General features: G+C 35.8%; 1 protein-coding gene across 2 annotated transcripts; it reads left to right on the top strand.

Annotated features, from left to right (window-relative positions):
* The first annotated feature begins 27993 nt into the window (after positions 1-27993).
* CDH9 (cadherin 9) lies at positions 27994-113738 on the top strand. 2 transcript variants are annotated; one of them, XM_088845563.1, is made up of 13 exons: positions 28036-28221; positions 77142-77436; positions 85079-85198; positions 85813-85980; positions 88306-88493; positions 89996-90249; positions 105373-105509; positions 105974-106095; positions 107741-107858; positions 107942-108193; positions 108687-108689; positions 109167-109201; positions 113280-113738. In XM_088845563.1, the coding sequence occupies exons 1-13, from the start codon at positions 28036-28038 to the stop codon at positions 113736-113738; spliced, it is 2337 nt and encodes a 778-aa protein (XP_088701689.1). The 2 variants fall into 2 exon arrangements, with proteins under 2 accessions (XP_055277710.1, XP_088701689.1); XM_055421735.2 differs by lacking the exons at positions 108687-108689; positions 109167-109201 and having other exon boundaries at positions 27994-28221; positions 113251-113738.
* The last annotated feature ends 30441 nt before the right edge of the window (positions 113739-144179 follow it).

Here is a 144179-nt window from a genome sequence, read left to right as displayed (position 1 = left end):
CTAGAAAGATGGTACTGAAGAATTTACTTACAGGGCAGCAGTGGAGAAACAGACATAGAGAACAGACTTATGTATGTAGGGAGAAGGGAAGAGAGGGTGCGTTTTATGGAAAGAGTAACATGGAAACTTACATTACCATATGCAAAATAGATAGCCAACGGGAATTTGCTGTATGGCTCAGGAAACTCAAACAGGGGCTCTGAATCAACCTAGAGGGTTGCGATGGGGAGGGAGATGGGAGGGAGTTTCAAAAGGGAGGGGATATATGTATACCTATGGCTAATTCGTCTGGAGGGAGGGCATGGCAACCCACTCCAGTATTCTTGCCTGGAGAATACCCATGGACAATGGAGCCTCGTGGGCTAGAGTCCATGTGTCACAAAGAGTTGGGTATGACTAAGCAACTAAGCACACACATGGCAGATTCATGCTGAGATGTGACAGAAAACAACACAGTTCTGTAAAGGAATTATCCTTCAATAAAAAATAAATTTTAAAAAAACTGGCTGAGAATTCGTCTTTCATAAACAAAGATCATGGCATCTGGTCCCATCACTTCAAGGCAAATTGAAGGGGAAAAATAGGAAACAGTGACAGATTTTATTTTCTTGGGCTCCAGAATCACTGGGGATGGTGACTGCAGCTATGAAATCACTTTGCTGACAAAGGTCTGTATAGTCAAGGCTGTGTTTTTTCCAGCAGTCATGTATGGATATGATATTTGGACCATAAAGAAGGCTGAGTGCCAAAGAATTGATGCTTTTGAAATGTGGTGCTGGAGAAGACTCTTGAGAGTTCCTTGCCAGGAGATCAAACCAGTCATCCCTAAAGGAAATCAACCCTGAATATTCAATGCAAGGGCTGATGTTGAAGCTGAAGCTCCAGTACTCTGGCCTCATGATGTGAAAAGCAGACTCATTGGAAAAGACCCTGATGTTGAGAAGTTCAGTTCAGTTCAGTCGCTCAGTCTTGTCTGACTCTTTGCAACTCCATGGACTGGAGCACACCAGGCATCCTTGTTCATCACCAACTCCCAGAGTTTCATCAAACTCCTGTCCATTGAGTTGGTGGTGCCATCCAACCACCACATCCTCTGTTATCCTCTTCTCCTCCCACCTTCAATCTTTCCAGCATAATGGTCTTTTCAAATGAGTCAGTTCTTCACATCAGGTGGCCATAGTATTGGAGTTTCAGCTTCAACATCAGTCCTTCCAATGAACACGCAGGACAGATTTCCTTTTAGGATGGACTGATTGGATCTCCTTGCAGGACAAGGGACTCTCAAGAGTCTTCTCCAACACCACAGTTCAAAAGCATCAATTCTTCTCCTCTCAGCTTTCTTTATAGGCCAATTCTCACATCCATACAAGACTACCGGAAAAACCATAGCCTTGGATGGACATTTGTTGGCAAAGTAATGTCTCTGCTTTTTAATATGCTATCTAGGTTGGTCATAACTTTTCTCATAAGGAATAAGTGTCTTTTAATTTCATGGGTGCAGTCACTACCTGCATTGATTTTGGAGCCCAAAATAATAAAGTCTTCCACTGTTTCCCCATCTATTTGCCATGAAGTGATCAGACCGCATGCTGTGATCTTTGTTTTCTGAATGTTAAGCTTTAAGCCAACTTTTTCACTCTCCTCTTTCACTTTCATCAAGAGGCTCTTTAGCTCTTCTTTGCTTTCTGCCATAAGGCTGGTATCATCTGCATATCTGAGATTACTGATCTTTCTCCCAGCAATTTTGATTCCAGTTTGTGCTTCATCCAGCTCAGCGTTCCTCATGATGGACTCTGCATATAAGTTAAATAAGCAGGGTTACAATATACAGCTTTGATGTACTCATTTTCCTATTTGTAATCAGCCTATTGTTTCATGTCCAGTTCTAACTGTTGCTTCCTGACCTGCATATAGGTTTCTCAAGAGGCAGGTCAGGAGGTCTGGTGTTCCCATCTCTTTCAGAATTTTCCACAATTTATTGTGATTCACACAGTCAAAGGCTTTGGCATAGTCGGTAAAGCAGAAATAGATGTTTTTTTCTGGAACTGTCTTACTTTTTCAGTGATCCAGCAGATGTTGGCAATTTGATCTCTGATTCCTCTGCCTTTCTAAAACCAGCTTTAACATCTGAAATTCACGGTTCACATACTGTTGAAGCCTGGCTTAGGGAATTTTGAGCATTATTTTACTAGCATGTGAAATGAGTGCAATTGTGCAATAGTTTGAGCATTCTTTGACATTGCCTTTCTTTGGGATTGGTATGAAAACTGAAAACTGACCTTCTCTAGTCCTGTGGCCACTGCTGAGTTTTCAAAATTTGCTGGCATATTGAGTGCAGCACTTTCACAGCATCATCTTTTAGGATTTGAAATAGCTCAACTGGAATTCCATCACCTCCACTAGTCTTATTTCTAGTGATGCTGGGAATGATGAAGGCAAAAGGAGAAGGGAATGCCAGAGGATGAGATTGTTAGATAGTATCACTGACTCAATGAATATGAGTTTGAGCAAACTCTGGGAGATAGAGAAGGACAGGGAACCCTAGCATACTGCAGTCCATAGGGTCACAAAGAATGGGATATGACTTCAGTTCATTTCAGTTCAGTCAGTCAGTCATGTCCGACTCTTTGCGACCCCATGAATCACAGCACGCCAGGCCTCCCTGTCCATCACCAACTCCCAGAGTTCACTCAAACTCACCTCCATCGAGTCGGTGATGCCATCCAGCCATCTCATTCTCTGTCGGCCCCTTATCCTCCTGCCCCCAATCCGTCCCAGCATCAGAGTCTTTTCCAGTGAGTCAACTCTTCTCATGAGGTGGCCAAAGTATTGGAGTTTCAGCTTTAGCATCAGTCCTTGCAATGAACACCCAGGACTGATCTCCTTTAGGATGGACTGGTTGGATCCCCTTGCAGTCCAAGGGACTCTCAAGAGTCTTCTCCAACACCACAGTTCAAACGCATCAATTCTTCGGCTATCAGCTTTCTTCGCAGTCCAACTCTCACATCCATACATGACCACTGGAAAAACCAGAGCCTTGACTAGATGGACCTTTATTGACAAAGTTATGTCTCTGCTTTTTAATATGCTGTCTAGGTTCATCATAACTTTCCTTCCAAGGAGTAGTTCAGTTCAGTCGCTCAGTCGTGTCCCACTCTCCGTGACCCCATGAATCACAGCACGCCAGGCCTCCCTGTCCATCACCAATTCCCGGAGCTTACTCAAAGTTATGTCTACAGAGTTGGTGATGCCATCCAGCCATCTCATTCTCTGTCGTCCCCTTCTCCTCCCGCCCCCAACCTTTCCCAGCATCATAGTCTTTTCCAGTGAGTCAACTCGTCCCATGAGGTGGACAAAGTATTGCAGTTTCAGCTTTAGCATCAGTCCTTCCAATGAACACCCAGGATCGATCTCCCTTAGAATGGACTGGTTGGATCTCCTTGCAGTCCAAGGGACTCTCAAGAGTCTTCTCCAACACCACAGTTCAAAAGCATCAATTCTTCGGCGATCCGCTTTCTTCACAGTCCAACTCTCACATCCATACATGACCACAGGAAAAACCATAGCCTTGACTAGATGGACCTTTGTTGGCAAAGTAATGTCTCTGCTTTTTAATATACTATCAAGGTTGGTCATAACTTTCCTTCCAAGGAGTAAGCGTCTTTTAATTTCATGGCTGCAATCAGCATCCGCAGTGATTTTGGAGCCCCAAAAAATAAAGTCTGACTTAGTGACCTAAAAACAACTCAGGGGAAAATTATGTGGCCAAGCATTCTAAAGTTTTTTCCTACAATGGATAGAATCAAATCCTCAGATTTTTTACCACTACCATTGAAAAACTCAAAGTTCGAAAATAGCTAAACTTAGATAAGCATTCTTATCTTATAAGATAAATATCATATGTGTCTTAAGTTTATTGACCAAATGAATTCCTTTTCTGAAATGATGATAGACTCTAAAGTGCACAATGTTTAACATTTTTGTGTACATATCCCCTACTTGTGTACACACAGTAGCAATTTTTTATAAGTATGTATTTTTTTTCCTTGAACGACAGTCCTCAACTGCATACTTCTCCTCTATCTACTACTCTATTGATTTCCGATCTGTATTGTATTAATAGAAATGAGTTTTGAGTGCATGTTCAAACCCCATAACCTGATATTCCATCAGTGTTCTTGAAAAATCCAAGATAAAGTTTATGAGTAGTGGCTAATCAAATACCAGTACTGTCTGTTATAGATTTATTGAAATGTTCCAGTATATCAAGAAGGTTTAATTAAGCAAAATAATTAACTGTTCAAAATCTGTAACATATGTAGAAATAAAAAGGATAGACTATCTCACTGATATAAAGATATGTTAGTGTACATTTAATTTGTCTATATTCAATCCTCCTATTTATGTACTTGCATTAGTTCTGATGATGATGTCTCATTAGATTAAGATGATGAAATCATGGACTAGAAGTAGTTGTTCTCTAAGTTATTATTAGGAAATAATGATATCCTGGATGTTCTGAGTTGCAGTGTTGGCACAGGTGATCCTCATATGCTTAATAAGCAGAATCCTATTAAAAAAGACAGCTGGGTTAAGAGTTTGGCAGAGTATGTAGTTATAATATTATGCAATGGAAACATGAATTAGTTCTTGGAATCACTATTAATGCTCAAGAAACCAGAGCATATTTAGAATTTATATCTAGTAATACGTATCTTCCTAAGAGGGAAACATCTGAAGACATCTTGGCTTTAGTTAATATATTGGAGAAGACTCTTGAGAGTCCCTTGGACAGCAAGGAGATCCAACCAGTCCATCCTAAAGGAGATCTGTCCTGAATATTCATTGGAAGGACTGATGCTGAAGCTGAAACTCCAATACTTTGGCTACCTGATGTGAAGAACTGACTCTTTTGAAAAGACACTTATGCTGGGAAAGATTGAAGGCGGGAGGAGAAGGGGATGACAGAGGATAAGAGAGTTGAATGGCATCACCGACTCAATGGACATGAGTTTGGGTAAACTCCAGTAGTTGATGAAAGACAGTGAGGCCTGGCAAGCTGCAGTCCATGGGGTTGCAAAGAGTCGGACATGACTGAGCAATTGAACTGAACCGAATATATTACATGTAGTATTTCATATCTTTGATACTTAATTATGCTATTTATGCAGCAGGTATATATTCCTTTGGCAAATATATAGAGAAAAAAATAAAAATAAATTGATCTTATCATATATCTTACTTAAACTAGTTTCCTACAGAGAAGGATCCATTGCCAGAGGAATAAGAAGCTCAACAGGGCCTGACTTTAGAAGGTATTTCTGACCTATTTTTACTTCTTGGAGTTTCTCTTATAGCAAATAAAAGATAGCCTAATAAGATTAATAGTGAGACTGAAGCAACTTAGCATGAATGATAATTTAAACTGAAAATAGTAAATATTCTCTGCTTGGGATTCAGTGGCTTAAGCGATATTTCAAAGCTTTATTAACCTCATTGGCTGTGCAGTATTTCTAACTAAATTTTTAGCATTTTTAACATTACAGTGCCTTAAAAATGAGATCCAATTATGTGTAATATGTGTAGAGTGAAAGATAACATGTTGAAGTTGTCTGTTATAGTTAGCTGTTCCCTAACATCCCATTCCTTAATGTACAGACTCAGTGCATGGAGTCACTTGAACTCTTGTTCCATTATTCTTCCTCCAAATCAGACCATGATTCTACACTAATCTCAGGGTACATGATGAGGATAATTAATTTTATTATAAAACACTTTGATTCCCAGGTTGTATTATTTATTGGAAAATCCTTAAGAAAACTGGGTAGATGAGAATGGCAGATGGGAATAAAATAAAAATAAATCAAGAAACAAGAGAAGGTCCTTGTAAAATCTGATAATAATTACAGTCCATGAGCTGAGAGTATAATTTATTCAGCCCTCTGCTCTTGAGGTTGGGCACTAAGGTAAGAACTGAGTCTATTCTTTAACAACCTTCCTTATAAATTCATATGTGTGTATACACACACACACACACACACACACTCATACACACATACCCCAAAATGTCATATTTGTGCCAGTTTTACTACACTGTTCTTTGACAGTTTTAACGGTTCTTTGACAGTGATATTGTTTTAATCTTACCCTTTGATTTATTCAAAGTAAAAACTATCATGGAATTACATTAAGAAAGGAACTAACCTAAGTAACCTCATTGATTCTCAAAATTCACACTGCTTTGTTTCAATTACAGCATAGTTGTTGTGTGGTGGACAATAGAACCAGACTCTCCAGTTATAAACCTCGATTCTCACTGAAAAGCCCAATGCCTAAAGGACAGCCAGGAACACAGTTTTACTCAAAATTTGGCATATTAACTTCCTGCAACAAGGTATACTGCCATCATGGGGAAATTGGAGATATTTTGGGCAGAGGGAGTTAAATCTGTCGTAGAGTTTGGGGGTATGCTGGGGCATTTGGAATGTGTTTATAAAAGCAGGGATCAGCACTAGTTTAGGTAATACCAGAAAATTGGGGCCATTCTGTACATGTTTGTTACATTCTATATGGTACCTGGGAAAACAGTTTGAAGTTGTTTTTGATAAAGACACAATAACTAAGAGAGGAAGATATTTGGTCATTTTGAGGGTGCCTAGTGCCCGAGAATTTTGTCTTGTTCATTCATAGAGGGAGCTCATCTAGGGATGGTATTCTGTTAAATTGTTTGTGCTCAGCAGAAGAAACCACAACCTTTTCTTAGTTACCAGAGCAGGTATCAGCTGTCAGCTCTCAGAGCTGATTTTAATTTTCTCCCTTATCACCTAATGGATGTTTATCTTGGGCAATTTATTTAAACACTCTAAACTTTCATTTTGTGTGTGTGTAAAATAGGAATAATAGAGCACTTCATCAAGCAGATTTTGAGACTGTTATGTGATCTAACATAGATTCATCAGTCCTAAAGGACTAAGGTGTTCAGGGAGCTTAAACAAAAATTTTAATTTTTTCTTCCCCTGTTTACAGTTTCCCTAGTGGGGGTGTCAGGGAGCTCCTTGTGGTCTTCATTTTGGGTCCTAGTGGGAAGTCCTGCTATTTGGTGTGGCAATGGGAAAAACATAGTAGCAGGATTATTTGGCAGTTCATAAATTTTCTTCCAGAAAGAACAGAGATCACATCCACTCAAACTTCAGTGGCTAAATAGCTATAAAGAACTTCAAGATGGCAGTGCAATACAACCCCAGTGGACTAGAATTGGGATAATGAACTGTGTGAACTGAACAGACACAAAACTGTGAGGCACTTAGAACAGTGCCTGGGGTATAAGATGTATTTCATAAATGCCAGATATAACAATAATAAATAACATCATTATCTTCATTTTCCTTCTCTCCATAAGATTTCATAAAAATGACTTACCTATCATATGTGAGTTTATTTGCAGATGAACTTTCCAGATGAAATAAACACTGTATTTTTAATATCAATGTCTGTTAATGACATATGAAGCAATTTCTTTGCTACTTTATTGTATTTGAATAGGTGGTTTGCAAGGGAACAATGCTAATGTATTTTTACACTAGATTATTTGTAAAGTTTAGTGAGTATTTGAAATTTAAAAATTAGGAATAGTACATGATCAATGCTTTTTTCATTTTTTTTTTTGGCCTGTTTAGATTTTATTGACTGGTAAAATTAAATAATCTGCAGATCCATTATGAACCTGCCAAGTGGTACATTAGGCTCATGTTATGCTGTGATTGTGAACTCTAATTGAAAACATTACCATGGTGATTTCTATAGTAACATTTAAATTGGCATCAGTGCCAAGAAATCTTTATTGTTGATCTGATAGAGATTAATTCATAGTACATTTCAAGAATATAAATGAAATTTTGCTGGTATTTTCATTCATATGGGTTGAAAAAAGAGCATGTGTATATGTTCTTAAAATAATAGATTTTAATGGAAATTGTTTAAATGCAATTTGCCATGTTTCATATATGATTTTGGGCTTCCCTGGTGGCTCAGAGGTTAATGCGTCTGCCTCCAATGCGGGAGAGCCGGGTTCGATCCCTGGGTCGGGAAGATCCCCTGGAGAAGGAAATGGTAACCCACTCCAGTATTCTTGCCTGGAGAATCCCATGGATGGAGAAGCCTGGTTCAGCTACAGTCCAGGGGGTCGCAAAGAGTCGGACACGACTGAGCGACGGAACGGAACGGATATATGATTTTATACTTTAATGATATCAGAGTACCTTATATAGTTTTCTTCCATAATCACACTGTATTTTCAGTTTGAAATATAAAAGAAATTAAGATGCATTCTAGGTAATTCCATATACTAAATATTAATCATTTTAAGTCTATTATTTAATCCCTCAACATATATTTCTAATCTCCTCTGCTCTGTGCAAGATAATTTAATATAAAGACAGGAAAACCCTGTTCTGCTTTTGAATAATAGTCTGAAAAAGAGAGTCTATGTAATTTAAAGATAGCTAAACTTAACTGGATGTGAGAGTTGGACTGTGAAGAAAGCTGATCGCCGAAGAATTGATGCTTTTGAACTGTGGTGCTGGAGAAGACTCTTGAGAGTCCCTTACTGCAAAGAGATCCAACCAGTCCATTCTAAAGGAGATCAATCCTGGGTGTTCATTGGAAGGACTGATCCTGAAGCTGAAACTCCAATACTTTGGCCACCTCATGCGACGAGTTGACTCACTGGAAAAGAGTCTGATGCTGGGAGGGAGGAGACGGGGACGACAGAGAATGAGATGGCTGGATGGCATCACCGACTCGATGGACATGAGTTTGAGTGAACTCCGGGAGTTGGTGATGGACAGGGAGGCCTGGTGTGCTGTGATTCATGGGGTCGCAGAGTCGGACATGACTAGTGACTGAACTGAACTGAAACTTAACTGAGCATTTTTCTAAGCTTTTTATGAGAATTAGCAACAAGTTCATGACTATTAAGTTTTACAAATTAAAAAACTAAGATGTAGAGAGAAGTTAGTGTCTTACCTAAAGTTAGACTCTGATAACTATAGCATAGCTTTCTGAAACATTCCAATTTGTGGTCCTAAAAATGCTTTGTGTTAACCCCCTTCATTGAATATTATGTACTCATTGATATTGAAGCATCGAAAATAAATCTCTTACCTTTACCAGATACAGTGAAGAAAATCTTACAAATTGGTAATAAATATTAATATTTAGTTAGCACTGTATTAGTTTTCTAGGGCTGTTTTAACAAAGCACAATAAACTGGATGGCTTAAAAAAACCCTGAAATTTATTATTTATTATTTTACAGTTATGGAACTTAGCTATCTGAAGTCAGGGTATTGGTAGGTCTCTACTCTCTCCATAGACGCTAGTGGAGCATGCTTTGTCTCTTCTAGCTTCTGGGAGGCTGTTGTGTGGCAGCACAATTCCAGTATTTGTATCTACCTTTCCATGGCCCTCTGTTCCCTACATTAGTCTCTTTTCTTCTTATAATATGGTCATGTTGAATTAAGGCCCACACTAACTCAGAATGGCTTCATCTTAATTTGATTACATCTTCACAGACCCAATTTCCAAATAAATTCACATCCATAGGTGCCAGGGGTGAGAACTTGAATACATCTTTTTGGTGAACAAAATTCAACCTGTAACAAGCACTCTCATAAGCAATCGTCTAGACTGTTGACCAAATATTTCTGGATTTCTTTCTTCAAATACATTGTTAGACTGTCCTTCCTAACCTCTGAATTTAAACATAACCATAGAATTTGTTTTGCACATTAAAATATGAGTTCAAGTGAGTGTTCCTTTACTGTGTGGACAGCCTAGGGGCGAGCCTGAGTGGCTCCATGTTCCTTCTTCCTTCTCTTGGTAATCCTAGAGGCATGGAGATGGGACATCCTTTGCCTTGGGTTCCTGGTGACAAGGTTTATCACAGCCTCCCAGGAAAACCACAGTGTTGTATATCTTGAGCAAGAATAAGCATTTGTCTCCAAGCCTCCATGGAACAATGTGACTGGTTAATAAATATTTGCTAGAACTCATATGCTATCCCAGCAACAACAATGACAACAATAACAACCCATGCAATTTGTAACACTGACTTAAAGCCTGGCCATGGGGTGTAATATTTGGCAAAACTATCGTCTATGATAACTTGGAAGGTAGATTCTGGGCCCAGTGAGCTTGTAGCCTGAGTGGAAATGCAGAAAAACAGAGTATCAGTAGAGCGTACTTGTCACTATAGTTGTGTCAGCCAAGTACTATAAAAAACAGACAAATTCAGAGAGCTATTGCTTTCCTTGTGGCTCAGCTGGTAAAGAATATGCCTGCAATGTGGGAAACCTGGTTTCGAACCCTGGGTTAGGAAGATCTCCTGGAGAAGGGAAAGGCTCCAGTATTCTGGCCTAGAGAATTACACAGACTAATGGGGTCGCAAAGAGTCAGACACAACTGAGCAAATTTCACTTTTCAATGCCAGTTTGTTGGCAGGAAAAGGAGACGGTATGAATGGAGTACTGGCAGGTTGAGAAGAATATTCAACCTTTTGATGCTCTTTCATAAAAGAGAAATAACACTCTGTGTGAAAATGGCTGATTAAAACTTTTATAGCAAAAGCAAATCAAGAGAATGGTCATACATCTATTTTTTAAACTTCTGAATGAATTACATAAGCAAGTGTTGGTCTGTACCCTGCATACCTACAAGGCCTGTACTTGCCCAACTTTAACACCAAAGAAAGCCCAGAGTCAGCATCAGAGACATCAGTCATTTAATGGATGAGGGATCTTATATGCCTGAACGAAGGTCCTGATGCCACAACTCACCACATGTGGCAGACGGAGGGTAGGACATGATGGCAGTCTTTACACCAGAGTGGAAAGGGGAGATTGCCAGTTATAGGGGGAGTTGAGGGCAGTTTGGCTCATTGGTTAGCAGTGAAACAAAAAGAGGGGCATGCCCCTCATCACCCTTTTGATAGTCTATCATGGTGGAGATGATATGATCTAACGCTAGAACCAGCATTCAGAGACTGAGTGACAAAGTTACTTTTTTCCTACCTTGGCAAAAGTGAAATCAGAGATTGGAACAGGTCTCCTTCAGCCTGGAATTCTGATAAAGTTGAGTTAGAACAACCTTCACTAACTGACTGATTATAAACATGTTGTGTGTATGTGAGGTACATATTATTATTTTACTATAAAGTTATTATTATTAACTAGCCCATTCAAACTAGTGGTGAGGCACTATTCCATTTAATTTATGTGTATCAACTAATGTAACACAAAACACTAAAAAATGATAATACAACTTTCACACTAAGGCAACTAGGGAATTAATGACTAAATAACACATTCAGGATCACCTAGCTAGGACTTGAAACGAGGCATATGTGCTTCAGAGGTCATGTCCCCAGATAATGTGACCTGTTACAGTCTGAGTCTTAACATTTGAACAGTTTTCAAGGTTAACTCTCCGGAAACATAAAAGCATTGCAGGTATTAGGACATTTGCAAATATATTCATCAGTAAGAAAGATTGTAGCACCTTCTGGTAATTAAAAGCTAGACCACTTGAATTTTTTTCATATTTAGAGAAAATTTGAATAATCCAGGTAAAATGTAATCTGCATTTACTAATAAAAGCATTCCGTTCCGTTCAGTCGTGTCCGACTCTTTGCGACCCCGTGGACTGTAGCCTATCAGGTTTCTCCGTCCATGGGATTCTCCAGGCAAGAATACTGGAGTGGGTTACCATTTCCTTCTCCAGGGGATCTTCCCGACCCAGGGATCGAACCCGGGTCTCCCGCATTGGAGGCAGACACTTTAACCTCTGAGCCACCAGGGAAGCCCATTGCAAAATATTAATTGTATAGTGAAGATTGTGATTTCAATTCAATGGACAGCTTCCAGTCCCCATATTTTTGATCACTTAGCTTGATGTCATTACCTTCTCCTTCATATGCTTTCTTCTCTGGACTACAAGAACCTCCCTCCACGCATGCTCAGTTTCTCTGTCCTCTTCCTCTATACTCTCCCCCCTTATCTCTCAGATAGACACAGCTGACACAAACGGGGCACACTATTGCCAACTCATTGGAAAAGACCCTGATGCTGGGAAAGATTGAGGGCAGAAGGAGAAAGGAGTGACAGAGGATGAGATTGTTGGATGGCATCATCAACAAAATGGACATGAATTCGAGCAGACTCTAGGAGATAGTGAAAGAGAGGGAAGCCAGAATGCTGTAGTCCATGGGGTCACAAAAAGTTGGACATGACTGAGCGACTGAGCAACAACAAAATTACTATAGGACCTTTGATTTGGCTAATACTATGATTGGTCTTCCCAGGTGGCACTAGTGGTAAAGAACCTGCCGTTTAATGCAGGAGACATGAGAGATGCAGGTTTCATTCTGAGTCAGAAAGATCCCCTGGAGCATGAAATGGCAACCCACTCTGGTGTTCTTGCCTGAAGAATCCCATGGACAGAGGATCCTGGTGGGCTACAGTCCATAGGTCGCAAAGCGTTGGACACTACTGAAGCGACTTAGCATGCACATGTTTGTGTATGATTGAAAGAACGTCTCCTACATATCTAATTGGATGTTTCCCATTTCTTCAAATATTTACTCAAATAATGATTTCTTAATAAGGCCAACCTGGAATGTCACTTCCCTTCCCTTGCCCAGCCTCTATATTCTTATGCCACTGTATTGCTCTAAGTTTTTTTCAATAGTTCTGAATGCTTTCTATCTACTATATGTTATTCACATTCATTGTGTTTATTGGCTAGTGTTTGTCACTTTCTGTATGCTTTTGTTTGTATCACAAGCACCTGAATCATGCTGTGTTCCTGGCAACAGTAGGTACCAGACAATATTTGAAGAAGAGGTGAATGGATTACTTCTAACAGGCTAAAGGCTCATTCAGACCAATTGTGTAGGTAGTTCCTTAGAATCAGTCTTGGAACTGAGACTTGGATTTGGGTATGGGTGTTAAACTGAAAATGTGCTTCTCAGGAGGAAACTGTAAGGAGGGAACAAAGAAAGAGAGAGAAAGAGAAAGAAGACAACTTCTTAGCTTGATGATTCTCATCAGTCCAGAAGAATTCTCAGAAGGGAGGAGCTGTAGGCATTTAGTAGCCAGATCTCACAGCAGCTGTACATTGGCATGGTCGATGAGATCTGCGTGGAACACAATAGAATTTACCTCTATAGATTCCAGATTAGCACTTATAGTAAACCGTGGATGTGCTTATGCCTGTAAAACAGTTAATGTGATAGTTTACAATGACCCTCTCAAACCTCTCATTTTAAGTTTTCTAGACAAATGCATACTGTTTTATTGCACATTAATGTAATATAATTATTTAATGACCTAATCAATAGGTCACTTTGAATGAAAGAAAGAGTTTAATTAACACAGATCAACTATATTTCAAGCTCTCCTTATGCACATGATTTTATTTAATCATTATACCTTCTGTTAAGAAAGACTTATGATTCCTATTATAGATATGATAAAAATAAAGACTAGTTAATAAATTCCCTTATGATCATAAAAAGTTACAAACTCAGGATATTAACCCATATCCCTCTTCACAATTGCTGTTTATTCCACTCTTCTGCCTACATCTATAATGTCTATGTAAATATTTTTTTTTCAAATTTTCAGTCCCTGTTACTTTAAAATATGGAGTCCATACACTTAAATTGGGAAACATTACATTAATATCCATACTAATTTCTTACTTAAGTTTCAGTTCAGTTCAGTTGCTCAGTCGTGTCCGACTCTTTGTGACCCCATGAATCACAGCACGCCGGGCCTCCCTGTCCATCACCAACTCCCGGAGTTCACTCAAACTCATGTCCATTGAGTCGGTGATGCCATTCAGCCATCTCATTCTCTGTCGTCCCCGTCTCCTCCCGCCCCCAATCCTTCCCAGCATCAGAGTCTTTTCCAGTGAGTCAACTCATCACGTGAGGTGGCCAAAGTATTGGAGTTTCAGCTTTAGCATCAGTCCTTCCAATGAACACCCAGGATTGATCTCCTTTAGAATGGACTGGTTGGATCTCCCTGCAGTAAGGGACTCTCAAGAGTCTTCTCCAGCACCACAGTTCAAAAGCATCAATTCTTCGACAATCAGCATTCTTCACAGTCCAACTCTCACATCCATACATGACCACTGGAATACTTATCCCAAATTTGTATTTATAAATATCAATCTACAGAAGTTTTAGAGGTATCTGTGACTTTATCATTAATAGAAATAAAATAACATTCTAATTATAGTGTTTGCTCATTTTTTCTTTGTAAATTTTGGAACCAATCAGATCTGCTACTGCTGCTGCTAAGTCGCTTCAGTCGTGTCCGATTCTGTGCGACCCCATAGACGGCAGCCCACCAGGCTTCCCCGTCCCTAGGATTCTCCAGGCAAGAACACTGGAGTGGGTTGCCATTTCCTTCTCCAATATGTGAAAGTGAAAAGTGAAAGTGAAGTCGCTCAGTCATGTCCATCTAGTAGTGACCCCATGGACTGTAGCCCACCAGGCTCCTCTGTCCATGGGATTTTCTAGGAAAGAGTACTGGAGTGGTTTGCCATTGTCTTCTCCGAACTAGGTCTTATTATTTATTGCATTACTTAAGAAACGTATGCATTATTTTATCATATGTGTGGGTGCATGTGCTCAATTGTGTCTCACTCTTAGCTTCCCCCATGGACTGTAACCTGCCAGGATCCCCTGTTCATTGAATTTTCCAGGCAAGAATACTGGAGCTGGTTGCCATTAGATACTCCAGTGGATCTTCCTGATGCAGGGATTGAACCTGTGTCTCCTGCATTGGCAGGCAGATTCTTTACCACTAGCCCCACTGAGAAAGCCATATTTTATCACAATCAGTTTTTAAAAATAGATTGATAGCTGTCTTTTCATAAAATTGATCTCCATTTTAATATTATACATCTTATTTCTTAATTCATACATTAAAATCTTATCATCAGATTGATAGATTCATGAAGCAAAGAAATTAAAATTCCTATTTAAAATTCATGAATGTGTATTAAGTCACTTCAATCATGTCCAAATCTTTGAAATCCAAATTCATGGACTCTAGCCTGCCAGGCTCCTCTGTCCATGGGGATTCTCCAGGCAAGAATACTGGAGTGGGTTGCCATGCCCTCCTCCAGTTGATCTTCCCTACCCAGGGAATGAACCTAGGTCTCTGACATTGCAGGCAGATTCTTTACCATCTGAATCTTTACCTGGTAAAGATTCCCTTACCAGGGAAGCCCTTAAAATCCATAATACATATTTTTTGATTAAACTATTAACTTCCCATCTGTACTTGTATATGGTAATTAGTATAAGTACTTGCATATTTGTTTTGTAATTTGTTCTTCCATAACTATTTAAATTTCCTCCACTCCTCTGTACTTCCAAACATACCCCACCACCCTCTTGATCCTGAAATCTCCTGCTCTATCCTAAGACATAAGCTGGCCAGCAGTTTGGTGTGAACAATTGCTTTCTAGTGCTACTTTGGAAGAAACACTGTGTAAAATCAAATACAGTTTTAAACATGGACACTTTTTAACACTGTGCTCTTTCTTAAATGAGAAATACTTATTGCAGGCTGGTGCATGTGAGACACTTATTAACTTGCATCTGTCAGGTTCTGATGTTCATTTTTGACACTGGAAGCTAACATGAAACCATGAGTAGAAAATGCATTTATACCCTTCTCCACTGGCTAAAGATCTGAAATATAGAATTTTATTTCATTTTCCTGATAGATTAAACATTATTTAGTAAACCACTTGTAATCTCAGTAACCTCTTCAGATATGTGTCATTAGCACATTTTCTCATGTTAAATATGTAGAACATATTCTTAGAATATAAACTCCTTAAAATTTAAACTCCATCTGTTGAGAAGAACTGACTCATTGGGAAAGATCCTGATGCTGGGAAAGATTGAAGGCAGGAGGAGAAAGGGACAACAGAGAATGAGATAGTTGGATGGCATCACCAACTTGATGGGCATGAGTTTGAGCAAGCTCTGAGAGTTGGTGATGGACAGGGAAGACTGGCAGGCTGCAGTCCGTGGGGTTGCAAACATTCGAACATGACTAAGCGAATGAACTGAACTGAACTGAAACTCCTTAAGGAATCTGCAGTTCTGATCACCTAGAAAAATGCCTAGAAAAAGAGTAGGCACTTTGTAAATATTTGGTGAAAGAATTACTAAGTGGATTTTTTTGATGACTTCATGTATGATCTCATATTACATGTAAGTTGTAGTCTTAAACAATTAGTTCATTTTTACCTTTTCCCCAGTGTTTCCATCAGGATATTTTCAGGAAACAGCATCTGAATGATTGTGAAGGACTTAAAAGGGTGTTTGTTGTTGTTTTTGCTTAGTTGCTATGTCATGTCTGGTTTGATGGACCCCCATGGACTGTCGCCTGCCAGGCTCCTCTGTCCAAGGGATTTCCCAGGCAAGAATACTGAAATGGGTAGCCATATCCTTCTCCAGAGGATATTCTCAACCCAGGGATCAAGCCTCCATCTCCTGCACAGCAGGCAAATTTTTTAACACTGAGCCACTAGGGAAGCCCCAAAAGATGGTGTGTGTAGGGTTAAAGGAATTGATTGGGGATGGTGTAATGTTTGAACTGTGATATTGGAGAAGACTCTTGAGAGTCCCTTGGACTGCAAAGAGATCAAGCTCATCAATCCTAAAGGAAATCAGACCTGACTATTCATCAGAAGGACTGATGCTGAAGCTGAAATTCCAATACTTTGGCTACCTGATGCAAAGAATTGACTCATTGGAAAAGACCCTCATGCTGGGAAAAGGCAGGGAGAGAAGGGGACAACAGAGGATAAGATGGTTGCATGGCATCACCGACTCAAAGGACGTGAGTTTGAGTTGGTGATGGATGGGAAGCCTGGCATGCTGCATGCAGTCCATGGGGTCACAAAGAGTCTGACACAACTGAGAGACTGAACTGACTGAACTGAATGTTTCAGGTGTGTGTGTGTGCATATACACACGCATGCATGTGTGTGTGTTATTTTAAGCACTGCTTCAGTTTCTGGCTTCATTGGTGGCTCAGACAATAAAGAATCTACTTGCAATGTGGGAGACTCGGGCTCAGTTCCCGGGTCAGGAAGATCCCCTGGAGAAGGGAATAGCTACCCACTCCAGTATTCTTGTCTGGAGAAACCCATGGACAGAGGAGTCTGGCAGGGTTACAGTTCATGGGGTCACAAAAAGTACGACAGGACTGAGCAACTAGCACTACCACTCACTTTCTGGCACTACAAAAGGCTTATCTTGTATGTTTCCTGCACTAGTTCTATAATCAGACATTTCTCCAAGAAGCCCCAGTTCCTTTAATTTGGAAAATGGTACTGAAAACTAAGATCGGTATACTAGATGAGTTCATTGGTACTGGATAGTATTGCTGGCAGGCCATCTCAACTAATAAAGTAAGGGCTGCATATACATGTACTTCATTTGTATAACCCATATCTAAAAGTATTTCAATATGTAAACATCTGTGATTACATTAAAGTACATACGTTTTCACTGATGTCTCCAATTCTAGTCTGTTACTGCATGGATCATGCTGTCCTCCGTTTCTTTGTTGTTCAGTCACTAAGTCATGTCTGACTCTTTGTGACCCCATGGACTACAGCACACAGGACTCCTCTGTCTTTCACTATCTCCAGGAGTCTGCTCAAATTCACATCCATTGAGTTGGTGATGCTATCCAACTATCTCATCCTCTGCCTCCCCCTTCTCTGTTTGCCAGAAGTCTATCTTTCCCAGCATCAGGGTCTTTTCTAATGAGTCGGTTCTTCCCATCACATGGCAAAAGAATTAGAGCTTCAGTATCAGTTCTTCTGATGAATATTCAGGGTTGATTTCTTTTTGAATTGACTGGTTTGATCTGCTTGAATTCCAAGGGACCCGTTTCCTTGCTTATCTGTAAATTCTCACAACAGCAATGAGAAATGTGAGTTCCAATATCTGCCATCCAATTACTTAATTGTTCAATTTCAGTATGTATGTAGAGCAGCATAATTCTTCCTATATTCTTGGAAGAAACAACTTTATTGGCTAGAAGGCAATGCATATGTTCAGTTTCTTTCCATTTAGTCTCAGTGACTCATTCCCAAAGTTGTTTAGAGCAGCACCTTTCTATCCCCTCCCCCACCCTTCACTCAGGTGGTTTCATGCAATTTTAATGTTAGATTCTCTTGTAGTAGCCTGCATTCCTTCTTGGATTCAACCTCTGCAGTTTTTAATTCCTAAGTGATTTTTTTCAAGTGCCTAAATTAAAGTTAATTCTTTGAGTAAAATTGCATGGGTTTTGACAGATGTGAAGAAAGCTGATCACCGAATAATTGATGCTTTTGAACTGTGGTGTTGGAGAAGACTCTTGAGAGTCCCTTGTACTGCAAGGAGATCCAACCAGTCCATTCTAAAGGAGATCAATCCTGGGTGTTCATTGGAAGGACTGAAGTTAAAGCTGAAACTGCCACCTCATGTGATGAGTTGACTCACTGGAAAAGACTCTGATGCTGGGAAGGGTTGGGGGCGGGAGGAGAAGGGGACGATGGAGAATGAGATGGCTGGATGGCATCACCGACTCTGTGGACATGAGTTTGAGTGAACTCCGGGAGTTGGTGATGGACAGGGAGGCCTGGCGTGCTGTGATTCATGGGGTCGCGGAGAGTCGGACACGACTGAGCGACTGAACTGAACTGAACTGACAGATGTATAATGTCACATAGGCCACTGTTGTAGTATCATACAGAATTCACCGTTCAAAAGTTCTCCTTCGTAGACCTATTTATCCTTATTATCTTCCTTCCAAACCGCTGCAACCACTGATTTTTCTATTGTGTCTGTAGTTTTGCCTTTTCCAGACTGTCATTCAGTTTTAATGATTCAGTATTTTCAAATTTGAACACTGCATTTTCACATTTCACTTCTCACAAGGCATTTTTTTTCTCAGTTTTGTGTGAGTGACTTGATAGCTCATCTCTTTTTGCCCCTGAATAATATTATATAGGTATATCCCAATTTGTTTACCCATTCCCCTACATTTTGTGCTAGTCTGAGTCTACTGATCAGCAATGTCATGGCTAGATCATCCCTTACAGTTCTTATTATGGTTGCAAAACACTGTCAGCACCAAAAATCAAAAAACTTTGGAAAAAAGAAAGAGAGCTCAAAGGTTTATTCTCACAAGTCCCAGAAAGCACATGGCACACCGGAGCGCACATACCTATTTCCTGGGGAGGAGGATTTGAGGGAGAAAGAGATACACACACACATATACAGAGACAGAGCAAGTGTAAGCTAGCTAGCCAGGGCATAGTTCTGGAGTTCTGCTTTTACTAGTATGGAGAGTGAGAGCCTAGGGCTTCTCATTCTTTATTGGTGAGTTAAAAACGTAACAGCAGAAATTTAAAGGGCAAGAAGAGAAAAACAAGTGGCTCACAGGTTGTGAAAAGTGTTGAGTTTGGTGACTTTTAACTTCTCTATGAGCATAATTATTCTTTCCTATGGAAAGCCTTCTCTTCATCTGATTTCCAACATTTTCATAGACCCACTGTTGTTCTTTGCTTTTTATTCTTCCCTCAGGTGAAAGTGTTGTTGTATGTGCTTATGCTAATTAAATGGTGTGCATTTCCCTTAGTCTTAGTATAGTCCAATTTTATGCTGCATGTTATGTCATTTTGCCACACCAACTTGAAGGTCTTTTTTCAAGACTTTCTGGACAAACACTCTTGTCCAGTTTCGAGTGTTTAAGGACACAGAAACAAAAACTGTCCCTCTTTGTGATATCAAATTCCAGTAGTACCTTACTAGCCAACATTCTTAAACACGTTGTGAACATGACTGTCTTTTAAGATTTTTCCATCTCTGACCCTGACTAAAATGATTCACTTGTAAGGCAGATCCCCCAATTAAAATATGTCCAAAATAACACCCCCTAACATGTCCCTTTTTTCTTCATCTTGTTATATTGTAGGGGGGTACCTCAGCTGAATGGATACAGTAGTATCTTGGCCAACTACAAACAGGGCATCTGTGTAATAGAAGGTCACATGCAAGTTTCGATCTTTTTGGTCCCATTTAGGGGACTGATATTGGGAAAAAATTTGCTTTACCTATCTCCTTTTGCTTGAAAGTTGATGTGTTTTCCAGAAATCATAGAGAGTCATCCATTATTATTTATTTTTTAATCTAGAACACTATTCTTATAGACAGTATTTCTCTTAGATTCTGACAATAGATTGTTTACATGTCTTTAGATTTTATAATACTATATGTACATATTTATATCCTGTTATGTATTTATTGACTTCCCTGGTGGCTCAGAGGTTAAAGCATCTGCCTGAAATGTGGGAGACCTGGGTTCGATCCTTGGGTTGGGAAGATCCGCTGGAGAAAAAAATGGCAACCCACTCCAGTATTCTTGCTGGGAGAATCCCATGGACAGAGGAACCTGGTGGGCTACAGTCCATGTATTTATTATAATTTATTTTGATAGTATATTGTCAAAACCTGTTGTGGAGCTTCCTTCAGGCCCCAGTTTATACTATGTTTTCTAGAGAAGACCTAAGGCTGAATTTTTAAGACTTAGTTTAGTGGTGATAACTATTAAAGTTTGCTTATAGAAAGCTGGCAGTTCTTATTTCTTCCATTAATTTCTGGGTTTGTTTTGAAATAGGTTTATCAGATTTAGTTAGATAAAGACAGAATCCCAAATTTCAAGGTGCCAATATTTGAACATGAAATTATTGAGAAAGAATCAGTAAATTATTTTAGAAAAAAAAATATATTACATATATATAACAAAATGATAAAATTCATATGTATACATGTATTTATATAATAAATATGAGAAGTATCAATTACCATGAAAAATAGATGTTAAAACATATGTCCCTATTCAATAGATCCTTGATTACAAGACGTACAGGACTTGTAATTTTGGTGTCTATTCGCGTTCATAGTATTGATTCTTTGTATATGCATCATTTAACTAACTAAACTGTTAGACTTATCTCACCAAACAGCATAATAAACTACAATAGTGTGTTGGAAAGATCACTAGCCAAGCAAAAAACAACATATGTATGCCATTTGCCAAATCCACAGAGTAACTAGGTAATCAGAAATATTAACAGCTTTCTTTCTCTCTCCAAACCTTATATATCTCATCTGGAAAAGGATTCAGAATATACGACCATAACTCAGAGGTTTATTTGTTGTTTCTTTTGTTTACTTGTTTTTCTTTAGATAAATACGTTAATGTCTATGGAAGTAGGTTGTTGAATATAAATCTTAAAATATACTAAAATCAATCATATACACTTGTTTTGTGTGTACATTTTATCTCAGAAACTTTGCCTGAAAAATATGGTTGGAAATTTGAAAATACTTTGTCTGAGTTAAGTGTAAGAAATAATGATATAATTCAAATCTGGCTGGTATTTTATATGATGAACATCCTACTTAATTACAATAATTTATATTTTTTTTTCTTGGTTCACAAATAGCCAACAGTCATTTTTCTCAAAGGCAATTGAAATATAATTAAGAGAACAAGGGAATGATAATAAAATAATTTTCAGTTTTTAAAGTTAACAACATTCAAGTGAATTCCTTGATTACAAATCAAGATTAAACCGAACTTAAAATATTGTACTTCATAATACATCTGATGTTTTTTATTTATCAACAAAAATGTGATTAAAATGCAGAGCATTTTAGGCAGAGGCAATTAACCATAGAAAATTTAGCAATCAGCTTGTTGCTATTGAATAAATAAAGGATATGAAGAATTTTTAACAAACCCTATGGGATAAGAGCTTGCTAAATTTAAAAACAAATACAGCAGAACCCTTTATGATGTACACTATTGTTCAAGAGCTGAGGAGTGTACAGGTGTTAAATTGGCCACACAAGAGGGTACATCAATTTTTCCTAAAGGTGAATAAATTATGCTTAGAATCATGAGGAAAATAAAGAAGATATTTAATAAAAGGGTTTCACTGTTCAAACAGTCTATAATTTATAGCAATAACTTTGTGAAGTTCATACTTAATCCCATGTTATGCAAACTTTTACGGATATCAGTCTTACTTCACTGTAGCTTGAGTTTTACTTGTTAGAAAAAACACTAAAACTCTTTTTTTAAAGACTTTTTTTCCCCAGAACCCTTTTAAAAAGCACATTTCCTCACAGTTAATCTCTTTCCGTATCTTTATTAGATACTTATGCAATCAGATATCATCAATCTCATATTTGATCCCAGGCTCAAATGGGGATTATCCGTTTTAGGCATGAATCAACTAATCAGTTAATTTTACAAACACATAATAAGTACCTATGGTATGTCAATAATTGTTTCATGCAGGACACAACATACCCCACAACCATCCATTATAACTAGAGAAAACTGTCAATAAACATATAATCTACTAAATGAAATATATAATTAAAATCATTGTAAATTATATGAAAGAAATAAATGGATGGTATGAAAGAAATCAATAGAGACTGAAGTTGGCTAAGCTATTTTTGAAAAGGTTATTTGGAGGATTTTGAAAGAAAGCAAAATATGACACAGAAATTGAAAATAATGAGAAGGAGTTGACTATGGATGAACCAGGTAATATTGTTCAAGGTCAGAGTGTAAGTAAGGCAAAACCTTGATTTATGCAAGCATTTAAAGATCATAAAGGAGGCCTCCAGGTAAGTTGTATGTGCAGTAATGTTACTTTACAACAGTACAATTAATATCAGGAGCACTGATATCAGTCCAACAGAATTCAAATCCTAGACCCTTTCACTTTCCCACAGATGCCTGACTCTGTGATATTAGCAAGTTACTTCAGTTCCAGAGTATCCCTCTTTCTCGTATGGTCATACTTTCCTTGTAATATGGTTATGAGGAGAATTATAGAAACTGTGTTTGAAAAAAGACTTAGCACAGTGCCTACAACACAGAAGGCGAGTTGGAATAAATGTAAGTTGCCAGCATCACAGATGTTAGTAGTCTATTTCTGGAGCAGCAGAGCCCAACTGCAAGTGAATGCCTAGTTTTAGTTTTCAGTCTCTCTGTTGCTATTTATGTGAACTTGTGCAGTCAGTTAAACTCTCTGTGCCTCAGTTTCCTTACAATATGAAAGCTATGAGGAGTTATAGAAGACTTTAGTTTAAAAAGTTGCCATAAATTAAACTATACAAAGTCAGTAGACCAGTGAATAACTTTGCTTCCTATTATTATGCTGAAATGTTAGTAGTAGCAGTTAAAAAAAAAAAAAAAAAGACATTTTGACCAAGAACAAGGAGAAAAATGAAACAATTTTTCTAATGAATCTTTCCCTCTCCTGATATAAATGACCCTCCAAGTGGCTCCAGATTGTGTTCAATCATTTGCCTAGTTCACAAACTAATAATCTAGGAATTATAATTTATTTCTCCTTTCTTTAATACTTTATAATTGATGCAAGAACTGATGCTGAAGCTAAAACTCTAATACTTTGGCCACCTGATACAAAGAACTGACTCATTGGAAAAGACCCTGAAGCTGGGAAAGATTGAAGGCAGGAGGAGAAGCGGATGAGAGGATGAGATGGTTGGATGGCATCACTGACTCAATGGACATGAGTTTAAGCAGGCTCTGGGAGTCGATGATGGACAGGGAAGCCTGGCATCTGCAGCCTGTGGGGTCGCAAAGAGTCGGCCATGACTGAGCGACTGAACTGAACTAAATCAATGCAATCAACATTCTCTTTTGAATATTGACTATGAAGATCTTACTCTGGTCTTAGGTTCCCCAGAAACAGGCAAGGATTTGGGTGTAAGTGACGAGTTTGAGTGAACTCTGGGAGTTGGGATGGTCAGGGAGGCCTGGCGTGCTGTGATTCATGGAGTCGCAAAGAGTCAGACACGACTGAAGGACTGAACTGAACTGAACTGATTGGTTAACAGATTGCTTCCAGGTCAGGAAGTGTGGGAGGGAGTGGGAAAACGAGACAAGAAAAAGAATCTAAATGAGGGTGTTATTTCAGTCAGTCCAGGCTCAGCATGATTCTTTAGGGGAGCTGCGGGATGCAAATAACATGTTGGTTTTTAATATTTCTGCACCTGTTAAACAGTGGCTCAGGGATTCCATGAGAGACAGTTGTAAACTTGCAGGCACTTTAGGCTCCCTGTGCCTGTGGGCAAAGTGGCTCCAGTAACCAAGGGAAGTCCTTGAAAGAGAGTAGCAGGTGCAGGCCATTATAAGCAAAGTATACAAAATTTGCAGTGCACGTAGTGTGTGTATGTGGCCATATTAAAGAATCAAAGGAAGTCTGAGCAGAGATTCAGTGTCCACTTCAAACCACTTCTCTGTGAGCCATCATCATCACTTTCTGGATTACAGTGATAGACTTTAACTATCTCCCCAAATCCTTTCCTATCCTCTAACCTGTTTCCCAATCTGTAGCCAAATTGGTCTTTTCTAAGCATGTCATGTTAAAGCCTTCCAAGTGCTTTCCATTTTGCACAGAAAAGAAAGCAAATTTCTTACGATAGATTATAGATTATAGAGACCTATATATAGAGGCCAGCATTATGGGATGCTGGCCTCTGCCTAAGTCTTTGGCTCCATCTATTACAACTGAACTTTTCAGCTTAAAGACTTACATGCTACCTAAAGTGGATATCACAGAACAAATGACAGGAAATGAAGAATGCTTTTCAATTTCTCATGGAAATCTCCCAGTGGGAAGAAACCAGGGTACCCAGTGTAGTCTACTAAGGAAGTGTGATTATTTATCAAAGTGAGTTAGTTAACAGCTATTCTTGAGATTCTCTGGCTGCTCATTTTCTACCACACCATCCCTGATAAAGGACTTCCCTGGTGGCTCAGATAGTAAAGCATCTGACTACAATGCAGGAGACCCAGGTTCAATCTTTGGGTCAGGAAGATCTGCTGGAGAAGGAAATGGCAACCCACTCCATTATTCTTGCCTGGAGAATCCCATGGATGCAGGAGCCTGGTAGGCTACAGTCCATGAGGTCGCAAAGATTTTGACACGACTGAGTGACTTCACTTTCACTTTCATCCCTGATAAATAAAAGTGGGGCATATTCTAAACTGTTGGCCATTAGATATTTTTCATTATATGTTTTGCAACTATTATTTGCTGTTGTACTATTCTGAAATTTATTTCACAGTTTTATGTGTTGTGGTTAAATTTACCAGTTTTCATTAGTTTACTTGATTAGTACTAGCTATGTAAAGTCAACAGGAATGATCAATGAACAATCTATAATGAGGTTGTTGATGGAAGTAGTAAACAATCTACTGTAAGAAAAAGCAAAGGGTTTTCTCTGAGCCAAACGGAGCACAAGAGCTCCAGAGACACTGAATCAAGAACTTGAATTGTGTTTTGATGGACTACAAAATAGTGATGACTGATAAAGGCAAAAACCTTTATGCATTAAAAATTACATAAACTGCTCATCAAGAACTAGGATTAGGGCTGCAAGAAGTAAGGATGCTTGTTAAGCAAGGATAAGTTGGTGTCCAAAATGGTTGCAGAGTTAAAAGGGAAGACCTTGAAACCATAATGTTGCAGCTGCAACATAAGGGATGTTAATTTGAGAACGACTAGTGTTGTTGAATCTGAAATCAGGAAATTCAGGTTCTTGGTGATGCAGGGACATATCTGAAACTGTGTCCATTTTGGATGACTAAACCACAATTACTCCATTTTGGTTTTCAAATGTACTCTCTTCTTAAATGGTTAAAACAGATTTACAATGTATGTTCAATAGACCACAGGTAGGATTTTTAAATTAGCATAAAGTTCAACTGAAATCAGATATAAGCCAGAATGACTTTCTTATACCTCAATAAGTGAACATTTCTCCCATCAATAATAATTATCATCACCCATGCTTTCAGTAAAAGCATAAAAATATGAGATGTTTATGTAAAAAAAATTATAAAAAAAGTAAAAAAATAATAACATGACTTTGATTTCTCTAATTTTGAGTGTGTAGATTTGTGGTTACATGTGTATTTTGTTAAGTAAGAATTTTTTTTTAATAATAGGTATGGAAATTAGAGTACATACATGTGGACAAGCCAATAGGTCTGTACCGTAGCAAGTATCCATTCTTTATTATATTGGTATACATTGGGAGCAAACCTCATTGATTGATAAAGAAAACACTAACATTTTGGGGAATTGTATGCTAACACTGTGCTGATTTACTATAAGCTACATGTATTATGTAAAAATTAGTTTAAAGCTGAGAATCTAAAAACTAGCTCCAACATGTACTATCTGTATGAATTTTGTCAAATTACTTAATTCTTCACACCTCAGTGTTCTCATAGGTATATGCTACTGTAAAAATTTAATCTTTGTATTTCAAATAGCTATGACTTAGTGATAAATGTTCAAAATAAAATAAATAATAGTACTTTATGAGACAGGTACTGATTATTCTCCTTTATAATAGAAGTAGTTGAGACCTCGTGATGCAGGTAAGTATCCAAAAGTCTCAGATAATAAGGGATAAGCCAAGCTTGAGGGTTATATATGACTTTTATGACTTGATAACTGCAGCTAAATCCATAGGTATATAGTCTAATACTGGATATTTGGCCTAGGCCAGGTAAATTAGAGTCCATTTCTAGGATTTTTTGTTTTTTAACTCAAAATAAAAAAGACTACCAGTTGTTTTCTTTATTGGAAGATGTTGAATCTGAAATTCATATATTTGCAGATTTCCTCAGGTTGAGAAGGCTTAGATTGAAGCCAGAGAAAAGTGAAAGAGAGAGGGAAAAAAAAAGAACTCCAGTACCCAAGGCCCTAATTCTCAGTTTTCATGAGCAGGAAGTGCCCAGTTGCTTCTCTACTCCTTTCATCCTCTCCTTTCCACACTTAATTTGATTTTTATAATCTAATGAATTATTTATTTATTTATTTTTGCCTGTACTAGTTTGAGATGGGTTTTTCTTGCTTATCAAATCATTATAATCAGCAACATCTCAAATGTTCTAGATTGTATATTTTTCAAAATAAAGCAAAGTACTAATAGATAAAATTAATTTTGAAATACCAAAACATTTCCAAATTCTGGATAAAATTATCTCATAGGTAAAACTGCCTATCTAATTTTGCAATACCAATTTTTTGTTTTCCTCTTTGTTATTATTATTATTTGAAATAAATATGTGCTTTTTCTAAAATATCAAAATGTTCCTGAACAGGAGGTGAGTACATTCTCCTCACTTACTCAACTGATAGTTGGGGGAAAAAAGTTATTGATTGTAAAGGATCAACCATACAGTGCTAAGTGATTAAAGACACAACACAAAGTATATCTGGTATCATTTAATTTGCCTTGAGGCAACATCTCAATATGTTACAGAAGAAAAACAGAAGGAAAAGGAGAGAAAGACGTGGAGGAGGAGAAACAGCTTATAAAATTTGGTAGACTGTGGACAGAAAACAGTGTTCCTGTTCACATATATTTATATATTAATATATATTCCACTTTCATTGGTCTTGAGGACTTTAGGAACTCGATATGATCTTTGGTGTATTATACAGCTTACTTTTTTCAAAATAATGAATATTTTAAAATATGAATATATTCACATTTACATGTCATAATACAGTAGTAGCAATTCAGCTGTTTTCTGTTTATTTTTTCTATATACTTCTCCTTTACTATCGACATTAGTTTTTGATGATAATCCATTGATGTACATCCAAAATATGTCAAAATATATTATTTATAACATCTAAATAATATTCAGATAGGTTTTGCAGGTTACAGGTTATATGAAAAAGAAACACAGTCTAATAAACTATTTTTTTCCTACTACTTTTCAGGGAAAAAAGACGGTACATTGAATTTGCTTTCCTGCTGAAGCCACAGATAATGAGGACTTATCATTGCCTATCACTATTCATCTGGACCTATATGTATCATACAACTGATGCTATCCCATTTCAAGAAAAAGGTAACAGTGATTTACCAAGTGAAAGGATAGTGGGTCTGACTCAAGATGATGGTAAAATGCTACATCGCGCCAAGCGTGGCTGGATGTGGAATCAGTTCTTCTTGTTGGAAGAGTATACAGGTACAGACACACAATACGTAGGCAAGGTAAGAGTTTTTAAATGATGAGTCTAGAAGTTTTTATACGATAAGTCTAGATAGTTATTTTTTCATCACTTTTCCATGTCACTAATAATTATTTTGAAGTATTTACTAATGGCATTATGCAGAGGTATCATGTTGTCAATTCATTCAGTAAGATAATGTGGGGAATGTGATTTGTTCAGGTAGTTAGATTAGGTCAGTATTCATAGTAAGCCTCAAAGAATAAACAACTTGTGGACTTAATTCACTATTAATCAGCTAGATATGATATAATTTTATGTACATTGATCTAAAATATTTTTTTTAATTTCTTCGAAATTAAGTCATAAGTAAAAATAGTTTGATGCATTATATAAGGCAAAGCAAATACAATTGTAATATACAATTGTTGCTGATGAATAATTTGTTGTAATTAAGAATAGTATGCTGTATATGAAAAACAAATAATTTGAATACTTCTAGATGCTTCTGTCTCCTAATCAGTCAAAATGAACTATATCTTGTCTATAAACCAGACCAAAGGATTTAAAGCAGAGGGAAGAAGAAAAGAAAAAAAAAGAACTAGAAAAAAGACATTATCTTTAGACAGATTTAATTCCATTCCAGTTGCAGCAAGTGAAAACTTGTTCATTAACAATCAGGATCAAATGGCAGCAGAGAATATGTAACTCCCTTCTTGTATCCAGTTTTGACGAAATAGAGTTATCGCCTCTCTCCTCTTTCTGCTGTGTCTTGAAATAGGTGACATATTCTTTCTGCCATGCAGAATTTTCTAATTATCTATTGTCCTCTTACCAATCACATTCATTCTATCCCACACATACACGAATTCCTTTTTTTCACTCTGAATTATCCCCAGTTTATGCCCAGTGCTGAGGTAGTTTCAAATTCTGAGCCTAAAACAAAATAAATAATTATTAATACTAACATTTCCCATTAGTCATGTATATTTTTATTTTTTATTTTTGGCACAAGACACTAGAAGTGACTCTAATGATATAAATATTGTTTGACTCACTGGCAACTCAGGCAAATAGGATAGAATCAGACAAAAATGAAAACATGAAAAGTACCCAGTATCACAAAAGTTATGCTTATCGCTATTAGATCAGAAATACTGGTGAAATAGACAAAATCTTGGTTAATTCTTTACTCTCTGTATGTGACAGTATATATATTTTTCAAATGCAACTTCTTTTATCAGAAACCTATTATTTCCTTTTCTTTTGATATCTCTCTCCTCTGGTTCCATAAGTCATACTCATTTTGCTCCATGCATTTCACTTCCTGATTCTTTTTTTCCTCTTATTTTGCCTTAGGTTAGTCACATGGCACTTTCCAACATCCCTCATTTAACATCACTTTCACACTATATTTAATAACTAACATCAGGATATTTCAAGTTCAAGTGACAAATGTTTGTGTCTAAGGTCTTGAAATTGCCTTATGATTCTTTTCCTAAGACAATGTGTAAAGGACACATTCAGTTCATGGGGCCTTGCACAAAGGGATTTATCCTTGGAGATTCACAGATATAAAAGAATAGATACAGATAAAAGAGATACTGGTAATCTTAAGGTAATCAAGGCTCCTCTACAAGCATTTATTTTTAGCCATAAACAGAAATACTTCTTTCTAAATATTGATTGCACATTGATTAACTGATCACCATTACTGCACTGACATTTAAAAATATACGTTATGCTTTAGATCTTCTTGGTCCTTGTTCATTTTTAATTAGTTCTATAATCTGTCAAAAAATGGTGAAGTGGGTACCTAATTTTATTAAATTACTTTTCATAAAATATTTTATCACTTTTCTTGGGAAAATAACCTCACTTTGATCATGGATAAGTTTCAACAAGATCATGAACCCAAAATAGAAAACACATTAAAATAAGAGAATTTTTCACATGAGGATATTCAAATCAAAACTATGTGTCAAATATTTTTATATTACCAGTGGAAACAATACTCATATGAAAGAAAAACTTCAACAAAATAAAATACTTTTTAGGAAAAATACTTTATCTCTTTTGTAAGAAGACCTTGTCTTAGATATGCTGTCACCACCTATTTAGTTCATTATAAAAACGTGATTTCAACTACTCCTTAGCATTTATTAAGTTTTTCTGTTGTGTTAGTTACTCAGTTGTGTCCAGCTCTTTGCGACCCCATGGATTGTAGGGAACCAGGCTCCTCTGTCCATGGGATTTTCCAGGCAAGAATATTGGAGTGGGTTGCCATTTCCTTCTCCAGGGGGATCTTCCCCACCCAGGGATTGAACCCAGGTCTCCTGCATTGCAGGCAGATTCTTTACCACCTGAGCCACCCAGGAAGCCCTGTTAAACTCTTAAGACTCTGTAAATTCTCTCCTAATCTGCTCTCCTAGCCATGGGGTCACTATGGGTCAGACACGACTGAGCAACTTCACTTTCACTTTTCACTTTCATGCATCAGAGGAAGAACTGGCAACCCACTCCAGTATTCTTGCCTGGAGAATTCCAGGGATGCAGAAGCCTGGAGGGCTGCCGTCTATGGGGTTGCACAGAGTCGGACACAACTGAAGCGACTTAGCAGCAGCAGCATTTGACATTATTGCTCACTTGCAAATACAGCTAGCTCAGCTCTCACCCTTGAACTTGGTTAAACACTTGAGTTATGATGACAAATTAATATTTTGAACACAACACACATCTTTTTGACCACCTTGCTCTAGTTGCCCTGGGTAAACTTAAACTGAATCTTTAAGAATCCATTGCAGTGGCAATACCCTGAGTGAAGACCTATTGTATTTACCATGAATCAAGATTGGGAAAGAATAGGAGCTTCTAATGGGGAGAAATTTTCAAAGGTTTTTTTTTTCTTCTTCTTATTTTTCAGAAGCTAGGTATCACAGAATATGATAAAATAAATTAATTTATAGCTGATATAAAATTGTAGAAAGTTAGAAGTGTATCTGATCCTTGGATGTAAAATCTACTGTCCAATCCTGAATTTAAAGGAATTAGCCTTAGAACAAAGTGGCAGCAGTGAAATTTAATAAATATACAAGTGAGCACATGCCAAACATAAAGCTTACAAGGTTCGGTCCTGATTGTGCCATTCAGGAACAGTGCAAAAGTTGTAAGTCAGCTAACTTTCCCAAACTACACCCAGGGCAGATTCATGTCAATGTATGGCAAAACCAATATAATAATGTAAAGTAATTAGCCTCCAATTAAAATAAATAAATTAAAAAAATAAACTCATTAAAAAAAAGATTTATTAACTACAAATTCCTGTTGTTTTCTAGGATTGTGGAGGGAGGGAGCTGAGTCTGTAGCTAGGAAGTGCTAATAAATTTTTTTTTAAATTTCATGTGTATAAATCCAAGGGTTGGGATTGCATACAGCAAGAAACACAAATACACACACCCCTAAATAAAAGCTAGTCTAATAAGGTGAAATTAGACCACCACTATGAAATGCTGAAAATTCCATGCTGTGATGTTTTTATAAACATCATATTATGTGAATCCCTGTTGAACTAGTGTACAAATTCATCAGGGGTGGAGCACAATTCTGGGTTGATCGTTTTGCTTTCAATGTCAGGGTGTAGTGGAGGACTAAGGGATACATTGTGAGGATATTTTTATAAGGAAATGTTGTAGAATATTTCTTTAAGTCATTTCAGGTTTTTGTAAGAGAAAAGTCAGACATGTTGAAATTAAAAGCATTTTTGTTTTCACAATAATGCAAGCTGAGGTTTACTGATTCTGTTTTCTGCAATGAGGGAAACCTTTGGTTCTTATTCTTGAAGATTACAAAATAATAACAATAGCCATGTAATTTCTCAGTAATGTGAATAGTTGTGTGACTGAATTACTTGGGCAGTACTAATATCGCTCAAGAGAATAATTAAAGTAAATTTAAGAAGTATAGCAAAGGTTCCTACTAATCTTGTAGAGAAATTTCATACACAATTGATTTTTTATATATTAGGTTTCAGTTCAGTTCAGTTCAGTTCAGTAGCTCAGTCGTGTCCGCCTCTCCGCGACCCCATGAATCACAGCACGCCAGGCCTCCCTGTCCATCACCAACTCCCGGAGTTCACTCAAACTCATGTCCACAGAGTCAGTGATGCCATCCAGCCATCTCACTCTCGGTCGTCCCCTTCTCCTCCCGCCCCCCAACCTTTCCCAGCATCAGAGTATTTACCAGCGAGTCACCTCGTCGCATGAGGTGGCCAAAGTATTGCAGTTTCAGTTTTAGCATCAGTCCTTCCAATGAACACCCAGGATCGATATCCTTTAGAATGGACTGGTTGGATCTCCTTGCAGTCCAAGGGACTCTCAAGAGTCTTCTCCAACACCACAGTTCAAAAGCATCAATTCTTCGGCGATCCGCTTTCTTCCAACTCTCACATCCATACATGACCACAGAAAAAACCATAGCCTTGACTAGATGGACCTTTGTTGGCAAAGTAATATCTCTGCTTTTCAATATACTATCAAGGTTGGTCATAACTTTCCTTCCAAGGAGTAAGCGTCTTTTAATTTCATGGCTGCAATCAGCATCTGCAGTGATTTTGGAGCCCTCCAAAATAAAGTCTGACACTGCTTCCACTGTTTCTCCATCTATTTCCCATGAAGTGATGGGACCAGATGCCATGATCTTTGTTTTCTGAATGTTGAGCTTCAAGACAACCTTTTCACTCTCCTCTTTCACTTTCATCAAAAGGCTTTTTAGTTCCTCTTCACTTTCTGCCATAAGGGTAGTGTCATCTGCATATCTGAGGTTATTGATATTTCTCCCAGCAATCTTGATTCCAGGTTGTGCTTCTTCCAGCCCAGTGTTCCTCATGATATACTCTGCATATAAGTTAAATAAGCAGGGTGACAATATACAGCCTTGATGTACTCCTTTTCCTATTTGGAACCAGTCTGTTGTTCCATGTCCAGTTCTGACTGTTGCTTCCTGACCTGCATATAGGTTTCTCAAGAGGCAGGTCAGGTGGTCTAGTATTCCCATCTCTTTCAGAATGTTCCACAGTTTATTGTGATCCACACAGTCAAAGGCTTTGGCATAGTCAATGAAGCAGAAATAGTTGTTTTTCTGGAACTCTCTTGCTTTCTCCATGATCCAGCGGATGTTGGCAATTTGATCTCTGGTTCCTCTGCCTTTTCTAAAACCTGCTTGAACATCTGGTAGTTCGCAGTTCACATATTGCTGAAGCCTGGCTTGAGAATTTTGAGCATGATTTTACTAGCGTGTGAGATGAGTGCAATTGTGCGGTAGTTTGAGCATTCTTTGGCATTGCCTTTCTTTGGGATTGGAATGAAGACTGACCTTTTCCAGTCCTGTGGTCACTGCTGAGTTTTCCAAATTTGCTGGCATATTGAGTGCAGCACTTTCACAGCATCATCTTTCAAGACTTGAAATAGCTCAACTGGAATTCCCTCACCTCCACTAGCTTTGTTCATAGTAATGCTTTCTAACCAGTCCTGTGGTCACTGCTGAGTTTTCCAAATTTGCTGGCATATTGAGTGCAGCACTTTCACAGCATCATCTTTCAAGATTTGAAATAGCTCAATTGGAATTCCATCACCTCCACTAGCTTTGTTCGTAGTGATGCTTTCTAAGGCCCACTTGACTTCACATTCCAAGATGTCTGGCTCTAGGTCAGTGATCACATTATTGTGATATCTTGGTCATGAAGATCTTTTTTGTACAGTTCTTCTGTGTATTCTTGTCAGGTCTTCTTAATATCCTCTGCTTCTGTTAGGTCCATATCATTTCTGTCCTTTATCGAGCCCATCTTTGCATGAAATGTTCCCTTGGTATCTCTAATTTTCTTGAAGAGATCTCTTGTTTTTCCTATTCGGTTGTTTTCCTCTATTTCTTTGCATTGATCACTGAGGAAGGCTTTCTTATCTCTCCTTGCTATTCTTTGGAACTCTGCATTCAGATGCTTATATCTTTCCTTTTCTCCTTTGCTTTTCGCTTCTCTTCTTTTCACAGCTATTTGTAAGGACTCCTCAGACAGCCATTTCGCTCTTCTGCATTTCTTTTCCATGGGGATGGTCTTGGTCCCTGTCTCCTGTACAATGTCACGAACCTCCATCCAGAGTTCATCAGGCACTCTATCTATCAGATCTAGTCCCTTAAATCTATTTCTCACTTCCATTGTATACTCATAAGGGATTTGATTTAGGTCATATCTGATTGGTCTAGTGGTTTTCCCTACTTTCTTCCATTTAAGTCTGAATTTGGCAATAAGGAGTTCATGATCTGAGCCACAGTTAGCTCCTGGTCTTGTTTTTGCTAACTGTATAGAGCTTCTCCATCTTTGGCTGCAAAGAATATAATCAATCTGATTTCGGTGTTGACCATCTGGTGATGTCCATGTGTAGAGTCTTCTCTTGTGTTGTTGGAAGAGGGTGTTTGCTATGACCAGTGCGTTCTCTTGACAAAACTCTATTAGCCTTTGCCCTGCTTCATTCCGTGCTCCAAGGCCAAATTTGCCTGTTACTCCCAGTGTTTCTTGACTTCCTACTTTTGCATTCCAGTCCCCTATAATGAAAAGGACATCTTTTTTGGGTGTTAGTTCTAAAAGTTCTTGTAGGTCTTCATAGAACCGTTCAACTTCGGCGTCTTCAGTGTTACTGGTTGGGACATAGGCCTGGATTACTGTAATAGTGAATGGTTTGCCTTGGAAACGAACAGAAATCATTGTCATTTTTAAGATTGCATCCAAGTACTGCATTTCGGACTCTTGTTGACCATGATATATAGTAGATATAATAGTCATCTGAGTTAAATTCACCCATTCCAGTCCATTTTAATTCACTGATTCCTAGAATGTCTATGTTCACTCTTGCCATCTCCTGTTTGACCACTTCCAATTTGCCTTGATTCATGGACCTAACATTCCTGGTTCCTATGCAATATTGCTCTTTGCAGCACCAGACCTTGCTTCTATCACTGGTCACGTTCACAACTGGGTATTGGTTTTGCTTTTGCTCCATCCTTTTATTCCTTCTAGAGTTATTTCTCCACTGATCTCCAGTAGCATACTGGGCACCTACCGACCTGGGGAATTCCTCATTCAGTAGCCTATCATTTTGCCCTTTGTTACTGTTCATGGGGTTCTCAAGGCAAGTATACTGAAGTGGTTTGCCATTCCCTTCTCCAGTGGACCACATTCGGCTGTGGTCCATGTGATCAGATTGACTAGTTTCCTGTGATTATGATTTCAGTGTGTCTGCCCTCTGATGCCCCCTCTCAATACCTACGTCTTATTTGGGTTTCTCTTACCTTGGGCGTGGGATATCTCTTCACAGCTGCTCCAAGAAAGCGCAGCCGCTGCACCTTACCTTGAATGAGGGGTATCTCCTCAAGGCCGCCCCTCCTGACCTTGAACATGGAGTAGCTCCTCAGGGCCCTCCTGCGCCCGCGCAGCCACCGCCTATTGGACGTGGGGCAGCTCCTCTAGGCTGCCAGCCCTGGCCTCAGGCTGGGGTAGCTCCTCTGGCCCGCACCTCTTTGCATGGCCGGCGTCACTCGCATCTGCGAGATATATTAGGTTTCTGTTCTGTTCTGTTCAGTCGCTCAGTCGTGTCTGACTCTTTGCGACCCCGTGGACTGTAGCCTACCAGGCTTCTCCATCCATGGGATTCTCCAGGCAAGAATACTGGAGTGGGTTACCATTTCCTTCTCCAGGGGATCTTCCCGACCCAGGGATCGAACCCGGGTCTCCCGCATTGGAGGCAGAGGCTTACTTTGCTAAGGGAAATTGTTGAACTCCCTATTAATAGTCACCATCTATATTCAAGTTATGTTTTTTATAGAATACCTCTCAATTATTTATAGTTTTAATTCAAAAACATGTACTATTCCATAGCTGAAATCACCCAAAATATAATCATAAAATTATAAACTAGAAAAGAGTTTTAACATTCATGAAACTCTTGGTTACAGCTGGATACTATTGATGTAGGTGTTAACAAAAATGAAGCGAAACAGAAGTACCGATTGTCAAATGGTTAGGAGTCTGATTTACATTTGATTGAGTATCAGGTGGTGGAATAACTCTCTTGCACTTTTACAGGTTGATGTGTTCACTAAATATGGATCTTTCCCCCAAGAAAATATAATGTTCTTGGATAGGCAATTTTTTCTTAGGCTTTTAGGTAAGATATGGCAGTATGATTTGTACAGAGACAGAAATAAATTCTGAAATTTCCTGAAGGCTATTTGATAAATGGTTATAGAACATTATAGTGTTTTTTCTGAATCTAAATAAATGATCTTTACAAAGGTTTTAGAATGTCATTACTGATGGTGAAGTCGAAGTAGCAGCTGCATCTGATTTATGGGAACATTGTATCCCAAAATGCTCTTTATAGGTTCATTGTTTAAAACTAAGAATATATGAGAAAAATATTAAGCATTAAGGCGAGGTGCTCAGGAGAGTCTACAAAGGCTTATTTCATACTGAATTATATACAAATCTACTTTTACAATAGAGTGCTGTCATTTCCTTCTTACTACCAATCCCCTCACCAGCAGTACTGTAATACCACAGCCCTGTACCACTGTGTCACCACAGTAAATAGATTTTCACTTGACTTTATTTAATTTTTAATTCTCAGAAATATGTTGCACACTATTTCTTTCTTTTTTATTGGGATATAGTTGCTTTATAATGTTGTATTAGCTTCTGCTGTATAACAAAGTGAATCAGCTATTTGTATACATATATCCCTTCCCTCCCGGTTGGACCTCCCAACTCTCACCCCTTCCCATCCATTTAGGTCATGAAAGAGCACCAAGCTGAGCTCCCTGTGCTATAAGGTAGGCTCCCATTAGTTTCTTGAATGATATCAATCTCTAAGATAAAATATCTATGGAAGAATAACCTAGTTTTACTTAAGTAGAATTCAGTGTTCAATGTCATTGTGTATTCCTGCTTTTGTTCTGTGTTCCCATAATTAGGTAGCCTAAGTTCCAAGCAAAGTGAAAACTTTCCTTTTCAAAATACTTGACCTCTATCTGATAATTTCATAGGCCCTTTTCTAGGAAGTATCTAACATCTTTTCCATAATCTCATCTTTTCTCTTTTGCTTTAAGTCCTACATCAGGTGCTTCCTCCTACATAAAGCCTATCTTCATTCTCCCCAGCTAGAATCTACTGTCAAAGTTATGAAGTCATTTATCAAAACTGTATTTATGGCAGAATTTTAATTATTTTGATTTACTAGCTTATTTCCTATACAAAATATGTGACCTTTGGGCTTTGAATTTGTGTTAGATTTTTTTAAAATTTTCTCAAAGTATTTGATATCATATATTTACTCACAATAATATTCAGGTGCTATCTCAATAGGTTTTCATTGAGGGTTTATTAATCTGGGTCCTGAGAGATTGACACTATATATCACAGAAAGAGCAGAGAATATTTCAAAGAAATTTACTTTAGAATTAGTTTTACTCCAAAATAATTACTACCTTATAAATTATACTGTAAATGGAATCAATATTGTATAATTTATAATTGTTTACAACATGTTGATAATTAAAATAGGAATCTTACAACATTATAATCTCCCATGCTTGTAAGATTTTAGTTTTATTATATATTTTCTTTCTGTATATATTGCAAATTGCTTTATACATTGCTATCATTTATTATTTAGGTATTTTATTACCAGTTTAAAAGCAAAAGATTTTTTAAAAATCATGTTATATTAAGTGATTACCATTTCTAGCCATGCTTTTTATTTTCTTGTGTAGACCTTAATTTCTGAATGTTATCATTTCCCTTCAAACCAAGAACTTCCTTTAGCATTACTTCTAGTTTGAGTTTGCTGGAAGCAACTTTTTTAGCTCTTTTTAATCTGAAAATATCATTATTTCACTTTTATTTTTGAAAAAAATATTTTCATTGAATATTGAAATATCAACTGATCTGAGAGTTTTTTTTTTTTTCTTTCAGCACTTTAAATTTTTGCTGCATTGCATTGTGGATTCTATTTCTTTCAATAAGAAGTCAGTCATTATTCTTATCATTGTTGCCTTTTATATAATTAGTATTTTCCTTGGTTGCTTTTAAAGTTCTGTCTGTATCATTGACTCTCAAAAGTTTATCTGTGCAAGTATCTTACTTTGATACATATATGTGTGTTACTAATTTTGCTTGAGAGTAACTGGTTTTCTTAGACCAGTGGTTTTGTTTTAATCCAGTTTTAAAATTAACAATCATATTTTATGTCCTGTTCTACAAAATTAACAAACATCATGGATATGTAGATTTAAACTATTCAAACACCAGAACAACCAAGAGTAAAAGGACAGAAAATTCCAAGTGATATGAACAAGCTGTAACTCTCATGAATTCACGTTGAACTATGAAAGCTAGAAATATTAAAGGAGACCAAAATGGAGAAGTACAATGTGCTTAGAGGTTAGAAGATTAATTAATAATCTAAAAATTAAATATCACCCAGTCAATACCCCTGTACATTTCTTTTATCTTTATTTTTAATTAATTTCAAACATTTGGAGGGTCACTCAAATTGTACAAAGAACTATATATCATTCAGCAAGATTTACCAGTTATCAATATTTCACCCAATTTGTTTTATCACTCAATTTGCTTTACAGTATGGCTGAATCATTTCATTTTGTCATTACTTCTAGCATTTATCTCCTCTTTAGTTCTATAGGAGGTTTGATGTAGTTGCAAACCCAAAATAACTTGGCAATATTGAACTTTTCCATTTCCTACTGATGAAATCCACAACTCCTTAGCCTTCTTGCTGACATTTTCTACTGTTTATTAAAGTCAGATATTGTTCATGTGAAGTTTAGACATCAACTTAGAGATGTTAACTACTTGAGGGTTCCATTTTCTGTTACTGTCTCCTCCTTAAGATTGTGCTCTCTGATTTCTGTCTACTCTGGCAAACCCAAACTCCAGCCACTGTCTCCTCAGCCCAGTGATATTACTTCTTCCTGCCTGGGGTCTAATTAAATATTCCTAACTCTATCACTGGAAAATACCCTCAGAGGAAAAGTCTGGAAATAATGTGGTGATTTAGGCCACAGAAATTTAACTCAGAGTCATAGACTTTGCAGTACCACCTCTTTTGATTGGTGGTTTGTGTCATCAAGCAGTTTTGTCTATTTGTATATCTGTTGGAGTCATACATTCATAATTATTCTCAGTGGATATGTTTGTACAGTGCAGCTACCTGTGAGGATAAAATGCCGAATATCAAGATTGATTTTGAGAAAATGTTTCATGGTGTGACTATGCATGTTTCTTTCATGAGCCAGTTAAGACTTATTATAATATTGTTAAGACTTAATGTTGCAAATGTTCTAAGTCAAAGTAAACTCTTTTTCCCAAATGTATACTTATTATTACTGTTTCAAGGTTGATTATATTAGGTAGGACTGTCAGAATGTTTTACATCATAAGTGATAGTGTGAATCAGTTCCTTACTGTAATATGTCACTTTAAACAATACAGTCCTTGTCATTTTAAAGTTCTCTGACATGTTCCGAAACATGACGGTTCACTGTTTTCCTCCTGGAAAAGAACTCAGACCTTCAAAAGGAAATTTGCTGTGACCATTTGCAAGTGTTTTCTATTCATGACTTGTCTGAACCAGCAAGTCTATTTTAGAGTCACATTTCTGCTTTTCCATTCACATATCAAATGCCCTTCAAGAAAAAGTGATAAATGACCTTTCTTTCCAGGGAAGTTTTGAACAGCTCCACTCAATCTACCAGTACATCAATGAGAGCATGAGGGCAAAAGTCAGGTTTCAATAGTTAGCCTGTATCTTTTAAACTATTTACTTTTCTACTGTGTATGTTACAGTTATGTAAAATAAACATAAATATTACCATTTTGTTTTACTGCATTTTGTAAAAATAGTTCCATTTTATCTATTCAGGCTGGTTTATTCCTGAAAATATAGATTTTTCCCCCTAGTTCAGTGTCTGGTATATATTAGCACTCAATTCCATGTTGATAGTAATCTAGGTTTTTAGCACTGGACTGTAATGTTATCATCAACTGTTATAATCACTACACTGATTACACTACACAAGATAGAGCTAAAATTGAACAGGCAAATAGCTTCTAAACTCACTGAATGGCATTAATGGAGTTTTGCAAAAGGAAAAAAAATTCACATACCATGCCTTTTTACTAATTCATTTTCATAGGTACATAAATCATATTTAGCTCATTAAAGATGTCCTTTTCTTAACATCAAACATGATTTTAACAAAATGGAGCAAAAGAGGAGAAAATTAAGTTTTAAAATATGCAAGATAGTTAAAATTGAGCCATACTAAATAATATAAACATTACATTATTGTCTTAATTTTTAACATAATTTTAAAAGTAAAGATACATTATAAACACTGTTTTAACCTTAAATTCATTCATGTTAAACATAGTAACAGAAAATCAGATCACAATAAAAAATGTTCACAAAATAAATATTTATTAACACATGTTATTGAAGGTTTATTAGGTAGAGAGACACTCAGATCAGTGAAACTTGTTATAATCATTTGTAAAACTTTGGTCATGAAAAAAGTTGAAATTGATAGGTATTGTTCTATAATCATATGCTTTTGATGAGTTTAAATTTTCTCAACTGTATATCAATACAGTTAAGATATATATATGCCTTGCATATATATGCCTTGCACTGCTAATCTTCAAGGAACTTTTTAAGTAAAAGAATAAAAACTAAAATAGATGTTATAAAAGTGACTACAAGCTAAAGTACAAAAATAAATGATATATTTATGCAATCAGATATCTAAATGTTCTTCCACGTTAACTTAGGTAACTTAGGTTTTCCAATTTCTTAAACCATTACCTGAAATCATGAAATAAAGTTAATATAGAGCGCACATTGAGTAAATAATTTTAAAGCCCCATCTCATAATCAAGCATCATTTCAAAGTTAGTTAAAAAAAATATAAACTTACTATTACTTTGCTGCAGTTAGCAGTCCTAAGAATAAGACTCAGTGTTCTCACTCCTTAGTATTTTCCTCTTGCCTGCAACCTGCATCACAAGTGCCATGCCAGAAGACATTTTGTGCTGCAAGTCCTGGCAAGAATTCTTTTAATATTTTTTCCTCACATGGACACTGAAAAGCATACAGTGGAAAAGGGATACAAAATATATTCAAGGAACGTCAATGCATTGAGTTGATCATTGATCTCCTCTTTTTATTCCTCTTGTGTGATTGGTTCTATTGATTTATCTTCTAAATTCATAGGTGTGGTGACATATGTGTTGCTTCTGTCAATCTTCAGTCTCTTACAAGTCTCTAGTCAGCTTTCTTATACTACTAAATTCCTAACAAGTCCTATTACTCCATTGTTTTTTTTTTCTAACAATTTACTTTTCTATACCTAATCAGAGTACTTTTTCTAAATTGTGAGTCAGAATGTTATCCTCTCCAAAACATGTTAAATGGTTCTTACTTAGGAAAAATGATCACATGTTGAGATTATCATTCTTTTAAAGCTCTTAACAGTTGAATATTCACTATTATGTTGTTTAGTTGCTAAATCAACTTTGACTTTTTTGTAATCCCATGCACTGTAGCCGGCCAGGCTCTTCTGTCCATGGGATTTCCCAGGCAAGAACACTGGAGTGGGTTGCCATTTCCTTCTTCAGGGGATCTTCCCAATCCAGGGATTGTTTCCTACATTAGCTGGTGAATTCTTTATCACTGAGTCACTAGGGAGCCCAATATTCACTATTATTCATGGCATAATCACTCTTTATTTATTTTTCCATTTAATACCCATCCCTCCACAATTTATTTATACTCTCTGTTCTATTCCCTGCTTATTGTCTTATTCAATTTAAAAGGTCTATATTTGATATCACTCTTTATGATCCATTTACCCATCTGCCATGTAGAAGTTACTGTTTTCCCTTTGATATTATTGTGTATTTTATAGCATTTTTAAAAATCATAGCACAGTTGTATTTCTTTCTGTGTGTATGTATTTGTGTGCAGGCTGTTAAAAAATAATTGCTTTTCAATTTCAATGATCCTAGTATAGTACAAGCATGTGCACATATGAACACACACACGTGTTAGAGAAATAAGAACAGCTTTCTTTGTAAGGATATTAAACTTTGTAAGCAAATCATCTAAAGTGAATTCTGTTAAAGTGCATTTTAAGCATGTGGTTTCATTTAGCAACATATACAAATGATATGAGACAATGATTCAATCTAAACTCCTTTCTTTTGATTTACGGGTTTTTATATTTAATGGATTTTATGCACTGAGAGCACAATGGATAATACTGTTTCAAGTTGTTCCTACTAAACAAGTATTTCTCTAAAGTTGGAATAAAATAGTGAGAGTGATAATACATTGCTGTAGTTAGCACTCCCCCGAGTATAAAAATCGCCTCTTTAAAATGATGTGTTCAAGGCTATAACCTTCACTTGTATTCTATGAGATATAATATGACTGATGAATGAATCCTAATTTTCTCTCATGTCATTTCACTCCTGGTTATGTGCTTCATCTTGACCATTTGTATGGTGAATAATGCTGGAATCATAGAGTGCACATTCTCTTTTCTGACTTTCCGGTGAAGGCTAGAAATAGAGACTCTCTTTTTAGCTTTGCATAAACCTGAAAAGAAGCAGAGTTTGCATTTATGTCACAAGGAATTTCATAGAATAAAAGGTAGCTGAAATGTGTGAATTGTGATAAGAATGGCCTCTTCTATGTCAGAAGCATTTTTTGAGGTTTTTACTTGGTAACGTTCTTTTCCTCACTATGGATCAGAAAATTTAGAGGAAATGAAAGTTTATGTTGGTATTCAATTTGAATTATATGTGAAGAGCCCAGGACCATTCTTATTATATTCACAGTAGACATTTGAATTACTGTAAGACTTGCAACATCTATGAGAAAAATCATCTTATTTATATGTATACAGGTGTACAAGACAAGGTCAAATTTGCAAAAGTGAGTTTTTTCTCAAGTAAATAAGGCTTATTCTATGTAAATATAAGGAAAAATTCAGTGAATGCATAAAATGAAGATTACTAATGAAAAAGCTTCAAAGTGTACTCAATTATTTGGAGTTGTTGCAGTGATTTAATTATTTTTTGTTTATTTTAGGCTAACAAGCCAAGTAAATATGGTATAACTTGAACAATGAAGCTTAGTTATAAATATCCAAGCAATACAATATTGGAAAAATCATTTACATGACATGTGAAACCACATATGTCATGTATATTGTGTATGTATATGTGTGTATGTGGTGAGTTTGCTTTTTCTCATATATTTCTGTTTGGTAATTTGTTAAAAAAAAAGAACTGTAAATAAATCTATAAGGCTTATTCTTTACAATAAAATAATGTGCCTTATGGTTGCTTACTCATCTGACTACTCGAAAAAGTTTGATTAGAAAGAATAGTAATTTAAGGTCAGTAACTACAATTCCAATTATACGTATAAAGAAAAAGTCAGTGAAAGCTTAATTTTGTGGCATTTCTTTTGAAGCAAAAACCTGACTATGCCAAAGCCTTTGACTGTGTGGATCACAATAAACTGTGGAACATTCTGAAAGAGATGGGAATCCCAGACCACCTGACCTGCCTCTTGAGAAACCTGTATGCAGGTCAGGAAGCAACAGTTAGAACCGGTCATGGAACAACAGACTGGTTCCAAATAGGAAAAGGAGTGCGTCAAGGTTGTATATTGTCACCTTGCTTATTTAACTTATATGCGGAGTACATCATGAGGAACGCTGGGCTGGAAGAAGCACAAGCTGGAATCAAGATTGCTGGGAGAAATATCAATAACCTCAGATATGCAGATGACACTACCCTTATGGCAGAAAGTGAAGAGGAACTCAAAAGCCTCTTGATGAAAGTGAAAGAGGAGAGTGAAAAGGTTGGCTTGAAGCTCAACATTCAGAAAACAAAGATCATGGCATCTGGTCCCATCACTTCATGGGAAATAGATGGAAAAACAGTGGAAACAGTGTCAGACTTTGTTTTTTTGGGCTCCAAAATCACTGCAGATGCTGATTGCAGCCATGAAATTAAAAGACGCTTGCTCCTTGGAAGGAAAGTTATGACCAACCTTGATAGTATATTAAAAAGCAGAGACATTACTTTGCCGACCAAGGTCCGTCTAGTCAAGGCAATGGTTTTTCCCGTGGTCATGTATGGATGTGAGAGTTGGACTGTGAAGAAAGCTGATCGCCGAAGAATCGATGCTTTTGAACTGTGGTGTTGGAGAAGACTCTTGAGAGTCCCTTATACTGCAAGGAGATCCAACCAGTCCATTCTAAAGGAGATCAATCCTGGATGTTCATTGGAGGGACTGATGCTAAAGCTGAAACTCCAATATTTTGGCCACCTCATGAGACGAGTTAACTCACTGGAAAAGACTCTGATGCTGGGAAAGGTTGGGGGCGGGAGGAGAAGGGGACGACGGAGAATGAGATGGCTGGATGGCATCCCCGACTCTGTGGACATGAGTTTGAGTGTACTCCGGGAGTTGGTGATGGACAGGGAGGCCTGGCGTGCTGTGATTCATGGGGTCGCGGAGAGTCGGACACGACTGAGCGACTGAACTGAACTGAACTGAACTGAACTACAATTCCAATTATACGTATAAAGAAAAAGTCAGTGAAAGCTTAATTTTGTGGCATTTCTTTTGAAGCAAAAACCTGACATTTCTTAAAATATTAAAAATTAAAGATTTATTAATATATTTTAAACATTCTTTTTAATTTGAAAATCCAGAGTGTTATTAGAAATACTTATATTTTAAAATGGTTTTTGTGATGAAGAAAGTTTGAGATTATGACTTACCTTGAAAAAAATGGATTTAGTGTTCACTTACATATATATGTATATAAATTTGTATCCCACCCATCAATAGAAGACAGGAAAAATGTAAATCTAAGATTCTTGATGTAAGTAAAACAGGAAATATGTGTTAAAATATTCCAATAAGACAGGAAAAAGTGAATTAAAATAAATAAGAAACATATATATCAGGCAAAGGAAATTTTGAAGATTAAAGTATTAACACAATATAATTAAACTCTACAATTATGCATTGATATCTGTTAGTTCTAGCACTATGATGTTTGACATCTAAGGTTTACAATGAATGTTTACACAATTCATATAGTCCAGTGACATAGATATCAGAAGCATATACCCAAGGGAAAAAGCTAAATATTTTTCACTAAAAGCTAAATATTGGAATCTCTGCTTTTGCTTACTCCCTTCTCTAATTTGTCACACTGTTATTTCAAAAACTTTAAATGATCATCATCCAAAAATCTTTTCTGTTCAATTAACATAAGACCAGATTCACTTCAATCACAATAATAAAAATAATATCAAAACAACTATTAAATATGGTTCTCTGATGAGCCTTGTAAAGATAACAAAGTTTGAGAGCTGCTATCAGTATCCAAAAATAGATAAAGACAAAAGAGTAGTTAATAGTTGATCCTGTGATTCTCCCATCAGAAATATACCCAATAGATACAACCTCAGAAATATTTGAAGATATATGCACGTGGGCATTTAGTATACCACTGTATATAATAGCCAATGACAATAAAAACAACCTGAATCCATTCACTGAACATTGCTTACATAAGAATGAACAATTTCCCCACAATGTAAAATAAGATATGGAACTACTTTAAATTATATGAGAAGCTATCTGAAATAAATTATTTAGTAGACAAAAAAGTAAAGAAAAGTGCAGGAGATGAAGTTTTAACAGGAACGACAGCTCCAGTTAATATTGCATATTTGTAAAGTCATGCTCAAAATTCTCCAAGCCAGGCTTCAGCAATATGTGAACCATGAACTTCCAGATGTTCAAGCTGGTTTTAGAAAAGGCAGAGGAACCAGAGATCAATTTCAACATCTGCTGCATCATGGAAAAAGCAAGAGTTCCAGAAAAACATCTACTTCTGCTTCATTGACTATGCCAAAGCCTTTGACTGTGTGGATCACAATAAACTGTGGAAAATTCTGAAAGAGGTGGGAATCCCAGACCACCTGACCTGCCTCTTGAGAAACCTACATGCAGGTCAGGAAGCAACAGTTAGAACTGGACATGGAACAACAGACTGGTTCCAAATAGGGAAAGGAGTACTTCAAGGTTGTATATTGTCACCCTGCTATTTAACTTATATCCAGAGTACATCATGAGGAATGCTGGACTGGAAGAAGCACAAGCTGGAATCAAGATTGCTGGGAGAAATATCAATAACCTCAGATATGCAGATGACACCACCCTTATGGCAGAAAGTGAAGAGGAACTCAAAAGCCTCTTGATGAAAGTGAAAGAAGAGATTGAAAAAGTTGGCTTGAAGCTCAAAATTCAGAAAACTAAGATCATGGTATCTGGTCCCATCACTTCATGGGGAATGGAGGGGAAACAGTGTCAGACTATTTTTTTGGGCTCCAAAATCACTGCGGATGCTGATTGCAGCCATGAACTTAAAAGACGCTTACTCCTTGGAAGGAAAGTTATGACCAACCTAGATAGCATATTAAAAAGCAGAGACATTACTTTGCCAACCAAGGTCCGTCTAGTCAAGGCTATGGTTTTTCCAGTGGTCATGTATGGATGTGAGAGTCAGACTGTGAAGAAAGCTGAGTGCCTAAGAATTGATGCTTTTGAACTGTGGTGCTGGAGAAGACTCTTGAGAGTCCCTTGGACTGCAAGGAGATCCAACCAGTCCATTCTAAAGGAGATCAGTCCTGGGTGTTCATTGGAAGGACTGATGCTAAAGCTGAAGCTCCAATGCTTTGGCCACCTCATGGGAAGAGTTAACTCACTGGAAAAGACTCTGAAGCTGGAACGGATTGGGGGCAGGAGGAGAAGGGGTTGACAGAGAATGAGATGGCTGGATGGCATCACCGACTCGATGGAGATGAGTTTGAGTGAACTCCGGGAGTTGGTGATGGACAGGGAGGCCTGGCGTGCTGTGATTCATTGGTCGCAAAGAGTCGGACACGAATGAGCGACTGAACTGAACTGAACTGATACCTTTGCTATATTAGATTATGCTGCTGCTGCTGCTATGTCACTTCAGTCGTGTCCGACTCTGTGCGACCCCATAGACGGCAGCCCACCAGGCTCCCCCATCCCTGGGATTCTCCAGGCAAGAATACTGGAGTGGGTTGCCATTTCCTTCTCCAATGCATGAACGTGAAAAGTGAAAGTGAAGTCGTTCAGTTGTGTCCGTTTCTTAGCGACCCCATGGACTGCAACATACCAGGCTCCTCCGTCCATGGGATTTTCCAGGTAAGAGTACTGGAGTGGGTTGCCATTGCCTTCTCCAATATTAGACTATATTTCATGTCAATAAGGTGAGGACAGATGTTATCCTTATATTCACTTTGTTTATATATTTGCAGGTTATCTTAATTATCATCATCACATGTTCATTTCATAGTAAGTAAAAGTACTAACATGTATCCAATTTTGCCTGACATTAGATCCTGTCCAGACTTGACCCCATCACTCTTTTTATTTTTTTTTATTGGAGGGTAATTACTTTACAATATTATATTGGTTGGTTTTGCCATACATTGACATGAATCCGCCCCAGGTGTACATGTGTTCCCTTTTTTGAACCCCCCTCCCACCTCCCTCCTCCCCTTATCCTCCCTCCAGGGTCATCCTCACTCTTTTTAAATTCTAGGTGCTTCCCCTGCCAAGGGTTGGACTGCCTAATCACACCAAATCCTTATTGTCTTCAGATCAGATTAGGCTTCTTATACCTCCAGCATTCTTTTTTAAGTGTCCTGAAATATCTCCCATCTCTTTTGTTTGTCATCAACTGGATATAACACCTATTCATATTTCATAATTACCTCATACATCACCAACTCCAGAAAAGGTTTCCTCAAATCTTCCCTCTCTTCCCTCAACATATTTCCATATATACTTCAATAATATCATTTTATATTTCCTTTGTTTGCATGTTTCACATTACACTAAAATGTAAATCCATTAGATTAATGTTTATGTCTTTATCTCTGCATATATAATGTATTGCACAGCTGCTGACACACAGTAGTGTCTATAATTTGCATGTAGTGAAAAAATAAAAGAATATAAGAAATAATATAGATATTTAAAAGGCTGGGTGTAGTTTAGAATACATATTTAAGTATCATTCACTGTTTCACGATTTATCTTTACTAGCATGTAATTTCCTTTCAGTAGGCATTTTCATTCATGTATTTCATTGTTGGGTTCCTAAGGCCTAAAAAGATACCTGGAATGATCTCTAGGGATCACTTCATTATGTCCAGTGAAATACTGTATAATTTTTAAAAGGAGTAATTACCAACCTACAGTAATGATCAAATGATATATGGTAAAGTTCAACTTGTTTTGCGTCCATCACTCTAGGCTAATATATATAATAATGGAGTAAAAGTTCCTCAGTTTCTCTATTTCAGAAACATTTGTAAGAAGGCTAATTGTTGCTATTGATTGAATGACTGAGTGATGATTGATTTGGTGTTAATGTCACATCTTTGTAGCAATCTATAAGCAATAATTAGTCTGTAATGCTCAGTTTGGGCTCAAATATCAGCAATGAATAGTTGCTGTCACCGCAAACCAGAAAAGACAGAACTGACATTCAATGCCTTTGTACTTAGCCTAATTTTCTCTATATATTTTCAGGGAGTCTAAGACATAAGTGATTTCTCCAAAACAGACTTAAAAGTAGTCCAACAGAGAGCACTCCAAAGGAGACTGGAGCCAGAAGCTCAATTAGCTGCTATCCTACAAAGGGATTTTAATTATTTGGATTCTATTGTATGCGCTATGTTTTCCTCTAGGCAAAATAAGCACTATTTCTTTAAAAGGACAAAAGTCAAAATGCTGTAGATTATATTATTACTGATAGTTGTAAATGATCAATTCTAATATGATTTAGTGAGTTATTATCAATTCTAATTCAGTACAGTACTTACATATATATATATATCATGGTAATTATATTTGTAAATAATAACATGGGTAAATTTATATTTTTATGATCTCATGGAGAAGGAAATGGCAACCCACTCCAGTGTTCTTGCCTGGAAAATCCCAGGGATGGGGGAGCCTGGTGGGCTTCCGTCTATGGGGTCGCACAGAGTCGGATACGACTGAAGTGACTTAGCAGCAGCAGCAGCATGATCTCATGAAATCACTGCAGATTAACTTGTTTAAAGAGAACAGGTTTTTTTTGTAGAAACATATCGACTTAGTTTTTATGAGGGTTCTTTATATTAAGAAAATAATTCTTGTTTAGAAAAACTTGTTAAATAGATTAGATATGGAGTAAAAGCTTTAGAAATAGGAAAGTTTGGGAGTTTTGCTCCTTTTGGTGAATAGTACAACAGAAGAGCACAGAGATAAGGAGACTAGTAGTGACAGAAGGCTAACTGCTTTGACAAAAGGTCAATAAAAGTTCATAACAAAAGCTTACATTTGATAGCAGAAGGAACTCTAAGATAATGAACACATAGTACTAAATTTCTGTATAGTGGTCAAAGTGACTCTGTGCTAGGTCTTCCATGAAATAAATGTCATCTTCTACAACAAAGTTAAAATTATGTATGGATTTGTTAGTAGTTACGGAGATCCAACCAGTCTTTTCTAAAGGAGATCAATCCCGGGTGTTCATTGGAAGGACTGATGCTAAAGCTGAAACTCCATTACTTTGGCCACCTCATGCGACGAGTTGACTCACTGGAAAAGACTCTGATGCTGGGAAGGATTGGGGGCGGGAGGAGAAGGGGACGACAGAGAATGAGATGGCTGGATGGCATCACCGACTCAATGGACATGAGTTTGAGTGAACTCCGGGAGTTGGTGATGGACAGGGAGGCCTGGCATGCTGTGGTTCATGGGGTCGCGGAGAGTCGGACATGACTGAACAACTGAACTGAACTGATCTGAAAATGAGGTAGAATTATCAGGCAGTCAATGTAAGGTTGGGGGCCTTAGTTCTTTTTTTTTTTTTTAATTTCACCTCATTTTCTCTAATAAGTGTTTTGCTCCATTAGCCTGAAGCTATACTTGTTGCTCCAATCTAGGCATTTAGAGGAATGCTGCGCTGGGTCTGGAAGATCATAAAACATTCAGATCCAGGACAAAGCAATCATGAACTGCTGTCCAACTTATCAAAGAGGAAAACTCCAGATGGATCATTAACTCTTAAACATTCACCTGGTCCCTAAATAATAGTCTGGGGTCTTGAGAAAGGGTTGCGGGCTGGCGATCAATGTCTGGAGAAACTGAGAATCTGGGAACCCAAAGAAGCCATAAAAATGACAAACTGGACGTTGTGATATTTAACTGCTTGGTCAAAAATTACGTACATTGGGCTCTGAGCCAAACAAAAATGAACAGATCAATTCTAATAAAGATATCAACTGTTTTATTCCTGCCTTGGCAGGTAATTCACCCCCTCTCAGTGTCTGTGCTGAGAGTTTTGTATCTCTGTCCTCTAAAATAAACTTTCCCTGTGTGAGTGTTTCCGAGTTTGTGCGGTTCCTTATTCAGCTCCGCAAACAGAATTTGGTTTTCTGTTTCAGTTATATTGGTTGGCTCATTAATTAGCTTGGGTTGAAATTAAGTGGATTAAATTTTTTTCTTATTTAATTTTCTCTTTTTTTTTTACTTCAAAGTGTTATAAATGGGATTATCTGGAAGACACACAGGAGGGGAAGAGTGAAAGCAACAGAATATAGGCATCTTTGATAAAAATGTTCAGTTAAATGGAGAGGACTTTGCATTTTCGGAAGACATTAAAAGGGGTCAGTGAAGTTTTATCTAAAATTTCAAAAGATCAGAAGATACCAGCTGATACCCAATTTAAAACTGGAACTATATGTTTGAAAATGTATGTCACCTAAAGAACAAATGAATAAACTTTAAAGTTTCAAGATCATATAAATTTTCTTCTCTTAAAATTTCCCGACCCAGGAATTGAACCAGGGTCTTCTGCATTGCAGGGATATCTTTACCAACTGAGCTATCAGGGAAGCCCCCAGCACCGCGGGACACAATGGCCATGAAATGGTGTCACATGGTCAGATATGTGGCTATGAAGGGACCCTGCTGACTGGAAGTTGGTCCTTGCCAGCTGCCTCTACAAAGATTACATCATGACCATTGCAAGCTGCTGACCTTCAACACCCCCTGAAAGAAGTTCAGGGTGAAAATCAGGAATGAGGCACTCTGCTCTGAAAAAAACAAACAAACAAACAAACAAAAAAAACTGGCAGAACAGGCCTTCAGATAGTTAGATCTTTTCAGATAAAGGTTTTATGAGTTCCAATTCTTGCATCTTCTCATACCTAGAAAAACACTGAAGTCATTAATGGTGAAATCTGCTTTGGCTATTAAAAAAAAAATTTTTTTTTTTTTTTTTTTTTTTACAATTAAAAGTCAAAATAGAGTAGCTATGGTTCAGACATCCTGGGAAATAACTATTTCCCAGATATCATGAAAAATGATATTATGGGTGTGATTTCAGATTAGACGCTGTGACCTAATGTAGAACTTAATGCTCCTGTAATGCATTTTTGCTTCTGTACTTTGCTTGCTGCTCGTAAAACCAAAGTTACTCCATTTTAAGATAAGGTTGTTTTTAAGTAAAGATTCCTAAAATTACTTTTGAAAAAATAAAAAAAGAGAAAATAAAAAAAAATCACTAGTCATTAAAATCATGCTACCTTTTAGTTTCAGTCTATTTCCGAATTGAACTACTAATACTCTACAGAAACTTTTACTTTTTTGAAGTAATTGGTTGTCTTTATTCTGACAAAAATGCATCAATATCATTCTCAACGTAAAGCCTCACATAACAATATTATCAATTGGAAAGTCTAATGTGATGTCTAAACTTTTTAATTGTTTTATAATGACATATGGAAGGTAAACTCTGTGTCCATGAATGAATTATCTTGATTTTATCCTCTGTTTAACTAATAACTTTACTGAGTATAGAATTTATTTTCAAGATAACTTCAACTTGAACATGAGCAGCATCAATCACTCCTTTATCTTTTAGTGTCCAAACTTGTTGATGAGAACATACCTGCATACCTGAGCAGGCGATCTCCTCACTGGAAGCATTTAGAATACCTTTTCTTTAAGGAGTGGTATAAAATTTAATGATAACAGAGGAGAAAGAAAATCTAAAATAATAGGATCTTAATTCTTATTTTTCATCACTTTATCACTTTTAAAACATTTTGGAAATATTGTGAATATAAAAACCAATCATTTTGAAGTATATAATTCAGCGGAATTTATTTCATCTTCAGTGTGCAACCATAACTCCTATTTAGTTTCAAAATGATTATGTTACCCTTCATATAAACCTTATATTCACAAAGCATTCACTACCTAGTCCCACACCTCCAGCCCTGTCAACTACTAACCTGTTCTGGATATCTCATATAAATGGAATCTATACAATGTCATTTTTATTTCTGGCTCCTTTAATTTGGAATAATATTTCTGAGGTTCAACCACACTGTAGACGAGATCAGTTCTTAATTTCTTTTTATAATTGAGTGATATTCCATTATTTGAATATATCCCATCTTGTTTATCCATTCATCTAGTAATAAATCTGGTTCTACTTTTTTCTATTGTAAATAGTGCTGCTATGAACATTTAGGTACAAGTATTTGTTTCAATACGTGTTTTCAGTTTGGGAGGATATTCCATTAGGAGTGAAAATTCTGGGCATATGGTAATTATATTTTTAACTTATGGATGTTATAAACACCTTTTCATATTTTGTTGGTATTTTATACATCATCTTTATTTTAAAAAGTTATTCAAGTCTTTTACCCAATTTTTAACTGCATCATCTTTTGGTATTAAGTTACAAGAATTCTTTACATAGTCTGAATATTGGACACCTCTCAAATATATGTTTTGAAAAATATAAGCTCCTATTATGTAGTTTATTTTTTTTACTTTTCTGATAGTGTCTTTTGATGCACAATGGCTTTTGTCTGTTTATTTTTATTTACCTATGACATTCAATTTATCTAAGTCTTCCTTTGTTGCTTGTAAGGGTGTCATGTATAAGAATCCACAACCAAATCCAAGGTAATGGAGATTTACTTCTATGTTTTCTTCTAAGAGTTTTATATTTTTAGCTCTTAAACTCAAGCCATTGATCTATCTTGAGTTAATTTTTGGCACCATGCTATTTGGCCCATACTTTTGTCCAGTCACTCCTATCAATATTTTTTCATAGGTTCTGATGAAATAGATAACTTATGGATTTCTAATTGTCCTACTTTCATAGTAAAATATTTTACTAGGGTGTATATAAGTTCTGAATATAATAAACATACAATTTAGATTTTTAAAAAGTAAACTTGTTTCCACTGTACTGATACATTGTCTCCTGCGTACAGTTTTCTTTCTAATCTTTATTTGCTTACTTTTAAGTCACCAGTTTTCTTCAAACCTATCATTAACATTTTTGTCTGTTCACATCCATGTATATTATTACAGGCACTATTCCTGAATTTGTAGGTGATCTTTCCCTCTGTGCGTATGAAAGATCTCTACAGAATAACAGGCTTTATCTCAGGAGGCACTTGTGGGAATCATAAGGGCAAACAAGGAGATCATTGTTTCCTTAAATAAACAAGGGAGCCTAGTATAAGGTATAGTTCTGATTTTTTTAGAAAGCCTTGATTAAATCTGTTTCATTCTAAAGGTAAACTGCCTTTTTCCCCCATGTTGGTTAGGGAAGAAGGGTAACAAAAATCAACCAATCAATGATACCATTGCCTAAAATATTATTTAAGTTCTTTAATATTCACCCTTTTCATTTTCACTTTTCTGTTAATTTCAGGGTTTAGTGTATATATACATGAAACAAAAATTAAGAAAGCTTCTCCATTCCTCACTAGAGTATTCTTTTTGAATTTCTGAGCGTTGGGTCTCTCTCTCTCTCTCTTTTTTTTTTTTTTACAGAATCATGTGAGTAAATCCCACTTATTTGCTCTGCTCTAGGACTTGGCTAGAATTAACTAATGCATTCATCTTTGTCTCAATATTACTCTAAATTCATTAACTTGAGTATTTTTTTTCATATTTCATTTGGCTTGTGAGAAAGAATGGGAAACTAAATTTGTTTCTGTAATCTATTTTTTTAAACTCAATGTCTCAATGACTTTGAAATGTGAACAGAAAATTAGTCTCTCAGTCATCTCCTGTTTGCCATCCCATGGACTACCCATTCCTGCCAGCCTCTCTGTCCATGGAATTCTCCAGGCAAGAATACTGGAGTGGGTTGCCATTTCCTTCTCCAGGTGGTCTAACCCAGGGATCGAGCCCAGGTCTCCTGCATTTAAGGCAGATTCTTTACCAACTGAATCTCTAGGGAAGCCAAATGACTTTGAGATAATCTTTAAATAGAATTTACATGTAAAATAATGTATTTTGTTTAAAATATAAGAGGTGTCAGAGTGTATAAATTAATTTGAAGTAGAGAAAGCGTAAATTTGTATAGCATGAAATCTGCAGCATGCCTATATCTGTGCATTATATTTGGTACCAAAGAAAAAATATCTTTAAGTAATTTCAAATATTTATGGGAATATCAATTTGACAACAAAAATAAGTTGACTTTTTTATTCCCAACAGGTTTTTTCAAATAGCAACAGACTCACAGACATAGAGAACAGGCTTGTAGTTGCCAATGGGGAGGCAGGTGGAAGAGGGAAGGACTGGGAGTTTGGGATTAGCAGATGCAAACAGGATGGAGAAACGAGGTCCTATTGTATAACACAGGGACTCTATTTAATATCCTGTGATAAAACATAATAAAAATGTATAAAATATATTGAAAAAAGATCTATATGTATGTAACCGATTCACTTGCAGTACCACAGAGATGGGCACAACATTATAAATATTTCAATAAAAACTTATTTAAAAATTTACAAGAACCATTTCTCATTTATATTATATGTAAAAGTTTCCCATTAACACTATATAAAATGTTTTCAGTATCATTCTTTCAGCAAACCTGATTACAAATTTCAAAGAGAAGTTTACTCCTTTTAAAATTTTATATGTGATATTAAAATCCACTAAATATATGTAAAAGTTATATTAAAATTCAATTAAATAAAAGGATATTTTTGAAGGACAAATTAATGAAATTTAAGAATCAGATGTACAGAAATTACTCAATTTATCCCACTATAGTATTCTAAGGACATATTAAAACTATACATTAAGAATAAAAAGTTAATTAAATGGTCTTCAGATAAATTAAAAAAAGGACATGGAAGGACAACTTCATTGAATTATGCCTATGATTATGTCTAATATTCATTGAACATTAACCATGGTCTAGGAACTATTCTAAGTTTTTCCTGCATTTTAATGAATTTATTTCTCAATTCTAAAAGCAACTGCTGGTATTACGATGATTTCATGGAGATGCAGATGTTAAGTCATTTACTAAGGTCACACAATACCAATTTGCAGACCTAGGATTTGGGTCCAGTCTGTCTGCCTCTCATAAACATATTTTTAACCACTACACTCTACTGATGCTTAGTGTAGGTTAGTGTATGATATATCAATAGTATATTTACTAACAGAGTAGGATATAATATAGTTCAGATCAGTTCAGTCACTCAGTCGTGTCTGACTCTTTGCGACCCCATGAATCTGAGCAGGCCAGGACTCCCTGTCCATCACTAACTCCCGGAGTTCACCCAAACTCATATGCATGGAGTTCGGTGCTGCAATCCAGCCATCTCATCCTCTGTCGTCCTCTTCTCCTCCTGCCCCCAATCCCTCCCAGCATCAGAGTCTTTTCCAATGAGTCAACTCTTCGCATGAGGTAGCCAAAATATTGGAGTTTTAGCATCAGTCCTTCCAAAGGTGGCCAAAATATTGGAGTTTTAGCTTTAGCATCAGTCCTTCCAATGAACACCCAGGACTGATCTCCTTTAGGATGTACTGGTTGGATCTCCTTGCAGTCCAAGGGACTCTCAAGAGTCTTCTCCAACACCACAGTTCAAAAGCATCAATTCTTTGGCACTCAGCTTTCTTCACAGTCCAACTCTCACATCCATCCATGACCACAGGAAAAACCATAGCCTTGACTAAACAGACCTTTGTTGGCAAAGTAAGATCTCTGCTTTTTAATATGCTGTCTAGGTTGGTCATAACTTTCCTTCGAAGGAGTAAGCGTCTTTTAATTTCATGGCTGCAATCACTATCTGCAGTGATTTTGGAGCCCAAATAACTAAAGTCTGACACTGTTTCCACTGTTTCCCCAACTATTTCCCATGAAGTGATGGGAACAGATGCCATGATTTTAGTTTTCTGAATGTTGAGCTTTAAGCCAACTTTTTCACTCCTCTTTCACTTTCATCAAGAGGCTTTTTAGTTCTTCTTCACTTTCTGCCATAAGGGTGCTGTCATCTGCATATCTGAAGTTATTGATATTTCTCCCGGCAATCTTAATTCCAGCTTGTTCTTCCAGCGCAGATTTTCTCATGATGTACTCTTCATATAAAGTTAAATAAGTAGTGTGACAATATACAGCCTTGACATAGTCCTTTTCCTATTTGGAACCAGTCTGCTCATCCATGTCCAGTTCTAACTGTTGCTTCCTGACCTGCATACAGGTTTCTCAAGAGGCAGGTCAGGTGGTCTGGTATTCCCATCTCTTGAAGAATGTTCCACAGTTTATTGTGATCCACACATTCAAAGGCTTTGGCATAGTCAATAAAGCAGAAATAAATGTTTTTCTGGAACTTTCTTGCTTTTTCTATATAGTAGATATATACTATAATATGCATATATAATACAGTAGAATAGTTAGTGTAATAAACTGTACATGAAAATATATGATAAGCAGAATGATGGTCCCAAATATGCCTATATTCTTATACCAAGAATCTTTGATTTTTGTACAGTATATGGCAAAAGAAAATTTGAATCCTTCTGATAGTCAGAGGGAGAGGAAAGGACAAAGACAGAGATGCAACCACAAAAGAAAGTTCAGAGAGACACCATCTGAAAATAATTTGACTTGCCATTGCTAGTTTTGAAGATGAAGGAAAAGCTTGTAAGCCAAGGAATCAAGCAAGCAAAAGAAATTTATAAACTCAAGAAAATGTATTCTCCTTTATATCTTCCAGGAAGGAATACAGCCTTGATGGATTCTTGATTTTAACCTTGTTAGACCTTTTAGACTTTTGACTAAGAGAACTGTAAGAATTGGAAGAAAATTAAGTTGTGTTACTTCAGGTCATTAAGACTTTGGTAAATGGTTATAGCAACAACAGAATAGAATAGTTGAATGATAGACTACTGATGTTTGGTTTTAGTTTACATTGATTGTTTACATACATGCTAAGTCCCTTCAGTTGTGTCCAACTCTGAGACCCTATGAACTGTAGCAAACTAGGCACCTCTGTCCATGGGGTTCTCCAGGAAAGGATAGTGGAGTGGGTTGCCATTTCCTATTCCAGGGGATTGTCCCAAGCCAGGGATGAAACTCACATCTCTTGTGTCTCCTGAATTGACAGATTCTTTACCACTAGCACCACATGGGAAGCCATAACAACTGTTTAACAGTTTGTTATGGTAATGTTCTAACAGCCCATTGCAATTTGTTATTTAATTTGAAGTTTATAATGATATACATAATACATCAGCATTTGATTTTATGAGCCTTTGCTTAAGTTATTATAATTTAATAATTATCATTCATTATTCTTTATAACAGTATAATTATCTACCTTCACCTCAGGAGGTGAGTTTTTAAGATCCAAAGTGTGGTGATTTAATTTTCCAAGAATGGTAAAAATTAGGTAGTTACCAAAAAGACAAAAGCTCTAAACTTCTCAGCTCTAAATTTCTCTAAATCTAGTTAGGGTGAGAATTAATGTTCAAAATTGTTAATTAATCAGAAAAGAAGGAAGTCATGAAAACTGTTGTTAATTGAAATTTACACACTTGTAAGAGGAGTGAGCAATGATGAAGAGTCAATAAATTGTGGCTTAAATAACATTCTGCAGTAAAATGTTAGCATGACCTTGGACACAGTAATTCATCTGTCACTCTAAATTGAAGGGGTTGTACTCAATTATATTGAGATCCATGGTGAATAAAGAAAGACAGTATGGTTACAGTGAGCAAGGAGGAAAACAATGCCTGGATAAATCTGGAGAGATAGAAAGAGGCAAGGCCACGTGGGTTCTTGAAGGCCATGGTAACATTTTGCCTTTATTTGTGTGTGTGTGTGTGTGTAATTTAGCACAATCAAAGATGAAAAGACATGAATGTGCTTTCAGTTCAGTTCAGTTCAGTTCAGTCGCTCAGTTGTGTCCGACTCTCCGCGACCCCATGAATCACAGCACGCCAGGCCTCCCTGTCCATCACCAACTCCCGGAGTACACTCAAACTCATGTCCACAGAGTCGGTGATGCCATCCAGCCATCTCATTCTCCGTCGTCCCCTTCTCCTCCCGCCCCCAACCTTTCCCAGCATCAGAGTCTTTTCCAGTGAGTCAACTCGTCTCATGAGGTGGCCAAAGTATTGGAGTTTCAGCTTTAGCATCAGTCCCTCCAATGAACATCCAGGATTGATCTCCTTTAGAATGGACTGGTTGGATCTCCTTGCAGTATAAGGGACTCTCAAGAGTCTTCTCCAACACCACCAAGTGATTTTCACAAAACTGCTTCTATTTTGAAAAGAATTGTCGTTGTGTAGAACATGGGTTCTAAAGGAGAAAGAGATTCAAAAAGACTGATTAGGGGCTCACTGAAATACTACAGATGATCAACAGCAGTGGTCAGAATCAAGATGTTAACATTAAAAAAAAAACAAACAAGTCACCATAGGTCTAAGACAGACTGAATGAAGGGGAAGAAAAGTAGAGAGGCAATGCCCTTGTGAGGATCTGCTGCACTATTGGCCACAATGGAGTCTACTGGAAAAGGCAAGGTGAGGGGATGAGGAGGGATAACTCAGAGAGAAACAGACAATTCCTATGGGGCCATATAAAGCTTTAAATGGCCTATTTGTCACACTGATTGGTATGAAAGGCAGTCATTTCAGTGCTAGGTTTGAAAAGATAGTGGAAAAATTGGCATGGAGATATCACATGTGATACCATTCGCATAAATTGGTATGTAAAGACATTCAAATAAGTAAACTACTTAGGGAGAAAATATAAATAGAAGACAGGGATATGGACACTTCTATTATAATGACAAATTCTTTCAGGTAGTATCCATGGCAATGTCTAGGAGAGAATGCTTTATGAGTACACTTGCAGTGCACTGGTGCCTAAGTTTTCTTTTAAAATATTTTTGAAGTATAATAGAGAAAAAAATTTAATAGAATGATAGTCAAATTTTTCAATTCAATCTGTAATAATAGAATTAAAATTATATAATGCCTGTATATGTCAAATTACTGTCTCATTAGGTTTTCTAAGGAAGAATGTTCGATATATTACTGAGTATGAACTTTAATGTTTTTCAATAAAAATGAGGAAATGTGTAGCAGAATTATAAAAGCTCCTATAAACACTGAGGTTACACTGAAGTTAATGTGAAAAATCTACTGCAGGCAGTGTGTTTTATTCTGATACTGCATAGAATATCAATTATATACCACACTTCCTAATTACATAATTTATTTTAGATTATTATTTTGAAAACTGCCTTACTGTTCAACTTTGATTATTCTTCCCTTAAACTGTTCATTGGAATGGACACATTTAGGGTTAATTCCCTGAACATTAGTCTTAAGGGGAATTCTTTTCTTTTTTTTTTAATTGAACCTATGCATTGAAGATGAAAGTTTTGTAAGCACATTTGAATCAATAAAAATGGACTCTGTGAGAATAGCCTTGGGATGTCACTGATTAAGAAATGACAAATGATTGTCTTCTCTTTCTAAGATAGGGAATTGTCAGATCAGAGATATTGCCCAACAGTAAGTAAACTTTACTGATGGTTTTAAGGACACCATACAATCTATGCTAAAATACAGAAATTCCAAGATCCCTAAAGGATGCATCTCAAGCCCACTTCTCAAGAATAGGTCAAGGTAAAAAGGACAGTCACTTGCTTTATAAAACATGGTGCAATTAGGTTATGAAGCATTTCCATTTTATACTTATATAGCTTACATGATATTTTCCAGAGAGTATGTTTCATTATTCATAGATTCTTTAATACCAAAGGCAACCCTAAACCAGGTTTAATCTAGTAAAGCATTTTAAAGATAAGTATTCTCCTCCTATTAAACCCCATTAGTTTGTTTTTAGCATATCTATTCTTAGCACGTTTGCAATGAGATTAGATCATGTTCTTTCATCCTAAGGAGTGTCTCTTCATTAAACAGAACATTTTATAGGTGAACTATTTGTTAGTCATCTTCTGTCCTCCGTCATTATCTCCATACTGTATGTTTTATAGACACATTTTCATTTTCTGTCTTACATTTTGTGTTATATTTTTACAAAGATTAATCTTACTAACTTGATGACAATGAATGAGATTTTTTAACTTATAAATAGAACTTTTCTTTGCAAAACTTGTTAAACATCATATGTCTTCAGAGTTGTTTTAACATTTCTTGTCAGTGCAATTACTCTTATCCTCCAGTGACCACAATCATTTGAGCTTTTTTATACATGCTGAGGTAAGCCTTTATTTAATGTTTAATTTTCATAAGGTCAACTTTACTTCCTTTTCTGGACAAAGTTTTCACAGGTCTTTGTTAAGTGGTGGCTTCAATTAAGATCAAAAAAATCTTTTCTCATTCTGAAGAATTATCACTTATACGTCTGGTTTTAATTTAATTCTATAAATCTATTTTTGAAGCATTTATTCTTTGTATAGCTTTGTCATAAAGATTAATGTAGTAATTTCCCCATGTACCATACTGTTTGACTGATGAGATGGTAACTGAAGAACATTATGGTGTGAATTCTGGTACACTTGGTTTGTGAACTTAACAGTACCCCAACAATAATAGGAAAGTGTTCTGGACACTAGTGTCCAGGTGTCAGTGTTTACATAGTTTATGTGTATATATCCAATAGGGATGGCACAGTTTTGCTCCTCTGATTATTCAAACCCAATGAATTGAATCTTGCAATTATTTTAGTTGTGATATTCAGGCTATTAGAAAACATTGGTAAAGACCATACTTCTTTCTAATGAACCACTATTCCCTAAAGTTTAGTATAGCATTCATACAATTGAACTTCCTTTGCTTGGTTCTCTAAGCACACAGTCACTGACCTTTAAACCCATCAGGGATTGTATCTGATCCCCTATGCTTGTAATGAGTAAGCCCTCTGCCACCACTGTTGGCAGCTTTGCTAAAGTTATTATTAAATTAATCCATATAATTAGAGCTTTGTTTTCTCTTAAGGCCAATTTCCAGTCATTCCTAGTCTCATGGAAAATAGCTTTTCTATAGCTTTTATTTGTGTTAAAAAAGACTTTTTCATCATCCTGATAACATTCTAGGGACGTATTTCAATCCCACTGAGACTCTCCAAACAAGATCCCCAACATACCCACATAATATTTGAAACAGTGGGGCTGGTGCTTATTAAGTCACCACATATGTTGCTACCAGGAATGAATGAGCAGTTCAGTCTTTCTTCTGTGGGGATAACAAGTTCTGAGGTTTCTCCCCTTACTGTCTTTGCTCATTATTAGACAAGATGGGAATAACTAAGAGTATTACTCCCCTGTGCTGAGATGCTCATGTGGATACTGAATACTTGCATCACTCTTTAGTGTTATAGTCCTTTAATGGCAAACCTTTTCATTTATTATGTTTTCTGCTTCTACTTATAACTTTCTTTCCACCTAAGAATGATTTTTTAAGCTTAGTAGATTTCCTTATGGACCTATTAGTTCAGTTCAGTTCAGGTGCACAGACGTGTCCAACTCTTTGTGACCCCATGAACCACAGCACGCTGGGCCTCCCTGTCCATCGCCAACTCCCAGAGTACACCAAAACCCATGTCGATTGAGTCGGTGATGCCATCCAACCATCTCATCCTCTGTCGACCCCTTCTCCTACTGCCCTCAATCTTTCCCAACATCAGGGTCTTTTCCAATGAGTCAGCTCCTCGCATTAGGTGCCCAAAGTATTGGAGTTTCAACTTCAAAATCAGTCCTTCTAATGAACACACAGGACTGATCTCCTTTAGAATGGACTGGTTGGATCTCCTTGCAGTCCAAGGGACTCTTAGAAGTCTTCTTCAACAATACAGTTCAAAAGCATCAATTCTTCTGTGCTCAGTTTATTTTATAGTCCAACTCTCACATCCATACATGACCACTGGAAAAACCATAGCCTTGACTAGACAGACCTTTGTTGGCAAAGTAAGGTCTCTGCTTTTTAATATGCTGTCTAGATTGGTCATAACTTTCCTTCCAAGGAGTAAGTGTCTTTTAATTTCATGGCTGCAATCACTATCTGCAGTGATTTTGGAGCCCCCAAAAATAAAGTCAGCCACTCTTTCCCCATCTATTTCCCATGAAGTGATGGGACTGAATGCCAAAATCTTAGTTTTCTGAATGTTGAGCTTTAAGCCAACTTTTTCACTCTCCTCTTTCACTTTCATCAAGAGGCTTTTTAGTTTTTCTTCACTTTCTGCCATAAGGGTGGTGCCATCTGCATATCTGAGGTTATTGATATTTCTCCCAGCAATCTTGATTCCAGATTGTGCTTCATCCAGCCCAGCGTTTTTCATGAGGTACTCTGCATATAAGTTAAATAAGCAGGGTGATAATATACAATCTTGACGTACTCCTTTTCCTATTTGGAACCAGTCTGCTCGTCCATGTCCAGTTCTAACTGTTGCTTATAGTTAATACTATAATAATATAGGGAATACCAGACCACCTGACCTGCATATAGGTTTCTCAAGAGGCAGGTCAGGTGGTCTGGTATTCCCATCTCTTTCAGAATTTTCCACAGTTTAATGTGATCCACACAGTCAAAGGCTTTGGCATAGTCAAAAGAGCAGAAATAGATGTTTTTCTGGAACTCTCTTGCATTTTTGATGATACAGCAGATGTTGGCAATTTGATCTCTGGTTCCTTTGCCTTTTCTAAAACCAACTTGAACATCTGGAAGTTCACGGTTCATGTATTGCTGAAGCTTGGCTTGGAGAATTTTAAGCATGACTTTACTAGCATGTGAGATGAGTGCAACTGTGCTGTAGTTTGAGCATTCTTTGGCATTGCCTTTCTTTAGGATTGGAATGAAAATTGACCTTTTCCAGTCTTGTGGCCACTGCTGAGTTTTCCAAATTTGCTGGAAATTGAGTGCAATTGAGTGCAATTGAGTGTAGCACTTCCACAGCATCATCTTTCAGGATTTGAAATAGCTCAACTGGAATTCCATCACCTCCACTAGCTTTGTTCGTAGTGATGCGTCCTTAGGCCCCCTTGACTTCACATTCCAGGATGTCTGGCTCTAGGTGAGTGACCACACCATCGTGATTATCTGTGTTGTGAAGATCTTTTTTTGTACAGTTATTCTGTGTATTCTTCCCACCTCTTCTGAATATCTTTTGCTTCTGTTAGGTTCCTACCATTTCTGTCTTTTATTGAACCCATCTTTGCATAAAATGTTCATTTGGTATCACTAATTTTCTTGAAGATCTCTAGTCTTTCCCCTTGTATTGCTTTCCTTGACTTCTTTGCATTGATCGCTGAGGAAGGCTTTCTTATCTCTCCTTGCTATTCTTTGGAACTCTGCATACAAATGGGTATATCTTTCCTTTTCTCCATTGCTTTTTGCTTCCCTTCTTTTCATAGCTATTTGTAAGGCCTCCTCAGACAGCCATTTTGCTTTTTTGCATTTCTTTTTCTTGGGGATGGTCTTGATTCCTGTCTCCTGTACAGTGTCATGAACCTCCATCCATAGTTTATCAGGCACACTGTCTATCAGATCTAGTCCCTTAAATCTATTTCTCACTTCCACTGTGTAATCATAAGGGATTTGATTTAGGTCATACCTGAATGGCCTTTCTTCAATTTCAGTCTGAATTTGGCAACAAGGAGTTCATGATCTGAGCCACAGTCAGCACCCAGTCTTGTTTTTGCTGACTGTATAGCGCTTTTCCATCTTTGGCTGCAAAGAATATAATCAATCTGATTTTGGAGTCAACCATCTGGTGATGTCCATGTGTACAGTCTTCTCTTGTATTGTTGGAAGAGGGTGTTTGCTATGACCAGTGCTTTCTCTTGGCAGAACTCAGCCTTTGCTTTGCTTCATTCTGTATTGCAAAGCAGAATGCCTGTTACTCCAGGTGTTTCTTGACTTCCTACTTTTGCATTCCAGTCCCCCATCTTTTTTTGGGTGTTAGTTCTAGAAGGTCTTGTAGGTCTTCACAGAACTTCAGCTTCTGCAGCATTACTGGTCGGGGCATAGACTTGGATTACCATGATATTGAACGGTTTGCCTTGGAAACGAACAGAGATCATTCTGTCATTTTTGAGATTGCATCCAAGTACTGCATTTTGGAGAGTGGACTATGATGGCTACTCCATTTCTTCTAAGGGATTCCTGCCCACAGTAGTAGATATAATGGTCATCTGACTTAAATTCACCCATTCCAGTCCATCTTAGTTAGCTGATACCTAGAATGTCGATGTTCACTCTTGTCATCTCCTATTTGACCACTTCCAATCTTCCTGATTCATTGACCTAACATTCCAGGTTCCTATGCAATATTGCTCTTTACAGCATCGAACTTGCTTCTATCACTGTTCCATCCACAACTGGGTGTTGTTTTTGTTATGGACCTATAGAGCTGGTAATAAAAGCCATCTTATTAACACTTGGCTACTCCCATCCCTGTCTCTAGGCAGGTGAGGGATTTGAAAAGTAGAGAATATAGGCCAAGCCCTGCTACTTGGTAGTAGAACTGCATTCATAGGTAGTCATAATTGTTGGTCCTTTAATGGACCAGAACCTGGTGGTTCGGAGTCAACCGATGAGAAAGTAAAGGAGCGAGAAAGAGGCTGATATTCCTTGGTTTACGCAGAAAGCCAATAAAGCCCCTGTCACGGGGCTTGCCCTGTTCACGAAGGCCTCAGGCGCCCTCTCGATGGGGTGAAGGCACAGAGCGCCTTCTCGAGAGGGTCTTAGAACCCTAGGCAGGAAAGTGAACACAGAGAGCCTCTACGCTCCAGGCATTAGCCTGAAAAAGAGAGAGGGAGAGAGAGAGAGAGAGAAAAAGAAAGACACGGGGACCAAAGCTCTGATGGAGCAAAGGCGTTTTATTCAACATTGTGCAGTTATTTATATGTCTTACAAGATAGCTACTTTCAACAGAGATAATATCAAAACTTACAGGTTATCAAGGAAACATGAGGTCATCCATATCAAAGAGAGAGAGTTGTAAATAGTCACTTTTACTATATAGCTCATAAAAAGGAATAGGGTACTTATCACCATATAGAAAAACTAATTAAGGAAATGCCTGGATTCCTCAGCCCCCGGAGAGGCTTGCCTCTCCTCTTGATTCCTGAATATTCAGGAATTAATAAGGAACAGAGAATTCCTGATAGATTCAAAACAGCACAGAGGAAGCCTCCTGTTAAGCTTCCTGACACATATTTGTGCCATAAGAGTTTATATTATGACTGATCCCAAAATACCTTTAGAAATATGTGCAGTAAATTCAATAACATTAAAATAAGATCTTCGGCATTCTTTAGACGTTCAACATTTTAAAATGGGTCTGGTATCACTGGAGAAGGAGAAATGGAAGAAAAAATTTTCTTAGATCGAAAGATGGAGTGTTTTATAATCTCAAGTCCCTACTCTTCAATTCCTACCTCTAGATTCTACAAACAATTTCAGTGAGGATCTTGCATTACTTCTTCTCATACTCAAAGTTAAGACAAGTTCATTTGAATGATTAAGACGAACCATAGTCTTTTTAGCCACCTGTTTTTAATAATGTTACTATTGTCTATTGATTAGAGAAAATCTCTGCATGTTATAAGTATTTTGATAGATTCATAAAATATCTCCCTGACTCTTTCAGTATAATAATAACAGCGTAAAAATTGTGTAGCTTGAAGAGAAGAAATACACCCATGTAGGCCACATTGATGGAAAATGGCTGTTCTAATGCTTGTATTCTCTGATGTATGTCTGTTACATGATTAGAAAAACTGAAATAATAGCTGGTGTCAGGCCTGCATAACTCATATTTGTAACCCTTAGGGCTACCAGTAGAGGTTGTGTGGTATGAGCTATGAGTCTTCATTCTTGGAAACTTCAGCCACAGCCATGTTCAATCACTTCCGTTTTGGTTGATATTGGATGAAGTTCTGGACATATGAGACATTTTGTAGGGAACTACGGGAATTTGTAATCTCTCAACCTATCACGGATTAACTGAGTCCTGACATGCCCTTTCATTTCATAAATCCAAATAACTAGCTCTATAAATCTAACTGGGCTTCCGTGGTGGCTCAGTTGGTAAAGAATTCACCTGCAATGTGGGAAACCTAAGTTCGATCCCTGGGTTGAGAAGATCCCCTGGAGGAGGGCATGGCAACCCCCTCCAGTATTCTTGCCCAGAAAATCCCCATGGACAGAGAAGCCTGGTGTGCTGCACTCCATGGAACCACAAAGGGTTAGACATGACTGAAGGACTAAGCACAGCACATAAATCTACATAGCGCACTGCCCTAGCATTCCATTGCCTTCTTGAGCTTTTGTTTTCCATCAGTTTTGTTTAAAGAACACCATTTTATAGTGATTTTAAGTCACAATTTACATACAATGAAAAGAATACTGTTAGACATGAGAAGAACAACTATCTATTCTTAACAACTTGGTGATGTCATATATGTTTACAAGCACTCTCACACAGAAACTCTCACACAGAAACACACACACACACATACATTTGTGACCACTTCTCAGAACAAAGTATAGCGTTCTTATCATTTCTGAAAGTTCCACTTTGATCTTTCCAATCAACCTATTGATACTTTGATTTATTATCACCATAAATAAGTTTTGCCTATTTTTGAACTTTACATAAATGCATTCATACAGGATGTTCATTTGTACGTTTCATTTGCATATTTGACATTTTTTAGTCACTGTACTATATATTTGCAATTCATACATGTTTCTGAATGCATCAACATCTTGTAGTTAAATGCTGAGTGCTGTTCAATTTTATGGACATACATAATTTTTTTTATCAATTCTTCTATTAATGATCAGATTATTTTGAATAAAACATCTTTGAACAATTTCAAAATAAATATGAACAATACAATATAAAAATTTTAAGCAAATGTTTAAGTACACATGATCATACACAGGTACATATCAAGGAGTGCATATACTGTCTTTGGATAAGCATGTAATTAACCTTATTAGAAGCTGCAAAATCAGTTTATCAGACTGATAAAATAAGTTACCCTTCAATATGGATAATGTTTTTCATAGCCTCTCTTTGTCAATTTAGCTTTCAAATTCAGTCATTCTGGAATATTTTAGTATTAAGTGTTCAAGATTGAAGCATTTTGATAAAGAATAACATTTTTGAGAATAATTGACTGTTCAAGCAACTACTTTTATGAAATGCCTGTTCTTTTATCCATTTTGCATTGGTTGGATTCTTTGTCTTTTTGTTTATTGACTTCTAGTATTTAATTTTATAGAGATGAGATCTTTCCTAATATATGTAATTCTGCAAATAGTTTATTCCAGTCTATAACTTGATTTTTATTTTCTTTACATTGATTTCTTTATGACTTTGTATTTGTTGTTTTGTTTTTAATTAAAATAATTTATTTTTAAAGTAGTTTTGTGCTTACTGAAAATGGATCAAAAAGAAGAGTTCCCCTCTCCATTCACTCCATATAGCTTACCCTGTTATTAACATCATGCAATAGTGTCACACATTTGTTAAAATTGATGTAACAAATATTGTAACATTGTATATAACTAAAGCTCATAGTTTAGTTAACTCTTTGTACCATACAGTTCTATGGGTTTTGACAGGTGGAAAATGTCTTGGATCCACCATTACTGTGTCATGCAGAGTGTGTGTTGTGCTTGCTAAGTCGCTGCAGTCGTGTCTGACTCTTTGTGACACCATGGACTGTAGCCTGCCAGGTTCCTCTGTCTATAGGATTCTCCTGGCAAGAATACTGGAGTGGGTTGCCATGCCCTCCTCCAGGGGATCTTCCTGACCCAGAAATGAACCCACATCTCTTATGTCTCCTGATTGGCAGGCAGGTTCTTTACCACTAGAGCCACCTGGGAAGCCCCTTGACATACAAAGTAGTGGAATTTGAAAATCTTACATGCTTCCACAATTCATCCCTTACTTCCCCGAGACCCTGGCACCTCTGATATATTTTAATTTCGAAAATTTTGCCTTTTTACAGAATAAAATGTATTTAAATCATACAGTGTTTAATTTATTCAGACTAGCTCCTTTCACTGAGTAATATGAATTTAAACTTCCTTTATCTCTTTTTACAAAATATTATAATTTATTTGTCCAGAGTTGAGAGAAAATGCGATGTAGAAAATATTCAATATAACCAGAGAAGGCAGAAAAAGATTTAACATATAAGAAAAGAATCCAAAAACCAGGGACATGAATAAAAATAATTGCAAATATGGTATATATTAAACTATAACAATAAAACTTCTAAGTTCGAATGACTTAAATATACCACTGATAGAGACTGGTTAATAAATACAAAACATCACTAGATGCTGTCTAAAATGAACTCACTTTAAATATAAGTATACAGAAAGGTTAAAGTGAAGAGGTACAGATATCAAACTTTGAACTATCTATATCAATTTCAATCAAAGCAAATATCAGATTACAATTCTTATCAGGAATAAATAGGAACAATACTTAACAATAAAAAAGGTCAGTTCTCCAAGAAAACAAAACAGTAGTTAATGTGTATGCACTTAACCATATAACATCAAAATACATTGTCTTTTGATGACTTAATTTTAGCTTCTACTAAATCAAAATTATTGTTTTATTTTCTTTATTGGGTAGTGCCTATTGGTTCTTTAAAAGAAGTACTTGCCTACCTTGTGTCATAAAGCCATGATTTCTTTTTCCAACATGCTTTTATTTTTGTTCCATTTATCACATTTGTGTCTGTGTTGTTGTTCAGTGCACAGTCATGTCCGACTCTGTGACGCTGTGGAGTGCAGCAAGCCAGACTACCCTGTCTCACCATCTTCTGGAGACTGCTCAAACTAATGCCCATTGAGTTGGTGATGCCATCCAACCATCTCATCCTCTGTCATCCCTTCTCCTTCTGCCTTCAATCTTTCCCAGCATCAGGGTCTTTTCTAATGAGTCAATTCTTCTCATCAGGTGGCCAAAGTATTGGAGCTTCAGCTTCAGCATCAGTGCCTCCAATGAATATTCAGGATTGATTTCCTTTAGGATTTACTGGTTTGATCTCCTTGTTGTCCAAGGAACACTCAAGAATCTTCTCCGACACCACAGTTCAACACCACATCAATTCTTTGGTGCTCAGCCTTCTTTATGCTCCAACTCTCATATTGATACATGACTACTGGGAAAATGATAGCCTTGAGTAGATGGAACTAGACTTGACTTGACTAGAACTGTACAAAAAAGATCTTCACGTCCCAGATAATCACAATGGTATGATAACTCACTTAGAGTCAGACATCCTGGAATGCGAAGTCAAGTGGGTCTTAGGAAGCATCACAATGAACAAAGCTAATGGAGGTGATGGAATTCCAGTTGAGCTATTTCAAATCCTAGAAGATGATGCTGTGCATATGCCAGTATATTTGGCATCAGTATGCCAGCATATTTGGAACACTCAGCCATGACCACGGGGCTGGAAAATGTCAGTTTTCATTCCAATCCCAAAGAAAGGTAATGCCAAAGAATGCTCAAACTATCACACAATTGCACTCATCTCACACGCTAGCAAAGTAAAGCTCAAAATTCTCCAAGTCAGGCTTCAACAGTATGTGAACAGTATACTTCCAGATGTTCAAGCTGGATTTACAAAAGGCAGAGGAACCAGAGGTCAAATTGCCAATATCTGTTGGATCATCCAAAAATCAAGAAAGTTCCAGAAAAACATCTACTTCTGCTTTATTGACTATGCCAAAGCCTTTGACTGTGTGGATCACAACAAACTGGAAAATTCTGAAAGAGATGGGAATACTGGACCACCTGACCTGCCTCTTGAGAAATCTGGATGCAGGTCAGGAAGCCACAGTTACAACTGGACATAGAAAAACAGACCTGTTCCAAATAGGGAAATGATTATGCCAAGGCTGTATACTGTCACCCTACTTATTTAACTTAATGCAGAGTACATCATGAGAAATGCTGAGCTGGATGAAGTACAAGCTGGAATCAAGATTGCTGGGAGAAAGATCAATAACCTCAGATATGCAGATGACATCATGCTTGTGTCAGAAAGTGAAGAACTAAAGAGCCTCTTGATGAAAGTGAAAGAGGAGAGTGAAAAAGTTGGCTTAAAACTCATCATTCAGAAAACAGAGATCATGGCATCTGGTCCCATCACTTCATGGAAAATAGATGAGGAAACAGTGGAAACAGTGGCTGACTTTATTTTTTTGGGCTTCAAAATCACTGCAGATGGTGACTGCAGCCATGAAATGAAAAGACACTTTCTCATTGGAAGAAAAGTTATGAACAACCTAAACAATATATTAAAAAGCAGAGACATTACTTTGCCAACAAAGGTCCATCTTATCAAAGCTATGGTTTTTCCAGTAGTCATGTATGGATGTGAGAGGTGGACTATAGGAAAGCTGAGCAACAAAGAATTGATGCTTTTGAACTGTGATGTTGGAGAAGAACCTTGAGAATTTTTCGGACAGCAAGGAGTTCCAACCAGTCAATCCTAAAGGACATCAGTTCTGACTATTCACTGGAAGATCTGATGCTGGAGCTGAAACTCCAATACTTTGGCCACCTAATGCAAAGAACTGACTCACTTGAAAAGACCCTGATGCTAGGAAAGATTGAAGGCGGGAGGAGAAGGGGATGTCATAGAATGAGATGGTTACATGGCATCACCGGCCTAAAGGACATGATCTTGTGTAAACTCCGGGAGTTGGTGATGGACAGGGAAGCCTGGCACGCTGCAGTTCATGGGGTCGCAAAGATTCAGACATGACAAATCAACCAGAACTGACTGAACTGAACTGAAGCCTAGCATGGAATATTTTGAACATTACCTTGCTAGCACGTGAAATGAGAGCAATTGTGCAGTAGTTTGATTATCTTTAGCGTTCCTCTTCTTTGGGATTGAAATGAAAACTGATCTTCTCCAGTCCTGTGGACACTGCTGAGTTTTCCACGTTTGTTGGCATATTGAGCATAGCACTTTAACAGCATCGACTTTCAAAATTTGTAATGTCTCAGATGGAATTCCATTGCCTCCAGTAGCTTTCTAGTGTTGCTTCCTAAGGCCCACATGACTTTGCACTCTAAGATTTCTGGCTTTAGGTGAGTAATCATACCATTGTGGTTATCTGGGTCATTAATATCTTTTTTGTATAGTTCTTTTATGTCTTTAATCTTAAATTAATTATTATGGATGATGTGATCTATGGATGAAGTTTCTTATTTTTTAAAAAATATGGATAACCAAGTTGCTACAGCAGGATGTATTGAGAATACACTCACAGTGAAATTGCATTGACACCTTTTTCTAAACTCAAATGACTATATCTGTGAGTTTACCTCCACATTTTCTATAGATCTTATTAGTCTTTCTAATGCCTCACTGGCTTCATTATCACAGTTACATAGGAAATCTTTCAATATAGTAATGTAAGTTCTCTTTGCTTTTGTTTTCAAAATTGTCTAGGCTACTCTATGTTTTTTGCATTCTCATGTTTATTTTAAATTTAGTTGTCAATTTGTTATTTAAAATACTTATTGGAATTTTGAAACGGATAGTATTGAGTCTGTATATGGTATTTACAACTCTTTTTGGCCCCATAAACTGTAGCCTGCCAGGCTCCTCTGTCCATGGAATTTTCCAGACAAGAATACTTTTGCAGGGTGCCATTTCCTACTCCAGGAGAAATTCCCAAGCGAGGGACTGAACCCTAGTCTCTCATGTCTCCTGCATTCTTTACCACTAGCACCACCTTGCAAGCCCACATTATACAGAGAAGGGGGAGGAAACATATCATACAGGTTATACATAAACAGGCTGTGTATCTATGTATCTATCTCATAGATACATTCACAATTATGTCAAACCAAATATTTAAATTGATTTATAAAATTAATTTTCAGTTTAAAAATTTAGCCTCTTTTGCATGTGCATGTTTAATTTTTTCAAATTTTTGAAAGTAAAAAATATTGTATCAGAGCAAAACTAAAATTGATACTGTTGGAAAACAATAGCATTTGAGACATTTATCCATAATTTATTTTGCTTTTGGTGTATTTATTCAAGTCTAGAAGAGGCAAGAAGGGTATGATGAGGAGGTGAAGACTACTAGGTTTGTTGATGTCTGGAGAAAATAATTGCATTTGGTACTCATTTCTTAAGGCATTTTATGTTGGCTTTGCTTTATAATAGATAATATTTTTAAGATTCCTATTTTGTCATGATCCTAAAAATGCTAATTTTGAAGTTTATTTTTGTCAGTTATTTATATTTAAGCTGTGGTAGAATAAATTTTTCTATTGATTTCTACCCATTCTAAATATATAATTCAAAATTAATAATGTATATGAAGAAAAATTTAGTATTTTAAGATAGTGACATTTGTTTCTGTTATATTTCACCAGAGAATAACTTTTGAAAACTTTCATTGCTAAAATGAAATTGTGAATTAAAGCCATTAAAATGTGTTTGATTTTGTGTAAAATAATTCTTTTAAAGTGGAATTTTAAATTAACAGAATAAGGAATATTATGAAATATTGGAACAGGGTTTGGAACAGGCAGGAATAGAATAATAAAATTATTTCAATGATGTATTACATCATTTAATGTAATGCTTTCAATATATGAATGACTAAAATAATATTATTGTTTTATTGCAAATATTTATTTTGTAACTAAAATTTAATATTTTCACACAAAATACTTATAGTGTAAGTTTTGTAGTTCCATGAATATTTTAATTTCCCTTTGGTCATCACCCTTAGTCCAAACAGCATGATATTAAAATACAGAATTTTCCTTGAAAATTGAAATTAGTATCATTTAGAAAAAGAAAAGTATAGTTTCCTTTTTTTTAACTATAAATTTATTTATTTTAATTGGAGGCTAATTACTTTAAAATATTTTATTGGTTTTGCCATACATTGACATGAATTCACCCCCGGTTGTACATGTGTTCTGCATCCTGAACCCTCCTCCCTCCTCCCTCCCCATCCCATCCCTCTGGGTCATCCCAGCGCACCAGCCCTGAGCATCCTGTATCATGCATCGAACCTGGACTGGCGATTCGTTTCACATATGATAATGTACATGTTTCAATGCCATTCTCCCAAATCATCCCACCCTCGCCCTCCCCCATTGAGTCCAAAAGATTATCCTATACATCTGTGTCTCTTTTGCTGGCTCACATACAGGGTTATCATTACCATCTTTCTAAATTCCATATATATATGCCTTAGTATACTGTATTGGTGTTTTTCTTTCTGGCTTACTTCAGTCTGTATAATAGCTTCCAGTTTCATCCACCTCATTAGAACTGATTCAAATGTATTCTTTTTAATGGCTGAGTAATACTCAATTGTGTATATGTACCACAGCTTTCCTATCCGTTCATCTGCTGATGGACATCTAGGTTTTATCCTACATGAATGTTTTTCTAAACTTCAAAATATTTTGAATGAGTAGCAAATCTTTGAAGAATAAATTGTTTCCATAAGTGATTGAATCTAAGATGTAGATTCATACATAATTCAGTGTGATAGATATAGGTTCATTTTCCTACACATTTTAATAACCACAACAGAATGTTAAACATTTATTAAATCCAAAAAATAAAGGTATAACACAATATTTATTGTTGTATTATTCTAATTATGTTAAATGTATGGAAAATAGTGGAAAGAATTTAGAAAAATCAAAATTAATTTTCATTTGTATATACATATGTAAATTTTCTACTGAGATTTTATACTATAAACCTGTTCCTGCTTTTTATTTTGGCTACTTATTAATAATTTTCATAATATAAACATGGGATGGGGTCCCTGACATAGTGCACAATATTTACACTGCTGTATTTATTTATTTATTTTATTTATTTATTTTTTTTGTAGTTAATTTTTTTTTATTGGAGTCAAATTATTTTACAATATTATATTGGTTGGTTTTGCCATACATTGATATGAATTTGCCCCTACACTGCTGTATTTAATATTCCACAATTTTCAGTAAATTGTAGCATTATCCCTTGATTACCTTTGTTTTAGCCTAAGAATATATTTGACAATATTGATAATTGATCAATATCTCAAATTTGTTTTTTTTGCTGTGTGTAAATGTGTATTGGGCTTCCCTGGTGGCTCAGACAGTAAGGAATCTACCTCCAATGCAGGAGACCCGGGTTCGATCCCTGGGTTGGGACAATCCCCTAGAGGAGGGCATGGCAACCCACTCTAGTTTCTTGCCTGGAGACTCCCCATGGACAGAAGAATGGTGGGCTACAATCCATGGGGTTGTAAAGAGTTGGACACGACTGAGCGACTAAGCACAAAGTGTCTTAACTGTCTAGACTAGACTCTTTAGGATAGAGAGTTAAGGAAAGCATCTCAAAGAATAAAAATTGTAAATGAAATTTGATAAACATTTAATTAGGGAAAAATGAAGAGAAGAGGAAGGGTGTTAAAGGGTGAGAGAAACATCTGCAAGCATCAGGTATAAAGCTGGAACAAGCCTTCTGAGAAATGAAGAAAACAAAACCAGGCAAAACAAAGCAATTGATATATATAGAGTGTATAGCAAAGTGGATTAAGGTGACAGAAGCACATCTGGAGATGAGAACAAGATTATGATTAATGCATAAATAAGGCTATGGAGTCCAAGCAAATAAAATAACAATAAAAGTAAAGATTATTAAAAAAGAATATTATCCCCTTTTAATAGAGGTGCCTTAGACTAAATACACACACACATATACACACACAAAATTTGCCTAGTATGACAGAAATTTGCGTTAGATTTTAGGTTCATATTAATTAAATTACATCTAAGATTTTAGATTCATATTTCTTATGTACTGTACCTGGTTGGAGATTTTTTTTGCTACAAAGTAGTATGACTACATTTGTGATGTAGAAAAATCAGCTTCTTTAGTACAGAAAATTGTTTGGAGTAGAACAAGAAGGAAGTAGTCATCAATCCGAAGACTGCTGCATTGGTCCAGATAAGACCAGTGCAGGATGGTAGCCATAGAGATGGAGACAGATGAATAGGCGGGGAGATATTTCAGGGAAGAAAAGTCTGCATATATTTATTTTAATATTGGGCTTAAAAGTACTGAAGGAGTAAAGTATGAATCCCAAGTCTGTAATTTTTGCTACCATAAAAAATAGATTCAAGTGCTCAAACAGTTCAAAGATGGAATAAGATACCGAAGATAGGTGGAATCAGAATGTACTGGGAATTGCAAACTAAATGATGGAGGACAATGGAGCAGGGGATAAGCTGGAAATGACTCAAGGTACAGAATAGTGTTAGGTTTGCAAAACCATTGTTTCCCTTGTGGCTCAGATGGTAAAGAATCCACCTGTAATGAAGGAGACCTGGGTCTGATCCCTGGGTCCAGAAGACCCTCTGGAGAAGGGAATGGCTACCCATTCCAGTATCCTTGCCTGGAGAATTCCATGGACAGAAGAGCCTGACAGGCTTTGGGGTTGTAGTCCTTGGGCTCTCAGAGTCGGACCCGACTGAGAGACTAACACTTTCACTTTTGCAAAACCATTAGGAATTTTTCCAACTGAAAGTTTCTGTAAATATTGATACGTGATACATGTGTCTGTTATAAACACTTTATTTAAAACCACCTATACGGAGAAGTTTACTTTTAAGATGGGAATGAATAGAATGAAGATACGTAAGATTATTTAAATGGCCAATGGAAAAGCTCTGTGAGTTTTATATCCCTTGAAATTTCAAATGTCCATAAAATTTGTCAATTTCCAAAAAAATGAGAACATTCTGGTAGAAAGAGTACTCTTCTAAAGTCATATAGAGAAAAATCTGTGAGATTAAGATTAATATTCTATCTCTGGTCGGTCTCTGATGACAGAGCCTGTGTACCTGCAAGCAATATTATACTGAAGAAGTAAAATCATTTAAAATCATGGCATATAGCCTAAACTTATCATAAGGTTTGAAATTCCTCACATTATCTCTTTGAGTTCAGTGATTTTAAGTGTAATCAAGAGTATATTAATATTTTACACTTAAGATCTAGACGAATAGATTCTTTTCTTGTTAATGTGCCAGACATTTAAAAATTGGTAGTATTCTATTCAAAAATATTGTGTGAGCACTGTGTTTTGAAAATATATTTTACTTTATTACAAATTAATATATGTGTTTTTGAGAATGATAAAATTAAAATGTTTAATCTCTCCACAGTGAAAATTAAGATAATCACCTCAATCATTGTTTTAGTGATGTGATGTTATGTGGAGATAAATTGATATTTGCCAAAATTATTTTTTCTGTAGTAATAATGCATATATTTATAGACTCTTCCTTTCTACTTCCCTGAAGCTTCACACTGACCAAGATAAAGGAGACGGAAATTTAAAATACATATTAACAGGAGATGGGGCTGGCAGTCTGTTCGTCATAGATGAAAACACGGGAGATATTCATGCAGCAAAGAAACTAGACAGAGAAGAAAAGTCCCTTTACGTTCTTCGTGCCAAGGCTATAGACAGAAAGACTGGGCGGCAGGTGGAGCCTGAATCTGAATTTATAATTAAAATTCATGATATCAATGACAATGAACCAAAATTCACAAAAGACTTGTATACTGCCAGTGTTCCTGAAATGTCTGGAGTCGGTAGGTATATGCTAATTCATGTAAATTAAGTTTTTTATTTTATTTTTTGCTAAGGTAGTTATTATGGACATACAGTTATGAGATGTGATCTCTTTCAAGATAAGAACTATAACTGAAACTACTAATTAGTGTTAGCTAACTCACTTCTAATGATTTTCATTGTGTTTCTTAACATTTCCTGCTATTTTGTAACTGATATTTAAGATGATTACTGAGAACAATTATTCCACTGAATTTCAACCAAGTCTTTACCTCTACTCAATTGCCATTCAAATGGCACTCATATTCAATGTATTTTTTGCCTGAAATGAAAAGAATAGTGTCAGCAGTTTTAGAAAGTTTTGCTTGCATTATTTTGCATAATAACAACAAATGCTTGCATTTGACAAATTTCTTTTGATAGTCTCATTTGATCATTGAAACAACTTCATGTGATAGGCATAAGAAATAGAACTTTAAATCCCCATTCTGTTAATTAGGAACCCTGGATTCAGAAAGATTAAGCAACTGAATTAAGATCAAATAACCTGGCAGCATATCAACAATATTCTAATTCTTTTTCATGTCATTTTAGCTATATTCCACACAGCATGATTAGTCCTAAAAACTGAAACTAATCATTTCATTCTTTAAGGCTGCCCATAATTTTAAATGCCTTTTGTTATTATGCAATTTTTTATCTGTAAAAGTCACTACATTTAGCTATATTTATACGAAAGGTTAGATTTGTTAATGAGATAGTAAAAGCTGACTCAAATCATATTTCTAATAAAAACACTGAAAAACACGCGATTGATTTTCAAACTTTGATATTTAATTGAATATTATTTCAAAATCAAGTACACAATTTTGACATTGTTGTAATTAATACCTAGGTCAGTCTAAAATAAAAGAAGTAAAACAAACTTATCACTCACCTTTGCTTAGTGATTGATGTTAAATATTTTTAAACTATGTGTGTCATCTAGCCAGAATAACCAAAAGTTTGTAAAGAAGTTTTTATTTTTTCTAAACTGAGATGAAATCTCACCTGAGGAGGGGAAAAATCTGCCTTTTCAGGTATTCATTCCAATAATATGAAAAGCACTAATCAAATTAGAAAGGAATCTTGTGAAATCATAAAGCCTAGGATGAAATATGAGTGGTTGTATTTTCTTTTAAGATTTTTGAATGTCTGTTAGCTTGGTTCGGTTACATGGAAAGTACTGGGTTGGTCCATAAAAGTCGACCAGTGGACTAATGTAGATATATAGCATGTGTCTTTGTAGGCGTATATTTGAGATAAAGATAAATCTAAAATGATGTTCTCCATTTCAGCTTCCTATTGATGTACATTCTACAATTCGGTTTTCTGATTCATATCCTTCAACAATTGTAAAACTTTTTCTTTCTTGTATGTATGTTATTTTGTCAGATGTTTTAACACACAATAATACAAAAAGTGAAACTCTTAGTTGCTCAGTTGTGTCTGACTCTTTGCAACCCCATGGACTGCAGCCCATCAGACTCTGTCCATGGAATTCTCCAGGCAATAATAATATTGGAGTGGGTTGCCATTCCCTTCTCCAGGGGATCTTTCCCACCAAAGGACCAAACTTGGGTCTCTTGCATTGCAGACAAATTCTTTACTGTCTGAACCACCAGGAAAGCCCCAATAGTACAAAAACTTTCATATCTTGTCTTTCTCCAGAAAGATTTGATATACCTATAGGATATGCAAAGAGATCCAACCAGTCCATTCTAAAGGAGATCAATCCTGGATGTTCATTGGAAGGACTGATGCTAAAGCTGAAACTCCAATACTTTGGCCACCTCATGCGATGAGTTGACTCACTGGAAAATACTCTGATGCTGGGAAAGGTTGGGGGTGGGAGGAGAAGGGGACGACCGAGAATGAGATGGCTGGATGGCATCACCAACTCGATGGACATGAGTTTGAGTGAACTCCGGGAGTTGGTGATGGACAGGGAGGCCTGGCATGCTGTGATTCATGGGGTCGCAGAGTCGGACACGACTGAGCAACTGAACTGAACTGAACTGAATAGGATATGAGATTATGCAAAATCATGCAAGCAAATCTGTCTAAAACTGCTGACACTATTCCTTTCATTTCAAGCAAAAATACACTGAACCTGAGTGCCATTTCAATGGCAGTATATTCCCTAGTGGCTCAGACAGTGAAGAATTTGTCTGCAATGCAGGACACCCAGATTTGATACCTGGGTCAGAAACATCTTTAGACGGGCCTGGCAACCCACTCCCGTATTCTTGCTTAGAGAATTCCATGGACAGAGGGGTCTGGCCGGCTCTAGTCCATGGGGTTGCAAAGAGTTGGACACGACTGAACAACAAACACTTTCACTTTCATAGAAGTAAAAAGTATAGTTAATATGATAGAGGTATTTGAGTGTAATAAAGTTGGATAATTGACTTAAAACCAAATGTTTTTTAAATTTCCAAACTATTATTTCATCTTTAAAAAAAGAATATTTACTTATCAGAGACTCTTTTTATTTAAACTCAACCTGTATCTTCTCCTATATTATTTTAGATTATTTAATGGGATATTATCTTCTACTCAGTATGTTTTTATAATCTATCTACCAAATTCAAATTCAAAGACTATCTTTGAATTTGATGAAATTCATTAGAATTAGATGAAATACTAATTAATCAGTATTAGATGAAATACTAATATCATCTAGATTCTATTAATATTTATCAAGTGTGAGATAAGATCAGAACTAGACTAAGTACTTCTCTTTTATTTTTCACAAAACTTTCACTTGTTCAAACCTATATTAAAATATAGAATATATAAGTTTATACATAGGAGAAGGCTTGCAGATTATCTTGTCCAAAAAACCCTTCATGTAAAGCAATCTGTATTTAACTTATATAAGCTTTAAATGATGGGCAGTACAATTTCTAATTACTGTATACCTTAAATACGAGAATTTGGGTCATGACAAATAACATTACCTGCATGTCTACAATTTCAACAAAACTGAGAAAAGTGTATAGGTGGTGTCTGTATTGCTCCAGTTGCAGATTTTGGTGATGATAAAGATTTAAGAACTACAGGTGAATCTTGATCCCATTTATAGAGAGAGAAGTAGCGTTAGTTGTTCAGTCATGTCAGATTCTTTGCCACTCCATGGACTGTAGCCCACCAGGCTCCTCTGTCCATGTAATTCTCTAGACAAGAATACTGGAGTGGGTTGCCATGCCCTTTTCCAGGGGATGTTCCCAACCCAGGGATGGAACCCAGGTTTCCTGCATTACGCAGATAATTTACCATTTGAGCTAACCGGTGAACCCTGCCCCTTTATCGAGGATAGTTATTATTCATTATTACTAATATTGACATTTGGGCTAATATTGGGCTTCCCTGGTGGCTCAGAGGTTAAAGCGTCTGCCTCCAATGAGGGAGACCTGGGTTCGATCCCTGGGTCAGGAAGATCCCCTGGAGAAGGAAATGGTAACCCACTCCAGTATTCTTGCCTGGAGAATCCCATGGACGAGAAGCCTGGTAGGCTACAGTCCACGGGGTCGCATAGAGTCGGACATGACTGAGCGACGGAACGGAATATTGACATTATTGCACTAATTGATTCTTCCTTGCCCCACTCATAGACTTTGTATGTGTATCTGTTTTTAAACAGAAATGTGAATATTATGAATATCATGTGTTTATGTGGAAGATACTTACTTGGTTTAATTACCACTCTTAATAAATAAGTAAAAACAAATCTAAAAGAATTCAGCTGACTTGCTCAAAAAAATACAGAGACTAATTGTTACTATACTATCTTTAAAAAGGAAAAAAGTTAATAAAATGAAGAGATAGCTGGATAATTTTAATACCTTACTATTTTTCTCTACTATAAAATAGTTATGATTATTATGCAAAATGTACTCTGGAACACTTCTAATTTTACTAGATTCTTAATGACTTTTGAAAGTAGAATTTTTTTCTTATTATTTTAATTCAAATTTCTCAAAAAATTAAATCTATAAGGAAAGGGGAAGCTGCATACAGAATTTGATCTGTTTATCTATATATGTGTACATATATATATATTTCTTGTATATATGTATATATTTATTGTTCTTTTCTTTTGCAATTCTACCTGATTTAAAGGAAAATAAAGATTAACTCATTATAGGTTTATAGATGTGATTTTCTCTGCTTTTACCTATACAAATTATCATTTACAGAGAAATACAAAGGGTGATATTTAGAAGCTTTGTCAGGTTATGTGTAGGCCATATGTTAAAAGCTAAAGTCTAAATAGAATCACATAGAAAGAATGTCTTCTCTCTAAATGAAGTAATTCACAATTATTTAATTGTAAGCTTATTTTCACTATATTAGTGATTTTAATTTAAACCCAATAATTGAAAATCTACTATTAACTTTTATGGTAAATTAAACCTAAGATAATAAAGTATATAAAGTCTTTATTCTGATATCTTTCTTTCCAATGTTGTAGCCCAATGTTCTCCTTTAGAGTGTTCCCTTCTATGGGATTATTTGTTATTTCTTAATACATTTGTCTTTTCTTTTTCTCTCTCACCAAATCCTCTGCATGCTTTTTTCCTCTGCCTCTTCTTTCTATCAAAATCATAAGCCATATTTCACTTTTGTTCTCAGAATCATGTGCCTCAAAATAAAATGAATCTGGTAGCAAAAGAAATCTTATGAAATAAGTGAATTAACAATTTGAATTTAGCATTTGGGTTATGTTTAATACTTCATATGTCAAATAATCCTCAAGTATGAAAACAATTAATAATCTATATGCACAAAACTTTTGTTAATAGCTAAATTCAGATGATTCCAATTAACTCCAAATGATTTCAGTTAACTCTTGAAATTTGAAACACATTAGCATCTTTTGATCAGAACAGTAATCTGGGTAATATATGAGGCTATATAGTAAAGGAAAATAGGATACACTTTGATTTAGATATTTGTAGCAGATTCCTATATTTTATGTTTTCCATTTTTTGTGACCATTATACTTTGGTTAAAGATTATTTGTCAACTTTCTATATTTGCATGCGTTCATCTCCATCGAGGCAAATTCCTACTGTGTAAATTTGGAGGTTTCTCATTGACTGGGTATTTCCCCCAACTGGTCCCTCAAAAACTTATCCAGTTTACCTCCCACACCATCGCCCCCAACAAAGAATGTATCGGTAGCTTTTCACAGATCACACAACTAACTCATCAAGGAATGCTTCATGTCCTAATCTAGGCTCTATCTTAGAGGTACACCGCCTGTAGATTCAATAATGTGTTCAATTATATGACCAGATAAGACATTTAGTACAGTGTTTAGATTGAAGCTTCTTCAGACTGGCTAGCTCAAATCCCATCCTATCACCTACTAGTTATGTGATCACGAGCAACCTCAATATGCCCCAAGGTCTACATCCCATGTTTATCATGAGGATAAAATAATAACATAAATCAAGCACTGAGAACTCTGCCTAGTCTACGTTAAGCATTTTGTAAATGTTAGATCTTGTTATGAGTTTGTACTAGGAACTCTGTTGGGCTTTAGACATAAAATATTGAACAAAAGCAGACAAAACCCTTTGCCTTGGGATATTTTACATCACACAGGACAAAACCTACAAGTAACAAATGACATGAATTTGTCATTCAGGTTTCATTACATTTTACTTAATCTTTGTTTAATAAAAAAGTAAATATTTATTTTAAATTATTTGAGAATAAATGAAACATATGGCTGTGAAAATTTAGTGGGCTATAAAAATCAATGTAGTCCCTTTTAGTTTTTTATAAACAAATATTTATAAAATTAGGACAAAATCACATAAATAACTTTCTATGTAATTTTATTACTAAGTAATATGAATTGTGAAATATTCTTACATTTATGGAAATAGAAAGCAAGCAAACCAAAAATAAAAAAGCTGACCTTTCCCTAAAGTTCAGAACACTACATATTTCTCATTTGTTCATTTTTCTAGTATAAATAATTTATTAGTGATATGCTATTAGTATTAGTGTTTAAACACATTCTAATTATTACCATGATTCTGAGAAGGGGAACAATATTTTATTTGTGTGTGTGTGGTATTTAACCACATTGATTTCCATTCCTTTTTATTTAATGCTTTTAGGTTAAATAGTTTTGGGTAGATTCAAAGATCACATACCCATGATAAAGAACAAATAATCAGAACTAAACTTAACAACAAAAATATTAAAAGTGTCACAAAAGTATAGAGGTGTGTTTTTAATTATTATGAAATGATAGCTGCCATCAACATAAAATAAATCTACTAGCAAAGAAATTTATGAAATCAATGAATTAATGATTTGAATTTAAGATCTTGGTCATGTTTAATAATTCATATTTCAAATAATCCTTAAGTATGAAAACAATAATCTAATAAATGCACAAATGATCATATAAAAATAAATATAAATCAGAAAACATCTCTAATTGAACTTTTGAATGTTGTGGGTGGAAATCACTTTAAAGATTTCTGCTTTGGTCTAGCTCTGATATAAGTGGATGCTTTTTAAGTGATAAAAGAGTACACCTAGGACTGAGTAAGTCACAATGTGTCCTCTCACAAGATATACAAATTCCATTGCAGCTGAGGAAAACAGAGGCTTTAAGAGGAAGAGATCAAGTTCTCATGTTAATTAGTTTTGAGAAAACATAAAAATACTTGCTAAATTCATGTATTCAGATACACTGATGAAAAATAAAGTTGTTAGTACAATCTTAATGTCCAATATATTAGTTTCTATAATCTGCATATACACACAAATTTTGAGAAACATTCACTACAACTACAACTCATTATACAAGCTCTGCCTGTGTAATGTATGTGGGATATTAAAGTAGGTGACAAAGCCAACACGGAACTCACTTTTTCTAAAGAATTTCAAAATCTATGTAAGAATCAGAGTCAACAGTTTGAAAAACTGCATGTAATATACTAGAAAATGCTCTACAAACTCATTTTGCTCAAGGAATACATGTAGGATTTATTTAATGGTAGTTTTAGAATCATGCCTTGAATCTTTATAGAGTTCTAGAAAATATAGAAAAAGTCCATCAATATATTACATTATATTTAGCTCCTGAAACTAGCTCCTTTGAAGTTTTTTTATCTTTTAAAAGTAGTGATGTGTGATGAATTTAAGAGAAAATAATTTAAATTTTACAAAATATAATTTAACCGAGAGTAATGGTAGATTATAGTATTGTATATGAGACAATTACACACTTTCTTAACTCTGTTGGATTTATCTTTGAGTCCACACTTCTACTGAGTAATTGAGAATTGCATGAGCACTGTATTTAGTGAAAAATTTTTTTTTGTTCATAATATTTTCGACCAATTAGTGCATAGTCACCTTTTGATAAATTTTGCTTTTGATTGTTTAGATAGGTCAATAACAATATTATTTAGAAATATTAAAATTTTAAAAAATGAAAGATGAGTGATCTTAGCAGCATAATTTAGACAAATTTCTTAAAAATATACCATGGTCTAACATACCATATTCCCAGTAATTTGTTTTCATAAAGATAGCTTCAAATTTCCAAGTATTTAAGTGTCTGTATTTGGGTGGGGATTCATGTAGGTACATCTGTTATACAAGTGACTGCAACAGATGCAGATGATGCCAACTATGGAAATAGTGCCAAAGTGGTCTACAGCATATTGCAAGGACAGCCATATTTTTCAGTGGACCCAGAATCAGGTAATAACGTTTAATACTTGGCCTCTTTTTCACTATGTAATACATCTGGATGCACAGTTAATTTTTAGATTTTTATATACTTAAAATCAATCTATTAAGTATTGTGTTTTTATTTATTCCTAATACTTACTCCATGAAAACAGAAGCAGATTTCCTATTATTTAAAAAGATTTGAATCCTTAGCCCTTGAGACTAATATTTATTGAGTTGAAATTTATGATGCAAAATATAGAATTTCATAGAGATTGAACACATTATGTATCTTAGAAATTACCAAAACCTAAAAAATGTGACAATCATCAATATTAAACAAGCTGACTCATCTAAAGTTTTTGGCTCAAGTTATTATTTTTTTAATGAAAATGGTAATTAAATTGATTTATCAAAATGGTACTTAACTTGATTTAGCAAAACCTGTTTCCTAAACAATTGCCCATGGAAGAATTTTTGTCTGTTCTGAGACTAATGTTAAATTGGTTATGGATTGAAAGACTTATCTAGGTACATGTTATCATCTGCATGTTCTGATTAATTTCTATAAAATGGATCTTGCATGGCTTAATTTTAAAACTTGATGATTGAATTGCAAAATATGTGTCTACTTTTTCCAAAAGGTATAATAAAAACCGCATTACCAGACATGAGCAGAGAAAACAGAGAGCAGTACCAAGTGGTTATACAAGCCAAAGACATGGGAGGCCAGATGGGAGGACTTTCTGGGACCACCACAGTCAACATCACTCTGACAGATGTCAACAACAATCCTCCTCGATTTCCCCAGAGTAAGAGAGGTTTCAGTGATATCGTGTGGAAAGTTTCTCAAACACACTGTGAACAGTTAAATGCTTTTGCTCCTAGTTTATGCATACAGATGAATCCACAAACCCTCCTTCAACGGAATGTCACAATTTCCCTCATATTAAAGTGAAGAATCCGCCTGCAGTGCAGGAGACACAGGAGACGCAGGTTCGATCCTTGGGTTGGGAGACCTCCTAAAGGAGGAAATAGCAACCCACTCCAATATTCTTGCCTGGGAAATCCCATAGACAGAGGAGCCTGGTGGTCTACCATTCATAGGATGCAGATTCGGACATGACTGAGCGATTAATACTGCATCACTTCAAAGTGGCTATGATCATTTTTATCATTGAGTAGTTAATGGAGACAACAAGGAAATGAGGTTCTTTTTGGCAACTTTAATTATCCTCTCCTACTTTTTGAAGAGTTATAAAATTTTCCACCTATCTTTCCCAACATTTCCTATGATAATCTAGTTCTTTTGATTATCTTTTCCCTGGTTATGTGTATGGACTCTCAAGGCTGACCATTTGGTTTCAAATCCATGTCTGTCACTTGTCTGGCTTCAGTTCTCTTGTTTGTATGTAAAAACTATAATTCCTTATTTAGCCAATTATAAAACAGGTTTGTTGATGTTTTAATGTCTCTGAAATCAAATACTATATTAAAATCAATACAAGTTAATCAGCCACATTTTTCTTTTTTATTTGCCCATAGCCTTATGGAATACCTTGGTTATGATGACATCTGAGCTATGTTAAACTTTTTCTGGTATCCATTACCCACTTGTGAATAATTACACCAGTCTATAGCCTTTCAGTTGTAGCCATTTTTAGGTATGCATGTTAAACCATACATTCTTTGCAAGCCATGAGGCCCTATAAATATAGACTCTGATTCTCTGCTGTAAATATTTCCATTTTGAAGCAAATAAAAACATAAGGGGCCCTTTCTTGAAATGTTTTACTAAGGACCCTCACAGTTCAATTTCTGACATTGATTCCAATGCAATAAAGCATTTTTTCAAGCTAATCAAATTTGAATACTTGATGATACAGCTCTGGATGGTGGACATATACATACGATAAATGTTAAAAAATAAACGTTACAGAGAATATGAATAATAAGTTTAATTAACATAAATCTAAACTTTGAATTCAGTTTCCTTAAATATAAACTGAAAGAGTATGATGTGATGAATTCTCAAATGACTTGCTGCTCTACAATTCTATGATATAATATAATCTTAGCAGAAGGTTTGGAACTGTAATAGTAATAGCAGAAATGATCTTGAACTAAGAAATGAACTAAACATCTTAAAGACATAATTTCATGTAATCTACTTAACAAACATACGAGTTAATTGCTATCATCATCTCGATTTTACAGATGTGGAAATTAAGGGTTAAAGAATTTAACTAACTTGCCCAGTGATGAGAATTCAAATTCAGGGTAGCTGGATTTAGAAGTCTCTCTTCTTAAGAACCAAGCAAATTGGAAAGAGAACAGACTTTGAAGTCAGAGAGACTTAGTTTTGCCTTCTGCATATCCCAATTTTATAGGGTGATTTCCTCGAGCCTTATCTCTGAGGACAATATACCTGCCTTCATTCTATGAGGATGAATGTTAGAATTAAATGAATTAACATAGAGGCCTTTGGCCTTATACAGACATCAACATATATTAAATGTTTAAAAACATTTTTAACTTTCATTAATATTTATTGTGATATTTTCCAATTATCTCTTGAATAAACCCTCACAGACTTAAATGCTTTTGGGGACAGAACAAGGTAAAATTTTCAGGAGACAGAAATATTCATATCCCAATAAAAGACATTAACAAGCAGAAAAGAAAAGAAGGAAAGAAAGGAAGAACTTGTCAGGCAAGGATTTATTTTTTTCTATCCCTGAGTTAGAATATAAGAATAAATGTATGTTCAAAATAATTTAGCACATGAATAATGTGTAATGATAATACTGAACACTTCAAATAAGCAGTAAACGATTGCTTTCCTGCCCTCTTAAGTCAAAAAGTTCTGGATTCTAATATCAGAACTACCATCTATTATCTAAATAACTTTGAGATATCCACTTAATCTTTCTGGAACACAGATTTCTCATTTACAAAATGAGAGAGTTCTGCCTTTATAAATTATTTTCCCAACTTAATAAATCTGTAATTTTTGACAGCTTACAATTCAATATGATGAAAAATTATCCTAACTTAAAATTAATTTAAGTTTAAAAAGCAGAGGAAATGAAAGTTTTTGTTATGTAAAGATGAAACAGCTTTGGTTTAATTTTCAGGTACGTATCAATTTCATTCTCCTGAGTCTGTACCTCTTGGAACTCCTCTTGGAAGGATAAAAGCCAATGACCCTGACGTGGGGCAAAATGCTGAGGTGGAATACAGCATTTCCGAAGGAGATGGAGCAGACATGTTCGATGTCATCACTGACAAGGATACACAGGAAGGGATTATAACTGTCAAACAGGTTTCTTCTTGCTGTCTTCATTTTTTCATTGAGCACTATATGGTTTATTTTTGCTTTTTAGGTAAGAAAGTCTAGGATTTATTTCTTCCATCTTTTACATGCTTCTGTCCTTCATATAAATGGGAATAGTTGTGATTTCTCAAGTGAGTTAAGCATCTTTATCACTGATACTTAAAATTGCTATAAAACTTCAACATCTTGTGCTTAAAGTAAACAAGAAGTAAAATTAGGATCAAGTAATCTCAAAAGTCATTTTTATATATCTCCATGACATTATTTGGCCACCTGACGTGAAGAGCTGGCTCACTGGAAAAGACCTTGATGCTGGAGAAGATTGAAGGCAAAAGGAGAAGGGGCAGCAGAGGATGAGATGGTTAGGTAGTATCACTGACTCAATGGGCATTAATCTGAGTGAACTCTGGGAGACAGTGAAGGACAGAGAAGCCTGGTGTGTTGCATTCCATGGGGTCACAAAAAGTCACACAGGACTTAACGACTGAACAACAACAACACTATCATTCCATGTACATTTCCAAACACTTGAATTTTTCTGTGTGATGTCTGTTAAAATAGATGGGGGTGGAAGATGCTTAAATTTTAAAGCAGTGAAGGAGAATATTATAAAATGTGACATAGTATAATCCAGCTAAATATTGACTACATTCAGTCAGTTCAGTTCAGTTCAGTTCAGTTCAGTTGCTCAGTCATGTCCGACTCTTTGCGACCCCATGAATCACAGCACAGCCAGGCCTCCCTGTCCATCACCAACTCCCGGAGTTCACTCAAACTCATGTCCATCGAGTTGGTGATGCCATCCAGCCATCTCATTCTCTGTCGTCCCCTTCTCCTCCCACCCCCAATCCTTCCCAGCATCAGAGTCTTTTCCAGTGAGTCAGCTCGTCGCATGAGGTGGCCAAAGTATTAGAGTTTCAGCTTTAGCATCAGTCCTTCCGATGAACACCCAGGATTGATCTCCTTTAGAAAGACTACATTACATCACACTAATTTTACTGGTTTGATTCAGTTCAATTCTTGTGTTCCAGAGCACTCAGATTATTATTTTTTTCTTTTTAAAACACAAGTTTGAGAAATGTAGGACTTGAGGAAGCAACTTATATGAATAGCCTGCTAAATCTCAACTTTATATTTCTGCTGATTTCAAATTTTTATAACTTTAAAATAATAATAGATAATATAGTAATAAATAAAAAGCCTATTTATTAGATATTTCATTTACCCATGACCACCAAAATGTAAAATGTATTAATAAGTGCAAATCAGTTTTAATGTTATACTGTGACATTCAGCTACTCTCTACAAACATGTAAGGCAAAAATAAAAATGTACTAACTTATTTGATAGACCCATGAAGCAGTAATTGGGAAACTTCTTTAACCAAAATTACTGGAATTACTGGAGGAGTGTTTATTACATTTTGATATTGTCTCTGCTTGTTATGTCTGCTATGTTATACTAATTTTTCTTACTTCATTTCACTTCAGAATTTAGATTTTGAAAACAAGATGCTGTATACTTTAAAAGTGGATGCAAGTAACACTCACCCTGATCCACGATTCTTACACCTGGGACCTTTCAAAGACACAGCTGTGGTTAAAATATCTGTGGAAGATATAGATGAGCCTCCTGTGTTCAGTAAAGTCTTTTATTTGATAGAAGTAGATGAAGATGTAAAGGAAGGCAGCATCATTGGACAGGTGACAGCATATGACCCAGATGCTATGAACAATTTAATAAAGTAAGTGTTTGGAGAAAACCTAAGTTTGAAGATAAATAGCAATCACTCTATTTACAAGTTGTGTGAAAAAAAATGTACAATCTGTGCAGTAATAAGACAAAATGTTTCCATAACAAAGACTCTTAGCTGTGCTGCCTTTTAAGTGCTCTGGATATATTGACTCTTTTGACTCATCACACTTTGGGCTTTCCTGGTGGCTCAGGTGGTAAAGAATTTGCCTGCAATGCAGGATACCTGGGTTTGATCCCTGGGTTGAGAAGATCCCCTGGAGAAAGGTATGGCAACCCACTCCAGTATTCCTGCCTGGAGAATCTCCATGGAAAGAGGAGCTTGGCTGTCTACAGTCCATGGGGTTGCAAAGAGTCAGACACATCCGAGCAACTAAACACACACAGCACACTTAACAAGGTAGCTCCTCTTATTTTATCTTTCTGCAGATAATAAGACTATAGTACTGAGCATTTAAGTAATATGCCTAAAAATTAGTCACTGGGAAAGCTGATTTGAGGTTCAAGCTATCTGGCTCCTGTGTCCATGTTTTAATCCTTTAGTTATTGAAGTAATTCTTATCTCACTGTCCTTCTTAGATAAATCATAGTTCAAATAATAGATTGAAATACAATGTTCTAGAAAAATGTTCTTCTAGAAAAGTTATTAAGGGATACCTGGAAAATTGATGAAATAACTTTGAAATTAGTCCCTAGGCACATTTTACATAACAATTTTTGGGAAACAAATTATTAACTATATTCTATTAATAACAAAAAGGATTGGTCAAGACAATAGTGATATTTGACAACAGTGAAACTATTAAAAATTAGTATTATTTGTGCAGAATAGTGCAATAATTTCTCAAAGTTTAAAGATTGCATTAACCATTTCAAAGCTTTCAAATGTGCCATAAATTATGCTTAAGTGAAGTGTAGTGAAAATTGCTCAGTCATGTCCAAGTCTTTACAGTCTCGTGGAGTGTATAGCCTGCCAGGCTCCTCTATCCATGGAATTCTCTAGGCCAGTATACTGGGGTGGGTAGCCGTTCCCTTCTCCAGGGGATCTTCCCAACCCAGGGATGGAACCCAGGTCTCCTACATTTCAGGTGGATACTTTACCATCTGAGCCACCAGGGAAGCTCAAGTTATGCTTAAGGAGAATATAAATGTAATTGTGATATAAATTGATAAATAGATGGGTGGATGAAGATGGGCAGGTATGCTGATGAAGACAAAGACTAAAGGAAAAAATACTATATTGTTTGTTAATGTGTGACTAGAAGACTAGTATAATAAAATACCAAAAATTATACTTTGCTTAAAATTTAACTTTTTATCCAACAAGTACTTACCATGTAGCATAGGGAACTATACTCAATATATTGTAATAACCTATAATGGATGGAAATGTATAAGAAGAATATATATATTTACATGTAGTGTAAACTGAACTATTTTGCTGTATACCAGAAACTAACACCACATTGGAAAATGAACTATATTTCATACAATTTTTAAAATTTAATATTAATTAAGGAAACTAATTAAATATGTATTGGGAATGCCCAAATTTCCTACAATTCATGTCATATATCATACATAGAAAATCAATGAGAGCAACACTAAAAATATAGGCATTAAACTTAGCTTAAGAGGTAATAACTATTCATGCTAATTTACAAAGCAACATATTTTTGCACTAAATATACACTAAGCTTAATTTGTTGGTTAATGAATATATTTTTAAAATAAAGAAACAATTCATGAAATTTTAATCCGTACTTAGTACTCAGAGTTTAGCTTGAACTAATTTGGCTAGTTTTAGGTTAATTAGAAGAGAATTTATGTAACTTTCTTTTTTAAGTAAATGTTCAGGTTCATATCATATATTTGTATATTGTTAAACATTAATTTAAAAACATAATACCAATAAATGAAAGATTATTTGATACTTTTATACCATCATCCATAAAGAGTATTAATTTTACATTATCATGTTGTATAAAACAAAACTCTTAAAATGAAATGAGTAATCTAGTTTTCCAGTGGTCTACATGTATGTTCCAGCAGGTTTACATCCAAAATTATGTTTATTTACTTTTTATTGAAATTGAGTGTGGTTGATTGGCTTTGGCATTTCTTATATGTGAATTTATTTTTTTAAGTAACAAAAGGAAATTCAGAGTGTTTTTGTGTTCTTTCCAGTATTGAAATAGAAATAATTCACCATGTATATAAAAATGCATAAGGGACTATAGATACCAATAGCTATACATGCTCAATAAATACCTATTCTTGATAGATTTTGCAGTTTCCAAAAACATAGTAGACGGTGTTGGCTGTGCCTTCATTTAGACCTAGTATTTGTGATACCAAATATTTATGCTTAAAATTCCACATTTATGTTTTCAACAAAGTCATCGATTTTACCTTTTGTCAGTTAATAATACCCACTGTTAGAAAGTTTTAGACAAGTGACAGGATATTGACTCTTTTAGATTAAGAACAATTTATTGCCCTACTACTGAGTGTCCTGCAGTATAGAGACAGCCTCTTAATAATCTTTTCTCATTCACTTGGTATATCTTGCATATAGGAATTCAATGAAAGTTGATTAACTTGAGAAAGGCAGGCTGATTTTCCATGTTGCCAAGGATATTTGTTTATTTATTCAGATAACATCAAGGATTTTATTTAGTTTAATCATTTTAACACCCTTTTCTACACAAAGGTTTTAATCTTTTCATTGAATCAAGCGATAAGCAACAAAATGCTTTTCTACTCAAATGGTGGCATCAGATTCATGATATGAGACTCAAATATTTTGCCTATCTTTTCCTCTATAAAATAATTGTTATTTATTGTGCCCTTGCTGTGATCTGGGAACTATCCAAAATATTATATCATTTAAATCTCATCACAGTATTATAAGGCAAGTACATTGTTATCACCTATATTTTTTAAATAAACTATTTTATATTAGAGCATAGTTGATTAACAATGTTGTGTTAACTTCAGGTGTACAACAAAGTGGTTCAGTTACGCGCGTGTGTGTGTGTGTGTGTGTGTGTGTATGTTAGTCGTTCAGTCACGTCTGACTCTCTGCGACCCCATGGACTATATCCTACCAGGTTCCTCCTTTCGAGGAATTCTCCAAGAATCCTGGAATGGGTTGCCATTTCCTTTTCTAGGGGATCTTCCCAATCCAGGGATCGAACTCGCCTCTCCAGTGTCTCATGCATTGCAAGTGAATCTTCCCTTACTGAGCCATCAGACTTAGAGAATAAATTTGTGGTTACTAGAGGGGAAGTGCAGGGGGAGAGATAGATCGGGAGTTCAGGATTGACATTAACATCTGTATTGTCAAAATAAATAGAGATAGAGATGCAAAGAGTTTAAGGAGTTTTACCAAGGACCCTATACAAATAACTGGCAGGCTGACGATTCAAACTACTGTTGATCTGAATGCAGAGCCAATTCTTTAACCTATATATTCTGCTTTCTAGGCTTGATTTTTAGAGATAATTAACAACGTTTCACATTCATAAACTAATATGACTGAGTTCAGTAGTACACAGCAGAGCTTCAAGGACGAACTTGTACAAGAAGCAACCCATGGCTTTTGTCCCTCAGAATTTGGTTTAGTTTTTCCTTGTCTTTCCATTGTCCATAATAGGGACTTTTTTTCTTCTAGTTTTATTGAGGGCTGTGTTGTGTGTTGTAACTTCTCTTTTTTCATTTCTAATTTTATTAATTTGGACCCACTCTCTTTTTTCTCAATGACTCTGGCTAAAAGTATATCAGTTTTGTTTATTTTTACAAAGAATTAGTTCCTAGTTTTGTTGATCTTTCCTATTATTTCTTTACTTGTTTTTTAGTGTCTATTTCACATATTTCTGCTCCTTATAACTGCTTTTCTTCTACTAACTTTGGATTTTATTTTTTCTTCTTTTCTTAGTTCCTTTGGGTTTAAAATTACGTTGTCTCTGAGATTCTTCTTGTTTACTGAGATAAGCTTGCACTGCTATAAACTTCCCTCTGGATCTGCTTTTACTGTGTCCCAAAGGTTTTAATCTGTTATGTTTTTGTTTTCATTTGGTCTATTTGCATTTAAGGTGATTATTGATAGCTATGTACCTACTGTCACTTTATTAATATTTTGGGGGTTGTTTTGTAGTGCTCTTTTGTTCCTTTATTCTTTGTTTTCTCTTCTGCCTTCTGATTTGATGGTTGCCTTCAGTCTTTGGTTTGGATTCCTTTCTCTTTTGCATGAATGTATCTGTTATGGATATTTGAGTGGTTCAAGATGATGCTGTCCTCTTAGTATGCCTTCAGAATTATCCATTCCTTTAAACTTTTATGTAATAGTTTAAAAAGGATAGGTTTTAATTCCTACAAATGTTTGGTAGAATTCATCTATGAAGACATCTGGTCCTGAATTTTTGTTTGTTGGGAGTTATCATGAGGTTGTGGTTACCATGAGGTATATATATATCAATTCATATATATATATGAATTTTTATAGATTCATATATATGTATATATGAATTTCAAGCTGCATATGTCTTAAGTTCAAACAGATTTTAACAGCAAGCCCTGCACTTTTACTCTGCAAATCCCCTCTACATTTAATGGTTTTGATATCATATTTTACATCTTTTTGTTTTATGTATCCCTTAACTACTTGTATATATGCATTATTTTACTACTTTGGTCTTTCAACCTTTCTAATACTGTCATACATCATTGATTTACCACATCTACTGTATAGTTGCCTTTACAAATGAGATTTTTTTTTATACATTTCTAGCTCTATACATTTTATACATTTCTGTTCATTTTTATTCAGAGAAATCTTTTTAAATTTTCTTTAAAGTTGGTTTTATGGTTCTGAACTCTTTAGTTTTTGCTTGTCTATAAAACCTTTGATGTCTCCATCAAATCTCAGTGAAATCTTTCCAGGGAGCATATTATTGCTTGTAGGTTTTTCCTCTCATCACTTTAAATATACTGTGTCACTCTCTTCTGTCCTGTGTAGTAACTGTTGAAAAGTTGACTGATAGCCTATGGGCATTCCCTTATATATATCTTGTTGCTTTTCCCTTGCAGCTTTCAATATCCTCTCTTTAATTTTCTCATTTCATTACAATATGTCTTGGTGTGGTTCTTCCTGTTTTGGACTCTGTGCTTCCTGGCCTGGATGCCTGTTTCCTTTCTCAGGTTAGGAAATGTTTCTGCTATCATGTTTTCCAATATGCTCTCTTCCTGGTTCTCTGTTTCTCTTCTTCTAGACCACAAAATGTGAATCTTATGGTGCTTGATGTTGTACTAGACGTCTTGCAAGTTTTCCTCCTTTATATATATATATATTTTTTTTTCTTTTTCCTATTTATCTTCAATGATTTCCACTACTGTGTCTTCCAGATTGCTGGTCAATTCCTCTGTATCACATAATCTGTTGATTCCTTCTGGTGTATTTTTTATCTCAATTATTATATACCTCATGCTTGTTTGCTATTTGTTTTCTAATTGCTCTATCTTTTCTTTGTTTCATCATTCCTATTTTCTGCCTTGTTTGGATTAATACTGTGCTTTATTTTGCATTCTTCAATATTTCCTTTTTTAATGTCATCATTCTTTTCTTACTGGGTATAGAATTTTAGATTGAGGGTAGTTGTTGCTTTTTTCTAGATCTAAAATAAGCATTTTGAAATGTCTTTATGTTTATTTTTGTCTTAGTAACTTAGTTGTTCTTTAGGATGCATTTAAATTTTGTCAAAAGCTTTAAGCAATTTGATTATGATGTGACTTTCTATAATATGCTTCATATATTTTGTACTTGAAGTTTATTAAGCTTCTTGGATCTGTGAGTTTATGGCTTTTGTCAAACTTGGAAAACTTTTCAACCAGTGTTTCTTCAATAATTTTGCCCTACCTTCCTCTCTTTCAGATCGTTTAATTTTAATTATGTTAGGTCTCTTGAAAGTGCAACACAGCTCACTGGTGCTCTCATTTTTTAATCTCCTTCACCTTCCCTAGTGACTCAGACGGTAAAGCGTCTGTCTGCAATGCAGGAGACCCGGGTTTGATCCCTGGGTTGAGAAGATCCCCTGGAGAAGAAAATGGCAGCCCACTCCAGTATTCTTGCCTGGAAAATCCCACGGATGGTGGAGCCTGGTAGGCTACCGTCCATGGGGTCGCAAAGAGTCGGACACGGCTGAGCGACTTCACTTTCACCTTGGTTATTTTAAATAGTTCCCATTCATTCTTCTTTTAAAGTTTACTAATTCTTTTTTTTTTTTTGCAATACCTCAGTTCAGTCCAGTTCAGTCGCTCAGTCGTGTCCGACTCTCCGCGACCCCATGAATCACAGCACGCCAGGCCTCCCTGTCCATCACCAACTCCCTGAGTACACCCAAACTCATGTCCACAGAGTTGGTGATGCCATCCAGCCATCTCATTCTCCGCCGTCCCCTTCTCCTCCCGCCCCCAACCTTTCCCAGCATCAGAGTCTTTTCCAGTGAGTCAACTCGTCTCATGAGGTGGCCAAAGTATTGGAGTTTCAGCTTCAGCATCAGTCCCTCCAATGAACATCCAGGATTGATCTCCTTTAGAATGGACTGGTTGGATCTCCTTGCAGTATAAGGGACTCTCAAGAGTCTTCTCCAACACCACAGTTCAAAAGCATCGATTCTTCGGCGATCAGCTTTCTTCACAGTCCAACTCTCACATCCATACATGACCACGGGAAAAACCATTGCCTTGACTAGACGGACCTTGGTCGGCAAAGTAATGTCTCTGCTTTTTAATATACTATCAAGGTTGGTCATAACTTTCCTTCCAAGGAGCAAGCGTCTTTTAATTTCATGGCTGCAATCAGCATCTGCAGTGATTTTGGAGCCCAAAAAAACAAAGTCTGACACTGTTTCCACTGTTTTTCCATCTATTTCCCATGAAGTGATGGGACTAGATGCCATGATCTTTGTTTTCTGAATGTTGAGCTTCAAGCCAACCTTTTCACTCTCCTCTTTCACTTTCATCAAGAGGCTTTTGAGTTCCTCTTCACTTTCTGCCATAAGGGTAGTGTCATCTGCATATCTGAGGTTATTGATATTTCTCCCAGCAATCTTGATTCCAGCTTGTGCTTCTTCCAGCCCAGCGTTCCTCATGATGTACTCTGCATATAAGTTAAATAAGCAATACCTAACCTGCTTTAATTCCATCATAGGATGATTTTCAACTCACAGACTGTAGTTTCTTTTCTAGAAGCTTTATGAAGGAGACAGATATATATATGTATATATATATATAATGAATGAGGATATATATATCATCTCTTTGTGACTGTACAGACTATAGCCTACCAGACTCTTCTGTCATATGATTCTCTGGGCACGAATATTGGGACGGGTTGCCATTTCCTTCTAGAAGTTAAATATTCAGAATGCATTTAAAATAACTTAAAATATCATTGTCAGCTAATTCTGTCAACTGTGTAATATCTGGGCTAGTTTTAGTTGACAGATTTTTGTTTGCAGTCACGTTTCCCATCCCACACTTACCTGTGATTTCTGATTGCACAAAAAATATTGTGTTTATACTGTGTTTAGTGTGTGACAGCTTTACATATTTATAAATACTCTTGAACTGTATTCAGATGTGTGGCTAAGTTACTTGAAATAGCTTAAACCTTTTGGCTTTTGCTTCAGCAGCCCTTTGTCTATAACTGGTTTTGCCCCATAAATCAGGTAACACATTCTGAGTAGTCCAACAAAGCCCCATGAGTGATGAATTTTCCACTTTGGCTGGTGGGAACTAGAATTATTTCCAGACACATGCCAGTTCAGCTTTGCTCCCGCCAGACCTTATCATTGGTTACATCCATGGAAGCCATAGATTTTAGTTGTTCTCATGTGTATTCTGACCAGTACTCAGCTGAAGAGTTGAGTGGGATTCTTTTCATATTTCTGTGGTTCTCTGTGAAGTTCTATCCCCTGAAGTCCTCTACCCAGAAAATTGTGGCCCACATTAGTCTCTTTGGACCCTCAGAATCATCTCTTGAACTCAAGGGACTGACAGGCTCCACCTGGGCTCCCACTTCCTGCATTATTACCTAGAAACCCTCCCAGGTCAAAGCCACTTTTGAGGATTGCATCATTTCTTCCTCCTTGCCCAGGAATTACCCTCTCTGTCTCCTGGTATCTAATACTTCAAAAATAATTGTTTCATATATTTCATCTTGCTTTTAGTGTGGAAACAGGTGGTAAATATAGTCCCTGTTATTTTATATGTGAGACCATTCATAGCTTTTCAAGCTTTCAAGATTTTAAGATTATATAATTATAGCCATTCATTTTAGAAAAATGTATTGCACAGATAATTTTATAGCAAATAAGATGTCTATAATTATCCCCTTAGTAGATACACCAGTGCTATTTGTTCTACTTCCGTCAAGTATTTCATCTTTCAAACAACTTATCAATCTCCTAATTATTTAATATTAAGTAGAACTACTGTAATATTTATGGATTTATGTATTTTACTAATTGTAAATATTTGCTAATGTCATTATCTTTCTTAATAAACTTCTATTGTCTATATATATGTATATATAAATACATATATATGCAGTGAAGTGAAAGTCACTCAGTCGTGTCTGACTCATAGTGTCTGAGTCTATATCTCACACACTATATCTGATAATTTCCACATGATACAATTTCAGGAGAAAAAGTTCTTGGTCAAAGACTGATAGTAAAACTTGCAACCTTTTTTTATGATACATGAAAGTGGCTGATACATTTTTAAATTCATAGCTCTACCAGAAATGTTTACATTTATCGGGTTCAGTTCAGTTCAGTTCAGTCGCTCAGTCGTGTCCGACTCTCCGCGACCCCACGCCAGGCCTCCCTGTCCATCACCAACTCCCGGAGTTCACACAAACTCATGTCCACAGAGTCGGTGATGCCATCCAGCCATCTCATTCTCGGTCGTCCCCTTCTCCTCCCGCCCCCAACCTTTCCCAGCATCAGAGTCTTTTCCAGTGAGTCAACATTTATCAGGTATTTACATCTTAAAACAACAACGAGCAGTAGTTATACCTGTAAAACCTCAAGAATTGTGACAAAGGGAAGAAAAATATTTGGGGAACAAATGAATTTGAAATTATGCTTCTATAATTATACTGCCAAATCTGATAAAATATAGGGTTGTGCCTGAAAATATAATATTAAACTCATCTTGTTAGCATAAAAGTGTATGTAAAAAAAAAAAACCTTTAGATATTCAATTACAGTGTGAAAAACGATCAATAATTCAACCAGAAGACAACATTGTAATATTTAACTCTTTTGTTTGTCTGAATCATTTAGAAGGATGACAGATTCCCAGAGCCTGAATAGGCTATGATAAACATCATGGAGAAACATTTACCAGGAAAGTTTGGGAAGTGTTTCTCACCCGCCAGTAAATCTGTCCATGAAACATATTTTCTGAAATACAGCTGCTACTTGCAGCATAAGATTCTGGTTACAATTAGCAGCTGTTGTCAACTCTGTGTCACCTCATTAGTTTTCCTGGATTTCCTAAGTTTTAAGGATGATTATAGCTTTACAGTTTCTGAAAGAGTATGTTGTCTCATTTCACACTTATTTTATGCTCAACGTATTTAAAATTCAACAAATTTTAGAAGAAATCAGTTCTACAGCTGTCATGCAAAGAAGTACAAAACAAACTTGCTGGTGAGAAATTTAGTTATATCACAGTAAAGTACATGATTCCACAATAAACTGGAATAAGTGCCTTCATATATATTAGTATTTTCATAATATTTGATTTCATTACAGAGAGTTAAATAATGATAATTTCAAAATTATGTCACTGGTATTTCCAAAAAATATTATGAATTATCTGTTCAAGCATTATAGCCACATTCTCAAGGAAGGTTTCAATTTGTAGCTGGAAGACACATTTCTGGAAAGCAGTAGCTGAAAAAATGATTAACAAACTCACGGCCGAAGTATATTGACTTAGTGGAAGATGTACCTGGGATACAGAAAAGGGAAAGGAATGCTATCACTGACATATTTCTGATTTTTTTATTTGTTCTGGTGTCTGTAACTTAACTGACATTTTTGTAATAGGTGAAAATACAAGGATCTTCTATGTGTTTGTTTCTTTTTCAAGAATCTTTTTTTTTTTTAGTTGGAGTATAGCTGATTAACAATGTTGTATTAGTTTCAGGTGTACAGAAGAGTGATGATGTTCTTATTCACTCAATCCTGTCCTACTCTTTGTAAGCCCATGGACTATCACCTGCCAGACTTTTCTGTCTATGGGGATTCTTCAGGCCAGAATACTGGAGTGGGTTGCTATGCCCTCCTCTAGAAGATCTTCCCAATCCAGGGGGCGAACCCAGGTCTCCAGCATTGCAAGAGGATTCTTTATAGTCTGAGCCACAAGGGAAGCACATTTTCTTCTAGCTATAAATACATTGATTCTTTTTCAAATTTTCCCATTTAGGTCATTACAGAATATAAACAGAATTCCCTGTAACAACAAAAGGTCCTTATTGGTTATCTATTTTATTTATTTTTAAACGTTTTATTTTATGTTGGGATATAGCTGATTAATAATGTTGTGGTAGGTTCAGGTGAACAGCAAAGGGACTCAGCCATGCATATACATGTATGTGTTTGATCCTTAATTGTAGAACTTGAAAAACAAACGAACAAACAACAACGAAGAAAACAAGCTAGAACCAGATCTTAGGTTCCACAGTCTCAGCTTTCTTGTTAGCTTTTGACCTTGCTACTTTTGCTGCTTATATGATTGGCTCCTGTTTCTGCATAAGATATTCATTCAAAAAATCATGCCAATGATTTTTTAAACTTATTATTAAAAATTCAATATCAGGAGATCAATAAAAAATTGTTTTATTAAATCATCTGCTGAGGCATAGAGTCAGTTTTGTCTCACATTAAGTGTTTATCAGCCTCCTTTTGGTCGTTTGCTGTAATCTGGTGTATTTATTATTAATAGGTAAACCAGAACATCCTATTCTGTGTTCAAAATAGAACACTGGTTGCTAAATAAATGAAAATTATCTCTGGGCTTTGAAAAATGGCAAGATATAACTTGCAATGGGGCAAACTTATAAATACACACCCAGAAGTTTGCAGTGTTAATATTAAAGTGATCTATTTACAAATCAAAGTGATTCTTCTTTATGAATTGTTAACTTAAAGACGGTACCTTTCAAGATTGGACCTAAGGGTGGGGCAGCCAGAAACATGGACTAATTTTGATGCCACACAAGTGCCAAGTCAAAGCTAGATTTATGTAATGTAAGAATTATTAATTATTCCACAATCACAGAAACTCTCACACAAGGCTCTAGGGCAAGCAACAAGGGGAACAAAGACATTTTAATTTTCCTCTTGATCTCTGATGCAAATGATAGGAAGAAATCAGAGATCTATTCAGCAATAAGCAGATTATGGTTAGCTACTGAACTTTCCAATGATGGGGATAAAAATATAAAGGTGAATATTATGAACTGAATTTCATTCAACACATAGATGTGATTGGGTTGTGCTCTTTTATTTACTTTCTTTGTGTTTCTTTTTGGATTGTTTGTATTGATAAGTAAAATTTGGTCTAAGTATTTTAGGAAAAAAATTAAAAAAAAAATATTCCAGTAACTCTCAGGCTACATTAAGGACTGAATTTTAGGAAAATTGAAACCTAGAGATAGAAAACACTCTATCTTGCTTCATTTTAACACTACTTAAGCAATAAAAGACCTTCCCTGATGGCTCAACCATAAAAAATCTGCCTGCAAAGCAGGAGACTCCAGTTGCACCCCTGGCTCTGGATGATCCCCTGGAGGAGGAAATGGCAACTAACTCCAGTGTTTTTCCCTGGGAAATTCCATGGATGGAAAAGCCTGGTGGATACAGACCACGGCGTCACAAGAGTTGAACCTGACTTAGCAACTAAACCGCAACCACCACCAAGCAATAAAAATTAAAAAGAGAAAATTTCATATGACATTTAGTCTTGATTCTAATACACTGATGTTTATTTAAAAAAAAGAACTATCTCAGATCCTTTGCTGACAATGAATTCTTAGTTATAACCCAACATAACTTTTGTCTCTAAGAAATATGAATATATTATATATATACATACATGTATACATACACAACTATGCAGAAAAATTACAATCACAATTATTGCAAAAATGTCCTCAGTCGCTTCAGTCATGTTAAACTCTGCGACCCACACACAGGCTGCAGCCCACCAGGCTCCTCTGTCCATGGTATTTTCAAGCAATGATACTCGCATAGGTTGCCATTTCCTACTCCATTTGCAAAAATAATGGGATACTACCATTTCCATATAGCTCTACTGTCCATTGCACAACATGTCCAAAGGATAACAAGGAGGTGACTGACCTGGTTTCATATCTGGGAAGTGAAGTACAGAAAGAAATCTGAGAACAAGTATGCAAAGCTTTTAGCTATTCTATCTTAAGATGAAATCCAACATATATACATTAATATGTATATGTCCACATGCCCAAATACTTTGAACTGTATTTGTGCGTTTGAAATAATAAATTTACAAAATTTAGCAGAAAATAAATTACATAAGCACCATCACATACTATATTGTTAAAATTATTTTTGAAACCTGAATTTGTTAATGGATCCCTTAAGTAAGCATATTTCTTATAAAAGTAGACTGTCATGTGTATTTTATTATAATAACCCAAACATAAAAACATAGCCTTTACATAAATCCATTTTCATCCAATATGTCAAAAATTGCCAATGTTTTACAGTGTTTAAAAACCTAAATATCTATTACTAATTTTTGTCAAAGTCAGTGCCCAATAATGGATATATTACAGAATCATAATGGGAGTTGTTAATTCCCAAATTCACCAGATTAAAAGGGAGTTAATTTTGCTAAGTGGCTTTAATAGAGACCTAGAAAAATCAGGATGCCACTTGATGCTGATTAGTCTGTTAGTTCTCTGCCATTGTTCTTCTCTTCAGTTCAGTTCTGTTCGGTTCAGTCGCTCAATCGTGTCCGACTCGCTGCGACCCCATGAATCACAGCACGCCAGGCCTCCCTGTCCATCACCAACTCCCGGAGTACACTCAAACTCATGTCCATCGAGTCGGTGATGCCATCCAGCCATCTCATTCTCTGTCATCCCCGTCTCCTCCCACCCCCTATCCCTCCCAGCATCAGAGTCTTTTCCAGTGAGTCAACTCGTCACATGAGGTGGCCAAAGTATTGCAGTTTCAGCTTCAGCTTCAGTCTTTCCAATGAACACCCAGGACTGATCTCCTTTAGAATGGACTGGTTGGATCTCCTTGCAGTCCAAGGGACTCTCAAGAGTCTTCTCCAGCACCACAGTTCAAAAGCATCAATTCTTCGGCAATCAGCTTTCTTCACAGTCCAACTCTCACATCCATACATGACCACGGGAAAAACCATAGCCTTGACTAGACGGACCTTTGTTGGCAAAGTAATGTCTCTCCTTTTAATATGCTATCTAGGTTGGTCATAACTTTCCTTCCAAGGAGTAAGCGTCTTTTAATTTCCTGGCTGCAATCAGCATCTGCAGTGATTTTGGAGCCCAAAAAATAAAGTCTGACACTGTTTCCCCATCTATTTCCCATGAAGTGATGGGACCAGATGCCATGATCTTTGTTTTCTGAATGTTGAGCTTCAAGCCAACCTTTTCACTCTCCTCTTTCACTTTCATCAAGAGGCTTTTTAGTTCCTCTTCACTTTCTCCAGTATTCTAACCAGTTTATCCCATGGTCTATAACCTTGTTATACAAAACCTTGTCAATGGACTTACAACCTGGATTCACATAAGCTTGTTAGAATTGCAGAATAACTGTTCACTCGATCTACTGTATCATAATCTCTTCTACCAAGATTTCCATTAACGTATGAGATACACTTAGATTCTTACATGGCTCAATTAAACATTCAACAGCAGAAATTTAAAATATGTAAAAATGGTAACTAGTACAGTCTAACATGGCCTGATATAACTAAAGGATTTTCATGTAAGCTAGAATTTTACTTTTCTGCCATCTTCTTCAACTTTTAAGGGTTCATAGGATTAATTTGTAGCTCAGACAGTAAATAATCTGCCTGTAATGCGGGAGACCAGGGTTCAATCCCTGGGTCAGAAAGATCCTCTGGAGAAGGGAATGACAGTACACTTCAGTATACTTGCCTGAATAATTCCATGGACAGAGAAGCCTGGTAGGCTACAATCCATGGGGTCGCAAAGGTTCGGACTGAGTGACTAACATACACAAATAATCAAGTTTAATCTCCCATCTCAATGTCTTTAACCTAATCACACCTGAAAAGTTACTTTTTACCATGTAAAGTAAACCATGTACAGTTTCCAGGGATTAGGAGATAGACATCCATTGGAGGGGGGTGGGCATTATTTTGCCAGTCACTGAATAATACAAAGTTTATATTGACATTTTATATACATACCTGATGAGACAGAGTCCTGTAATTCTGTGGTCTTTGTCATTTCAGTTTTTATTTGATATAAGTTAAAGGGAGAGAGTGGAGGAGGACATTTGATTCAGCTGAAATGATCCTTGAACAAACCATTCAAGACCCATGTATTTTACAACAGCCTCTGCATATCCACTTATAAGGACTCTGTGGACACACATTTTCATGTGCTATTTGCAACTTAATTTCAATTTATCCAATGGAATTGATTCTATCAAATTTAATACGGCTGTTTAACATGTCTCAAGTATTGCAATAGGTCTATGATAGGACAAATAAATCAAGTGGCTATTAAAAACTCACTTAAAAGCTGCCACAAGGACTCACAAACGTCAATAATGACTCTGAAGTCAAATAATCATAGAATAGTAATAACGAAATCAGTCAAATTTAACAAATTGTCTAAATGAAAATTACACTAAATAAAAATTCAAGAAAATCATCAGTATTTCACTTGTCACCTTTATCAGACCATTGTGTGAATTGCCTCAAACTTTATGAAATGGTAGATGAGCTGTAATCTTAATACAGTGCCTGGAATGATGAATCTCTTTCCGGCTAGGTACTCTGTTGATCGGCATACTGACATGGACCGGATTTTCAGTATTCACTCAGAAAATGGCTCTATTTTCACTTTGAAGCCTCTAGACAGGGAATCAACTCCTTGGCACAATATAACCGTCACAGCTACAGAAATAAGTAAGTTGGAAATATATCCATCTGAGCACATTATTTTTCACCAAAGTCTTAAAATAATAGCATTAAATAAACTGTTTCCTGAGTGGGATAATTTTATTATTAGAACTGAGAGAAATTACTTAGAGTGTGTTGGATTTTTAACTTATTTTAAGGATTACCAAATTTTCATTCATTTTAAACTTGGCTTTCTTTTACATCTTACCGTAGAATAAAACATGATCTAATCATAAAATAATCAGTCTAAGAAAAGAGTGTCTTACAAATAATATTCGCTCTCAATTATATTCTCCTCATTCTATCATGCTTTTCACCTGAACCATGTAAGAAAGCTGAGATATACATCAGCAATCCAATCAAAAAGTGAATACCCTAGAAATGATGTGTTGCTAAGTTACAAATGGGGCAAATAATACCACTGCTACTCTGTAAATGAGACTAAAATCTTACACATGTTCTCACTGCAGATAACTCGAAACAAAGTAGCCACATTCCTGTCTTCATCAGAATTCTAGATATAAATGACCACGCTCCAGAATTTGCCATGTACTATGAAACATTTGTTTGTGAAAATGCAAAACCTGGGCAGGTAAGTTATTATAAACTTAAAAAAAAAATTTTTCCTCTTCATCAAGGCAAAGGACATGGACATTGTATTAATTTACTTGGGCTTTGTTTTTGTCATGAAAACTATTGTCAATTCCCCTTGTCAGTTCTTTATCTCCAATACAAAATAACTCACAATAATCTTAAAAATATGAATTTTAAAATATTTTATATAACCTGTGATATAATAGGAAAATTATAATATATGCTTTAATTTATACACCAGGTACATAATAAATATCACATATATAAAAAGTTCCTACCTGGATTCATAATTATACTGGTAGTGATATATAATCACGAATGGGATGAAGATATATTATTAAATAAAACATGAAGTAAGAAAATAAAATTGACCTGTGTTAATATAAAGGAAATCATAATAATTTCTTGCTGATTACATTTGCCACTTTCAGTTGTTTAATCAGGTCATCTTGGTTTGAGATTAGTTATATTCTGTTTTTTCAGCTTTAATATTAGTGAGATAAAAAAGATTGTACGAGTTACAAGGTCATCTTATAAAGCAATATTTGAGACATCACTAAAGTAATTTTAGGAAAATGCTGAATATATTCACTTTTTACACTAATATAGTATTTTATCACTGAGCCCCCTGGTATGGACTTAGAGAATACACAATAACCACAATGAAGGATACATTAAACTACTGCAAAACTCTACTAATTCTTCATCACAGAATTTTGGATTGTGATACCTGGAAGCGGTGAAACTGTTTGTTTTTGTAGAAGAGGATTTGAAAGTAATGATAATTAAATGACTGTGATTACAAATCACACAGATGGCAGACCCAGGACTGGAAAACAGGCACCCCGATGTGTGGCTTTGTATTTTATCCATGATAAAATGCTCACTAGCATTTCACTGCCCAACCTGCCATTTGCTGTTCCATCTTCCCACTGTGGCTCACCTCTGACCCACACTGAGAACAGCTGAGAGGTGCTATAATTTCTCAAATTCAACAGTGTATTACAAAACTTTAGAAGGCTTTATTCATATATTATTCTAAATTTTGCAGCTACCATTTAAAAGAAGAGCAAACATTTTGAATAAAGTATGCAATCTCATTGTAATTATGGCACCCCAAAGCTTTAAAATCTTCTGCTTTCTGGTATTATATGGCATATTGCTCATTTTTCCAAAACTATAGTTTCCTTAATCTCTAGGAGTGGTTATGATATCACTTAAAAAAAAATCCATCTGTTATGTTCTTTGCTTTTGAAACAATCATTGTCTACTGGAGGCAAGATGTCGGTAACCAATTCATAATAATAAAATGGACTAGTAGTATATATTAACAAGTCAAAAGGCAAAAGATATTGACTTGATCTAATTTTGGATTTCTTTTCTTGGATACAATAGTGGCCAGGAAGCAGACAATGATTCATAGAGGTGCTTTGCAAACTGAGACTTGATTGACATTTTTTATTCCTCATAAAATAAGTTACATTAGACAGAGCTATAAAAAATGTTGGAAATTTTTCTCAAAATAGAATTTTTTTGGTTTAGTTTCAGTGATATATTTGCAGCCCAAATGCAGAGTTTAAATGTCTTGTAATAACAAGAGTTGCTTTTTGTGCTCTATTTAATTGATTTTTCTTTGGTTTTAGTTGATTCAGACTGTCAGTGTCATGGACAAAGATGATCCTCCCCGAGGCCACAAATTCTTCTTTGAACCAGTGCCAGAATTCCCCCTCAATCCAAACTTCACCATTGTAGACAATAAAGGTACAGAGCATTTTTAAAGACAAATATTATGAACCATTAAGAGGCAACATTTAAAAGACTGATCTGAGTTTTCTCTTTAACAGATAACACAGCAGGAATCATGACTCGAAAAGATGGGTACAGCCGCAACAAAATGAGCACATATTTGCTGCCAATTTTAATTTTTGACAATGATTATCCGATTCAAAGCAGCACTGGCACACTCACCATTCGTGTGTGTGCCTGTGATAATCAAGGAAACATGCAGTCCTGCAATGCCCAAGCCTTGGTTCTCTCTGCTGGCCTGAGCACTGGAGCTCTCATTGCCATCCTTCTCTGTGTTATCATCCTGCTTGGTAAGTACGCCCCTGAATGACATGCCCCTGAGACATTCTCATTCAATTCAAGGAATTCTCTTCTTCATTATCCAGTGACTGTGGACTGAAAACCACTCTTCTTTATAGCTAAAGAGGGAAAATTTGAGCTTGTTATTAAAATAGTTCTTCCAATCAAAAAAAAAAGATGAATTTTTGATGGGGGATAGGTCAAGCTTATAAGAGACCAAAAAACAAGGCTATAATAACTAGTGATATATACAGATATTTTAAAGTATATCTTATATATGTATAGTGTTTCAGATCAGATCAGATCAGATCAGTCGCTCAGTCGTGTCCGACTCTCCGCGACCCCATGAATCACAGCACGCCAGGCCTCCCTGTCCATCACCAACTCCCGGAGTACACTCAAACTCATGTCCCCAGAGTCGGTGATGCCATCCAGCCATCTCATTCTCTGTCGTCCCCTTCTCCTCCCGCCCCCAACCTTTCCCAGCATCAGAGTCTTTTCCAGTGAGTCAACTCATCGCATGAGGTGGCTGAAGTATTGCAGTTTCAGCTTTAGCATCAGTCCCTCCAATGAACATCCAGGATTGATCTCCTTTAGAATGGACTGGTTGGATCTCCTTGCAGTATAAGGGACTCTCAAGAGTCTTCTCCAACACCACAGTTCAAAAGCATCAATTCTTCGGCGATCAGCCTTCTTCACAGTCCAACTCTCACATCCATACATGACCACGGGAAAAACCATTGCCTTGACTAGACGGACCTTGGTTGGCAAAGTAATGTCTCTGCTTTTTAATATACTATCAAGGTTGGTCATAACTTTTTAGTGTGAACTAATATGGTCACATTTCAAAGGGTATTTCATTTAATAATTGATTAAATTTTTATGTCAACTCTATAAGGTAAATGCTTTCAATCTTCCACAGAAGGTTAGATAACTTACACAGTCACTCATTCAGAAAGTGTTCTAACTATCATTCAAACCCAGATTATTCTTTGTTAGAATTCACCTTTCTAACCATTGTCCTCAGAACAAAAGACTATTTTACAAATAATATTCCTAATATTACCATGTATTTCACACATGGAATTAACCAGCACATTTAAATTTTCACAATAGTATAGACATTTTTTTCATAAAATTTGTTATATGTAGTTTCAATCCACCAAAGAAAATGTTTAAGCACATTTTTTAAAATATCACTATGACATTGTGGCCATACCTAGTTCAGCAATATTTTCTAAATCAAGTCATGCTTCTAACTGCAAATGCTTTATTTGAGTATGCCCTAACAGGACAACAATTTAATTCAATTAAATGGTTGTTCCACTGTAAAACATTCCCCCAAAACTTGTTTCCATCAAATACTCATCCAAAATGAATACTTAGGGCAGGAGTGCTAGCCAAATTTATGTTCCAATGCTCATATGTGTTGGCTCCTTTTCACTGCAAATCCCTTCAATCTATCTGGATGAAATCCCTTTGGCCAGATATTCTTGCAGGACTTCAGCGGGGAACTGATTCAAGTGAGGGGAAAACATTTGTCCCAGTTATGATGGCCCAACTATTTAGAAAAACAATTTATCAGGGAGATTTTGAACTTACACAATACTACCATCAGCAGCAGCAGTCTGCATGTCCACATGCTATTAGAAATTTCAACTCCTCTGTAAAATATTTTTGTATCCATGGAGATTAAAGTTTGGCTTACCCTTTCAGCCAAGTGCTACTGATATCATGCTGTTTTATTTGCTAAAATAGTTCTACTTCTCTAATTTAGAATAGGATGGAAATAGGTATATTTGGAGTTTTTTTAATTTAAATATTAATATAATACATACATACAAAAAGACATGCATATGAGGGAATAATATTCATATTATTTAGTTAAATATTCAGCTAAATAAAATCAGTTTAGATATCATAACACTATTCAACTAAATCTCTATGCAGAAATTCTAGAAGGCTCTTTTATTCAGAAAAGTTTGCCATCTTTCTGACCTGGGCAATATGGAGGGCACAAATTTCTTATATTTTACCTTTCAATTTATTACCTAAACATGGAATTATTTTCTATTATTTTAGTCAGAATGTATTCTACTTTATAAGTTTTATTATAAAGTTTCTTAAGCACTCTTGCCATTATTTCAGGCCTTTATACTAATGGCTGCACATAGTTGCTATATTTCTGTAGTTAGGAGAGTTGGCTCTGCAAGGTGGTGATATAACAAGGGCCATGATATTTTAGGCCTATCCTTTCACAGTTTGAAGAAGTGTAGTTCTTCGTTTATATCCATGACACAAGGCAGGGGTTAAAACCTAGGGCAGAACTTCTTAACCCCTTTGGTTCCTTGAATACCTTTGGTAGTGAAAATGAAACTTATGGGCTATTTTAGAGTAATAATTTAAACTTATTAAATAAAACATGTAATACAAAAGGAAATATATTTATCCAAATTAAACAAAAAACAGAAAGCAAAATGCGCCTATATATGTTTTGTTTTAGTGAAAGTCTAATGATCATTTGTGATATGTCCTAACATAAAGTATCTATGATTTCTATTAGTTTGATAGTCACTATATTTACCATCACTGCAATTTATGCTGATATTTATGACAGAAAGTGCTACATTCAGGTTACAAATTAGTAAAAATGATGATGCTTTTCTTTCTTTCTATTCCTTATCCTAGCTTCTCTGAATTGCATTCACATACCCCAGATTAATAACCTTAGTTGGGAAAAGAAGCAGGTAATTTTGACCTGGCAAAGGAGAAAATACTCAGAGCAGATTCTAAAGGCCATTTATGAAAATGCATAAACATTATATTACCTAAGACACCTTTAAAGCAATTTGACGATACAGTTGTTGTGCTGTACATATAGAGAATTTATAAATTAGTTTGGGCTCCCCAGGTTGTGCTAGTGGTAGAGAACCCATCTGCCACTCCAGGAGATGTATGAGATGTGGATTCAATACCCATGTCAGGAAGATCCCCTAGAGGAGGGGCAGCACAACCCACTCCCATATTCTTGCCTTGAGAAACCCAGACAGAGGACCTTGGTAGGCTACAGTTTATAGGGTTGAAAAGAGTTGGATATGATGGAGTGACTGAGTACACACATGTAAATTAATTCATTCAATACTAAACTTGGAAAGAACCCTCTTTTTCTAATTCATAGCTCACTAGATTGGTAGATTTCAGATCTATATTGGATTTAATTAACATGCTCATCCTTTAATAGGAGAGAGTTAAGATACGTCTCTTGAGAGTCCCTTGGACTGCAAGGAGATCCAACCAGTCCATTCTAAAGGAGATCAGTCCTGGGTGTTCACTGGAAGGACTGATGCTAAAGCTGAAACTCCAATACTTTGGCCACCTCATGCGAAGAGTTGACTCACTGGAAAAGACTCTGATGCTGGGAGGGATTGGGGGCAGGAGGAGAAGGGGACGACAGAGAATGAAATGGCTGGATGGCATCACCGACTCGATGGACATGAGTTTGAGTGAACTCCGGGAGTTGGTGATGGACAGGGAGGCCTGGCGTGCTGTGATTCATGGGGTCTCAAAGAGTCAGACATGACTGAGTGACTGAACTGAACTGAAAGATATGTCTCGTTTTTAATGGATAGTTTTTTATAATGTGTCTAGCATGACTTTAAATATAGCTCAGCACAAAAAGCCTGCTTGGTGCAGGTTAGTAAAGATATTTCTAATGATTTTTTTTTTGTATTCTTTCTACCAATTACTAAGAGCTGAGGAAAGTGCATTGGTCAATAAAACAATAGCATTGGACAAGCCTTAAGGGTAGTTACTGGGGCATCAGGGCCATGGTGAAGTGCAGTCTCAATGAAAATTAGTTTCTATAATCTCAAAACAAAGATTGAAGAAAACGAAAGATAGAATTTGAGCCAACACTTTTCTTATTTTTCATGAAACATCAGTAATACCAAAAAAACTTTTTAACTTTCCTAAAATAAGAGAAAATTTGCTTTTATTTCTCCCCAGCAATGTATAAGAATGCTTTGGGAAATTTTTCTTTATATAATTTTATCTTTTCTTATATATAAAATTATGGACTTGGTCCATTTTCAATAAAACATACTTTGTTGGAAATCAAATAGTCTTTCTTACATTTTTAAATGTAATTTTTAGTTTATAAAGGTATTTATCTTGCAAATGTTTATTGTCAAATATATGCATAATAGTTTAAATTTCACTAGTATAAAAGAAATAAGAAGGCATATCATATGTGGGGAGGGTTCATAGTGTATGCATAGGGACCACAATTAACATATAGCCTTGAAGCTTGAATACAACGGTATAAGTCAAGAAAGTCCACAGAAACAAGATAATTTCTGTAAGATGAATAGAAGGTAAGGATGAGTTTAAGTTTGAATTTAATATTGTAGCATATAGAATTATATTTCAGATTTTAAGCAGGCTTTCAAAACCACGTCAATAATGGGAATGGATGAAAGCATGATATATGTGTGTGTATACATATCTATAGTGTGTGTATACATATTTACATGTGTCATATTTACATGCATATACATACACATGACACACATATAATATATGCATGTAAGGCATTTATGTGTATATATGCATAAATTTGAATGTTTTACATATATCCCCATGAGTCTTTAAGGAACCATAAAATTTGTGCTCAATTTCTCTTGTAATAATGATTGTAGTTTTAGAATTTTAATATTTTGAGAGAAATGTGTATTGAGGAAAAGTGAGATATTATATACTCAGTTGGCTAAATGCATTAGCCATAGTTAAAATTTTTCAATGCCTGAGCCCTATAGAAGACTGAGTCTCAAAAGCAATTAAAAGGCACTGTATTATTGGCTTTTTTGTTTTGTTTTATCAATACAGCACATCGAGTTTTTGACCTAAATCATGCTGTATTTGTACAGGGTAGTTAGTCTTTTTATGCAAATGAACTTAACACCTCTTTCACCACATCAGGGTCACAAACATAGGAGTGTGCTGTATTTAAACCAGAAAATGGAAACTCACAATTTTCTGTCTCTTTGTTATATTTGTTTTTTGTTAATAGTTTTAGTTGTGCTTTTTGCTGCATTGAAGAGGCAAAGAAAAAAGGAACCTCTGATAATTTCAAAAGACGATGTCCGGGACAACATCGTTACCTATAACGATGAAGGTGGCGGGGAAGAAGATACCCAAGCTTTTGACATCGGCACTTTAAGGAATCCAGAAGCAAGAGAAGATAGTAAACTTAGAAGGGATGTAATGCCTGAAACAATTTTTCAGATAAGGAGGACTGTACCTCTGTGGGAAAATATTGACGTACAAGATTTTATCCATCGAAGACTAAAAGAAAATGACTCAGACCCAAGCGCACCCCCTTATGATTCACTGGCAACTTACGCCTATGAGGGGAATGATTCCATAGCAGATTCCCTCAGTTCTTTGGAATCTCTTACAGCAGATTGCAACCAAGATTATGATTACCTCAGCGACTGGGGGCCTCGTTTTAAAAAACTTGCTGATATGTATGGGGGTGATGATAGTGACCGAGATTGAGTATGGTATGACTTCACGGATGTCGGTTGAAATACTCTCTTTGCTACTAGATGGAGTGGCCTGCATTCTCTTCCTTGGAGGAAATTTTAAAAAAGTTAAAATTACAAACAATACGTAGGTGTTGTCTTAGTAAGAGTTTGCTTAATCAGTAAGTTTCTGTGAATGAATATGAATGACATAGATTTTAAAAAGTAATAATAACCAGTTCACCCTCTTTGCCTAACAATCTCTGAAGGAAAGTATATCACATAAATAATCAATAAAATATACATAAAAGGCTTTTTGTGCCTTTTCTTAGATATAAGAACTTTATAAATAATGTTTTCTTAACTGACTTGCAGTCACCTTTACTATCAAATGAAACATTGTGCAACTGCTTTGTAAAAAAATATATCCCTAAAGAAATAGGAATGACTATTACTGCCATATTTATTTAGTTGAAGAATGTCTTTGTGTTAATTCATTCATATTTTTATAAATGTATATTTATATTTTTGTATTTTTATGAAATAAAATAGTATTTATAAAAATAAATTTCATTTTATTTGATTCCTATTAGTACTTCTGATATTGCTTTTAACAGTTTTTAAACATCTTTAAAATTAAAACATGATTTACTCAGGGAAAAAGCAGATAAATTATTGCATGTAATTTGGAACTAGAATATCGGGACTATGGACTATAAGAAACTTTGGTACAAATTGTGATTTTCTGCTTCAAGCTCTCAAGTATGGACAAGTGTTTATCTAGCCACTGATGTCTACCCATTGATTAGGATGTGAGACATTTGGAATATAAAATATTATAAATATATCTGTGAATAATTAACTAAATTTTTGTGCAATTCTTTCCTATGGGATCAACCAGTGAATTTTATCTGAGAGTCAAGTATGTGTCAGTAATGTGCTGATACTAAAAAAATCTAAACCTTTCTTCAACAATAGTATATTTCTCAGAATGAGAAATTATAGTTCTGACTTTCCTTTTTATGATTAGATAATTCATGGAATATATTAATTATATGGGTAATATTTAAAATATGTATTAATAAATCATTGGAGATTTTTGGCTGATAATTTTGTTGAAGAGGTTGGAAGCCATTGTATTTGAGGAAATCTTAAAAACGTGTGGCATGTAGATTGGAGATAAGAAAACTTAAGTAATGTGAAATTTTGCTAATAATTGGGATTGTCCAGCAAACAGAATATGAACACCCTGAGACATGGGAAATAGAGAGGGAAAATTGTGTGTAATAATCATTTGCAAATTTTGAAAGACTGCAATTCAGAAAACTTGCCCTAGTTTAGGCTGGAGAATAAAACCTAAACTAAAAGAAACTTCACGAGGAGATTACAGGATACCCAGTTTCTGTGTCATGAATTTCCCATTTCTTTCTTTTGTATTACTCCTTTGAAGAGCAAATGCCATGCCCAGGGTGATTCCTAGGTGGAATTTATATAAAAGTTTGGCTTTAACTAGTCTGTTACCAAGTCTTTTAAAATCGCTGCTACTGCTGCTCAGTCATGTCAGTCGTGTCCGACTCTGTGCGACCCCATAGACAACCCACCAGGCAACGCCATCCCTGGGATTCTCCAGGCAAGAACACGGGAGTGGGTTGCCATTTCCTTCTCCAATGCATGAAAGTGAAAAGTGAAAGTGAAATCGCTCAGTCATGTCCGACTCTTAGTGACCCCATGGACTGTAGCCTACCAGACTCCTCCATCCATGGGATTTTCCAGGCAAGAGTACTGGAGTGGGTTGGCCAATGCCTTCTCCGTTTAAAATAGCTGCTGCTGCACACTTACCAAATTATAAACAAACCCTTATGTATTGTATTATGTTACTATATTGGAAAATATTTAAAGACAAAGACTATTTCAATAACTTTACCACCAATAGCTAACACATATTAAATATTTAATTTAATGCTAAGAAAACAAAAATATACTGGGTCCTTAAAAAATATGTGAAGATTTTCTTATCATTGGAATTGCCCAGAAAACAGAAAACTTTTAGTTCAGAAAGTATTAGTTTTCACTTAAAAATAATTCCTTTCCCTATTGCTAGAGATTTTCCAGCATAAATCAGACAAATATTTGAGGAGGATTATATAGAGTGGCTTAAGGTAGTCAGAAAAAATGAATTTGATATCTATTAATGCCTCATAATCACTTTATTCTATAATCACTAGAGGGATAAGTGACAATAAGCAAACACATTCTAAGGAGAGCCATAATTACAGTATGAGTAACATCTGCTTAAAAGAGAAGAGATTATGTGAGATCAGAACTAGGGGAATAGGCAGTTACATTCACTGCCTGGTTTTACATGCTATAACTACTAAGAACACCACAATAAACCAAGCTTCAGTTGTGATCTATAATTGCTATGAGAAAACCATAATGATAATAGAAAAGACATATTAAATTTTTAAGCTTGATTATAAATAATTGTTAATTTGACTACATTTTTCAACAATTAAATAATGAATTTAGTTTTAGGGTTCTTCCTTTCCTTGATCTGAAAATCACTGATAAATTACTGGAGTCTTTATAAGGACAGAGCTACAGACTTCATATTTTAAATAGATATATGATTGTGTCTGCTATAAATTGGAGGGTCGAATTCAATCAAATAAATTACCAGGTCTGTGTAATACTAATTCTTACTACAATTTTCCAGTAATCCTTAAAATTCCTACAGTGTAAATAATGCCTTTGAGAGTCATATCAGATTTTATCATTTCGAAACTGACAAGTAAAAAATTATCTAACTTCTCCAGGAAAATATTGAAAATATTTACCCAATTGAATTTGGTTAACTTAATTTCACTAAATGCACACATTAAACTGATAATATTAGTTTCAATTACTTGACTCTCTTGGACGGTGGAGTGGGTAACATTTGAAGAACATTAACACAATGTGAGCTTACTTTTCAAACAAAATAAATTAATCACTTACTCTTGAGGTAGAATTAAATTAAAATCCATTTGAATAACCATTTTCAAAATATAAAGCTTAATCATTGTTTAATTTTAATGTTCAATAATTTTCAGAAAAATATAATATCTGTCTATATTTATATCTGAATATTTTTCATTGAGAGGAACCCATCTACATTGTTAGAACTTTAACACACTCTGAATGCTTTCACATTCGATCCTGTTATCTGACAAAGGAAATAGATTCCAATGGCTTAAAATTCAAGCTTAGTAAAGAAAATATCATTAACAACAAAAACAAGCCAATAAATAAGAAAAAGAAAAAAAAGTAACAGCATCTTACCTTAACCAGGGTTGAAACGGTCCCAGTCAATTATTCCCTTTATTCTGGATAAAGTACCATAATTGGCTCCCAAGATTCTTTATTATTTTGGGTTTTCTTTTCTTAATAATTTACTCTTTTCTTTCTTCCTAACTCTGTATTCAGGAGTAATCTAAGCCTGAACCATTTTTCCCCCTCTATTTAAATGTTGATGTTCTTATCTATGGATAAAATACATATCTCTATCTTAATGTAGATGTATCAATAATTACAAATATAAATGGAACATTTCCAAATTTCTACTTATCTTTACCTCTTTTATAATCCAAATATATATGTGTGTATATATATATATATAAAGCTATTATAAATTTCCACTTGTGCATTTAATTAAATGAGATAGAAGAGTTTAACTTATAGTTTCCACTCCTAAATCTGTCCTCTTCTCTAACTGTTTTCTGTAGGTTGATGGCAATTGATCCGTCTACTTGCCCAGGGCAAAACCTTACAGTGATCCTTCATCCCTCTCATTCATATTCAATATTTTAGAAAATCCTTTTCCATATACCTTCAAATTTACTTAAAATATAATGACTTTTCATCACACTTCCTGATATAATCCTGGTAAAAAAAGTCTTACCTTTTAGACTCAATGGACATGAGCTTGAGCAAAGTCTGAGAAATAGTGAAGGACAAGGAAGGCTGATATCTTGCAGTTCATGGGGTCGCAAAGAGTCCGACACGACTGAACGACTGAAAAACAACACCAAAAGTTTTACCTAGACTACTGCAATATGCTTCTAAGTGTTTTTGCTCCTACCATCTACTTTGAATGTCAAAATGGATTGCATTTCTTTTTACTTTTGCTTATTTGTTTCAATTAGGTAAGTGTGAGCATCTCATCTCTTGATTCAAAATTTATCAACTGCTCTTCAAAGTGGGAGTCAGTCCTTCCAAATGATATATCATTTGAGAACCATGTTATCTCTTTGATCTTATTCTTCTCTAGTTCCCTAATTCATGTCACTTTAGTTATTCTGAGCTTCTTGTTATGCCTTAAAAAAATGCTAAACTCTTTCCCTTTGAACTGACTGATCACTCTTTTAGAACAATCTTTCCCCAGATATAGATGAAGTTAACAGAGAAACTTCCTTTAAGTGGTCAGATGCCACTTTCTCAATGAGGACTATATTAAACAATCTCAAACGAGGTCTCCTGCATTGCAGACAGATTCTTTACTGACTGAGCTATGAGGGAAAACCTTGTTAAACAAGCTATTAGTATTTAAAACTGCAGTCCTTCTAACCCATTTCTCCTTTCCACACTTATGTTAAAGTTAACATTTTCTCAGCAAATACTATCATTCAACATTATACACAAGCTGCTTGTGATCTAATTATTGTCTGCTCATTTCCACTGGAATTATTTTTGGTTCATAGCATGTAGGAAAAGGAGAGACTAAAGAAAGAGGCAGGCAACTCCAGATTAATAGGTGGCAGTTTTAATAACTAAGAGATCTTACATATGAGATCTCCCTTTGCAGTTGTAAGATAAGTAGATCTCCTCACTCTCCCACCAAAATCTTAGACATTTCTATAGAAGACTTACCTGGGTCTAGTCATGTATTCACTCCAGATGGTATCAACACATCTTACTCTATCAAAGCTGTGTTTTTAAGACAGCGTCATGGTGTGAGATGGTGGGCAGAAGGTTTTTTCCAAGGCTGGAGAGTATATGTGGAGCCTCTGATTGCCCAGTCCAGTGTGCAGGTCAACCAGCAGTCACATCCTCTTGGTAACCCCCTCCAGCAATGACTGGGACCTTTGGGCAACAAAGGCATTTCATATATTATATTTAATAAAATATCCCATGTGTCTAGATTAGTGTCTTATACTTTGTTGAAAAGCAGCAAATATTTTACACATGGGGAATGTCACTCAGTATTTAGATGTGATAGTTCATTTCATAAAATAATATAAATGCATAGGAGATTAAAATAAAACAAATGTAAATAAAAATGATTATACTCAAATTTATAACAGCCTTCAGCATGATATTGATTATAGCCTAGAGTTTTAAATCTCAGTACTGTTTACTGAATTTCGGTTGATCATCATCAGTCACTATTTGAAAAGACCTTTTAAAAATCGTTTTAAAAAATCAATAATTTTTCCAGTTTTGCTTTTAAAAAGCTTCACAATGAACTAAAATTACATGCAATGATCTTTGCTTCTCAAAGAAATTAGTAGTGAGATTTTACTAGATTTTAGGCCATCAGTACCAAATGTGCCAATCAAAACAGAAGCCAACACAAAGAAGGAATAAATACATTTCTCTTCTTCTGTTTTAATAATTTTTGCAATCTCCTAATCACTATACTGTTCTCAGATGACTGTTTTCTGGCAACTCAGTAGTAGCGTGTAGGTAACTGACTAAATCTAAGAAAATATTCTCTGACTTTAATATGTACAAATTTAGTAATAATATTTTTGAAGTACAAATACCACTTGAAGGCAATTTATATGGAATAGAAACACAAATTATTTAACTCTATATTTTCAAAATAACAGTGTACCAACAACTGATCTGCACTCTTTGTTGCTGATGTTTGATGGGATATTGCTAGTTAACTTAGGTTGAAAACATGAATAAAAATCACCATAGTATTGCCAACATTTAAAATTCAAGATACTTTAAATTATTTCCTCTAGATTTTCTTGTACAATTTAGTAGTGAAATTAAGAATTCTTGCTCTAATGTTTATGTGAGTTAATGTTTATTAACAGTTCATTTCAGAAATTGCCAGTTCATATCTAGAGCAGTTTTCTTTTTGATATTTTTATTTTCTTATCATGTGTGTGTGTATATAAATATATTTATATACATATATATAATTTTGATAGCAATAGGTTTTAAATAATATGTATTATAAATATCCTTTCACAAAAATGTGGCTTCTGTTTTCACTGTAATTTATTTCAATATAGTCAAAATGATGTGTGGTATGATTCATAGTTTCCTTACTATTTTTCTTCATTTTCTGTGTGTCTGTATTGCTAGTTTAACTCTAAACTCTGTGTCAATAGTCTAAGCACAAAAAGTAGGAGACCAACTTTAGTCCTTGAAGAAATCTTTCCTTCTGTCACTAAACCACTCCACTGGGGTGGATTAATTGTCTTGTACACTAAATGCATCCAGGTACCCTCTCTCCTGATCAAACTGGTCATTCCAGGATATATTCTTCACAGTTAAGTCCTAATTCTCATATGCCATGTCAGTTTGCTTTTCTTGCTCCTTTTCAGCACATTTTAAATAATTTGGCCTATATAGCTACCTAGTGATGGCATTGCTTAATTGTATCTATATTATAGTTCCATTATATTTTCTTTCAATTTTATTGAGATTAATTAACATAAAGCACTGTATACATTTAAGATGTGTAGAATACTGATTTGATTTACATACTTTATGAAATGATTACCACAATAAGTTTAGTGAACATCTGTCATCTCATATAGATACAAAATTAAAGAAATGGAAAAAAAGACAGCAACAGTTTTTTGATATGAGAACTCTGAAAATTTAGTCCCTTAATTTTTACGTGTAATGTTGTTGTTCAGTCATTCAGTCGTGTCCCACCCTTTGCGACTCCAGAAATTGGTGTCACTTCTCTCTTGCTCCTCATTCCCCATTGACTCTGGCACTGGCCTGGCCATGCGCAAGGTCCCTTATGTGTAATGAACAGGAGTGTTAATTATATTTATCATATTGTATATTGTATCACGAGCTCTTATTTATCTTATAATTGAAAATTTGTACTTTTTTGACTACTTCCATCCAATTCCACATTTCCCACCTCCTGCCTCTGATAATCATAAGCTGATCTCTTTAATTTTTTGTTTTTGAAGTATAATTGACCTGTAACACTATACTAGTTTCTATAACACAAAATAATGATTCAGTATTTCAAAATGATCACCTTGATAAGTCTATTACCTATCACCAAGTGAAAATATTATGTAATTATTGACTATATTCCCTTCACTGTAGTTTTTATACTGATGATTCATTTATTTTACAACTGGAAACGTGTACTTCATTCTCTCTCAACTATGTCTTTCCCCACCAAGCCAAACCCTTCCCCCCTGGCAATGACCTTTTCTTCTCTGTATCTATGACTCTGTGCTAAGGTATATTTATTCATTTGTTTTTACATTTTTTAGATTCCACATAAAAGTCAAACTATACAGTATTTATCTATCTCTGTCCGACATTTCACTTAGCCTATACTTTCTAGGTCCATCCATATGTAGTAGTTGGGAAGATTTTATTCATTTTTATGTCTGAGTAATATCCCATTATATGTGTGTGTGTGTGTGTGTATTCAAAGTGGTCTGTTAAAGGTTTTTAAAAATTCTGTCTGCAACATGGGAGGTGTCTAAAATTACACAGAGAAGTTCTAGATCATGATAATATTGAAACAGAAGCCATCTAAATCTGACAAAAGCAAAGTAAAACAAAACTGCAATATATTAAAGCAAAGTATTAAAATGTATAGTCTGTTATAGTATAAAATGAACAGTTCAGTAGGGCACATGCAACAATTTATTTTGCAATTATAGTGAGTCATGGTGCTTCATTGTCATTCTTTAATGGCATGAACATCAAGGATAGGCTGGATGGAGCAATGGAAACTTTCATCATTGAAATGTTTACTATTAAATAACAGTATATATTATAATCTTTATACAAATAATTAAATAAGTCAATACATATTTCATTAATTATTTAAAGGTAGCAAAATGCTAGGATATTGTTCAAAAACTCACAGAGAGCAAACTAAGATGAAAAAATGTGAACAGTGTTTCTGCTGGTCATTTCTCCTTGGATGGGAAAATTACATGTGATGGGAGAAATTCCAATCAGAACATGCAGAATTATGTGTGTTCTGTTATTACTTTGCCTTTGACAGTAAGTAATATGGAAATGTGTATAGAATTATTTTATATTGGTTCTACTTTTTCTTAAAAGCTAAAATAGCTTATTTTGACTCTTCTGTTAAAAGGAACTAGAAGGCAGGTAAGAGTGGGAAGTTTGTTCTGTTTCCTTGCACAGGATTTTGGCAGAAAAAACACAATAAAAGAACAGGGATTTGAGGTCAGAGTGAGTCCTTACCTTCTAAATTTCCACATGATGCTTTGAAACATTTGAAAGACCGCTCTGAGTTAATCTGTAGAGCAAACAAATATGGGGCCTAGAAGCAATTAAATCCAACTCCAGGAATGGTTATTGTACATCATTTCTGCCTTTAGTGATACTAATTCTAAAGAGGGCAATCTGAAACTTAAGTACCTCTTACTAGGATGAAAGAAGAGAAATGGGCAATGCTGACACTAGGTTCATGCCTCTTTCTCTGGTCACTGGATAAATTATGTTTTTATTTATCTATTCTATCACTATGTGTAGTCATCTAAATCACAGAGGTAAGCCAGGGTAGCCCTTGATGGCCCTCCCTTCTGCACCCCCTACACCCATATTCCCAGTATGTTTTAAATCTGCCTAAATCCAAATATTTTCAAGTGCTGAGACAGCTTTCCACAAATGCAAAATTCCAAATGTTGCCAAGGGTAAAGCTAAAATAATATTGTGCTAAATTATCAGAAGCTCACATATTGATTCCAAGTCATTGTTGGCATCTATATAATGGAATATTTTGAAAATGTAGAGGAATGCTCATACATTATCTGAATGTGTTTGTATACTCAGATTTAAATATTCATAGGAAAAAGCATATTTTAAAGTACAACTGTCCAATCAATGGGGAACAGCTATTTGTAAAGCTTAGACTACTCTAAATATCCCCTTGTTTTCCTCTATCGATGCCATCATGCTAATAAACTAACATATAAAAAATGAAGCAAACAGATTCACACTTCTTCTAGTTTCAGAGATGTTGATGTATTTGCTTAATGAAATAAGGCATCTTATCAAGAACTAATCATCATATGATATAGTTCTTACCTGGGTATTATTTATTGAATTAGCCTAATGAGCAGATGGAAATGTCGATTTAGCATCACTAAGAAAAGAGACATGCTCTGAAAAGTGGAGTTGATTATACAGATCTAAGCATTAATAAAATAAAAGTTAATAAAATAGTGGGTAAGTTATTTCCATTTCATGGTCTGTAAAATGAATTCTTTAACCTTCCAGCAATAGTGAAAAATCATATTCTGCATTTTTCATTAATAATCTACTCAGACTTATTATCACCAAAATTATATTAAGTATTCTCAATCTTATTCATTAAAACTTTAATGCAATAACCATCAGTTTTTCTCACTGAATAACAAATAATTTAGAAACAGTGTTGAAAGATATTTAAATGCAAATCTATGTTAAATGGAAGAGTGATCTGAATTCCTGAAATTTTTGATTTAAAAACTGACTCTAATTCAGTTGAAACTAATAGAGCTAAACTTCTTGCTGTGAGTTCATATATGACAAATTAATTAATTAGTGTGATTTGCTATTTTCAGCAGTGTAACAAAAAATTTGTTCTATTTATTCTCTAAATAGTCTATTCATCTTCCTTTTAAGAATAAATGTGCACGTCATCAGGCAATAGAAGTCTGTAAATAAAATACCATTTCAGAAGAAAAGCAAATGTGTACTTAATTTTAGGCATCTATTATTGATGTATTTCTGCATATGTGGCAAAACATCTATGTGAATTGGGATGAAGGATGTGAATTTAAGATTATGAGAAAATTCCGTTCATCTTTGAAGGAAAAGCTCTTTCTGCACATTCACACGAGGTTCCAAGAAGAAAAGCAGTAAATGTAAGTGATCAAAAAGAAAAGCCCCAAGCTAAAAAGATAGGTGGCTAACCTCAAATGTTAATTATTTTCAGAATATTTTTTTAAGTCTAGAATACTGTTTGGAGATAAAAGGGAGAAAGCTTATCCTTATGCTTCAATTATGAGGAAAGGGAAATTACCTCATTATATTTTAACTTAAAATCAAATCCCAATTAAAATAAAATCAACTTTGGAAAAATAAGTTCGAATCCACAGAGAACCAAGATGACAACAATTTAGGTAATAATATGCTGAAGCTGACGATAAAAATACTTTGGTCTCCTGATGCGAAGAACTGACTCATTGGAAAAGAGCCTGATGCTGGGAAAGATTGAAAGCAGGAGGAGAAGAGAACGACAGAGGATGAGATGGTTGGATGGCATCACCGACTCAGTGGACATGGGTTTGAGCAAGCTCTGGGAGTTGGTGATGGACAGGGAAGCCTGGCGTGCTGCAGACCATGAGGTCCCAAAGAGTCAGACACAACTGTGAGACTGAACTGGACTGATACTCATATACAAGTTCTCATGTTCTTTTACAGCATTCATCATCTTTCTAGACAAATGTTCTTTGTGAAAATATAGCCTATCAATGTGTATTGACAGGAGAGAAATAAGTAGCCAAGGAGACACTAAATAAGCAAGAACATGCCTCCTTCCCTGGTTTACCTTGCTTCTCTTATTTAAGTTATGTTTTTTACTATGTTTTTTCTTTTTTTGTATTTGTTAAGTGTCTATCATCATTAGCTTACTCAGTAATATACATAGCTGAAGGAGAAATCTTCAGCTCTGAAAATATATGTAATGAATAGGAACATGCTCGTGTATACATTATAACTCTGTCAAGTATAAGGGGGTAAAATAAATTCTAGAATCAAAATCCTGATGAAACGTCTTAGAAATTTACTTCCTTGGAGCAACTATAAAATTTCAAATGACAAAGAGATAAAGTATAAACATATATATCTGATATATATGTATATATCAGACTCTGCATTTTTATCATATTCACATTAGCATCTCATATGGAGTTTCAAGGGAAAATAAAAACAAATACTTAAAAATATAAGCATTACAAAAGTTATTGTTAAGACCATTAACTAAAATTCGTTTTATACTGAGATGTAGACGTTCATATGGACTTTATCATGTACATGTGTTTTAGAAGCAAGCACATAACAATAAGGTTCAAACCTCCATAACTTTGTGTCTAATACAAAATATATTCCCACCAAGACAATGATGGTCACATTTTTGTGCTGACAGAATTTTAAATATTAAACTTTCAATATCATATCTAAAGGAATTAAAGAACTCAAGATAACATAAAAATTTTACCATCAAATCATCTTCTTGTCTGGCAATTATGTTAGAATTGTTTAGTGACTTGACCAACTGTCTTCATACTCACAAATCTAATTATCTCCTTTTCTAGGGATATTAGTCATTTCACATTAGGCAAATTCTCTGTGCTTTCTGTGCTCCTTCAAATGGTATTTCAAAAGTTCTGAGATATCCTTCTTTCCCCTCTTAAGGTCATGGAGAAAGTGGGGAAGGCAGTGGGATCGAGAAAATGAGAGGCAGCTGCCATCTTTTCCACAGGCATAGTTATCCCAAACTTTGTTCTTATCCCACTATCATGGGCTATTTCAGTATCATAGCCTTAAAAATATAAGCTATAGTAGAAAGGGCCTCCAGAATTTTGCTCACCATTCAAAATCAGGAGATACATGTTGGACATTCCCTAAAATGTCTCCTGGCCCATTTTTTCTATTCTGCTTTGATGACAACAGCGCTAGAGCAAATCACTTATTCAGAAGCTGAGAAAGCATCCAATGAAGGAGTCAAAGGAAGCCAGATTGTCTTTTTAAAAGGTATCTCCAATCTGTTTGTGTGAATTTTGCCTGATTCTCTTGAAATAACACTTCATCTGACTGTGGGAGGTAGGACTATGGTAGACTGAAAACAAATTGGACATAGAGTCTCTACAACTTTTCAAACCACAAGTCATATGTGTCCCCATGTCTTGAAACTGGACTTTCAACTTAATCTAATAGATGTAAAAGAAGGGATTAGTACAACTTCCAAGCCTATACCTCAAGAGGGAGAACTTGGAACTCTGCTCACTCCCGAGAACTACACCTCCCCTGCTTGAACAAGCCTGGCTCACCTTCTGGAGGGTAAGAGGTCACACTTATAGGGACAGAGCATCCAGCTATTCCAGCAAATGGCCCAGAATTGTGACCAGGTCCAGAAAATAATATCAAGGCCTATATGAAAATGACCACACACTGAACTTAGGCCAGATTGGCAATCCATGGAATAGTGATCTAAATGAAATGCTTTTGTTTTATAGTGGTTTATTATATAGAAAAAAAAAGCAGAGGCACTAAGGAGAACTTATCTCCTACCCTGCACATTGAGGAGGCAAGCTGACACATCAATTTTTCATAAAGAAGATCCTCTGTAACCTCTGAAATCTCATGTCATCCCTCTGCTTCCCTGGAATCTTAAGCACATAAAGCTACATGAAGAGTGTGCACTTGGTGATTGAAGAGTAAAGACATTTTATGAGTCTCTTAGTGAGAATCACAGAGGTATTAATATTTAATGACACATTTTTCTCCTCCTCTTATACCTAATTTATGAAAAAAGTTGTCAAACCCAATATGCTAAATAAGTTTAACTGAAGAAAGTGGCTTTACGTGAGAGTGGACAGAATTAGAAAACTGATAAGAGAGAATGAAGCACCCAGTGACCAATGACAATGAGAATACTTTCCACCATTTCCCAAAGAAAATATAGAGAAAAGCAATGTGACAGGAACAGAATTTAGAATAGCATTCCTAATCAGTACTCTGGGTAGAGAAATTTGTCTATTACCACACCTATATCAAGGGGGAAGGGGCAACAATATTTTGGCAACTTTCTCCTCTTAGCTATTCCAGGTGCTTTCCATTGGCTAAACCCTCAGAAGCTAAAAGACATGGAAGCCCAATGATGCAGTCACACACTACTAGATTTTAGAATCCTGCAAAATAGAGCAGGTCAACACAGCAGATTAGAGAAATTTGGAAAATTTATCTGGAAAGACAATTAAAAAATTTATATTATGAGACCTTTGTGCAAGTTCTATCTAATGTAAATGACACTCTATACATATAAACTAATAACTGGCTATATTCCAATAAAAAATAAAAAGTTAGAAAGACAATAAAATTAAAAAAAGATTAACCAGAAGTTAATATTTGAATTTATTTCTTCAGCTCTCTTTTTTTATTTTAAATAAATAAAATGTAATATAAATAGCTAAATCCTGTCATTATCCTATCTTTTCCTTTCCTCAAAATATCTTTTCCTTTCCTCCCTATCTATAGGTCAAAATAAAATTCTAGGACTTCTCTGGTGGTCCAATGGTCAAGCATCTACTTTCCAATGTAGGGGACACAGGTTCAATCCCTGGTCAGGGAACTAAAATCTCACAAGTTGCAGGGCAATTAAGCCCTTGCACCGCAACTATGGAGCCCACACTCTAGACTCCATGTTTTGCAACAAGTGAGGCCCCATATGCTACAACTAGAGAGAAGTCCTCATACCTCAACAAAACAAAAGATCCCCCATGCCACACCTAAGATCCAACGTAACCAAATAAATAAATAGTTTTTTAAAACATTTTAGAAAATAAAACAAAACAATGTTCCTGGATCAACTTATGTGCCAGGCAATGTGCTGTTTTATGAATTTGTATGCAATTATTCCTCTTGAAAACATTGCAAGATTGGTATGATTATTATCCCTGTTCCTCAGTTATGGAAACAAAAACCCAGAGAGCTATTTTTTCAGAATCACAGAGTTAAAAGGAATAAGATTGAGGATTCAAACAAAAGACACACTGGGTCCAGAATACATTATTTTATTCACTTCTCTGCATTGCTTTCAAAAGATTTTTGCATTATCGTTACCGGCAAAATAAGTAATGTTGACAGCCCTGGAAACCTAGAGATGAAAAGCACCACAGAAATTAATTAGCAGAAGTTAAAGCAGGTTTTCAAAGGAACCTAAATATCTAGAAATATAAGCACTGTATCCCTTTACAACAAATATTGAGCAGATTCAGCCATGGGTTACCCCTATAATCATGCTCAGTCCTTGGAAGAGATCGTTATGCTCATTCTAACTCTGGGGGTTCCATAAGAATTCTCCACTAATAGCTGGCAGAAAACTTTAACATAGTGCTTTACTCTAAAACTTGTTCAGTACATATCTAGTAGCTGTTTAGTCAGCAGATCACTTGGTCAATTGGCCTAAACACGTCTCCCACGAATCTCCTAAGGGGATTCTTCACAAGCTGAATACCTGAATGTGTCAGCCCATTTCAAAGGACCATTTCAAAGGACATGGTGAGCATTGTCATAACCCAAGGCAGATTATCTCCTATCAACCCGAACATATTACTTACTGGATTGTACTTTGCTTCAGTGCATTTAAAAGAAATTGTCCTATAAGTTATAAACCGAATGATAATCTGAAGAGAAGAAAATTTCAAATTATTTCTGAAAAACCATATTACCAGAATAGTCAAACCATATTAATCTTATGATTTCAGATTTTCTAATAAAGTTGGAAATTTATTTCCAATTCTATATGTTTGGGAAGGGACTTCCCAGGTGGTATTAGTGGTAAAGAATCCACTGCTAATCCAGGAGGCACAAGACATGCTGGTTTGATCCCTGGTTCAGGAAGAACCCTGGAATAAAAAATAGCACCCCACTCAAGTATTCTTGCCTGGAAGATCCCATGGGCAGAGGAGCCATGGAGGGCTACAGTCCATAGGGCCACAAAAAGTTGGACAAGACTGAGCGACTGAGCATATCCATATATCTGGGATGGCATTACAAACTTCTATATCAGTTATAATAATAAAACAGATCTAAGAAAAACAATTATCCTACATGTATAGAAGTCATTATAAAACACTCTAAAGTTCCAACTATTATTAAGTAATTATTCTAAACTCAAAAAAAATTCTACATCAAAAAAAGTCATTTTAGAAGTATTAGATCTTAGTGTTAGAGCAATAACACTGGAGTACATTGCTTTACAATAGTTGTGTTAATTTCTATTGTACAACAAAGTGAATCAGCTATATGTATACATATATCCCCACCTTCTTGAGCCTGCCTTCTATCCTCCTATCTCACCCTTTTAGGAAATCACGGAGTAACTGAGCTGAGTTCCCTGTGCTATATACAGTGGAGAGCTATATAGAGATAGCAATTCCTCACTGCTGCTGCTGCTGCTGCTAAGTCACTTCAGTCGTGTCCGACTCTGTGTGACCCCATAGATGGAAGCCCACCAGGCTCCCCCGTCCCTGGGATTCTCCAGGCAAGAACACCGGAGTGGGTTACCCTTTCCTTCTCCAATGTGTGAAAGTGAAAAGTGAAAGTGAAGTCGCTCAGTCGTGTCTGACCCTTAGCGACCCCACGGACTGCAGCCCACCAGGCTCCTCCATCCATGGGATTTTCTAGGCAACAGTACTGGAGTGGCTTGCCATTGCCTTCTCCGAATTCCTCACTAGCTATCTATATTTTACACAGTGCATATATGTGATGGCAAGCAAACACAGGAAAAGATGCTCAACATTGCCCATTATTGCTGTTGTTGTTCAGTTGCTCAGTCACGATCAACTCTTTGTGACCCCATGGACTGCAGCATGCCAGGCTTCCCTGTCCTTTACCATCTCCAGGAGCTTGCTCAAACTCATATCCATTGAGTCAGTGATGCCATCGAACCATCTCGATCTCTAGTCCTCTATCATCCCCTTCTCCTGCTACCTTCAATCTTTCCTAGCATCAGGATTTTTTCTAATGAGTCAGCTCTTTGCAACAGGTGGCAAACGTATTGGAGCTTCAGCATCAATCCTTCCAATGAATATTCAAGATTGATTTCTTTTTATGATTAACCTGCTTGATCTCCTTTCAGTTCAAGGGACTATCAAGAGTCTTCTCCAACACCACAGTTAAAAAGCATCAATTCTTCAGCACTCAACCTTCTTTAGGGTTCAAATCTCACATCCATACATGACTACTAGAAAAACATAGCTTTGACTATATGGACATTTGTCAGCAAATTAATGCTTCTGCTTTTTAATATGATGTCTGGATTAGTCATAGGCTTTCTTCCAAGGAGCAAGTGTCCTTTAATTTCATGGCTGCAGTCATCATCTGCAGTGATTTTGGAGCCCCTCCCAAAATAAAGTCTGTCACTGTTTCCATTGTTTTCCCCTTTATTTGCCATGAAGTGATGGGACCAGATGCCATCATCTTAGTTTTTGAAAATTGAGTTTTAAGCCAGCTTTTTCACTCTCTTTTTCACCTTCATCAACATGCTATCTAGTTACACTTTGCTTTCTGTCATAAGGGTGGGGTGTCATCTGCATTGATATTTCCCCCAAAAATCTTGATTCTGGCTTGTACTTCATCCAACCCAGCATTTTGCATGACGTACTCAGAATTTAAGTTAAATAAGCAGGTTGACAATATACACCCTTGACATAGACTTTTCCCAATTTGGAACCAGTCTGTTGTTCCATGTCCAGTTCTAATTGTTGCTTCTTGAACTGCATCCAGGTTTCTCAGGAGGCAGGTAAGATACTATTTTATTCCCGTCTCTTGAAGAATTTTCCACAGTTTGCTGTGATCGACCAAGTCAAAGGTTTTAGAGTAGTCAGCAAAGCAGAAGTAGATGCTTTTCCTGGAATTCTCTTGCTTTTTCTATGATCCAATATATGTTGGCAATTTGATCTCTGGTTCTTCCACTTTTTCTAAATCCAGCTTGAACATTTGGAAGTTCTCAGTTCAAGTACTGTTGAACCTTGGAATGGAGAATTTTGCCCATTATTAGGTAAATGCAAATCAAAACTACAATGAAGCATTACCTCACACCTGTCAGAACAGCCATCATTATAAAATCTGCAAACAATAAATGCCTGAGAGGGTGTGGTGAAAGGCATCCTTCTTGGACAGTTGGTGGGAATATAGATTGATATAGCCACTATGGAGAATAGCCTTGAGGCATCTAAAAAACTAAAAGTAACATTGATATTAGTAAACTTGTAAAACAAATGTAAGGGTTGTTATATTCCTAGAGTCTGAAGTTAATATATTCTCAAAAAATATTGTATTTTGATAATTCAGTGCAATATAATACTTTATTCATCATTGTACCATTTCAGTAGAAAATATGAGAGAATAATCCTATATATCTAAAATAAACAACTCATTTCTTGGTAATAGGCTGTCTTAAAATACAGACAGAAAAATATGGTACATTCATGAAGTTCAAAATTGACCTGAATTCATATCCCAAGTGAGATGTATATATTTCCTTTTGGTTTTAAATTTTTAATAAATTAGATACTTTTCATATAAGCTTTGAATGTAATAGCTACATTTTATTTTTCTATGGCCATCTACTACACCATTGAGGAGGCTACAGGAGAACAGAGATAAAATCCTTATTCGCTTATCTCTAGCACATAGTGCATACCAACACTCTGGAATTAGCTTACATATGTTTGTTGGTTACCTGAATGAAAATGTTTGGTATGAATGTTCCTTGTTCTCAAAGAAGAGAACAAACTAGAAAAATCTTACTTCTTAAAATTAAGAGGGAATTCAAAGTGATTTTGTAGAAAGAAACTTAAATGCAGACACAGATCTTTCCAAAGGATTGCCGCCACTAAAATAATATACTGAATAATAATAACAAAGTCAAACTCACTGACTTATCCTTTGTCAGCAAGAGAATTAACAAAAAGACAATAACCGCAAAATAATCTATGAAAACTTCTAGCAACTGTGCTTACACGATCAGTGAACAAAAGCCAGAGAGAAGTATTGCTATTCTAAGACATGATGGAAAAAATAATTCATTCAAATGAAGAGGATATTTGGAGGAGTCCAGATTTCTGAGAGGTTACTGAGTAGTAGCCCTGTTAAATAATATCTCTTTTAAGGAAGTAAGACAAGAGTAATTAATCAGAGACAAAACACTTACTTGATTTTATATCCAAAGAACATTGTTTCTCTAAATCACTAGGATGAATCACCAGTTGGCATTCATTGCAGTCATATACCAGTGAGAGCAGATGGAATATAAAATGGTATGAAACATGTCTACTGAGGAAACAAGCATTTTAAAAGTTAATGAAAGACAAAACAACATAAGTATAAAGTAGGCCAAGTGAATGTTAACACAGCAATTATGGCATAAAGAGAACCCCCACACATCTAATGATGATCCCAATGGTACATCATGATACTAGTAACAATACTTCTAGTAATGTTTATATCATTTTTGAAGCATCATCTTAAGCACTTTAGACATATCATATTATATGATCCTACAGATAACATTTGAGAGATGTGCTTGTATTAATCCTATTTTCTTAGTAAGATGAATGAGACTCACACATTATAAAACTATAAGGCATGGCAGATACAGCATTCAATTACATTAATCCTACTATGTTAGCTTATAAATTTTATGCTATAACAATTATATTAAATCATATTTTAAGTTTTGAATTCATTGTTCTCACAAATATATAAGTGATGCAAGATATTTTAGTGGAATACCTGAAAACTTACTAACTCAATAAATATTTTAATGCTTACTCCATACCAGGCACTTTGGGCATTGGAGATAGAATAGTAAACAAAAAAGATGACACCTTACCTTATCTGTTACCCTACCTCAAGGTGCTTATTATTTTAGTGGACAATTTAGTCAATAATACTTATTGAGTATTGATTATGGCTTTGCTACTCTTCTCAGCTTTTTAAATCTATTAATTGATTCCATCTATCATTGAGCTAGGACATGCATTTCTGGTATAAGTAAGCAGACACAAATTAGATAATTTGCTTTGATTCTCACAGTTAATAAATAATTTTGGGGAAAGACGTGAAAGTATTTTATCTAACTCCTGTCCACATTGCAGTGCGCAGAATGTAAACAAACAGCCACGTGTAAAGGAAGTTGGCAACTGTCATCTAGATATAATTTTAGAGAGAAAGATAAATGACTTTAGTGAATCAGTAGCCAAAATAACAGCTATTCTCTGAACAAAGTTCAGACCACGGTGTCTAAGAAACTTCACTGATACCTCTCAGTCTCTTCTACAGGTCTCACTTAGTCCTTCGATCTAGACCTACTTTGTAAAAGAGACTTTTCCATCCTGCTTCTTTTCTAAATATTTTTGATGAAATTTTGGATCAGTTCAGTTCAGTCACTCAGTCGTGTCCGACTCTTTGTGACCCCATGGACTGCAGCATGCCAGGCTTCCCTGTCCATCACCAACTCCTGGAACTTACTCAAACTCATGTCAAATGAGTCCATGATGTCATCCAACCATCTCATCCTCTGTTGTCCCCTTCTCCTCCTGTCTTCAATCTTTCCTAGCATCAGGGTCTTTGCCAGAGTCAGTTCTTTGCAAAGGTGGCCAAAGTATTGGAGTTTCAGCTTAAACATCAGTCTGTCCAATGAATACTCAGTACTGATTTCCTTTAGGATGGACAGATTGGATCTCCTTGCAGTCCAAGGGACTCTCAAAAGTCTTCTCCAACACCACAGTTCAAAAGCATCAATTCTTTGGCACTCAGCTTTCTTTATAGTCCAACTCTCACATCCATACATGACTGGAAAAACCATAGCTTTGACTAGACAGACCTTTGTTGGCAAAGATATGTCTCTACTTTTTAATATGCTTAGGTTAATATGTTTTAATATTTTTAGGTTGATCATAGCTTTTCTTCTAATGAGCAAGCGTCTTTTAATTTCATGGCTGCAGTCACCATCTGCAGTGCTTTTGGAGCCGCAAAAAATAGTATGTCACTGTTTTGATTGCTTCTCCATGTATTTGCCATGAAGTGATGGGACCAGATGCTATGATCTTGGTTTTCTGAATGTTGAGTTTTAAGCCACCTTTTTCACTTTCCTCTTTCACGTTCATCAAGAGGCTCTTTAATTCTTCTTCACTTTCTGCCGTAACGGTGGTGTCATCTGCATATCTGAGGTTATTGATATTTCTCCCAGCAATCTTGATTCCAGCTTCTCCTTCATCCATCCCAGAATTTCATATGATGTACTCTTCATATAAGTTAAATAAGCATGGTGACAATATACAGCCTTGACGTACTCCTTTGCTTTCCTTACTTGGAACCAGTCTGTTGTTGCATGTTTAGTTCTAAATGTTGCTTCTTAACCTGCATACAGATTTCTCAGGAGACAGGTAAAGTGGTCTGGTATTCCGATCCCTTGTAGAATTTTCCATATTTTCTTGTAATTTACACAGTCAAAGGCTTTGGCGTAGTCAGTAAAGCAGAAGTAGATATTATTTTTCTGGAATCTCTTGCTTTCTCGATGAGCCAATGGATACGGTAATTTGATCTCTGGTTCCTCTGCCTTTTCTAAGTCCAGCTTGAACATGTGGAAGTTCACAATTCATGTACTGTTTAACCCTGACTTGGAGAATTTTGAGCATTACTTTACTAGCATATGAGATGAGTGCAATTGTATGGTGGTTTGAGCATTCTTTGGTATTGCCTTTCTTTGGAATTGGAATGAAAACTGACCTTTTCCAGTCCTGTGGCCACTGCTGAGTTCTCCAAATTTGATAGTATATTGAGTCCAGCACTTTCACAGCATTATCTTTAGGATTTGAAATAACACAATTGGAATTCCATCACCTCCACTAGCTTTGTTCATAGTGATGCTTCCTAAGGCCCACTTGACTTTGCACACCAGGATGTCTGGCTCTAGGTGAGTGATAACACCATCATGGTTATTTGGGTCATGAAGATCTTTTATGTATAGTTCTTCTGTGTATTCTCACTGCCTCTTCTTAATATCTTCTGCTTCTGTTAGGTCCATATAATTTCTGTCCTTTATTGAACCCATCTTTGCATGAAATATTCCCTTGGTATCCCTGATTTTCTGGAAGAGATCTCTAGTCTTTCTCGTTCTATTCATTTTCATCTATTTCTTTGTACTGATCCCTGAGGAAGTCTTCCTTATCTTCTCCTGGCTATTCTTTGGAACTCTGAATTCAAATGGGTATATCTTTCCTTTTATCCTTTGCCTTTAGCATCTCTTCTTTTCTCAGTTATTTGTAAGGCCTCCTCAGACAACCATTTTGTCTTTTTACATTTCTTTTTCATGGACCACTGTTCTCCAGTAGCATTTCGGGCACCTACTGATCTGGGGAGTTCATCTTTCAGTGTCCTATCTTCTTGCCTTTTCATACTGAAATTTTGGATAAAGCACAACAATTTGTCTCCAGAAAAATCATTGCTATTAATTTTTCTTTTCAAATTCATTGGATAAGTTTTGGCATGATGTTTTTATCCAAGGGATTCCAGACTCATGTCGGAATGTTAGGGCAACAATTCTGACAATTTATAAATTTGTACTTGGGGTTGATATCACATCATTTTTCATATCACCATGTCTCTGGTAGGATTTCTGGTTTAACATCTTAGAGAAGAGTCAACTCTTAGAGAACAAGAATAAAAGTGAATAAGATTTGAGAGCTGAAGACACAGGAAAGAACTAAGATGGGAGAGAATTCTGAGAAGATGAGAATCAGTGGAGCTCCAAGCATACTTGGAAGTGTTTTTTAAGGTAGGAGAAAATGAAACTAATTCATACAAATTCAGCAATCCTGCTAGATTTCTCAGAAGAACTTGAATGAGTGTCTAGCTATCAGCTTCTGTTTTCTACTGAGTATTACATGGGAAGTGCTGAAATGGAAACTTTGGAGAAAATTATGAAACTTTGAAATAGCTGATTCTAGAACATCTCAAAGTATATTTCATGAAATATCTATTCATAGGCCCACTATGAATAGTCTGTGGTCAGTGTAGGAAGAATTACCTGCATATTCAATGAAGATACGCACACTATGCTAGCATATTATAGGGTCCAGATTTCAGTGCTGAGAATGGACCTGTCACCCAACATTTAATCTACTAATTAAAAAACTATGGCTTTCTTTGACTATATCTATTTAAATACTGTTGAATTTATTAATTCAATATAAGCCACATGAGAGGGTAGTCCTAATACACTTTCTCAAGAACTAGTAATTATTACAACATTGTTAAAGTAATAAAGAAAAAAGCAGACAATGTTTATTCAATTTGTTCTCTCTTTAGATATATACCATCAAACACAATTTTAAGTGATCAAGCTGAATGGATATGTATATAATTGTGGACTGAATCAATTTCAGTTTTGCTGTCAGATCATACTGCAGGAAGAAAAAATATATAGAGGTTATGGTAAGGGCAAGACTGTTTTCCAACACCTAAGAGATATGTACTTACCTCTGAACACTAAAAGCCATGGTCGTATTTTTCCTAGATCTGATTCAAATAAATTTACTCTTTTCCCATGTGGTGAGTTTATCAAAAGTCCAAGGCAAAATGATTGGCCTATTACACTTCAGAGTGAAAAAGTGAGGGCCAAAAGTATAATCCTTTGAGGTTCACGGGATTTTAAGGCTATTTATTGAAGGAAGGGTTCTAGTGTATTCATTTAAGAAGACAAAAGGATTCTGCAAGTTCAGTTGAAAGAAGTTTTCCCCAAAGCATGCAGAAGTTACTGCATATATCAGCTTAATAGAATCATTTCCAATCTCATGTAAAATCAGCCTTTTTGCATTAACCCATAAATATTTTTCATAATATCATTATCATTTAAGACAAATACCTGCCTCAGAAGTAAATGTGGGGCTCTGTAATATTTCTATTGATATTGTCACCTGAAATTCTGATTTTCTTCTTCTGCATTCTTGGAACTATATAATATATCAACTAACACTATAAATGTGAGTGAGGTTCGTAGTAAAACACTTGCATTAAATTGACAATAAAATTCCACTTTCACCTTTTCAGATGGCTTTCTGACAATCTGTGCACATAAAATAATTATTCAAAATTACTAACTTACAATTTATAGAAAAAAATAGGAAAATGCATGTTGATTTAATTAATCAACAATTCCAGGACTGCAAAATTCTCCAAAATGAAACTAAGTTGTTATTCATCATAAAGGGTTAATTCCATGACAACCATGGACAATTCAGTTCAGTTCATATCAGTTCAGTCGCTCAGTCATGTCTGACTCTTTGCGAGACAAAGGACTGCAGCACACCAGGCCTCCTTGTCGATCACTAACCCCCGGAGTTTACTCAAACTTATGCCCATTGAGTCAGTGATGCCATCCAACCATCTCATCCACTGTCAACCCCTTCTCCTCCTATCTTCCAGCATCAGGGTTTTTTCAAATGAGTCAGCTCTTTGCAACAGGTGGCCAAAATATTGCAGTTTCAGTTTCAACATCAGTTCTTCCAATGAATATTCAGGACTGATTTACTTTAGGATGGACTGGTTGGATCTCCTTGCAGTCCAAGGGACTCTCAAAAGTCTTCTCCAACACCACAGTTCAAAAGCATCAATTCTTTGGTGATCAGCTTTCTTTATAGTTCAACTCTCACATCCATATACGACTACTGGTAAAACCATAGCCTTGATTAGACAGACCTTTGCTGGCAAAGTAATGTCTTTGCTTTTTAATATGCAGTCTAGGTTGGTAATAATTTTTCTTCCCAGGAGCAAGCATCTTTTAATTTCATGGCTGCAGACACCATCTGCATTGATTTTGAAGCCCCATAAAATAAAGCCGGCCACTTTTCCCACTGTTTCTCCATCTATTTGCCATGAAATGATGGGGCCAGATGTCATGATCTTTGTTTTTGAATGTTGAGCTTTAAGCCAACTTTTTCACTCTCCTCTTTCACTTTCATCAAGAGGCTTTTTAGTTCTTCTTCACTTTCTGCCATAAGGGTAGTGTCATCTGCATTGGAGTAACAGGCAAAATTGGCCTTGGAGTACAGAATGAAGTTGGGCAAAGGCTAATAGAGTTATGCCAAAAGAATGCACTGGTCATAGCAAACACCCTCTTTCAACAACGCAAGAGATGACTTCACACATGGACATCACTAGGTGGTCAACACTGAAATCAGATTGATTATATTCTTTGCAGTCAAAGATGGAGAAGCTCTATACAGTCAGCAAAAACAAGATCGGGTGCTGACTGTGGCTCAGATCATGAACTCCTTATTGCCAAATTCAGACTTCAATTGAAGAAAGTAGGGAAAACCACTAGACCATTCAGGTATGACCTAAATCAAATCCTTAACGATTATACAGTGGAAGTGAGAAATAGATTTAAGGGACTAGATCTGATAGACAGAGTGCTTGATGAACTATGGATGGAGGTTCCTGATATTGTACAGGAGACAGGGAGAAAGACCATCTCCAAGAAAAAGAAATGCAAAAAAGCAAAGAGACATTCAGAACTATTCATTTCACAGCCTTACAAATAGCTGTGAAAAGAAGAGAAGCAAAGAGAAATGGAGAAAAGAAAAGATATACCCATTTGGATGCAGAGTTCCAAAGAATAGCAAGGAGAGATAAGAAAGCCTTCTTCAGTGATCAGTGAAAAGAAAGAGGAAAATAATAGAATGGGAAAGACTAGAGATCTCTTCAAGAAAATTAGAGGTACCAAGGAAATATTTCATGCAAAGATGGGCTCAATAAAGGACAGAAATGGTATGGACTTAACAGAAGCAGAAGATATTAAGGAGAGGTGGCAAGAATACACAGAAGAACTGTACAAAAAACTCCTCATGACCCAGATAATCACAGTGGTGTGATCACTACGAACCTAGAGCCAGATATCCTGGAATGCAAAGTCAAGTGGGCTTTGGGAAACATCACCAGGAACAAAGCTAGTGGAGGTGATGGAATTCCAGTTGAGCTATTTCAAATCCTGAAAGATGATGCTGTGAAAGTGCTGCACTCAACATGCCAGCAAATTTACAAAATTCAGCAGTGGCCATGGGGCTGGTAAAGGTCAGTTTTCATTCCAATAGCAAAGAAAGGCAATGCCAAAAAATCCTCAAACTACCGCACAATTGCACTCATTTCACATGCTAGCAAATCAATGCTCAAAATTCTTCAAGTCAGGCTTCGACAATAAGTGACCTGTGAACTTCCTGATGTTCAAGCTGGTTTTAGAAAAGACAGAGGAACCAGAGATCAAACTGATAGCATTAGTTGAATCATCGAAAAAGCGAGAAGGTTCCAGAAAAACATCTATTTCTACTTCATTGACTATGCCAAAGCCTTTGACTGTGTGGATCACAATAAACTGTGGAAAATTCTGAAAGAGATGGGAATACCAGACCACCTGACCTGCCTCTTGAGAAATCTATATGCAGGTTAGGAAGTAACATTTAGAATTGAACATGGAACCACAGACTTGTACCCAATCAGGAAAGGAGTACGTCAAGGCTGTATATTGTCACTGTGCTTATTTAACTAATATGCAGAGTACATCATGGGAAATTGCCAGGGTCCAGCCTCGGCAGAGTCCAGGGACACCTTCAGGATGAGCGGCGTCGGCGAGGAAAGAAAGAAAAAAAGCGAGTCGAGTCTTGGTTGACTGCAGAATCAAGACTGCTTTATTTTTTTACATCAGTGCTTATATACCCTAAAACCGGCAATACTAAAAAGGGAGGAGGGATTGTCTTGATACAATTGTGCCAGGAATGCAGTCATAGACCATCTTCTAGAACAGTTAACACCTTCATGCATAACTCTCAAACAATGGGCTTTTAAGACATCAAGGCCACAAGGCATGAGAAAATGGCTTTATCTGTGTAGCAGTTAGTCAACTGTAAAAACTATTAACAAGCTTTATCTTGGGAGTCTCAGTTCTGTGCAGACTTTGTGACTCCCTAGGTAGCATGGTATCTGTTTTTGGGCTCTACCCCCATACATCTGCAGAGACAATTTTCTACACTAATACTATATGCTTATTCATTTTGTTATCAACCTTTATCTCTATTTTTTCTTTTAGTGTATTCCCAGGCACACCATGGACAGGGGACAGGGAGACATATCAGCAAGCACTGGTATGTGACCTTGAAGGCCAAGAGTCTCATGAGCTCCCTCCAGATCTCACTCTAAGGGGCCCTTCTAAGCTTGTGAAGGGCTCTATATCTATTTTGCTTGTGGAGTATTTAGGCCTATTGTTAGCAGACCTAGTTTTATGCCAGGGGTGCTTTGTGCAGTCCTGAGCATTCCAAATTCTAAATTGACATTTATAACCCCAACAGGGCCAGAAGGGGTAGGATGTTCTGTGTGAAAATATTTTCTTCATTCCTGGCCTGTTTATAGGGCCCATACACCCTCAGGGACTGTATTACTGCCATGCAAAGGATTCAAGGGGGATATTTGAGCAGGAGTCAGAAGAATTCTTAGAAAGCACAGAGGACTACTAAGCATCAGAAGAAGAAAAGACGGAGGCCCAGGAGTAAATGATGGGGTGGCCCCGAGAAATACCAGGAGGTCTGGACGGCCTTGTGTGCCAGCTCCTCAAGCCAAGACCTTGTCATGGGCGGGGTCTCTCATGCCAGCTCCTGACAGGAAATGCTAGGATGAATGAAGCACAACCTGAAATCTAGATTGTCGGGAGAAATATCATAACCTCAGATATGCAGATGACCATGGACAATAGGAAAATAATAACATAAATTTATTTGCTCAGCTTATTTTAATTGACATAAGTTCCCAGTTTAAGTCAACCAAAATAAACTGTATTATTTTCCCAATATAGAATGTAGTGTGAAGAACTTAGTTTATGGCTAAATATATGTTCAAGTGTGTCAAGTCTTTACATTAAACACTATACATTTTACATAAATTTAAAAAAAAGCTACCATAGCAAAAGTGTAGATATTCAATTTTGTTTCAAGGCATTCCCTGGATAACCTGTAAAACTCTCTCTTTTGAGATATATTTTTATTTATTTAGTTGTTTTTTTTTTTGAGATATACTTTTAAAAGTTTCTTTCTTCTTTCTGAGCCATCTTCATTCAAATTGTATTCCTTTCCTTGACTGACTTTTGCCTATTTCTCTATACTTTGTAAGCAAAAGATTTCTCTGAAATGATTCAGTGTGTAAAACCGATTAGTTTCATTAAACTTTCATTTCACTTACTGAGAAAATTTATAAACATTTTATGTCCCTTGCTCTTTCTTTTTCATGCTTTCTTTTTGCTTTTTGAAGATTTTGCTTCTGTCACTTATTGTGAACTTTTGTTTTTATATCTTCATCTTACTTCATGTAATACTACCAATGCAAAATAGATATTCTCATGTGTACTGTGATCCAATGTAACTTTATTTTGGACTATGATTACTTTATCCCTTTTTGCACAGTAGGAACACTATGAATTTTCCTTAGGACTCCATTCATTATATTTGGATTAAAAAAAAATGATGCTTTGCAAAATAACAAAAGGATGATCAGAATTTCAGGAAACATAATTACTCCCCTGTCAATGAAACTCCTGGTCAACTAATTCTAAAGTGTCCCAATTATAGCTCCTGAGCATGATCAAAGACATTCTTAGATTCAGGGAAGGAGGGAAATGGAATAAGAACACTTCCACTTTTCACTTTATATGATTCACCCATGAAGATTTAAATGGTCCAGCATAATCTAAGATCTGCATTGGCAGATGTCTCAGCATTCAGTAGTGTACAGTTTTTAGGTAAATGTAGTCACAGGCATTAAGCAAAAGACTCTTGTACTGAGTTTTTGGTGATAAGATTAAAGATATAGGTGTATGCTTTGAAAATTGTAGCTAAAGACTTTTGCAATCTGTGCCACTTGAAGAAACAAGACCATTGAGGCAGTGTTAGAACTGCCTGGGGGCCCTTTTAGGTATCAAAATTTTAATACTTTTTTTAAAAAAAAAACTGATTTAAGTAAATAGTTTATCTAATGGCTAAGTCTGCAAAGCCAACAATAAAGACCATGTAAAATGATTGTTAAGTGTACTTTAAAACAACTCTTTCCAATCATAGGACTTATTTTCCTATATAGAAACTTGTATGATGGTTGTTTTCCCTAGTCAACGATATCTAGTCTTCATTGATTTTTGTATACCAATTACTCAATGTGATGCCAAACATATGAGAGACACTCAGAACTATTCACTTATAACAAGATCCTTGAATAAAACTGAGTTTTAAGGTTTTATACATGAACGTAGAAAAACAGTAATTGCTTATCTGGAAAAACAATGATTATCCATGCTAATTTGTTCCTGTGCAAACACATTTTAATTATATTCTGAAATCGTATTTTAATATTTGCATATTTCTAGACATACTTGGGTTTTCTATTAACCTCTGAAATGTATCACATTGTTCCTTTCATTTATTATTCATGTGCTAGTTTTCTGGTGGCTCAGATGGTAAAGAATCTGCCTGCAATGCGGGAGACCCGGGTTCGATCCCTGGGTAGGGAAGATCCCCTGGAGAAGGACATGGTGACCCACTCCAGTATCCTTGCCTGGAGAATCCCATGGACGGAGGAGCCTGGTAGGCTGCAGTCCATGGGGTCGCAAAGAGTCGGACATGATTGAGCGACTTCACTTTCACACTCAAATGTATGCATCATTAATACAGCTATGAATAAAAATGGACAACTTTACTGTAGTCATATTCCAGTGGATGCAGCTTCTATTCTAATCAATAGACAAAAACAAATATATAGATATTAAAGAGTATAATGGAAGGTTGATTGAGTTCAATGAAGAAAATAAATCAAATTAAGCAAGAAAAGTATTTTATTTTGTAAATGTGTATTATTTTATATAAGGGTATTAGTAAAAGTCCTTCTGATGTGGTAATATTTGAGCAGACAGACACTAGACAAAAAAATGAGAGGAAAAAAATTGCTTGAAAATCCCAGAGGAATGTTTCCCAGGCAAAGAGAAAAACAAATGCAAAGTCACCAAGACAGGAATTTGTATGGCATGATCTCTGGAACAACAAGAAATCCAGTGTGTCAAAATGAAAGTGAGAAAGAGGAAGAGTTAAGAGATAAGGTTATAAGCATAGCCGTGGCTCAGATCCATACATGCTGAAAGAGTGCCACATGGAATTTAGATATTAGTCTGAGTAGCATTAGGAACGGAGAAGGCAATGGCACCCCACTCCAGTACTCTTGCCTGGGAAATCCCATGGACGGAGGATCCTGGTAGGCTGCAGTTCATGGGGTCGCTAAGAGTCGGACACGACTGAACGACTTCACTTTCACGCATTGGAGAAGGAAATGGCAACCCACTCCAGTGTTCTTGCCTGGAGAATCCCAGGGATGGGGGAGCCTGGTGGGCTGCCGTCTATGGGGTCGCATAGAGTCGGACATGACTGAAGTGACTTAGCAGCAGCTGCAGCAGCAGCAGCATTAGGAAACCCTGGAAAATTTTGAGCAATATTGTGCAATATATTTTCAAAGAATCAAGTTTGGTGTTAAAGACAAGGATGGCTGCAATGAAGGTGATAAGAAGTGGTCAGACAAGGTGTCCATTTCAATGGACATTAATGTCATTGATGTATTGGTATGAAATATGGTGGAGATGACTTGAGGATGATTCGCCAGATTTGATCTGGGCAAGTAGAAGAAAAAGGGTCATTTTCATGAAATTGGAATACTGTAGAAGGTATTAGTTTATTGGGAGATGATGAAAAGTTACATTTTTTGCACATTAAGCTTGAAGTGTTTTTCAGACATCTAACTACAAGTCCTTAAGACATAAGGACATAACTTTCATGGAGTAAGGAGTAGACTCTAGGCTGGAGATATGACTTTGCAGCTCATCAGTGTATAGAACATTTTAAAAGTGTAGAGACTGAATATGATTATCTAAATAAAGATTAATTTGTCAAAAACTGCTGATAGTTGAGAAAGATGAAGTTTTCAAACTGTCCATTGAATTTGGCATCCAGGGTCTATTCATGATTTCAAGAGCATGTCAGTGGAATCATGGGGGAATGAAGCATGAATGAATGGTTTATGAAAGAGAAAGGGAAAACTAAACCAGAATACTTTTTTAAAAATCAAATTTAAATCATTTTCTCTAAGTGAAAAATCAACAAAATTTATGTTAATTGGAAGGGGTTCACAGTCAAAGGAGAGTCTTAAAGTTGGATGATATTAAAGCCAGGTATTTGTTGATGAAAATGATTCAGAAGAACAAAAGCATGCTAATAGAGGAATTAGAAAGCAGAGATAAGTTCTGAAATGATGATAAAGAAGGGAAGGGATACAAGCCATAAGTGGATACTTTTACCTTAAGAAAGACTGAAAACAGTGATCCATTGTGATAAGA

The sequence above is a fragment of the Moschus berezovskii genome, chromosome 18, assembly GCF_049115385.1.
Source record: "Moschus berezovskii isolate FMDL1 chromosome 18, NW_MosBer_1.0, whole genome shotgun sequence".
Classification (NCBI taxonomy): Eukaryota; Metazoa; Chordata; class Mammalia; order Artiodactyla; family Moschidae; genus Moschus; species Moschus berezovskii.
The sequence above is the reverse complement of the archived record's forward strand: the minus strand, read 5'-3'. Positions and strand labels throughout refer to the sequence as shown.

What these genes read in the sequence shown, in the direction of transcription:
- CDH9 (XM_055421735.2), top strand. Translation starts at nt 27,994, where the DNA reads ATGAGGACTTATCATTGCCTATCACTATTCATCTGGACCTATATGTAT. An exon ending in AAAATGCAAAACCTGGGCAG is followed by an intron (nt 106,096 to 107,740) that starts GTAAGTTATTAT and finishes CTTTGGTTTTAG; the next exon opens with TTGATTCAGACTGTCAGTGT. An exon ending in CTGTGTTATCATCCTGCTTG is followed by an intron (nt 108,194 to 113,250) that starts GTAAGTACGCCC and finishes TTTTGTTAATAG; the next exon opens with TTTTAGTTGTGCTTTTTGCT.